Source organism: Erpetoichthys calabaricus, chromosome 4 (assembly GCF_900747795.2).
Source record: "Erpetoichthys calabaricus chromosome 4, fErpCal1.3, whole genome shotgun sequence".
NCBI classification, from domain to species: Eukaryota; Metazoa; Chordata; class Cladistia; order Polypteriformes; family Polypteridae; genus Erpetoichthys; species Erpetoichthys calabaricus.
In genome coordinates, this window is record NC_041397.2 from 181,628,538 (window position 1) to 181,772,716 (window position 144,179).

General features: G+C 40.1%; 1 protein-coding gene across 1 annotated transcript; it reads right to left on the reverse strand.

Moving 5' to 3' along the window:
• Positions 1-7,501: 7,501 nt before the first annotated feature.
• chst7 (carbohydrate (N-acetylglucosamine 6-O) sulfotransferase 7) lies at positions 7,502-58,641 on the reverse strand. Its single transcript, XM_028800023.2, has 2 exons — positions 57,183-58,641; positions 7,502-9,036 (listed from the first exon to the last, which is right to left on the reverse strand). Exon 1 carries the CDS (start codon positions 58,458-58,460, stop codon positions 57,204-57,206), a length of 1,257 nt encoding a protein of 418 aa, XP_028655856.1. The 5' UTR covers positions 58,461-58,641; the 3' UTR covers positions 7,502-9,036; positions 57,183-57,203.
• Between the last annotated feature and the right edge of the window lie 85,538 nt (positions 58,642-144,179).

Here is a 144,179-nt window from a genome sequence, read left to right on the forward strand (position 1 = left end):
TCAGATTAATAAACCCAAAGTGGTTCAGGAGGGTTCAAAAATGTTTTAAAGAACTCTTTCACCACATCATCCAAGTGAAGTATGCCACACAAACACAATTTCGTTTTCAAGCGATGGGTGTCAACTTCACGCTCACAGTGATCACATTCACTTTGCTATGAAATCATACGTGGGGTATTTCATAAATCGTCACCAAAAATAATTGGGGAAAAAAGTAGCAATTATTCTGTACAAGGAATACCCAAGTGTAATACTTCAATCAAAAGGCCTCGATCAGTAGACTTCAACCAGTGCACTGAATCCTCAACTGACCGAGCAAACGTGAGCTACAGGCTGAAAACCGGAAAGACTGTCACACCGCTCATCTGAATTTTTGGATTATCTCGCATATTACTTCAAAATACAACAGTGGTATCTACAAATGACACATCAGTACTTACAGCACATTACTGTACAATGCATCAATCCTGAGGTATCCTCCACAGAAGATGAGCCGGGCAAGCATGACTGGCACATACTATCTTGTGTTTCTGGCGGGAGGAGCTCCTACCATACCATCGCAAACTTCATACTATTGGATAGCTGTGACTGTGATGTTTCCAACGACAGGAAACACGCTCATGTTTGAAAAAAGAAGAGAGCCAAAGGTGAGGATAATAAACTAAAATGCGTGATTTTTTTTGTGTGTGTGCATGTGTATATGATAATTTCTCACACACGTCCATCTATTAATATTTTTTATTTTATATTAATTTTATCTCTCTATTATGAAAGAAAATCTTGAGACGAGACTATTGCCAAGAGAGTTTTTCAAGTCCCACCCTCCTCTCAACCATTTTCAACCACGGTCCTCTCTCCTCTCATTCGTGTGAATGTTTTTGTCAGACACAGTTCCTGCGCTCTCAGCTTTTTATACATTTTTATGTTTTTCTCACTTTAAGTTCTCAATAAAAGACTTATTATGTCCAAATCTTATTGAAGAATTTCATCCCAAAGGGTTATCAACAGTAAAAATTAGTACACGGGCAATCCTAGCAGCGGGAAACGATGAAGTCAAACGAATTAACATGAAAATTGTCGGTTGGTTACACGGCAAATTGGTTAAATGCGTATCAATAGACTATGCTGAAACAGTTCGGAAGATGAAAACATCAACTTACAATATCCCGTAGAATATCTCCAACCGTTAACACCATCCAGTCTTCCACCAGACAAATTACTGTTGAAAGAATGTTATTGCGTAATTTATGTTTGAGTGATGGTCTGTACAATAGGACAAGATTAGTTGTATTCAAAATTGGTTAAACAATTCTGACATGTAAAATTTTAACAGGCGACAAGAAAGGTAATGTAGTACATCTTCCGCACATAACATTAGACACCAAAGAAGATCTTGATATGCCATTCGTATTAAAACGTTAACAGTTTCCCGTTAGAATAGCTTTTGCTATGACAATTAACAAATCACAGGGAGAAACGTTCGAAAAAGTCGGTTTATTTATTAGAGAGAAAGAAACGATATTCATATGTTGCGTTGTCACGATGTAACTTCAAACACGGAATCAAAATTCAATGCTATATTGACGAAAAAGTTAATTCCAAATATTGTCTTTATTGAAGTTTTATAGTAAAAGTGTAAGATTAAAAAGTATTTGCATGTTAATTTCAAAGCCAAACGGTACGAAAATGTATAATGCAACGAATATCTCTAAAGCAACATGAAACATAATTTTGTTTCACTTTATTACGTTTTACTATTTTTTACTATGGTTAATTACTCACTGTAATGTAAAAGTTATATTATGCATATGTAACAATTCTCACGAAAATAACAATGTTTAAATTGTACATCCACTTCCTCATACGCGAGCGGGAGGTCTGCGAAGTGGCTACGGTGTAGCGCCCGCCCTGGGGTTGGCAAACGAAGCGAGCAGAGGGCAGAGCCCCCTGGTATTATTTATATTAATATTTTGGGCATCCCTGCCTGAAAAGGGTTCTGGAGGTGGGAGGGAGCCCTTTGTGTCATCAACATGAAACTCTAGAACGGTAGTGTTGACATGATTTGGAATGCCTCAGAGGTGAAAACACTGCCCTGGCATTACTTGTGCATGAGATATATTTGAAAATGCTACTGTGAGCATCTTTTTTTTTTTTTTTTTTTTTTTAGCAGCAGTTTCTAAGTACAGGAATGTTTAAATTTGACACAAACAGATGTGGGCACATCTGAGAAGTTATCTGTCAGGTTTTAGTGCAAAATTGACTGTCCTGCCTTTACTTTTTGAATAATACTGCTTTATTTTGGTGGTCTCCCCCTCAGGCGGAGATTGCTGAAAAATGCCCTCAGGGTGTAATGCACACACAGAATTTCACTGTCCACATTCTAAAGGGCTCCTCAAGTTCAGTCCAGGTGGGCCTAAGTGGTTGCAGGTTTCTAGTGCAGCCAAACCTGTTAATTACAGCTACGGCTCCTTCCCTACTTACGAACTTCATTTTAGTTGACCTGCTTGTTAATTACTTCTTTAGTTCTGTTACAGGCTGTTTTTAAATTACTTCATTTACTCCACTAGCTGCAAATTAACAAGATGAGGAAAATCACTGAAGTGTTACCATCAAATGGGATTCCATTTCTATCTGTGTGTGTTCACCATGATGTATCTGTTTTAGTAGAACATCTCAAAAGAAATCAAAGAGAAAAAGTGAAGAACAGAGAATTACTAATCAGGTCCGGTCAGGTCAGGTCAGGTTGGGGAGCATGCACTCATACAGCACGTTGCCGCACCCACCACACGACAAAACAGCTTGGGATCCCAGGTGGCAGCCCCCCAGTCCAGTCCCACCCTCTGGAAATGACCCTCTATCTGCCGCAGCCAGGTGTTACGTGGGCGACCCCTTGGCCTAGTCCAGCCACTCGGGTCCCCCCCAATGAGGGTCCTGCAAGCCAGATCACCCTCAGGGAATCGCACCACATGGCCGTAGTGCCGTAACTGACACTCCCTCACAGTGCAGGTAATGTGCCTCATTTGGGACTCCGTGAGCAACCGCTCATTCGACACAAAATCTGTTCTGGGACGCAAATAATTTGAAGGGTCAAAGGTAAATATCTATGGTGTGTTCGTCAAGTTTGTGCTTCTGTCTTCTGAGGCTCTCGGCTGTTGTGGTTAATTGTGCTGCAGTTAGCTGGAGCCGCGCTGCCTCGGTGTCAGTGCAGTGGCATCAGCTCCAGTTGTGAGGCTATTCTCGGGGGGCCTTCTCCTCCCCATCACCAGAGTGTGTGAGCCTCTGGCATTGGAATATCTCCGCTATGGCTAGGCCTCTGGGTTTCGCATGTTGGACTTTGCCTTGTTTGGCTTTTCTTTTGCTAAACTGTTCCAGTTCTTTGATGAAGCTTTAGTTTTCTGCATTTTGTATTCTTGTCAAATGTAATTTTTGACAAACTAAAATGGTTTATTTTTTGGAGCTTTATTTAAACAAACACATTTAAATATTAAAAGTATGGTGTTGGACAAGGTGTCCTGCTGATGGCGCAGTAAGGTGGTCGTGGGTGGGTGTCCCGGGTCCTCCCTGTGTGGAGAACACTTTGAGTTATGAGAAAAGCACTATGTAAATGTAAAGACTTTCTATTATTCTGGCCTAACCCTAAGCAGTATAAGAATGATCTAACATGGCTGAATAAAAGTCATCATGATTGAATAACAATTCTATAGGAAGGATTGGCGGCCCTGAGGAATCAAATGAGGACCCTCCATGTTCCTTCTTTGACTGCACGGCCAAATTAATGCAGCCTACTAAACCCCCCATTCTTGCTGCTTTGCATTGCAAGTGTTCCTGGCAGTTTGAGTCTTTAACCTCCCACGCGCTGATGGCATAACGGGAGCTATTTATTGTTCCTTTATTTAGCTAAAGCTTTTACTCAAAGCAACTTGGAAAAAAATCAATACAGAAAAGAAGGCTTTGGCAGTTATGCACAATGGAAAAGGAAATATTGTTAGTCAATGCATAATTCAAGTTATTGCACTTCAAACACAGAATAGCAGATGAGTCAGGAGCAAGAGAGGCAGAAAAAGAAACAAAATTGTCCAACAATTACTAATCCACAAGATTTACTAAACTGCAATGAGGCTTGGAAACCATAAGGCATCCCACTTGTGCTCGACTCTGCAGTCCATCTGCGTTCTCAGCCTGCCGAGTTGCTTTCCAGTGTTTTGTGTAGGTGGGCCTTTAGACTCCTGACATACAAATTATTGCCCAAAAGTATTAGAGATTGGTCAGTCAGTCGTTATGTAATATCGCACCTTTCAAAATGAGTATTTTAGGAGTCAGTAACATCACAAAGAAGTGAACAAGTTTCATTTTTTCAAGGACACAAGGAGAGAGGCAGTTCAAACATGAATCAACCAGTGTGTTTAATAAAATATATATAAATATAAATGGATGTATTAAAAAAAAAAACAATCTGGTCTATCTAGTCAGAAACCAAAAGTGTTCAGACCAATTAAGTCTTCAATTGCTGCTGAAAATACATCTTGTTCTAATTTATAACTGTGTAGCTAATTAAAAGAATATTCTACCCCAAAAAATGTTACTTACTTGTCTCATATAATTTGCAGTGATGACCAACAATTTTTAAAATTTTTTTCATGAAGAACACTGATGATAGATTCCCATTCTATCACACATTTGAACTGAAGCCCTGCCTCTCCCCTTCATTCACTGGTCAAGAGTCCTGTTAATTCAAGAGTGCAGTCCCAAGTGAAAGGACGTTGTTTTAAAACCACTTCATTTTCTAGACGTATTTACTGTATTGAACAATATTTTAGCATAAAATACATACATTTTTGTCTGTTGTAACCATACGACTATATGATATGTGGATTATGTGACACAAGTACTGCAAGTCTTTTTTATGGAGGTTTTTGATGTTGTCCACTGTTGGTTGCCAAAGGCTCCCATCAATTAAGAAACTCCCTCTGTTCTTCATGAAAATGTAAGATTTGAGATTTCTCAAGCATCTCTACAAACCACAAGGGGTATTTAAAAAACATTGGGGAGTACTCCTTTAAATTTGTTTTTTAGTAATTTGATCTTTTGTGGGCTAATGTATTGGCAGATATGCAAAAGGCCAAAACAGGGCTACAAGAAAAAGAATGTCACACACAGATCCTGGAGGACATTTATTTTAACCGTTTTAATTAGTCACCATTTATTGCAGCTCGAAGAATGGACTACTTTCGCCATAATTTGAAGTGACTTGCTTTTTAAGATTCAGAACCCTTTATTGTTTGGCTGTTGGAAACCATTATGCAAGACAACAAATAGCTAGACAACTTGATCCCATTCGCAGGTATGAGTCCATCATACAGTATCTGTTGTAATAGTATATTTGAAAATATATGACAATTTGATGAACAAAGCGAAGGTCTGAGTAATACTGACCGGCTCATGGACATAAAACATGTTGGTTGAGCACGCAGAAAAAGAAAATCAGTAGTTTTGCATGGGGTAGTACAATTAAATAAGTTTGACAGCAAGAAATTATTTCTAAAAACAGCAAGCAAAAAAAACAACAAAAAAAAAAGATGGCCCTCCAGGAACCAAATATGAGATCCTTGAATTAGCTGCTCCTCTGTTGGCCATACTTTATTATTGTATCTCCTTTGGTTTGGTTGCTCTGGTTAGGAGAGGGGAAAAAAAACACCACCACCACCACTGACAGCAGCCATACCCATGCACTTCAGAAAAGGTCCTCCACCTGAAGTTAAGCATGTTCAGGCCTCTCCATGGAAGACCACCTAGGAAAACGTTGGGTTGGCCCTGAAAGAGATGTTAATGAAGCCAGAAGGGGGAGTTTACCCTGTGATCTGAATGTTTATCCCAGTGCAGTGATGGGGACACAGTGCTGTGTTGTATAAATGGCACCATCCTTTGGATGAGATGTAAAACTGAGCTCCTGACTCTCTGTGGTCATAAAAGATCCCTGGGCATCCTTTGTAAAAAGTAGGTCGTATCCCGACGTCCAGGCTACATTGCCCTCCATCGTCTAGTCATTCTGGCCCCCTAATCTTCCCCCGTCTCCAAGTGTCTCTTGCCACTTCTCCACCTAACAGTTGATGTGTGGTGAGCGTACTGGAGAAAAACGGCTGCCGTTGCATCATCCAGGTGGATGCTACACTTTAGTGGTGGGTGAAATGGCTCCCCACTCACTGAAGTGCTTTGTGTAGTGAATCTGTTAGAAGCACAATCAGAAAATGTTCAGCACTGCCAAAGCATAGGACACCATTTGCAGTTCCTTACTCTCATATCCCACTCCATCTTGCCTACTTCTCTTTTGTCTATTTTTGTAACTCAAATCTGCCACGGCTTGTTCGGATGTATTTCTGTCCAAGACCTGCACAGTTGTATTCTAATTGAAAGGAAGTGCTGCACCGGCTTTAGGAATGTCCTTTCTAAGGAAAATAAATGAAGGGAAAAGGAAATGGCAACAAGCTTCAGTAGCTCATTAATATTGTCATGTATCATATAGTGTATGTGTACAGGAAAAATGTAATTTCCATGTCCAACTAAAATGCAAAAAAAAAAAAAATGGAGATCAGCTTACCTGATGTTCTCCTGTTTGTATGCTCCCATTACCAGAAAATTGCCATTGGGCGAGACCCTAAGAAAACCTTAGTCTGTTTATATTCTTTATACACACACACACACACACACTATATATACAGTACATATTTAGACACATACACACACCCCCCCATTTAATTTAGGTTTATTAAAGTGTATGCCACTTCTATTCACTCCTCCACATGCTACACTTATCTTCCTTAAAATAAGCCTTTTTTATAGATCCAGTTGTCTGTCCATTCTCGTTATTCCAACACAGGGTAACATAACATCAGCACTGGGCACAAGACACCAACTGTTTATGTGATGCCAGACCATGACGGGGCAAGCCAGAGACTCTGTGTCCCCACCACATCCCACAGACATGGGGTGAACATACAGAGTTGATACTGGCAGCGACCTGGTCAGGCTTTAAACCCAAGTTCTCAGAGTGGGAGGCAGCTACACGCTTTGGAAAGAGTTGCTTCCTATTTGTCAAAGTTAAAAAGCGACGTTCTTAATCACACAGTCCCTTCCTCACAGTAGCATCACTTGTGTTTTCAGAACAGAAAGGAGGGTAGATATTAAGCTACTAATGATCTGCCTGAAGTGCACAAAATGAAGGTTTGTCCTGGGAGGCTCAATCTGTAATGTCCTGAAATGAGCTGTCAGAACAGATGGCTGGACCTTTAAGGAGAGTCTGGTCTGGAGTTACAAGTATGATATTTGTTGGTCAGTGGCTCCTAGAGGATTTTCTCTGCAACTAAAATGTGGTTATTCCTCCTCACCCGTTTCTTTGTGTGCTTGCTGCCCCAAAACCAGCAGATCAGGACTTGCTGTAATAGCAGACACTTTTGAATCTGAGTAATCGGACAGAGTACTGTATTTGGCTGTTGAACACAAAGGGTTTTGTTCTTTTAAATAGAAACACTTTCTGTAAATAAAGCAACCACTTCTGCAGACCCTTTGCAAACTTTTCTTTGTCTGCATGTGTGTGCATGAGGCCTGGTCAACAGCGGTGGGGCCACTCAGTCGTAATGTTCCCCTCCCCAAATTGGCCTCCCGCTTCCAAATCTTTCTGATCAGACTTCCTCCAGAGTTTGAACTCTGCAAGCTTAAAGAGGCTCCCCAGATAACAACCAAAGACCTGAATTTCCATCTCTTATTTATTCTTTTCCAAACATACACTGAAGCAGCCATGTTTTTCAGAACTCCTTTTTTTGTCTTTTCACCATCATTGTCTTTGACATATTTCTGCTCATCTCTCAAGGTGATTAGCTTAAATAAATACTGCCCTCTACTCCACAAAGAACCATTCAGTCATTAAAAATATCTGGCAAATGTGACAAAAATTTGCTCGGTGACGGCACAAGACAAGGACAAACTACGACAAAGTGAAGAACACCAACTTAGTGTGAAGTCATGGAGTGTGGGGACATTTTGACTTTTCTGCTCTCCCCGTCATTTCTAGTCGCCATCCTGTTTTGATCGTTCCAAAAGAGGCCCAGAAAATTATAAAAAACACAACAGGTCTCAAACTCTTTTTGAGCTTTGAACGCTTTTACTGTGTCTTACCCTAAGATATGGAGATCATGGGTTCATGTTCTGGGTCCTCCCTGTGTGGAGTTTGCAAAACGCTATATAAATGTAAAGAATTATTATTACTACTACAATGCTAGGTGGGGATAGATCAAAGTAATTTAAAAATATAAACAATGAAAAAGCTTGGGAAAGCTGGTTCACATTTTGAATGACGATTCTTTGTTTCCTCCCCAACTGGCCGTGCAAGAGATCTGGCTTCATAAATGAAGCCATGATTGTTAAAGTGACTTCTTTTGACACAGGCATGGTGTACTCAGTCTTAATCTACAGCACCTTTAACGGAGCCTTGGTCTGCATGAATTGAATCCTCCCAGAAGACATAAAGGCACTCATCAGTTAAGGCACCAAGAGAGGGGGCAACCACTTAGAGAATTACTACAGTGAAGGAAACATGTAGCATTTCAAGTATCCATTCTTGAGAGCCACTGGGAATATTGGTTAGGACATTTCAAAGAGGTACTAGTGCACCACTGGTCCTTCATATAGATGCACTAAATGATGACAGTACAGTTCTACTGAAAAACAAACAAGTAAAGGCCACACAATTATCTCGATACTCTGTCCTTTCCAGCAGTCTTGTAGACATGTCAGTCGATTTCCCAGTTGGCAACGGCTGGGGGATGAAGGGATCATTGCTAGCAATTCAGTGCTCCCAGTATCCTACTGTTCTGGCTGCACCCCCCTCGTCGTCAGCATGTAGTGTGGTCATGGAAAGAGACGGTGTCTCGGGGCAGTCTAGAAGATGATCCTTCCTTTAGTATGGAGTCAGTGTCTGCCTGCTCACACTCTTACCCAAATGAGGGTTATCACCTCGCCGTCCTTCCTGTGCAAGATCTGTCCCTGAAAAGAATAAACAAAAAGTTAAAAGCATAGCCATGTCCCAGTTTCTTCTTTCAATTTATTCATGACACTTGCGTCACTGTGGCTCCTCCTTGGTGAATGATAGGCAGAGTACAGTAGAACCTCTGGTCACAAACGTTTCCGAACATGTACAAATCGGGTTACGATCAAATAGTTTGCCAACATTTTGCGTCTGTTCACGACCACATGCTCTGGTGGCGGACAAAAACACTGGCGGCCAGTTTCCCTACACGCGTTCGTATGCGCCAATGATTTCCCATTTTCTTTTGTTTGCGTATACAGGGCCTAACAAAGCAGCTGATGTTGCAAAAGGAGTTATAATGTTAACCAAGCAGAGGCCTCGAGTGCTGGAAAAGGTGGAAAAACTGTTGCTAATGTGGTTGAACGAGAAGCAACTTGCCGGGGATACTGTAAGTGAGGCGATCATATGTGAGAGCCAGGAAGATTCATGGCAATTTGCTGGGGAAAATAAATAAATAAATAAATCCTTCAAGTGGCGAAGGTGAGGAATTTAAAGCCAGTAGAGGATGGTTTGAAAAGTTTTGCAAGAGAAAAGTGGCATTTAAATTTTCCCTGTGCTTAAAACTCATAAAAAAAAACAAAAAACAAAAGTGTTTATAGCGAGCGGTTCGTACAGTGTTAGTTTTCTCTGTTGTTCAAGGTTTTCTCAGTGTTATTCAATGTTTTTACATTTGGTTTACGATTACATTGTGCATTCTATGGTATAATTAACTATTTTTGTGCTTAAAAAAGTATATATTTACATACAGTTTGTACAGTCTGGAACGGATTAATTGTATTTACATACAATCTTATGGGGAAATTACATTCGGGTCGCGACCAAATCAGGTCACGTCCAGTTTTGGAACAAATTATGGTCGTGACCAGAGGTACCACTGTAATTGCTTCTACTCTTTCTGCACCTTATTATTATTATCATGAGGACATACTTGCTCCATGGTAACTACCAGGGGATCAACTACCCATCTAATGACAACATTTATTTAAAAGATGTCTTGACCCAAAATTAAAATATACTAAAGTGTTTTGCTACCAGAATTCCCAATCAATCCTAGTCTGGATGGAGTTTACATGCCCTCGCAGGTCTCACATCTCAAACATGTGAATATAATCTGGCAACTCTAAATTGGTCCCAGAAGAGTGAATGGGCCTCTTCTTTACTGCAGATGCAGACAAGATAGGCTCAAGGAGCCCAACTCAATATGTCAGGACACATCCTATTCTCAAAACTGAAAAACCAAACACTAGCACACTCCTCATCCCACCATCCCCATCCCAAATGTAGAAACAGTGCTGAAATAATAAATAATAACAACAACACATTTCTATAGCTCCTTTTCCATGTTTGAAGTGCTTCAAAGAAATTCAGAAAGAACAACAGGGCATATACAACATTGGATACAAATAACAAAATAAAAATAAATACACAATATGCAAAGCATTTAAATAGAATAAGAAACAATAAACCAAAATAAAAATACAAAAAAGTGTGAATACTACAAGAACAATTTATGATACAAACACAAATCATCTTTAGCATGAAGAGGGTAAACTGAAAGAAGGAAGGGTCAGAATGCTGGGGCAAATTGAATACCTTCTAGAATAAAGGAGTTTGAAGTTGTTTTTATAAAGAATGAATTGAGTCAGTTGATCTAATTAATGTATGGAGGTTATTCCAAAGTCTGGACACTATACAGCTGAAGGCCCCGTCCCCCATAGAGTGCAGGTTAGTGTGTGGCACACCAAGATTGTCAAAATCAGTGGACTTTAGTGGGCAGACAGGAGTGTAGTGATGGAGAAGACTACACATGTGCAAGGCCATTTAAAGCTTTTATAGTTTTATTATTATTAGAAGCGAGTCAGTGAAGGCGAAGCAGGGTGGGTGTTATGTGCTCGCTGTTGCAGGTCTGTGTAAGGACTCTTGCAGCAGAGTTTTGGACCAACTACAGCTGTGATAGAAGATTAGAAACGGTACAACTGCCAGTAGGGATTTACAATAATCAATGCAAGATGTGATAAAAGCTTCGACAAGCTCTCAGTGTCACAAAGAAAGGGGAAAAAGCAAACACGGGATATGTTATGAAGATTCAGAACCTTTCTTAATATGATTTGTGTGGGTAGAATAAGAAAGGGAGAAATAAAAAGGGACTCCAAGAAGAAGAAGAACAACAACAAGAACAAGAAAAAGAAGAAGGTCTGATGAGATCATCACCAAAAATGAGTGAGAAGGAGCTCATGATCTTAAGCTGAACTTTAGTGCTAGCTATCAGGGCTTTGGTTTTGTTGCAGTTTTGTTTTAAAGAGTTAAATTTCATCCAGGTTTCAAATTTCACGGAGGCAACTTATGATCTGATAAACCTGTGATGAAGTTTCACTTTTCTAAACATTTTTTTGGCGCTTGCAAATTAACGGTGGCCACAGACTTTTGAATAGTGCCAAGGCCGAAAATCAGTGCCACACAATGAGACTTGTCTTCAACTATAACTTAAAATTAAATGTGCAACACTCATGTGAACTGTAGACAAAAATAAGCACCTTAGCATTATGGAAGGAAGTGGTATCAGCATATGACAAAAATAACAAAAGAACAACAAGCAAAGTGTAACATCAAAAAGAAAGAGAAAGAGAGAGAGAGAGAAAGAGGGAAAAAAAAAGAAGAACCAAGAATCAAATGTACATGACAAGTACGAAAAGTTGGATAAACACACAGAACACTCAAGTTCAGACAAAAGGCTGACATTACATTATTGCCTTGCTGTTGTACATCAACCAGTCCATTTACAATAAATAACAATCCATCTTCACTAAAACATCTGTCTGTTTACTTAACTCAGGCCTCAAGTTCCCCGCCTACGCAACTTCAGAATTGTTTTTTCTGCCTCAATATAAAAACCAAGAAATTAGCTTAAGGAGATGAACAAATGAGAATTTGGGGAAGCTCAGATGCGCCATTACCACAAATCAAGCAACCTCGGTTCAAATCCTGGCCATGTCACTAACGGTGCAGAGTTTGCAAGTGTCAGTATGAATTTTCTCCCAGTACACCAGTTTGCTCCAATATCCCAAAGATGTATGAAATAACAATAAACCAGCGATTACTTCTGCCATAGTCCATTTCCGTTACCTGGTTTTACTTTGTTCTGCAGTAACAAGAAAACAATTTGTAACTATGTATGTATAAATTATGCACTCATCTAAACTTTTACTTTCAAAATTATTTTTCATGCCAGTCCTTGAAACAGTCTTCTTGCACATCAACCAAGGTAATCCCCATGCAGTCTTACAGAGGCTTTGTGTGTAAAGATGAGCTGTCACATACGTAATTTATTTCCTGCCTTTTACGCATAGCTGTGACATGTAGTATGACTGATATACAACAGGTAACTATACAGCGTTGAAATGCTCGGAACCTCAGCTATCTAACAGTAATTAGCCTTTTATTGTGCATAGAATGACGTAGGTGTGATCTATGATAAAACAGATTCACTCAGCTGGGACAAGTTGTTCATTTTGGCATATATACAGTATGTGCAAATTGTATATTTTACTAATAAAGATCAGACAACATGGAAACGTTCATTTTTTTTTCCCCCCAAGACACTCTTGGATTGTAAAAATGCAGTTACTGCTATAGATTGACTTGTGGACTTATCGAAACAATTTTAAAATATGAACGAGGTATCCGGACAGTGGGACACCACGGTAAGTGGCTACAGCCCCTTTTGACCGCATTACTATTTTTGCTTTGTGTCTGCTGTACGATAGATAGGGCTGTAACTAATGATTATTTTGGTAGTTGACTAATTGTTCAATTTTTTTTTTCCCCGATTAGTCACAATTCTTTCATGCTTGACTATTCTGAAGCCTGCAACCTGTGGTTGCATAGCCTGTTCTGGGCTCCAGTGCATTTCTTACCTCATCTGCTCACGTCTGTCCACCTGATGTCTCTGCATTAACACGATTAAAATTAATAATAATCAAATTAAAATAACCAGTGAAACATATGAATTTGAAAATAATCAGATATTTTTATATTGGTGTAACCATCACAATAAAAAAAAATACATTAAAACAATACAAACTAAAGTGCATGTAGTCTTTAAACAAAAAAAGTGCATTTAACTTAACCAAAAAATACATCGTTAAAACAGAAACGTTTTTCATATTTTAGTAATAAATGACAAAATGTAGACATAAACTATATAATGTTTAAAGCTTGAAGTGCAAAGATCAAATAAACACTTTCACAAAAGGTTCAAGGATGATACAACAGCTTCCGTGGCGCAGCGGTAGGAATTGCTGACTTGTAATCATGAGTCCCCCGGTTCGATCTTGACTGCCTTGTATATTTACCATTTTGAGTAGTGAGCTGCTGTTATTGTTAATATTATACAATAAACACATACATTTGGTTTGTGTCTATAACAGATGGTGTACATTTATAGGACCTGTGAAAGTTATTTTTTTTTTCACTTTTATTTTCTCGGTCTCGATCACGATACATACTACCGACCACCCCCCACCAACCCACCCGGGATCTGATGCTTTTACTTTTTATCTGAAACTGAGAATAACTAGATATGAGTGGTGTTTTGAGACGATCGAACTGGAAATTCTTTGATCTGGAGGGATAAAAGCTGACGCACAAACGCTGGCGAATCTGCCTTATTCATATCTCATTGTCACTTGATTTTTTTTTTTTTTTTTATTCAATTTTATTGAGTGTTCCTGCTTATGCTGAATTAGTATGCACCTTATGGCCCGTGATGTCAAAGCCACACTGATAAAAAAAAAAAAAAAAAAAAAAAACCAGAGACAAAGGTATATATGATATTTGGAATTATTCATTTTATGATCTTATAATATTATGATCTTATAGTAATATTATTCATATTCATTCGCGTACCTTCTTGCGGTTGTAATCAGTGACCACGTCCCCACCCCCCCCACCCCCATCTTGCCCAGTCTGCACAGGACTCCAGGACATGCAGAGGAAAGAATGTTCCTCTGCAAGGTGAGCCATGAACGCTCTTCTTTTCTCAGTGGACCCCATACATGCCTTGCACAGTACATGTGCTTTGATCGCCGCCAGGTCAAGCTTGTTATAGCACAAAGCAGCCGGCCACCTGCATGTTCCTGCTAGCACTGAATAAGCTCACGCCTTCTGGTGTCAGCGTGCAGAACCGGGGGGGGAAAAAAAAGAAAGACAAATATATGTGACTTTTTGAAGAAATCATTGTATGACCTGAATAGTACCAATCAGAAAATATCATCGCACTAATGCAATATTATTTGAAAACGAACAGATTGTGTGTAAATTTGTTACTTGTAAGTTAGCTTTTTTCACTTTTATTTTCTCAGTCTCGTTCACGCTCTCCCTCCCCTCCTGATCTGACCCTAACTAACTAACTAACATCACCAGCATAAATTCTCAAGAGACGGCAGCATCACAGCTCCAGGATGCTTGCGTTTCAGATGCTCGTGCATCGCGGTGGTGCTGCCGTGAAAAGAAACCTCTGCTTTGCATAATCTGCATTCAACTTTTTTTTCTGTTTCGGTGAAGTTCTCCCACACTTTAGAAAGTTTCTGTCAATTTTTTTCCATCTCCTTCCCCTCCTCTATCGGACTAGCCATTGCAATCATGTTTATTTTCCTCAACATTCTTCTTTTCCTCAAATGTTCTTTCATCGTTGGTAGGACTGTGTGCAGTCTTGACAAACAATAACAAACGATACTACCCCCAGACGTTCATGTAGTGCGCTGCAGTTACAAAAACCAATGTGGTTCTTTGTGACTGAAGCCTCTATTGAAGGTTCTGTTTATGACGCGTAAACAATAAAAAATCTGCGTCGTCGATTACGTCGACTAATCATTGCAGCCTTACTGTACGATGCCTTGACTCAAACATGACAGTGGCCAAGACATTATGCAAGAGTAGACATATAGAACAGCTGCTCACCAAGTGTGAGGACACTGAGGAGGCCACAGTCTATTTGATACGACAACAGGTAGAAACTCATCCAGCAAAACATTTCAGCACCTCCAGGCTCCTCTGACTCCTCTCACAGCCCTTACACTTTTTTGGTTTTGCTTTAAAAATAAACGTCTAGAGCAATGGATTTGCTCAACAATAATGCTGGAAAAGATCAAGTTTGTCCATGTTGCAGTTGGAGCAATTTTTTTTTTTTTTTAAATTTTAGACAATTCAGTTTTAGGGAAAGCTCAACACAATGCCCTGTCAGTTTTGCTTTCTGCCCAATCTTACTTTTGTACACCAACTTATGTACTTCAGATGGCTGTCAAGTGATTCTTGAGATGTTCAGCAAGTTGACATGCACACACAAAACTGGGATAAGGCGAGTAACCCATTTAAGGCAGAAACCTGCTTTCTTAAAAACCTACGTTTACATGCACAAGTATACTGGAGTTTTCCTTCTGCAAAAAAGTTCTGAATGGGAAAAAAAAAATATCTGACTGCTGTGAATACAAAAACAAGCCTGATTTTTGTGTGTTTAATAAATACATTTAATCCATCATGTCAAGTAAATTAACATCCTTCCCCTTTTTACAACCTCGACTTGAGCCACTGATGGTTCGTGGAATGAACACTAGCCACCGTGACACCCAATCACACTCTTTCAACCGATCTGTAACAATGGATGAAAACTAAAGCGACAATTTAATAGTAGGTTTCTGCTACTGGATTGCACACAGCAACACTCTTTGCTGCTTGGCTGTGGGACTGATCCCTGTAAAGGAGCAGCATACCAGTGTGTGCAATTCTGGTCTTTAACCTAGTGCTGCTGGAAGAACAATGCCACAGGTATTTTTACTTCAATAAAATAATTTGGTTACTTATGATATAAAGTAACTAGACTACGTAAGGCACGCTACTTTTAATGTGTTAACCCCAAAACTGTTCTTAAGATTGTGCTACTGAGCTTAGCAGTGTAAATTCAGCTCATTAACATCAATTTAGTCATTTCTGAAATATTATTTTTATTATTTATTTCAACCAGCAGAAAGAATACTGCGATCTCCTGAGCATTTGCCTTGGCAGATGCATCTTGTGGCTGCATCTACCCATGGCTGCTGAAAGTGTGTGTGTGTGTGTGAAGCTAACACATGCGCAGGCAAACAGAGTGCAATTGATGGAGAGACTACAAAATTATTAACTGTAACCTAGTTAAGGGGTTACATGATCACATAACCAAATTACTTCTGGATAAATCTGCGTGTGTTAATGTGGCTTCTCATAGACCGATATCACAGCTTCTCTAACCAGAATAGGCGTTTATATGGTATTTTAGAAGCCAGGGTTCTGTGAATAACGAGATTATTAAAGCATGTGTAAACGCAGGCAGTCAGGACTTCCAGAAGTGCTGGGACGATATTTTTCTTCACGCCTTCTAAAATGGAGTTGCTAGTAAAAATTGACATTACTTGTGTTAAAATACTGCATCAAAGAGGTAACACATTACTAAAAACAATTTAAATTTTCCCAAAATATCAGCTTTTGCTTGCATACGTTACACTTTAAACAGAAGTTGCTTGAGTGACTACACCAACACCCTCAAGAAAAAGAAAAATGCTGCAGGTGTTCAGGTCTCTAGAAAACAGACACTTTACCTTATATGTCAGCAACTGCCATAAGCCTGTGATTCAAATTGCTGAAGCGTATTAGTGGTTATGGAGCTCATCTCTCTAATAATACCAGACACATTTCAGAAAGAAAAGGTCATCTGCATGTGTAAAATGTCACCAGAGTGTTATGTTCTAAAGCTGGAATGTGTTGTGTAGATGAAATTATACTTGGCCCCTGGCAGTTCCGGCATTACCCCCGCTTAAACTGGGCTTCCTTGGCAGGCATTCTGTGAAACTAAAGCTTGCGGCTTTACATGGCATTGCCAGGCAGAAGTTCAAGTAATATTACATTCTCATACTTGCTTATACTTACAACCTGGGAGCTGGAGCCTTATAGTAAAACAATCACGTTTCCTATAAACCTCTATGTGACAGCTTATTGATCTGGTTATCGGGATTAGGTTATTAGAAGTACTATTATAATTTAATGAAATTCAACTCCAATCAAGTTGCACCTCATAGGAGCTGGCCATGGCCCCCCATCTACCAGCATTTCAAAAGGCCAGCAAATGAAACATCTGACTGGCTGGCCTATCAAACTTCATGGCACACAGCCTTCCAAATACAGATAATAGCAGCCATGTTCACGCTGTCCTTCCAAGTGCTCCACCTTCCAACACCATATGACAATCCCACCACGGAAATTTCCAAATGAATGTAACAATCTATTTTGAATTAACTATATAAAGAAAGACAGACATTATATACAGTAAGTTAGAAGATGCCTAATTAACTCCAATGGTGTGGGCACCCTAAATTGTCCAGGACTGATATCCTATAAATAGTTGCAAAGGTCTGCTTATCGTGAAAATGCCTTAGTTGGCCTTGTAGCAAATACATCTCAAGCTACAACTAAAGTATAGCACTTTGGGCCTACAATAAACAAGCAGCGTGTGTTTTGTATCAGCTGGTCTCAACACAAATCGGCACTTTCACAACACAAGTCACCAGGTCAGAGGTTAGCATGCTATGTTGTAGTATTACAGACAGAAAGAATGACTTAACAACTCTTCTTTACATTTACTTGGAATTCAAGACATGTCAATTTCAGGCATGCTAAACAAAACTACAAAACAACATGTGGCCATAAGGACAAAAATGGAATGATTATCCCTTTATTGAACAGAGGAGTACTCTTAGCTTAACACCAAAAATGCAAGCTAGATTTTATTTTATGCCCTTCGTGATAAGCCACTTAAGAGTTTTATAAAGCAGCAATAAGATTATCACTGAAGATAAACCAAAAAGTAGCTTCAGACATTAAATATAGAAATTAGTTAACTGAAGTATAAAAAGTAGCAGTAAAAACCATGCCAGATCACATAACAGATTAAATTAATGAAAAACAGTTTCTAAAATGTTGCATTTTCAATTTAAATGCACAGTTATGACAGCCTAGTGTCCCAGTCAGGGTTTACTCCTGCTCTGTTCCTGATAACTAGTGAAGCTAATGCAATACACCAGGCTGGAAAAAAAGAGACAGATGAAGGGATTTCTGGGCTATGAGAATGAGTATCTGTAAAACAGAGTCAAGAACAGGCATCTATTGCTGGTTTTGGATACAAACATACTTGAAATCCGGGAACAATTACTCGTACTAAAAGAACAATGGAATACAAAGTTAATCACAGTCCAAGGTTAAACATTTACACAGAACAGTATTGTTTTTATAGCTCTTAGCTCACGAGTCTGTTTACCATAATCCATTTAAAAAAACGAAACAAGTTTCTTATACATTGAAATGATAGTGTATGCTAAAGACAATCAGCTAATGCAAGTAACTTCGCTTCATTTACTTCAGTCTGCTTATTAGAAAGAGTCATTAAATCATAAACATCACCTTTTCAAAGAATGCAGTAATAGTATGAGCTAGATCACAAACACAAAAATTTTGTTAGGACTGTCCAAATTGACAAGCAGCTTGGAAGGTGTAAGATGAAACAGGCTGAAACAAAATCTAAAGCTGTAGGGCGGCCACCACCCAACCCCCCAGAGACAGGAACTGCTGTCCTAGAGGAAAACCTGCTTAAGTCGGCAAAGAATGTGACAGCTGGCCAAACATTTCACTTTTCAGCAAAACAATGACCAGAAGTGCCCAGCCACAGCCAAAAGAAAGTGGCTGACCCTCACAGCACTGAAAAAAATTTACGACTCTTATTCAGAAGATGATACCTGGTGAGGACTGGAGTTCAGAGACAAAAATTTTAGACAGAAAATAAAAATCATACTATATAGTGTACATACATTGTGAAGTCATTGCAGTCGTTAAAGCTCTTTATCATTCTTCATCATTTTACATGCTTAACAAGTCTAATATGTGATTGTATCAGGTTACAACTGTATCACAGACGTTTACACTGCAAGTCCAAGTCATTTATAGTTAACATGGCCTTAGGTGTAAGCCAGTATGCCATTTATCTTTCACGGGCAACTAAAAATAAAAGTAGTAAAAAGTTATACTGACTTTATAGTGAGTGGGGGAGTAGAGGTATGGCTGCGGTCATCTTTTTTGATTCAAGCAAATCGTGCACTTTATTTAAACAGTTCTAATTGCTTCACCATTAACATCAGCCTAAAGGACATGCATCAGTATAATGTATTTTGTTCAATCATAACAAAAATTAAAAATAAATGGTGTAAATTAGAAATAAATGGCTATAAGTCGTAACAGTGTTTTTGGAATAACACTTTTATAAGCAATAGGATACTTTAAAAAGCCCCAAGGCTGATAAGAAAGCAATGGGTATCATCAGAACAAAGCATCAGACTGATTGTGTTTTATTTATAGTACCCACGACAATTTAGCAACTACCATTTTAGGCAATACCAATAAAAAGCCTTTTCTGTTTTCTGGTCATTTGGTCTAAACTGAAAAAGTTGTGTTTGGCTTTGCAATATTATTTGTTGTCCATTTCACTCCCTTTTATTATTTATGTAAGGTCACCAGCAGGACATTACCCCCTGTCCCCCAAGGCAGTTATGTCAAAACACTGTAAGGGCAGAAACTATCCAATCATTGCCCAGAAGATCAGAAAAATGAGGGGGACAAGTTTTATATAAAATAAGGGGTGTACCACTATAGAAGCCATGACTAGTTGTAGGACACCCTATTTGAATAACATACTGATGAGCATTAAGAATCTAACAGAAATATTGACAGAGAGTTGCTCCATACAGATAAACAAAAGGCACCATTATACAGGGCTACACAAAAAAAAGATGCAGTCACACTGGGCACTAGTGTCAATTTTGTCATCCTAAAATACAAAGGACCTTTGATACCAGCTAGATAAGAGCCTTTTCAGAATACCCAAACACTATAACCAAGAAGTAAATTGCAAACAAGGGAAAGTAAACTATTACCTTGTTTGTTTCAAATTCTTAACCAAAGAAAAGGTCCATGTCCTGTCACAGAACATAATTGGACTGGACAACAGAAGAGCATGTCATCTTGCAAGGGGAGAAAAATTATTCTCAAATACACAGTCAATTGTCAGATGCCAGCTATGCAAAGGACTCACATGAAGTGAACACTAACATTTTATGAAGTAGTGCGGCAATAAAAATACAGCAGAGCCCCGATTTGCTTTTATTTTGGCCCAATAATTAATGTACTACAATGAAAGGGGAGACTGTTCATTCTGCTTGTGTCTGATCAGGTTTTTATTACATATGCCAAAGAGGTGTGTGTTAGCTTAAATATGCACTGTATGAGTAGGAGTGGGAGTGTGCAAGGGTATGTCCTGTGATGGACCGATACTCTATCCAGGGTAGCTCTTGCAAGCCTCTTGATGATATCAGGACCGGTTTAAGCCCTTCATACATTAACCTAGAATAAGCAGGTTTTACAACGGATGGATATGGAAATAGTCAAAAAAAAATCTAAGCACTTACTGCTATTACATCATGCCACTGGGGATAGGCAGCACTTTTTTTTCAGCACATCAAATGCAAACCGAAATGATACTTATAAATCTTTTTTGCTTTGTTCTTCTACTCTGTAAGATCTGGTGGTTTACCTGAGCCTTTATACATTTTGCTATCAGGATGCTAAACATCCAATCAAAGGTCATATTGTCAATGTCAATTTATTTATATAGCACATTTAAAACAACATAGTAATGCTGTGGCCAAAGTGCTTTACAATAATAGAATACAAGAAAAACAAAACATAAAAACATTAATAGAAATAAAATATATGAACATAAAATAAGATACATAATAAATAGAAGTAATGTTATATAATCAAAAGAGGAAACCATCAGTATTACTGAAGGTCACGGAATGCAAGTGAGTAGAAATGAGTTTTTAATCTTGGTTTAAACAGTTCAATTGTAGACGACTCCTTTATATGATGAGGTAAAGAGTTCCACAGGCGAAGCGCAGCAGCTGCAAAAGCCCTGTCCCCCTTAGTTTTACACTTGGTATGAGGGACAAGAAGAGACAACTGACCAGAAGATCTAAGCACTCTAGATGGCTGATGTAAAACACACAGTTCAGATAAATAGACAGGAGCAAGCCCATGTAAAGATTTAAAAACTTGCAGCAAGATTTTAAAATCAATTCGAAAACTGGCAGGCAGCCAGTGTAAAGAAGCTAATATTGAAGAAACAGAGTCATACTTTCTTGCCCCAACCAGAAAGTGAGCGGCAGCATTTTGGACCAGCTGTAACCTGTGTATCAGAGATTTGTTAATCCCAGAATACACCGAGTTGCAGTAATCGAGGCGAGAAAAAATAAAAGCATGAGTAGCTTTCTCAAGATCCCTAGAAGATAAAAAAGGCTTGATCTTACCTAATAGATGAAGTTGGAAGAAGCAACTCTTGACTACAGAATTTGCTTGTTTCTCAAAAGAGAGGTTACTATCAAAGGTAACAACCAAGATTGCGGACTTGAGGTTTGTAAAAGACAGAGAAAGAGCCGAGAAGTCCAAGACCAATTTGGGCTTTAGCTGATGGACCCAGTATAAGCACCTCTGTTTTATTTTGATTCAGATCAAGAAAATTATTAGCCATCCAGGATCTTAGTTCAGACAGACAGTTGTGGAGTTGATTTGTTGCAGAGTTGCAGACAGGAATATAAACCTGAGTATCATCAGCATAGCAGTGAAAAGAAATGTTAAATTTCCTAGAAATCGCTCCAACAGGGTGAAGGTATATAGAGAATAAAATAGGACCCAAAATGAATCCCTGAGGAACACCATATTTAAGTGAACAACATAAAAGTAAAGCTAAGCCATAAGATTTGACTAAATCATCACAAATGGTTATTGATTTAAAATTGTATCCATCTCAGAAGACAGTGAGCAGCAATATTTAAAACCACATCACCGTGCTAATAAAATTGAACTTTTATACTTTTACTTTCCATTTGCATAGAAAAAGAATTGTAATAGACAAGAAACAAACATTATGGACAGTAGGGTTGTCAAATTAGCCAAAAAATAAAGGTTAGAATGTACAAGTTAAAAGTAAGTAAATATTCAAACTTGTAACGGCCGACCCCTTACCCAGCCGGCAACTACACCTCCAAGACCTGTGGCCTGGATAATTTACTGAGATGAATCTAACTATCAAGCCGTACCTCTTAACAAATTACACTTTTCCCCCACAATCGACAGTGTAAATATAAGCACGCAAAAAGCAGATGATGTAAAAAATAAACTGATTAAATGTATTAAATGAAACCACAAGACAAATGCAAAAATAGAAACATATATAAATATAAATATCCCTCCACCACATCAACAATGAGACACCACCATATATAAATACAACAAAACCTCCCTTGCCCCTGTAACATATAACACACAACACGAATAACAAAAATGAATGATATACTGAATGATTGTGAACTTGAGTCCGGTTATAAAAAGTGTCCTGAATACAGATGACTGAACTAGTGGTAAATATGTCGTTTGATTTTCCCGGCAAATGGAAAAACCTCACCGTGATTCCTCAGCATATGGTGGATGGCAAATCGACCCCGGGGTCTCAGCAGATGAAGGATGAAAGCAGTCCGGCAAAATGAAAAACAAACTGGTGCAAAGGCGCGATGTGGAAAAACAGCAAGCAAGTTGATACGTGGTTGAAAACGAATGGTCTCCTTTCTCCTCTCTTCCTCTCTCCTTTCTGATTACTTAAATAGTCCATGTGACGGCTGAAATTGATTAATTAAGAACAGGTGTTTTCCAGGTTAGAGGCTGTGGTATTCTTCCATCATCCGTCCCCCTTTACGGGGACGGCATTTCCTGATACACACACATAAACAGCAAACGGGTCAATGGAAACAAGACGCACTTAGAACTGACATTTAACAACACTAACTATGTAGCCCCGCTACAAACTTAGACTAACAATACTGGTTGTTGCATGTATATTTGTACATGCTTTTTTATTTAAGTATACTTTATTATTATGGCGACGGCTGCAGCCACAGCAAAATCAAAGACCAACGGGACGGGTCAGGTCAGGCTGGGGAGCATGCACTGGTACAGCATGTTGCCGCACACACACCACACGATGAAACAGCTCAGGTTCTCTGTTGGCAAACCTCCCCCAGACACCTCACATGGTCCAGTTCCACCCTCTGGAAATGACCATCTATCTACCACAGTCAAGTGTTATGTGGGTGTTCCCTTAGCAATGAGGATCCTGTGAGCTGGATCACCCTCAGGGAATTGCACCACGTGGCCTTAATGCTCCCTTGCAATGCAGGTAATTTGCCTTATTTGAGACTCCATGAGAAACCGCTCATTCGGGACATAGTCAAATCAAGGATTCTCTGAAGAGAGACAGTACCGAAGGAGTCCAGTCTTTGTCTCAGGTCACTGGGTAGCATTCATGTCTTGCAACCATATAGCAAAAGAGGAAGCACCAGACTCTAAAGATGTGGACCTTCATCCTTTTGGGTCATTCCATTTCAAATAAACCAAATTTTTCAGAAATCCCATGCACTTTGGTCTCAAAAAATTCTGAAAAAAATACCAGGTATACCTATGTTATCCAAGAGACACCCTGTAAAATTATTTTGATGTAAGATCAATACTTTCCAAAAATCGAGCCAATTTTGTGAGGGGAGAGTTTATTTTTTTCATCAATTTCACAAGACCATATCTCAAGAACTAAACCATCTAGCAGGCTCAAATTTTTCATTCTGGTACGTTTATAGGTATAGTATGTAACAAAATCAAAATGCTTGGTTCAGATGAGAACACTTCGTAAGATAAGGCCTTCAAAAATAGAAAATATTTTGTGTCTTTGGCTTTGCCATGTTTAGGCTTTCAGAAAGCATACTTCTAACTGATACAGCCTGCTGACATTTTTTCCATGTTTGGATACCTACACAGGGCTTAACCAACAAGAAACTGCATCAGAGTTTGACTAGCAGACCTCTCAAATGTGAAAAAAAATCATTTTGGGTATAATTTTCAGACCAGCTTAATGCACTGTGGGAATGTCCAGACATTTTTAAAACTATTTTCCTGTATCCTACATGGTCCCTTCTTTCTCAAAAAACATTCCATTCTAAATATGGGCTCAATTCACCATTTGTCAGTAACAACAATCATCAAGTTCTTCATCACTAACTTGGGTAGAGGATTAAAGGAAAAAAATAAATCACTAAAGGCACGTCGACATAACACATGAACAACAGCTGATTGATTGATCATTAAATACAACATTAGATATAATAAAATGTTAACATCTTGTTATTGCAGCAGCAGGAATGTGACACTTTTCATTTCTGTTTCGAAGTGCGGAGTGTATGGCATCTTTGTCTATGAGATCAAGATGGTACTGCCTCCCACTGACCATTGTAGGTGCACTAAGCAGTGCAATGACACACTGTAATGGCACCCAACAAGCATCATCTCTAGGTGACCAATAGAATGACTGAGCAGGACAGTTTGGATGCACAAAACATATCAGGATGTCTGATTCCGCTTTACTCTTCTCACGAATCACACCAGTCCAACAGTTTTCATCACACATGTTCCCAACATAGCCTCCAATAGGACACTGGTCTAATGTTATGGTCACATCTGATCCATCAGGAGTGTGATCATGAAAGGACAATCAATTGACAGTCAATTGATTGTCTTCACCGGAAACCTGGCTGATTTTAAATTTGTCATCTTCTGTTGGGTTGTAACAGAGGTATTCTCAAGTACCAGGTACTCTTTTGGCCATGGAGAATCAAATTCTCTGTTCAGCAACATGAGACAGGACATTGTCATATTATATGAAAAAAGTTTTACATTTTTGACAACTTACTAATTGAAAACTCAATGGTTATCATTATTGACACACGGCACATTCAGCCTATGTTTATGATGGAAAATAAACATGAAAGATTTGCACAAGAAAAGGAAGGTTTGTGTTTTGAGAAAGAAGGGACAATGTAGAATAAAGAAATTTTTTTTAAAAGTATCTACACATTCCCATATGCTGTTAGGATGCTCTGAAAATGAAATCCAAAATGATTTTTTGGATTTAAGAGATCTGCTGTTCTAACACTGATATAGTTCCTTTTCTGTTTATTGGTTGTTCAGAAAGCCTATATAGTTATCTGAATGAGGGAAAAAAAATTAAATGACTTTGTTGGTTACAAATACGTGCTTCTGAGGCCTAAACATAGCTAAGCCAAAAACTCAAATTAAATTTTGGTCACCTTCAATAGCTTGCTTTGACCATGCAAAGTCATCTGAACTAAATTCTTTAATTTTGCCAAATACTATAACAATTAATGCACCAGCGTGCAAAGTCTGAGCCTGCTCAGTGGTTTAGTTCTTGAGCTATGACACCACCCCCACCACCTGGTAAACTGGCTGTATCTGGGAAAGTATTGATCTTGTATCAAAAAATTTTACAGGGTGTCTCCTGACTAACATGGACACACCCAATAATGTTTCCAGAATTTTTTGAGTCTAACGTGTTGTGGGCCATTGGTTGATTTAACATGGAATGAATTTTGTAAAGATATCAGGAGTGCCACATACCCCTTTCCAGTGACCACATGGCTCCTCATGCTCTCCCAATCTGTGTACTGACTTCATGGGAAGAGTCACCAGAGACATGAATGTCGCTACAATGTAAGTAAACCATTCAACACAATTGACACTGCCGATGGACACCAACAGCAAAAAACACAAACCTAGAGGTTCTCTGGCAAATATTATTTAAATACCAGAGTCATCAAAATCATGAGATGCTGCACCCCATAAAGTGAAGCATCAGCACTGCTCTCTTGGTTTTGTATTTTCTTGGCTGCTTTTATGGCTCACTGTCCTGACAAGCTACAAGAGGAATAGGAGTCAGAGGGACCACAACAGGATTAGTTAGAATAGTGAGCAAAGTAAATGAGTCGACAAGAAGTAGGCATGTTGAAGGTGGACTTGTTTTATTATTTTGGAGGGGTCATATGGGCAGTGGCAGGGCACCATTTATATTGTGCAGATCAGAACCAAAAAAAAAAAAAAAAAAAAAAGCAAGCCACTTGCACACTCACCTGGAAAAGAACTACTGTAAGCGTTACAGGATCACAGTCAGGACCTGCTTGATCAGTTTTTTCTCTTTTATGGATGCAGCAATATTTTATTAAAAGTGACCTGAATATTTTTAAATTACACCTCATTGTTTCAGGCATTAAATGTCAAACCAGTAGCTACTTAAGACTGAGACTAATTGAGGGACACTGCACCAGAGAAGCATTTAGGGAAACTGCTCTGAGTATACCTGAAGGTCAAAGTGCAGAGCAGTGGAACAGGAGGGAAAAAAAAAATCTGAAAGGGTCTGGATACAAGTTTTGCTAATGAAGACAACAAGCTAAATCTTAAAAATTATGAAAAGACTGATCATGGATGTGAAGTCTAAAAACAAATTAGTATAATACTACAGTTTTGCATAGCTTGTCTGGAGTAACCCAATGCCAAAATTAGTGCAGGTAAAAACAACCATTCTTTTACAAAGGAATGTCAGCTTTTGCCTCCGAGGAACACATTTTTCAAATTCAATTATATTTGAACGGGCACATTCAATCTGACAGCCTTAATGCAAATCTGTCTGGAAAGTGTTAGCAAAACCAACAATGGTTGGGAACCACCATTAAAAAATTTGCAGCTAACAATCATTTACTTTAAAAACAGTCGAGAAATAGTTTTGGAGTTCAAGTTTATTTATTTGTTTTTATACTTCCGTACAATGAAATTCTGATGACAATGTTTCAAGTGCAGCAAAGAAAAAAAAAATTATTCAGGTAATGAAGAGGAAAGCAACATATATTCACTAGGGGGCTCCGCCCCCTGCTCGCTTCGCTTGCCAACCCCTGGCGTTGGGACATGACAAAGAGTGAGATGTATGAATTAGATATAGAATAGTGTGCAGCTTTGGATGATGCGCATAGAAATAACAAATAAAGTATCAAGAAGCGGAAAGCAAATGTCTATGCATTGGAATGTATGTGTGTTGTTTTCATCAGGACGTAAATGTAGAACAATATCTCTGTGAAATGGAGGCTCACCATCTTTACTTTGAAAGACAATTGCCACTTTATTAACGACAGGCAGATTGTATCGTCTTGGATCTTGTTCTTTGTCCTTTATCAAGACTAAAGCAATTGTAGTTGCCGCTATACCTTCTGCATTTGCTTTTGTATTTGCCTCCTTTTCAACTTCATGTAGCATTTTTATAGACTTAGCTAATGGGTGATTGTTTATGACATGAGTGACGTTTCTCATTATAAGCTCTGTGCATTGATTGTTTTCAGGAAGGTTCATGCGTTGATAGATTGCCTCAAGCAAAACAACTATTGTAGGATCTAATGCAGTTCATAAAGTTTTTACTTTCAGGCACATCGTTAGTTAGAAGCTTCTTTAGATATTCAAGATATGAATGTAAAGGAGGCAGTCTAATGTGACCTTTTTGACAACAACGTGTAAATTCATTACTTGTATTGCCAGTTGTTTCTTCTGTGAAGTTAAGTGAATGACAATGATTGCAAATGACATTCATTAATCCCAATGAATTTTCCTCAATAGTGGATTCCTTATTGAAGGCGTTTTCAGCCATTTTGCGTAAGCGTTTAACAGGTGTGTGGCGTTGATGTCCGCGACGGGTATGTTTCGCTTTTTGCGTTTGATTGCCTTTTTGTTGCATATCCATTATTTGTGACGCGCTATTTTTTTCTTTTTTTTTTATTCGCCTCCGCTTTGCGCAAAGTCCGTTTCAGTCTACGCCGTGCATTGTTTGTATCGAGCCTTGTCCGTTTTTGTATGTCGGTCATTTGAGCTTGGTGCTTTTCGCGTCTTGCTTTTTTTTTTTCTGTCAGTTCATTTGCGCGTTGTTCACGTCTCCGTTCATTTATTCTGTCTCTTCGCTCCCTTTTTTGTATTTCTGATACGCGAGCTCTTTCGGTTTGAAATCGTGCTTCTTTCGATGCAGCACTTTGACACGCGCGCTGAATGCGTCAACGTTCATTGTGTCTGTCCATTTGGGTACGTCTCTGTAACGGTGTCACTTGTGCTTTGCGTTTTTTGATCCGAGACATTTTTAAGCGCGCTTTATGCGCCGCCGTCTATTTTCTTGTTTCTTTCGTGTTCGTGTGTTTGTTCCCGTTATCCTTTCCGAATCGTTTTGTACCCGTGACCGTGTATTCATGACTTGTTTCTTTCTTAGCATGCGAAATATGGATAAGTAATAAGGAGGATCGCACTCACTGTTAATATGTATCCTTTTCTGCAGTTGAACAGTTAATAGTGCTTTATTGAAAGGACATCCACCTATGCTGACACCTATGCTGCCTAGTGTGAAGGTGTCGACGTTCACTTTAGAATATGTGGCTTTGGGTGTCACTTCTTATGGATGTGTGGGGGGGATTGTTGTTGCGCGAGCGTCTTCTTTCTTTTTGTGTTCCTGTGTCTTGTTTGAATCCCCCTCTTTGTGTGTGTCCCGTCCCTTGCTTGTAGGGTCTGTGGGGCGGTTTTGTGTTCTTTTTTTTTGTCTTCCATGGGCTTGTTGAATCCCCCTCTTGGTGTGTGTCCCGTCCCGTGCCGTTAGGGTTGGGGGGGCGGGGGGGTCGTGCCTTGCTGTTGTGCGCTTGTCTGTTCTTTTTTTTTGGTGTGTTTAGTTTCGTGTGCAATGTGTTTCGTGCTTTGCCCGCGTTTGACTACTTTTTTATGTGCCTTTTCCTTTTTTTGGTGCTTGTTGCGCCTCATTTCTGTGACTCCTTTTTGTATGTGCTCACTCCTGTTTTCTGTGGTCTTGTCCGCCTCTCGCGGCCCCTCATCTGCCTTTGTCGCCCTCTTTTGTCCGCCTTTCTCCGACTCTCGCGGACTCTTTTTGCGCCTGCGCCTCTCACGGACCCTCATCCGCCTCTCTCGCCCTCTTTTGTCCGCCTTTCTCCTCATCCGCCTCTCTCGCCCTCTTTTGTCCGCCTTTCTCAGCTCCTCAGCCGACTCTCGCGGACTCTTTTTGCGCCTGCGCAGTACGTCTTTTTGCAGCTACGGCCCATTGCCGGATGTGCCTGCGTCCATCATCCGGTTTAGCATTCTCGGTTAGTAATATGGATATTGCTACATACAAAATGACATAATTATGTACAGCTTAAAAAAAAAAAAAGTGTATATTTTATGTTTATATTACAGTTCCTATAAACTGGAGGAAATTGGATTTGGAGAGGGGTGATGGAAATCACAGCTCTAGGGAAAAAGCTATTTCTCAGTCTGTTAGTGTGTGATCTGATTGCCCCTTTCCATACGGTAGATGGTGGCCTGGATGTATTATGTCACTAATAATGTTGCTAGCCTTCATCCAAAGTCGACTAGCATAGAAGGTGTCCATGTTTGGGAGGTCTGCCCCAATGATTCGTTGAGCAGCCTTCAACACAAGGTGTAGCTCCTTCCATTCTATAATTGTGCAGCTGGCAGACCACACAATCAGACCACAGGAGACAAGAATAGAGCTCAAAAGCTAGAGTAGCACGCTATCATAATGATTTTTTTTCTTCATCCAAGTTAAACAATAACTTCCGAAAGCATTGTTGCACCTAAAATTGCAGGACTGGGCCACTTATAATATTAAAATTAAACTCTGCTCTTCCCTCTGTGAAGCATAAGGCAGTCTGGTTATCTAGCTCAGATGTACACAAGGTGCTGTCAGGAGTGTAAAAACTTTGTGACTGCATTATAACTAGAAATGTACTGTGATTAACAATTTGATATCAAGTTAGAAAAATGCTGATAAAGTTTTAAATGGTAAACCTGTACCCATGACATTAAACAAGACAAAAACCCACCATGCTAATACTACTGGCATCATACCCCAAGCCAAGGGACTCTCCTTCAGTAGGATATAGGTGTAACACTACACAAGCAGAAAACATGCTACAGGAGTTTTTAGAGCAACTGTATGTCATTATGCTTTCCTACTTCAGTCTATTCATATTTCTAGGTTGGAAATTACAGACAAATGCGAATCCTCTTTATATGCTGCACCATTAGTACAAAAGAACTAATTAAAGATTTGTGCTTTTTGTGAAAATAAAAAGCAAAAGAAACTTGCTAGCCAAGTGCCACATCTCTCCAAATATAGCACAACCACAAAAATCCATTTCTGCTTGTGTAGATATGTTTGCATAATGAAATGAGGAGAAAGGAAAGCTTGACAAAATTTGGCTAACAAAGTCGTCCTCAACTTCTCTCACTGGTACCTATCACATGGCAGGGCATTCCTATGAAATTTACTTTTGGGAAGAGCACATTTTCAATGATTATAATTATTTTTTTTCCTTCTTAAGTCTTAAAGTGAGAAGCAGTCAATGTTTCTAAACAATATGCAACTGATGCTAAGAAGAGATGCCCCAGAGGAACAGAGGAAAGATTATAATCAAATAGGAAAAAAAACCAGACACAAATACTGTCTCCACAAACAAGCTAATTTATGGTTTTTCAATGCTGCATTCAAACTAAGTTGTCTTTTGTAGATCCTTATCTAGAGCAATAAGATAAATATAAGCCAAATATTAACAAGCAAGCTTTGATCACAGTTGTTCTATTTCTCTACTATCTTCCACACCCACCCTCAACTACTGGAAACGATATAATACAATAAAATACACTGTACATGGAGTTCAATTTTTATTTTAGGAGCTATGCACCATTAACTGTAGGTAACCCTACAGCTTTTGTCATTTTTTTTCTTTCTTTCTCAATCTTTTCTTGGCCCACTCTGTTGAGACTTTTTGGAGATACTTTGGATTTTCCAGTTAGAGCCCGTGGAAAATTTGCAAAATTATCAGCCCCACCATTACTTTTTGTCATTTTGCATATGGGGTTATGTATTTTCTGTGCAACCTTCGGAATCCTACAGTCTCAACATTTGCAGTGTTGGGTTAAAGAAATAATACCTGCATAACAAAAATACATACAAAATACTCCTGTGATAAAACCCCTGCATACTAAACAATTTGTCCACAGCAAATAGTCAGACTGGAATTACCTCTCCCTCCTCTTACCTGTAAATGTCAAATTTCTTTCAGAAACCTTAAAATTATCTGTCCCTCTGTCCTTGCTGGATCCATTTCCTGTCTTTTTTGGTCTTCTTCTATTCCATCCACACTAGATAGTTTTGTTAACGACTATAACTCAGCCCTTCATTCAGCAACAGATAAAACAGCTCCTTTAAAACATAAGGTGGCTTCCTTTAAGCATTCAGCTTCATGGTATAATTCAGAATTATGGTCTATGGAAGCAGCTGACACCTTGAGAAAATGTCACATATGACTGGCCTCAACTGTGCATATCCATCAAAGGGCTTACAGAGATGCACTAACTACAGCCAGGAACACACATTATGGCAGAATAATAGAAAGGTGGCCATGATAACACAAGGGTTTTATTCTCTGTAGTTAATAAATTACTTCAGCTTGTATCTGGCCCAATTACCTCCACTACTGAAATATATGAAAAATTCCTCTACTTTTTCTGTAATAAAATTAAAAATGTAAACAATTTAACTAACATAAATCCACCATCCATTCATAGCTCTTCCTGTCTTCCCATTCCATCCAGCCCCTCTTCTATATTTTCACCAGTCACATCTGCATTTGTTAATGACCTGCTCTGTAACAGGATGCCATCTACTTGTGTACTTAACCCCATCCCCACCACACTTCTTAAATCTTGCCTTCTTACATTAATCTCGACTGTTACACCAATAATAAATACATCCCTTGACACAGGCTTTGCGCCACTCACTTTTAAAATTGTTTCTGTATCCCCAATCTGGTGTTGATGCGGATAAACGTAACAGTTTTCACCCTGTTTCTCACTTACCTTTTCTGTCAAACATTCTTCAGCATGTTGTAGCCTCCCAACTCACCAATTACTTAACTGCTAATAATATGATGGAACCCTTTCCCTTTCAGTCTGGGTTCACAGCACAGCACAGCTATGAATCTCCTCTCATTCAAGTAACCAATGATTAGCTTATGGCAGCAGACTCTGGACAAACCAGCATATTAATTCTATTAGACCTCAGTGCAACATTTAACACTGTTAGACAGGACATTCTACTGTCCATAGTGGATAACATTCTGGATATCTCTGGAACGGCCCTCCAGTGGTTTAATTCCTACCGGACTGAGAGGCAAGTATTTGTTAGTCTTGGCAACAGCAGATCCAGCTCTGTGCCAGTCACACAAGGAGTTCCACAGGGCTCTGTCCTCGGCTCTCTATTCTTCTGTGTTTCTATGCTTCCCCTTGACCATATTATCTGTAGCTTTGGACTGGGTTATCATTTTTATGCAGACGATACTCAACTCTACTTCAATGTTAAAGCTGAAACTTCATCAGAGCTTTATCAGCTCACAACATGCCTCAATGAAATTAAAGCCTGAATGGAGCAGAACTCTTTAAAATTAAACTGCAACAAAACTGAACTCCTGCAAATTGGCACTAAGGAAGGAAGGAAGGAAGGAGAGATAGATAGATAGATAGAGGAAATTCACATACAGATAAAGCGCAACTTAATAAAATGAGCTCCTTTTCAGTCACTCTTGACGGTGATCTCATCAGACCTTCTTCTGATGCAAGGAATCTTGGTATCATTTTCTTATTTCTCCCACATAAAAACCATTAAACTTTCTTTCTTCCATCTTTGTAACATATCCCATGTTTGCTTATTCATCTCCTTTACTAACGCTGAGAATCTTGTCCATGCTTTTATCACATCCTGCATTGATTATTGCAACTCCCTACTGGCAAGTGCTGCTTCAAATCTTGTATCACAGCTCCAATTGATTCAAATCTTTGCTGCAAGAGTCCTTACACAAACCAGCAATAGTGAGAAACCATCCTGATTCATCTTCACTGGCTCCGTGTCTTACAGGATCGAATATAAAATTTTACTAATAATCTACAAAGTTTTAAATAGTTTTGTACCGGACTATATTAGTGACCTTCTCCACCACTATGCTCCTGTTCACCCACTAAGGTCCTCTGATTCTAGCAATCTTGTTGTGTCTCAGCTGTATAGCGCCCAGACATTGGAACGACATTCCGAAATTAATTACATCAGCTGACTGAACTCATTCTTTTAAAAAAACTGAAAACTCATCTGTTCAGGAAGGCATTTCAATTAACATTCTGTCCTTACTAGGGGGCTCCGCCCCCTGCTCGCTTCGCTCGCCAACCCCTGGTGTTGGGAATGACAAAGAGCGTGATGTATGAATGAGATATAGAATAGTGTGACGGTGTAGATGATGCAAATAGAAAGCAAACAATAAAGTGTGTGGCACAGTGTAAAGGTTTATTGTAAAATTTCTTTGTACACGCCGTTTAAGTGTAAAAGGTAATTCCAGGTCAGAACTTGTAAGGTCAATGAAGATGGTCATTATCGTGATCAGAGTCAACTTTGTCAGAGCTTAGAAAGAGTTGTGTCTCTCCAGGAAGTAATGGAATGACTTGGGTATTTATGTTTTCCACATTAATATTTTTTGGACATAATATAGTGCGTTGTGTTAAAACGGGCATTTGGTCGAATGAGATTGCTGTTCCAAATCTCTCTGTAACTAAGTCGTCGCAGATAAAGGCTTGAGGAATTGTAATAATATGTGGGTGAAGTCCATCTGTATTGGTGAGTGTACCATCTCTCAGTTGTAATAAGCAATTGTTATGATCTGGTTCTGGACATCGTATCTCTTTTACTAACTGTATCTTTTGAAAGCAATGCCAATTGTCTGCATATTTTAAGGTGCACTGAACAATAGCTGAGTGCATGGCATCTGGAAGAATAGCTAATCACTGTTTAAAATCTCCTCCTAATAAAAGTACCTTTCCTCCAAATCGAATATTATTATTCATAAACGTTTGTAGAAGTTTATGAATGGTTTTGAGTAAGTGACTTAATGCCATTGTACATTCATCAATAAACAACATTTTTTGAAGACGGATGTCACGTGCAGTGCCACCGTTAATGTTCATAGTGGATACCGATTTGTAGGATCTAATGCAGTTGATAAAGATTTCACTTTCAGGTACATCGTCAGTTAGAATCTTCTGTAGATATTCAGTATATGAATGTAAAGGAGGCAGTCTAATTTGACCCTTTTGACAACAACGTCTAAATGTATTACTTGTATTGCCAGTTGTTTCTTCAGGGAAGTGAACTGAATGACAATGATTGCAAATGACATTCATTAATCCGAATGAATTTTCCCGGTGTATGTTTTGCTTGTGCCGTTTGAGAGGCGCGTTGTTGCATATGTAGTATTTGGGACGTGTTGTTTTGGAGCTGTAATCGATTTGCCTGTGCTGTGTGAGACGCCCGTTGTAGCCTTCGCTCCCGTTAACGTATGTCTGAGACGGGAGGTGTTTCGTTTTGAATCCGTGCCTGTTGCGATGCAGCACTTTGATTGATAGTTTGCGTCATGTGGATCTAGGATGTAGATTTGTGCATATTTGCGTTGTTGATTTGTTTCAGGGTGCACTGTTCCAATGCGATGCAGTATTTGTGCACATATGGGAAAGCAGTATGGGCCATTGCCTTTTGGTGGCCTGATATTTACTAAAAGCAAATGAACTATTGTAGGATCTAACGCAGTTCATAAAGTTTTTACTTTTAGGTACATCGTTAGTTAGAAGCTTTAGTTGAGCTTTGCGTTTTTGGAGTCGAGACATTTTTTCTTTTAGAAATATGGATAAGTAATAAGGAGTATTGCACTCACTGTTAATATGGAGCCTTTTCTGCGGTTGAACGGTTAATAGTGCCTTATTGTAATGAGATCCACCTATGCTGCATAGCCGTCTATTTTGTTGTTTCTTTCGTGTTCGTGTTTGTTCCTGTTATCCTTTCCTTTTCGTTTTGTACCCGTGACCGTGTATTCATGACTTGTTTCTTTCTCAGCATCCGAAATATGGATAAGTAATAAGGAGGGTCGCAGTCACTGTTAATATGTTTCCTTTTCTGCAGTTGAACGGTTAATAGTGCTTTATTGTAAGGAGATCCACCAATGCTGACACCTATGCTGTCTAGTGTGAAGGTGCTGACGTTCACTTTAGAATATGTGGCTTTGGGTGTGACTTCTTATGGATGTGGGGGGGGGGGGGGGTTGTTGAGGATTGTTGTCGCGCGAGCGTCTTCTTTCTTTTTGTGTTCCTGTGTCTTGTTGAATCCCCCTCTTTGTGTGTGTCCCGTCCCTCGCTTGTAGGGTCTGTGGGGTGGTTTTGTGTTATTTTTTTTGTGTTCCATGGGCTTGTTGAATCCCCCTCTTGGTGTGTGTCCCGTCCGGTGCCTGTAGGGGGGGGGGGGGTGCCTTGCTGTTGTGCGCGAGCCTCTTTTTTTTTTTTTTTCGGGTCTAGTTTCGTGTGCAATGTGTTTCGTGCTTTTCCTGCGTTTGACTTTGCGCCTCATTTCTCCTTTTTGTATGTGCTCACTCCTTTTTTCTGTGGTCTTGTCCGCCACTCGCGGCCCCTCATCCGCCTTTGTCGCCCTCTTTTCTCCGCCTTTCTCCGACTCTCGCGGACTCTTTTTGCGCCTGCGCCTCTCGCGGCCTCTCTCCGCCTCTCTCGCCCTCTTTTGTCCGCCTTTCTCGGCTCCTCAGCCGACTCTCGCGGACTCTTTTTGCGCCTGCGCAGTACGTCTTTTTGCAGCTACGGCCCATGGCCGGATGTGCCTGCGTCCATCATCCGGTTTAGCATTCTCGGTTAGTAATATGGATTCCAGTTTACCTCTGTGTCCAGATGCTCAGGGTAATTTGCGTGTGTGTGTGTGTTAAATCACAAATTATGTCATTTGTTCAGGCCTTTATTCTAGTATTAAATTTAGTATTTTAATCTGGTTTGTCTTTTATTCTATTAAATGCTTTGTATATCCTGTATTTATCCATTTTTAGTGTTATATGTGGACATTATTTGTATCCAATGTTACATATATCCTGCTGTTCTTTGAGACCTTGAATGTGATAAAGGTTTTATATAAAATGTATTATATTATTTTGGTTACATTTCTTCTTTATTCAAACAGATGACTGCTGCATGCATTAAGACTTTTACAGAGATTCTCATAAAAATACTCTATTCTAATTTAAGTTTAAAGTTATAGCTCATTTTGGCTTTTTCAATATTACAACAAAGAAAGAAGTCACAGACAAGTACTGAGAGAGCTCTGGTGGACCAAAACCCTGTGGAGAAGGTAGAAAATATGGAAAAAATATATTTAAATAAATTCCAAAGTGGACACATTTCAGTTCAGTTTATAATGCCTTGAAAGTATTATACCTGAAAACAAGGACAACATCTGACAGCAGTGTTAATGGGAAAGAAAGTGAAGTGAGAAATTGAAAAACGGAAAGATCAGACATTAAGAGTAAGGTATGTGCACTGGGACCCACTGTCTGATCTTGAACCTGCTTTGCCTCCGCCGTTCACCTTTCAAAACTGTGGCCAGGTAACCTATTGATATGCGCTATGGAGAGTTTAAGTAAAAGTAATTACAGAAGGAGGATTTCCAAAACAGAGTATTTTCAGCATGAGGCTAACTTTTGTTTTTTAAAAGACCTAACCTTTTCTGGATAATAGTGAAGAAAAGAGAACTCTAACAAAAGGAATATTTGAGGCACTAGAGGACTATTAATAGAAAGAATTTAATCTTTATAACCATGTCTTCCGTTCATTTTTGTACAATCTTGTCCTTAACATGTCATCACTTCCCAGTCCTCCCTTTCCAGGTTAGGGCTGTTAAAATACAATTAACGTGCTGTAACATACTATAAACACACATAACCTAACAAAACACAGGTGAATACAGTGCAGAGGAATACAAAGTAAAAGGATACTTCACATAAAAGGCATGGAAATATACTTAAACTGGAGGCAATAAAAGCAATTCTTAAATGGTGGCACTACAGGGATCGCCAATAGTGTAATTTGTACAAGGAAAAATGCTTATATGCTCAAGCCAGGTCTGCCTATGTAAATGTGGAAATCATGACTTAAGCTTTTGCTTCTCCATTTCTCATTTTATTGAGAATCAAGAAGAATGTCACCAATTTTATCTTATGTGGCAGTGATACTGAAGATTTGCATACTTTTGCACTGGAATTCCCTTGATTTGCCAACAACTTAGGAAGTTATTAAAAATTGGCCCTTAAAGAGGTTATATAAAAAGAACTGTAATGCAGATGACACACAGTCGTGGGAGTTCCTTTGTACATACTACTGTACATTATATATTCATAAAGGTATTAATACTTGATTATTTATGAACTTTGTAGAAGACTGGTTTTACAGGACCAAACTGGACTTGGGGGAAATCACTGGTATCATGTACTGCAATGTAAAAAGCAGAAGTGGGTTCTGGAGAGCAACAGAGGAAATTAAATACTATTTTGTCTGTAAAAGGCCCTGCAAATTTAAATTAAAGTTAGCATAGAAAACTGTATGTATTGCTTATCAGCCTTATATATATATATATAATCATATAGATTTCTGTTCTGGCTCGTCCTGCTTCCACTTCAAAACTGGTCCCGTCCACACGCAGCCAACACAGCACTTCTTGATTCCTATTCATCCTCTTTTATGTCATGCACTATACTGGCCTGCTGAGCGTAATACATCCAACAAGCACTTGAGGTGCTGCCACAATGGTAAAGTAGCTTTACCACGTTTGCGGGAGTCACCGGTGTCTTTACAACAGCTTCTTACACAGCAAACATCAGAAGCTAAAAATTATCGTGAACACATCCGAGAATACAACTCTTCTCTAGCGTTTGCTTCCATGGGTGCACAGATAACTCAACCTCCTGGTCACGGACCACTCCGTTTTAAAATACACGGGCATATTTATCACCAAATCTCTCCACTATACGCTAACACTTCTACCTCTCCAGGATATGGACAGTTGTATGTTTTTGACACAGCGCAAGCTACTGAAGTACGCTTACAAAATAAAGCAAACTCTGCATGCAGCGAAAATGTACTTCTCCAGCTAGATTCCATGCTCAGAACCATGAACCCCTTCGCTAAATCATACATACACATGCATGAAATCGCTCAGTCCAATCCAACAGCATCTGTACGAATGGTTTTCAAGGAAAACCCTGGGCAGGATTTACGACAATACAATGCCCCGACATTGCAGCGATTTTCATCGGAGAAGATGGTGAAACACCTGCTGAAAGGGACATTTGCATCTATCCCATAGACAACTCCTGTAAACAGATTTCCACGCTCAATATGAATTGCGATCCTATGGTTTACCCACTTTTATTCCTTTATGGAGACATTGGCTGGCACAAAGATTTACAACATGTTCCCGATAAAAGAACCGCCAAGCGAATAAGGCTTACTCAATGCCAATTTTACGCGTACCGATTAGCAATGAGGAATACATTTAGTATTTTGCACTCCAGTGGCAAACTATTCCAACAGTACGTCGTAGATCCGTATGTTAAAACAGAGGGTGCATGTCTCAACTGTCTCAGATTACATCTACAAGATCTGCGCGTGGAACAATACAAAGGACTATCAGACGCACTGCAAGCAAACGCTGAAAATAACAACGTACGTGTAGGCAAAATGATCATATTACCGTCCACATTTCCAGGAATCCAAGATACATGCAAAAAAACTATCAGGATGCCATGGCCATAGTACGTAAATTCAGAAAGCCTGATTTATTTATCACTTTCACATGTAATCCTGCTTGGCCAGAAATTCTACATGCACACTGCGTCTTTAAAGAAGTATTTATTTCTTCTTGATTTCTGAATTCCTTTCTCACCATTTTCCGTTCCTATTCTTACACCGCCATATGCTACGGCGGGTGTCGGCTAGTGTGTGTATATATAATATATATATAGTGCATCCGGAAAGTATGTGTACTGTTGCTCCACCCTGATTGCATCTCTCATCAATATACATTTTTTGAGGTGGGGGTCAAGTTTCTATTTATAATGTCATATACAAAAATAGGCAAGCTCACAATTTATATATAATATACAGTGCATCCAGAAAGTATTCACAGCGCATCACTTTTTCCATATTTTGTTATGTTACAGCCTTATTCCAAAATGGATTAAATTCATTTTTTTCCCCTCAGAATTCTACACACAACATCCCATAATGACAACATGAAAAACTTTTACTTGAGATTTTTGCAAATTTATTAAAAATAAAAAAATTGAGAAAGCACATGTACATAAGTATTCACAGCCTTTGCCATGAAGCTCAAAATTGAGCTCAGGTACATCCTGTTTCCCCTGATCATCCTTGAGATGTTTCTGCAGCTTAATTGGAGTCCACCTGTGGTAAATTCAGTTGATTGGACATGATTTGGAAAGGCACACACCTGTCTATATAAGGTCCCACAGTTGACAGTTCATGTCAGAGCACAAACCAAGCATGAAGTCAAAGGAATTGTCTGTAGACCTCCGAGACAGGATTGTCTCAAGGCACAAATCTAGGGAAGGTTACAGAAACATTTCTGCTGCTTTGAAGGTCCCAATGAGCACAGTGGCCTCCATCATCCGTAAGTGGAAGAAGTTCGAAACCACCAGGACTCTTCCTAGAGCTGGCCGGCCATCTAAACTGAGCAATCAGGGGAGAAGGGCCTTAGTCAGGGAGGTGACCAAGAACCCGATGGTCACTCTGTCAGCGCTCCAGAGGTCCTCTGTGGAGAGAGGAGAACCTTCCAGAAGGACAACCATCTCTGCAGCAATCCACCAATCAGGCCTGTATGGAAGAGTGGCCAGACAGAAGCCACTCCTTAGTAAAAGGCACATGGCAGCCCACCTGGTGTTTGCCAAAAGGCACCTGAAGGACTCTCAGACCATGAGAAAGAAAATTCTCTGGTCTGATGAGACAAAGATTGAACTCTTTGGTGTGAATGCCAGGCGTCACGTTTGGAGGAAACCAGGCACCGCTCATCACCAGGCCAATACCATCCAGTGAAGCATTGTGATGGCAGCATCATGCTGTGGGGATGCTTTTCAGCGGCAGGGACTGGGAGACTAGTCAGGATAAAGGGAAAGATGACTGCAGCAATGTACATCCTGGATGAAAACCTGCTCTAGAGCGCTCTTGACCTCAGACTGGGGCGACAGTTCATCTTTCAGCAGGACAACGACCCTAAGCACACAGCCAAGATATCAAAGGAGTGGCTTCAGGACAACTCTGTGAATGTCCTTGAGTGGCCCAGCCAGAGCCCAGACTTGAATCCGTTTGAACATCTCTGGAGAGATCTTAAAATGCCTGTGCACCAACGCTTCCCATCCAACCTGATGGAGCTTGAGAGGTGCTGCAAAGAGGAATGGGCGAAACTGGCCAAGGATAGGTGTGCCAAGCTTGTGGCATCATATTCAAAAAGACTTGAGGCTGTAATTGCTGCCAAAGGTGCATCGACAAAGTATTGAGCAAAGGCTGTGAATACTTATGTACATGTGATTTCTCAGTTTTTTTATTTTTAATAAATTTGCAAAAACCTCAAGTAAAAGTTTTTCACATTGTCATTATGGGGTGTTGTGTGTAGAATTCTGAGGAAAAAAATGGATTTAATCCATTTTGGAATAAGGCTGTAACATAACAAAATGTGGAAAAAGTGATGCGCTGTGAATACTTTCCGGATGCACTGTATATTATATATAAATTGTGAGCTTGCCTATTTTTGTATATGACATATAAATAGAAACTTGACCCCCACCTCAAAAAATGTATATTGATGAGAGATGCAATCTGGGTGGAGCAACAGTACACATAAATTAAAGAAAAAAAGTTAGACTTTGTTAGAGAGGAATGAGTCTTGTAAAATATTGGCACAAAATAAATGAATTCACAAAATTCTAATACATTAAGGCTATTTGTGGCAAAGTAACCTTTTACAGAACACGAGTGAAATGCTTTGTAAATTAAACATATATTCAATGAGGGGTTATGGGTCACTGAAAGCAAATCCAAATGAAAGAGGGTTGGTGATAACAGCAAATATTTCTGTACACTGCACCTAGCATCCTCTGATGTGTCAACTGCTACCCACTGGCTGGAACTTGCTTCACTTAAACAGCAGCTGGATACCATACTGGTTAATAAGTAATCAAAATTTCTTCTATTAAGACAGTTCACTCACTGGAAAATAACTTGCTCAGTTCTAAAAAACAAAATTTAAAAACCAAACATCTTTCATTCATTATAGATATTTTACTATGTACTCCGTTTCTCATAGTTTTGTTTTTTTTGCTTTTAATAATTTGACTTTACACTTTTGGCAGAGTGACATTTTCCCTATTAAATGAAGTTATAGATTGGAGAAGTTTGAAAAGACATCCATTTCGGTTTGTAGTTTATCATCCACATAAAATGTTAAATAAATTAATTAATCTGGACTTCGCAATATTTTTCAGTCTTGGAGTAGTGGTTAATCCATCTTCTAGATTATTATTAGTACGTGTCCTCTGGTACACAGATTTTTCTCTGCATGCCGAAGGCAGGTGTGCTAGATTAATTGGTGGGTGTCTGCATGAGTGGTCTCTGCAACAAATTGGCAGTCTGTGCAGGGTTAGTTTCTGCCTTGTCTCCAATGTTTCCAGGATAAGCTCAGATCTCCCACAATTCTGAATGAGATTAAGAGGGTATGAGAATAATGCGCAACATAAAACATGACTCAGTGTCAGATGTAGAGTCACATTTATAGTAGGCCAACTCAAAGTCTGCAATTCTTACGTCTGGGTCACAACAAAAATGTAGGTCATGCATGATTTGACAAAGGCACATCATGTCAGGGGAAAAAAAGTTGGTCCTGAGCCAACCTGAACCTGAGTTAAAACACAACTGCGGAAAGGGATTTCCCATGGAGGTGAAGCGAGCCTGCTTCATTCGGACCGCACTTTATTTCTGAAAGGGTCTGGCACTCCAATCAGGAAAAAGAACAGACTTACTTTTTATTTTCCCACAAATTACCACTGTACTGCTCTTAATGAGACATATACTAGAGTGTAGCTTCATTTTTTGTTTTAAATAATAGTTTCACAGTACCCACAATTTTACAAAATAAATAAATAAAATCTACATAAACACTTATTTTGGGAGAGTACTTTTGCTTAACCTTTTTAGAATTTTTCCAGATCAGATAAAAAAAAAAAGCTGCAGACTAAACTCTCATCACGTAACCAGGCAATGCTTAAATTATACACCTTGACTAGCCTGTATTAGAATGTACACATAAATCATTCAGGAAAAGTGCTCACCATGAACAGTGCATGACTCTATACTGCTCAATAAAAACCTGCTTTTATTGGACATGCTATCCCCTGAAGTGCTTAACATAATTTGTACAGATGTACAGTCTTGCTCAGGGTCAGAGAGAGAGCCAAGGAAAGGATCTGAATCTGCAGATTAGGCTTTTTAAGTACAACTCGCATTATTTAATTGCAAACAGCTTTAAGACAGCTGCAGGGCAAAATATTGTAAGTGAACCAAAACCGTTATATTTAGTTTTCTTATTCAATTCTGTTTTCCTTACTTGTTTTATTGCCCAAATGACTTTTTATCTCACATTATAGTACAATATATTACAAACATACACAAAACTCCATAGTTCGCTTTAAATTCCCAACAGCACAGAATAATTCACAGTTCTACAGACATCACGTTTGTTAAGCACTGTCACTTACACCCGTAAAACAAAGAAACAGCTACACAATAGGAAGAAAATGTGAGCACAAGATATCACTGCCAGTGTACTCCAAGTGTGCTTTACTGGGTCGGTATGTATGTATGCATGCATGCATGCATGTCCAGTACCTCCATATCAGATGCAACATGCATACACATGCTAGCTTACTACCGCTTAGTGTGCATTATTCTTATTACATCATGTCTTAATGTACAGTACACCCCCAAAATTTGCGGGGGTTACATTCCTAGAGCACCCGCAAATTGTGAAAAACCGCGACTTTTGGATATGGTTAAAAAAATGCCTTTTAAATTCCTATTTTTATAGTTTAAACCCTAAATACAGTATGCCCCCAAAGCACTTTAATTTCGTTGCAAACTCAGCTTAATACATTACCTAAAAAAATGACCTTAATACATTACCTAAAAACAGAATGTAAAGTTAAACCCGTATACTGTACAGTACAGTACTGCTAGGTCTCCCACGGTGCTAGAATGTAAAATGCCAATGTTACCACTATACGTACTGTAATTCATGCAAGCACATTTTCTTTGGTATATAAGTAAATACATAATGTATGGGTACTCGCCAATGATGAATGATATTGATGATGATGATGAAATAGCTGTGCAGTATGATGCAGAGGATTTAAAACTCCTCGGGTGGCGCCTCTTCTTCAGGCGCTTCAGGAGAAGTCATATCTTTGGACGGGTCTTCGTGCTGGCTTTTCTTTATAGGTTTCAGGAACATTGTGATGAGAAGTTGCTACATTGTCTCCTGTAGCAAAATGCTGGTACAATTTCCGTGTTTTCTCACGGATTATGTTACCATCCAAGGAGATGTTGTTCTTCCTGCAGTCGGTGATCCACAATGCCAAGGCAGATTCCATCCTGACGATATTTTTATTCCTTACGGTCGTTATCTTTTTGGCACTATCACAGAAACTTACAGATACGGTACTCCAGTTCGCTGCTTCATTCTTCTTTATGTAGCGTGCGGTGCTTTCATTAATGCCATAGTGGCGTGCTACTGCAGCATACCTTTTTAGTTCCCAGAGCAAATCCAGTAGTTCAACCTTCTCCTGGAGTGTTTTAAACTTTTTCTGGTGCTTAGGCTCAGTGCCAGAAGCCTTAGAAGGTGCACAGCATTTCGGCGTCATCTTGTGCATTTAAGAATAACAAAATGAATACAATAACAAAGTGGAAAACACAAGGACATTCAGCTGGAGACGCGTCACAGGGCAGCAGTCAATTAGCATCAAGGAGAAATGAATAACGCTCTCGGATTGGCTACTTCTACCATCCCAACCCGCGTTTCCCTCAGCGGTTGCTTCCTGTTCTCTCTACAGCATAGTATTGCCACGAAAAAAGCCATAAAAAATTGCAGAGGATATTTGCACTTTCCGCTAACAATTAGTAGTTAGTCGTTTGCAGATTTTTCCTTAGAACTTGAGTCCGCGAACCCTGAACCGCGACTTCGCGGGGGGTCTACTGTAAATATTCATGTAAAGCAAGCTCTGTACAAGCAAATGCATTACACATGTGTGTGCACTGAAGTGAACATCAGCATGGAAGTGTTCACTTGCATTAAACCAACTTGGCTACTGCCAAGAATGAGTGCATCTCACAACAGTAAGTCAGTAACAATCGCACCAGAACAATAACATTTTGGATGGAGCCATAGATTTTTCAAAACAACATCTCTACCATTTCAGCCTGAAACAAAAATTTTGTCGCGAATGATTAAATTTTATTTTACACTTTCATTTATATTTAATATAATACATAAGGTATGGGGCAATCAGTTGCTTGCTTTGTACACCTGTCATTTTTTTTATTTCAATATTATCATTTTCACAGTTTCATTTAACGTAGTAGGACAGTAGTATGCAGCATGCTTGTATGTTGGTTGGTGGTTTTGCATAAAAGGTTATGCAATTTTAATTTAGTCAGACACCATTGCAAAGAAACAATTGTTATAAAATTCCAACAAAGTTTTTTCTCAGAACATTGTTTATTGGTAAGTATTTGGTTAATTCTGAAACTAAGTGCCAGTGGTGGCTTAGATAAATGCACACAGTGGTAAAACTGTAAAAAAGCATTAGAAATATTTTGTGCAATAACTTAAGAGATCACAACCTGCTATTTGTGTTGGAGACTAATATTTTTGGGTACTCCACCCCCATCCCAAACAAAATGGACCATTCATGGTTAATTCTTGCCTTCAGATCAGTCCTACATGTACAGTACACAGGTACATACTTGATTATATCCCACCAAAGACTGGCATCTCTTCAGAAATGGCTTAGATCTGTACATCTAGGTTTAGGAAAAAGACGCTTCAGCTTTATGTCTTGGATATAAACATGATAAGTGATAAACAGGATGGGCACATCAAGCCTTACATTTACAATTTTCACTCAAGCTTTACTTAAGCACCCTTACAGAGCATTCCACATTTAAAGCCATTTTGATCCAAGTCAAGATTTTAGATAACCAATACACGGATTATGTGAGACATAAGACAGCAGGGAACCTTAAACACACTTTCAGCCTCAAAGGCAGGAGTAGCAGGGGTCCGCATTCTTCTTCATTTCTTTCTCTTTTTCAAAACACAATGGTGCATTTTTCTGCTCAACAGCCTATAAATGTGTTCTCTTTGAATGTCCATAATTCTTACAAATTAAATATAATTGAAGCTGACATAACAATCTCACTATACTGTTTATGTGGGGGGGAGAAAACATATCCACAGTATAGAGATATGCATTTATATGAATTTATATACTGTCTGAAATGTTTTCACCTTTATAGAAGTTTTTTCATTTTATTATTATTATACAACATTGAAGAATAGAGGATGTATTCACTTTTTTTGACAATGATCAAAAGAAAAAGATGCTTTAATGTCAAAGCGAAAACCGATCTCTGCAAGGTGAAATGAATTATTTACTAATATATACTACAGAACACAAAATAATTGATCGCACAAGTATTCACCCCCTTTAATACAACACACCTATGTCATCATTGGTGCAGCCAGTTGATTCAAGAAGTCACATAATTAGATAAATTCAAATCGCCCGTCTATAGTCAACGGGTTTGAATTGACTGCAGTATACATGAACCTGTACCTGGAAGGTCCAAGTTGCAGTGGGTCAGTATCATGGAGAACTTGCCCAATGAAAGCAAAAACACCTCTACACAGGACATCTAAGCTAGAGTTTGCCAAAAGGCATATGGGAAACTGAAATGAACTAGAAAAAGAATCTGTGGTCTGAGAAACACCAAAAATACGCTCTTTGGGCACATGACTAAAATACCAAGTTTGGCATAAGCTAAACACTGCACTTTATCAAAACCATCTCCACCATGAAGCATGATGCTGGCAGGATCATAATGTGTGTCGTCGTACTCACAGAGCGGAAGCAGTGCGACGAGTAATTGCAAATCAAACTGAGGAATAACGGGCATCAGCGAACGAGCGAAACAGACAAAGAATGGCTCAAATACGTGCCGAGGAAGCAGCAGAGCGATGTGCAGCCAGACTTGAGGGTGCACGGTTGCGAGCACGGCGATCGCGATCTGCAGCTTCAGATCTGCTTCGTTCTCAACAGAATGAACGCAACAGGCTGAGAGTGGCTGAAAGACATCAACGAGAAACAGCAGATCAGCGTCAAACACGACTCGTGCTCAGCAATCACGCGATTACAATCACCTTGCATTCCGGTACAACCCAGCTGATGATTATAGTTTGAGCCGGCATGTTCTCATCGGCACTATGACTGAAGTGTGTCCTTATTGCAAGGCTCTGAAATTTAATGGAGAAACGAAAGGAATGTGTTGCGCCACAGGAAAAAATTAAACTGCCTCAACTTGGAGAACCGCCAGAGCCATTAAAAACTTTGCTTGCCGGATATACCGCCGAATGAAAGCATTTCCTATCTAACATCAGGAAATACAACTCATGCTTCCAAATGACGTCGTTCAGCACAGCAATCGTAACAGCTCAATTCATGCCAACTTTCAAAGTGAAAGGACAAATTTATCATAAAGCCGGCTCCCTGCTTCCGTTCCCAGATGGTCAACATAAATTCCTACAAATGTATTTCATCTGTGATGGCAATGATGAATTGAATGCACGCTGCGGAATTTCTACCGGCATAAAAAGGTCCATCGTTTCCCAACTGCAACAGCTTCTTCACGAAAAAAACAATTTAGTGCGTTTGTTCAAAATAGCAATTGACATGATGCCATCTGATACACACAAGATTGTTATTCATGCCGACAAAACGCCTGCTGGAGAACATGTGCGAAGATTCAATGCTCCAACTATAGACGAAGTGGCAATTGTTATAGTCGGAGATCAATTCCAACCTAGAGATATTGTTCTTCATCGGAAAAACGATCAATTGACGAAAGTTGCAGAAACTCATCGATGCTACGATGCCCTGCAATATCCAATCATTTTTTTGGATGGTGCCGATGGATATCACTTCAACGTTAAGATGATAAATCAGGTCAGTGGCGAAGAAACAAATATGAAATGCAGCGCAATGAACTATTATTCATACCGATTAATGATTCGAGAGAATGAAGACAATCACATTTTGAAATGCCGTCAATTTTTTCACCAATACATCGTAGATATGTATGCAAAAATCGAAACAGAACGTTTGATATTCATCCGTTTGAATCAGACCAAGCTTCGCTCTGAAGAATACGTTCATTTGCAAGATGCAGTTGTAAATGACGGTAATACAACTAACGTTGGAAGACTAACGATTTTGCCATCTTCATATACAGGCAGTCCATGTCATATGCATGAGTACGCTCAAGATGCAATTGCGTATGTTCGTCACTACGGGCATCCAGACCTACTCATTACATTCACATGCAATCCAGCTTGGGACGATATACAACAGCTCTTACTTCCTGGGCAATCGCCGGTGGATAGGCATGACATCACAGCACATGTTTTCAGACAGAAGCTGAAATCGCGGATGGATTTCATGGTAAAACATGAAGTGTTTGGGTCTGTGCGCTGCTGGATGTACTCAGTGGAATGGCAAAAGAAAGGATTGCCACACGCACATATACTGTACTAATCTGGCTCTATAACAAAATTAATGATGTAATATGCGCTGAAATACCCGATGCCGACGTCGATAAGGATTTGCATGAAGTTGTGACGAAAAATATGATACATGTACCTTGCGGTACACGGAATCCAAATTCACTATGCATGATAGACAGAAAATGCTCTAAGCGATATCCTCGAGCATTACTATCCAACACAGTTACAGGAAACGATGGATATCCTTTATACAGAAGAAGATCAGCAGAAGATGGTGGTAAATTAGCAACCATACAAATGCGAAATGGTGACATCGAAGTAGATAACCGGTGGGTTGTTCCATAAACGTGGAATACTGTAACTCCGTTAAATTAATCAAATACATTTCTAATTACGTGAATAAAGGCAGCAACATGGCAGTTTTTGGCGTGCAACCAGAAAGAAGTGATAGGAATGCGGTCATACATATTGATGAAATCGCACAGTATCAGGCTGGAAGATACATAAGCAGCAATGAAGCTGTATGCCGAATTCTTTAATTTCCCATACATGAACGAAGTCCAGCTGTTGTTCACTTAGCAGTACATCTACAAAATGGATAACGCGTTTATTTCACAGCTGCAAATGTGCAACAAATAGCCCTGAATCCACCGGCTACAACGTTAACTGCTTTCTTCACGTTATGTCAAAATGACGCGTTTGCGAAAACACTACTGTATTCGGAAATGCCTACGTATTACACATGGAATGCGAGTAGAAAATCATTTGAACGACGCAAACAAGGAGAGCGAGTTGACGGACAACCTGGCATATTCAAAGAAACTATGATAGGCAGACTGTACATCATGCATCCCAATCAAGATGAATGCTTCTTTCTTCGCATGCTGTTGGTAAATGTGCCCGGTCCAACATCTTTCCATCAATTGAGAATTGTCAACGGCGTTACACATGCCACTTTCCGCAGTGCATGTCAAGCTCTGAATTTATTGGAGAATGACCGACACTGGGATGTATGCATTAATGACGCGTGCAACACGTCACATCCAAATGAAATTCGTGCATTGTTTGCAACCATATTGACCGCCTGCTCTCCTTCATCTCCAACAGAGTTATTGGAGAAATATAAATCACACATGGCTGAAGATATTTTCCGTCGAATATGCAACGAAAATTCAAATATGAACATAGATTTCACAGCAGAAATGTACAATGAAGTGTTGATAATAATTGAAGATTTGTGCTTAGAAATCGCGAACAAAGTTCTCAATCAATTGGGAATGCCATCACTGAATCGATCTGCTGCTGCTTCGTTCGATTCAGAATTGCGTCGTGAACAAAATTACAACACGGGTGATCTTTTCTCGTATGTACAATCAAATATTCCTAAGCTAATGCTTGAGCAAAAAGGCATTTACGATCAAATAATACAAACTGTCAATAACGGGGTTGGAGAAATCTTCTTCTTAGATGCGCCAGGAGGAACTGGTAAAACGTTCCTAATTAGATTGATTCTGGCAGCAATTCGATCCCAAAATGACATAGCCTTAGCTCTTGCATCGTCCGGAATAGCTGCGACATTGCTACCAAGTCGAAGAACTGCTCATTCCGCTTTGAAATTGCCATTGAACATGCAATTCATCGAAACTCCCACGTGCAACATCTCCAAAGCATCCGGCATGGGAAAAGTATTGCACAAATGCAAACTTATTGTTTGGGATGAATGCACAAAGGCGCACAAAAAAATCGCTCGATGCTCTTGATCGATCATAGCAAGATTTGCGTGGAAACATCAGACCATTTGGGAACGCATTAATATTGCTTGCAGGAGATTTCAGGCAAACATTACCTGTAATTCCTCGATCGACACCAGCGGACGAAATAAATGCTTGCCTGAAATACTCTACTTTGTGACGACATGTAAAGACGTTAAAATTAACTACAAATATGCGTGTCCAGCTGCAAAACGTTCGATCAGCTGAGATATTCTCACATCAATTGCTGGAAATTGGGAATGGAAAGGTGCCGGTTGATCTGACCTCAGGACAAATTTCATTGCCTTATAACTTCTGCAATTTAGTGACGTCAAAAGAAGAATTGTTTCAAAAAGTATTTCCCAATATTCAAACCAATTATAAGAATCACGATTGCCTGAGTGAACAAGCTATTCTTGCGGCCAAGAACAAAGACGTCTACGAACTTAACAATATTATTCAGTCTAACATTCACAGCGATGCAGTGACATACAAGTCCGTCGACACTGTTGTGGAAGCAGATGAAGCGGTTAATTATCCAACAGGGATACCACCACACATACTGCAATTGAAAATCGGCATACCAATTATCATGTTGTGAAATATCAACCAGCCAAAGCTTTGCAATGGCACATGGCTTGCAGTAAAAAAATTAATGAGCAGCGTCGTAGAAGCAACAATCTTGACAGGACCTTTCAAAGGTGAAGATGTCCTCATTTCTCACATTCCTATGATTCCAACGGATATGCCATTTCAAATTATGAGATTGCAATTCCCAATTCAATTGGCGTTTGCAATCACTATCAACAAAGCTCAGGGCCAATCTTTAGAATTGTGCGGTTTATATCTAGACACGGATTACTTCTCACATGGACAATTATATGTTGCGTGTTCTAGAGTCGGCAAACCACACAATCTCTATCTACACAGACAATGGAACAACAAAAAATATTGTATACCCACAAGCATTGTGAAATAAAACATATTAGAAACGTGCGCTTTCTCTTTTCTTTCTTTTCCATTTAACCAGACTGAGCCACAGCAACGCGTGGCCGGGTACAGCTAGTAATAATAATATTCAAAGAAACATGATTACATTCAAATAAAATGTTTATTTCACTCTCATGAAGTACTCTAGAGTCATGCATTGAACAAGACTACTTCACAAGAACATCACGAATAATACAGTAACAAGCACCAAGATGGAAAGACCAAGACACATCCAATGAGATTAAGCCAGATAGCAGGCATGTTTACTTAATAATTAATGATCTACGGCTGTACACCCAGAAGAATCACCTTCTGGCTGGTTGGGCCACAGGAAACATCTTGTAAAGTAACAATTACCAAAACTAACCACTGCTATTCCAGCATCGTTTCTGAAGTCACATTCTCTCTTAGTGTTCCATACTGTTTTCTCTCCGACCCCATAAAACTAGTCTGTGAGGCTCTACTTATCCAATGCCCAGGGAGTCTCTGCATGACTACCTGAACCTTCTTGGGTTTGTAAAAAGAGTAATTTGAATGCTCCAGAGGTTTGTGGAATACAAAGCTCACCAAAGCTGTATGACATTTTGCTGTCAAATCACCCCTATAGCCCTTCCTATCTTTAGGGCAATTTGCTAGCTACTTCAATTCAGTTAGCGCCCATGTATTCATACAGTAAAACTGCTTGTGATTTAAATATGCGTGCCATCAATCAGATCAGCTGCTAGTTGGTTGTCACATACCCAAATTTTCACTATTGCAAAGTCGCATGTTCACCGTGGCCAAAAAAAAAAAATCAAAATCATAACTTTACCAAACACTTTTATTATGGCAGACAGCTCATGGCTTCTTTATGTAGATGGAGTGATAATTTGACATATTATTCCATCTCTGTCAAACCGATATCTTTTAAGGAGTTCATTGTTGTCCAATGTTTCAAAACATTCATCCTTTCCTGATATGTGCATGCCTATTTATCTAATATAATCTAACCACTGTCTGAATGCCATCTTCTGGCACCTCCTAGTAAGATACAACAGCTCACGAGTTCTCCTAAATCCAAGTAAAGTTAAGAGTGGTTCCCTATTTTAGAAAAACTGATAAAATACTATTATTCCTACTTCTAAGAGTAGGACCATGTGTGCAACACTCTTGAGATTTTTGAGCCAGTTAGGACTGCTTTTCTACTCTAAGATTTGGGCACAGATATCAATTCATTTGAGAATTTGCTGCTGTATTTCGGAAAAGCTGTTCACTAACGATCTCCATGCAACTAGACTGTGCTTGAACAGTTTTTCAAAGAAGATTTGGGGAGAAATTTCTGTGTCTATGTGTGCAAAGTTTATAAAAACCGATTCAAAGCTGTCATTGCTGTCAAAGGTGTGTTTACTAAAGGCTGACTTAAACAGGGTGAATAATTATGCAATCAATTGTGTGTTTAATATTTTTAATCATTTAAGATCACTTTTCAAAGAATGGTTCTCTCTTTCACATTAATGAGAGTTTTTTTCTGTTGATTGATGTCAAAAAAGACTAATTAAATTCTTTGTGATTCAGTGTTGTGTAATAAAAATGTGAAGAATTCCAAGGGGTGACTACATAACTCTCATTTAAGTTAAAAAAAGCCACTTTTTAGCTTAGGAATGGGGAAGATACAGTAATGTAGTGTGCAGATCTTTGAAATAGTAAACCTACAGTAAACCATTTTCCCCAGTTGCCTAACACATATGAACTTAAAATCCTAACCACACCCCTGGAAAAGGTGAAACCTTAACATCTTGTGCCCTGGAATTAACCAGAAACACTGCCTGGGCATGCAAAATGCCTTCTTTATTGTATTATTTTAGAGGCCTGTAGCACAAGGGAGACTATTTGCTTGCCTGCTTTGTAATGGCAGCAACTTGATGTAGCCCAAAGTGCACAGTCCTGTAAAAAGCAACAATCTGGTTGCTACATCCCAGAAGCTGTATGTTCTTAACTACAATTCATGCCAAAAAAATTGCCCAACTTCAACACAGACTCTGAAGCTGTGGTCTGGTTCATTTCACACTACGTCATTTAAAGCACCAGAAACAATTACTTAAACCAAGTTAAGAACATATTCAAATGGCAGCATATAGTCTAATCATTACCCTGTTGGCAGAGGCCTGCCTGCTCTTCTGCTTTTTTTCCCCTCTTTTTAGACACAGTATGACAACACTATTAGTACAGTACTCTGTTCTACCGAGTACAAAATCAAAGTTCAGAACTACTAAACAGCTGTAAATTCTTGCCCATTCTCCATACTGTACCTGCACAATAGTATAGAAATCAAAGTATTAGGTAAAGTTCTTCTGTACCCCCAAAACTTAAGTGTACCCCAAAGTATTTTCACTGATCTTCAATGATCACTGCAGTAAACCATTCAAAAATAACACACTGTTTACTTGATTATGTTGCCTTCTTTTGTGATTCCCTTTGGATAAATGCATGTGTTAAGTGAGTAAATGTAAATCTATGACCATTCTAGAAAAGGTTTTAGACTTGAAACACAAATGAAATCTGATCCTGGGTGAAATCAGACACACACACATCACTAAGGATATTTCAGTTTTCTAATTCCTGTTCATGACGCAGTCGTCTGAAATTATACCACAGGAATGATTCTGATCTGTATACTGAAAGAACCCTTAAGAACAGTACAATAAAAAGTTCCATGAAAATTGAATATTCTTAAATAAATTTTCAATGACTATGCAAAAAATGTTTATGGGGTTATTACTGTTTGTGTATAAAGAATAATATAATCCTTACGTGCATATGCTAATCAACATACACTGCCACTCTCTAGTGCTATGATTAGGGAGCAGAACTACCTTATCTCAAAAGGTCTATCTTCTTATCTGAAAAATCTAAAAAAAAAAAAACAAATAATATATTTGTTATACATTACAGATGTGAAAAGCACTATAACAGACTTTAACCTGCTTGGACAATATGTTTTAACATGTGATCGAGGGTGGTTCTTGGGGATTTGGGGATAAGAACTACAGGCTTGTGCCCAACTTTTTAGCAAAGGGTTCATAATTCAGTGTACAGTATATCCTGGCTAGGTTGCCTCCACATTTTCTCACTTGGCAGACTCCTTTCATCATGACAACATTTCTTAATCCCTTGGGCCTAGACATTTAAGTATTTTTAAACAAAACAAAAAGTATCAATTCCTGTAACTGGTCATTTACTATAAAAAATTAAGACTATCAATTTCACCTGTAGCCATCTGTTCAAACTGGTTTCACCTTTGACTCTCTTGGTTTTAGCAAGGTCTCCAAAAATAGCTTTGCTGCTGTGACTATTTAGTTTAGGTCCCTCTTTCACAATTCCAGGATGTCTGGTTTCCCCACAAACATTATATCAACCTTAAATTCCTTAGCTTTCCTTCTGCCACGTTGATTTAATAGACCAGGTATTACACAGAACACCAGCAATAAGCAGCTTACTGCCTCCAACACACCCATTTACTAGTTTAACCTCCTTAATCCAATTTTTCAGATCACAAGAAAACTCTCCTAATAGTGGGCAAGAGCACAGGATACCATGCTACTGCAAGACAAGCTCACTGTCACATGGATTTATAAGTAATCTGGAATAAAAACAGAAAGATACCCAAAAGAGAACAGACAGTACATCTAAATACTGCACAGTCAATGACCTGACCAGCATACAAACCCTTAATGTCAGCAAATTTAAAGTACTGGTCAGACTTCAGGAAGCAGATGGCTGACCACACTCCCATCCACACTGGAGAGAGCTTTAAACTTTTTGGAGTCAGCATTATAGATGGTCTAATGTGGACATAACATCTCTGCTATTGTTAAATGGCTCACCAATAATTTACTTCCAAAGATGCTTGAGGAAAGGCTGGATGTCTACATCAGCACTCACCTACCTTTACACATACACAATGAAATTCTTAGCAATTGGATGCATTACATTCTGGTATAGAACAGTTATGCTCGGAATCATATTGCCCTTTGATGGGTTCTGAACATCCTGAAATCAAAGTTTTTTTTTTTTTTTAATGTAACATGCATAACAAGGGGGCTCCGCCCCCTGCTCGCTTCGCTCGCCTACCCCCGGCGTTTTGAACTTGTGCCCGCTGGGCAGCCACGTGTGAGGATGACGCACGTTTAATACGGAGCGTTCGCCCGTGTCACTCTGGGGCCCCTCACTGTTAATACGGAGCTCCTTCCGTACTATTATGCGGTGCATTGTGGACCTCTGCGGACCCCGTAGTGTTTCCCGTTTCAGTATGTATCTCGGTCAGTCGAGCTTTTGTTTTTGAAGCTTTTGAATTCCGGTCTTCATTATCTGTAACTTGCTGTCCATGTGTTTGGCCCCCTCGTTTAACCTGTTTATGACGTTTTAGTTTGCTTTCTACTCTGTCTTTCATTTCTGATCTCGCTTTATTCTGCTTTTGTTTCAATGACACCTGGTGCGTGGTGAATATATTTTTCCTTTTTCGAGTAATAATTTTCATTCGTTTGCGATACTGTGATGTTTATCGTACTGTTAATAATGCATCACTGTAATGTGATTCACCTATGCTGTATATTTTGGACGTGTGAGGATGACGTATGTTTAATACGGAGCGTTCGCCCGTGTCACTCTGGGTCTCCCCACTGTTACTACGAAGCTCTTTCCAAACTATTATGCGGTGCATTGTGGAGCACTGCGGAGTCTGTAGTGTTTCCCGTTTCACTTCATATCTCGTTTAGTCGAGCTCTTTCTTTTTGGAGCAGTGCCTGCCTGGTCTGCGGCATCTCAGACGCACGTTGTAGGCACCTGCGTTCATTAATTATATCTAGGCAGGCGCGTGTTTGTATCTCGGTCACTCGAGCTGTGTCGTTAAATCCGTGCCTGCTTTGCCTACGCAGTTTGAGACACGCGTTGTAGGCGTCCACGTTCATTAGATCTGTCCACGCGGACTCGGTGTCGGGGCGTTGACGCCTCTTGTTTTACTATGTCTCCTCCTGCTCCTTCACCACGCATTAGTGCCACTCACAATATGGCGGCGACGCTTCCGCCTTCCGTATCATGTCGGTTTTTACCATGGTGTGGACGTTTAACTGTCGTTGTTTCTGCCTTTATATTCTGTATCTCGGTGTGCATGTGTTTCGTGCCTAGGTTTTTTTGAAGCTGTTGCATTCCAGTTTTCATCATCTGTAACCCGCTCTCCATGTGTTCGTCCCCGTTCTTTAATCCCTTTATAAAGTTTTACTTTGTTTCCTACTGTATGTTTTATTTCTGACCTCACTTTATCCTGCTTGCGGCATGTCAGACGGTTCGTAGTCTTTCTCGTTTTACTCTGGGGAGGGGGCTTTGTTCTGTAACCTGCTCTCCATGTGTTTGTCCCTGTTCTTTAACCTCTTTATGACGTTTTACTTTGTTTCCTACTCTGACGGTTCGTAGTCTCTCCCGTTTTGCTCTGGTGCGGGGGGGGGGGGAGCTTTGTGTGGCGCCTGCACACTTGCGTAGTCTCTCCCGTTTCACTCGTGGGCTTTGTGTGGCACTTGCACACTATGTCTTTTGCGTCCACGGGCAGGTCCCTGCGTCCATATCCGGTTTACCATTCTCGTTTAGTAATATGGATAATATGGATAAGAAAGCAACACCACGTTCTACCTTGACTTTAAGTCAAACGTGACGCTAATCTAATGGACAACAACAGTTTATTTTTTGTATAGTTCGATTCACACAAGGAATGCTGCAATGGGCTTTAACAGGCCCTGTATTTTGACAGCCAACACCCCCCAGGCCCCTCCTCCCCATCCTTGACTCCCTAAGAAGTTAAGGAAACCCACCTTCAAAAAAAACCCTGGTAGGAGGGAAAACAAACAAATCTTGAGAAAAGGCCATTCAGAGAGAGACCCAAATAGGTTGGGTGTGCAATAGGTGTCAAAATATGGGGTAAAGAAAATACACAAAACAGAACACAAGTAGTCCTCTTCACATGGCTAGATGGCCCAGCTATCATTGCCATCTCAGGAATACAACAGAATAGTGCAATAGTAATAGTACAAACTATTTCTTCCAGTTCTGTTCTGTAAGGAGGATAAACCCCTTTACTCCTGTGCTTAATGGAATTTATAAATATGGAGTCTTGGCGTTGTAGAAATGAACCATGACTGATCTGAAGAACAAGCTAAATTAATGAATGAAAAATTGTCACTATGTAAGAGAATGAATGAGATGGGGAATCGAACAACTTCATCTGTACTGCATTACGCTCTGTTGCTCATGTATATACAGGATGGGAAGACAGACTATGTGCCATTGCGGATGAGAATAATGTTCGGAACAGTTATCACCACCTCTGGAGCCAATTTCAAATGGTCATTCCCAACGACCAAGCACAGCTCTAAGCAGGGCAGAATTAACTTTAGCTTGGTTACTTCTGGTACCTTCTCCCGTGTATGATGTGGATCACTTAAAGCATACATACCTGCGCACGAGTCACCACGGGTTACGTCTTGTCACCATTCATCTGTTGGTAGGCTAGAAGGCGCATCACTTCGTGACAGTAAGCCTCGACCTGGCTGACCTGCTCAGTGCTCAGCCTCTCCCTCCACGCGTAAATTGCCTCTCTGGCGTCTCGGGAAGAAATCATGAAGGGCTTTTCCGACGAGTAGCCTACACCCCGCGTCATATTCAGAACAAAGTCCTCCATGGCCGGCACGTTCCGGAGGCCAGAGAAGTGGTACAGACGGTGCAACTCCCTTACGGGATGGAGGACCATATCTTCGTAACGTAAACTCAAGTAATTCTTCCGCACCCAGTCGGGCGCGCTCCGGACCAGCAGGATGTCGCCAAGCCAGCTGTCGCAGATCACCTCCATGGCACTAGAGACGTAACTTTCGGCACGCTGCGAACGACTGGGCACCAACAAGCGCTTGTCTGCGCGCTTCCTGCTCCTAAGCACCTGGATGCTCTCGCGGACTAGGGCTTGCTTGGACTTTAGTCGGGAGTTGTGCACTGCCCGCGGGTCACGGAATATCTGGATGACCTGCAAGTTCAATTCAGGGTCTCTCATGAGGGGCGCCAGCACCCCCAGGTCCAAGACGCGAACGTCCTTGATCACCACCACCGGGTACTTTTTGCACTCTTGTTCCAGCCGCTGTAACTCCGTCCCTTTGCATCTCTCGCAGAGCGTCCCGTCAATGAGACCGATGGTGTCCCGCTGGTACGCACTGCACAGGGGCTCCGAGCAGATTACCTTGTTATTCTTCCATCCGAATAATCCGGAGGCGGTGAGGTTCTTGTTCGAGGAGTAGAGACGCAAGACGGAGAAGTCGCAGCGGAACAGCGAGCTCATCATGTCGCGCAGCGCTCCTTGCAGGCTCTCCGCATCCCCTGGATACAGTGCCTGCCACATGTGCCACATGGGTTCGTACAAATAGAACACGTCCGGGTGTTGGTTGAAGAGCTCTCCGAGAAATGAGGAGCCCGTCCTCCAGGTAGCATGCAGGTAGATGTGCGTCTTTCCGCTGCTACTGCTGCGGTTGCTAGAGCTCTCGGGAAACTCGCTTTCGTTGACTCCTTTGCCCTCCAACATATTCCACAGACCAAAGGAGCCCACAAGATCGGGGCATCTCTGGCGATGCAGGGCAGACTTTAACTGTCGCGTCTTGCTGCTGTAGTCCAACATGTAGGGAATGAAAAGCAGTACTACGGAGTAGCCGACGATTAAGACAAGATAGCGCTTCTGCAGCCTTCTCTTCATTTCTTCCGTTAGCGTGTGAAGGAAGCTTCGTTTGCTTGGCTGCTTAGATAACTCTGCCCTCTCTGCAAACTTTCTTTAGAGGAGCACTCGCTCGTCGTCTCACCAGTCCGCCTGTGCGCAGAGGCACGCCCAGTTACTTTCAGAATAAGAGCATTTTGGGCGGTGGGGGCGATCTGGAGGCCTTCCCTCCTGACTCTTACGTAACCGGGAGACTTGCGCACTTAATTGGTTTTGCCTCTCGTGCGGTGGAGTCTGAAGGCTGAACTCACGGCTCGTGCCAACTGATGCTCGTAGTAAGAGATTTTAATTAATTAAACACACAGTGGCTTCGAAACAAAGCGGTGGCCGTTTTTAACATCAGAAAGTCCATGATCATTTCAAGAAATCATTGCTTAGTTCTGGGGAGGACGGTGGCGCAGTGGTTAGCACCGCTGTATCACATCTTTGTCGGAGCAAGTAAGGCTTCCATTGTATTCTGAGCAAAGGACAGTAAGCATGAATTTGAATGGAGTGTCGGCCCGTTCAGTGCTATTCTTCATAATGGTCCCATAACTGGCTATGCACCGAACTTGCAACTGACTAAATGCTCTTAAGGGAATCGTGGCGAACTTGTACATGATTAAATTTAGCGCGGAATTTAAATACACTACATATACAACCACGCTATTTTCATATCCAAACATGTATGTCTGACTGCATGTCAGAGAAACAGTTCTACAAAACTACAAAAGGCAGCACCGCAGGTTAGCACTTTGGCTTGTTGAGGAGGTAGAATCCGTCAGCTACAGACCGTAAGCCAAGCGCATATAGGATACCCTACGACAGCACTGGAAGTACCCTTCGGCGCAAAGGATGATCAAGCAATTAATAAAAGCATTAATAAAATAAGTTGATAAACGTAGTCAGCAAAATGTAAAAATGATTATCTGGTAGCTAATACCCTAATGGTAGCTAATTCCCTACAAGTGCACGCAGACGTGCACAAATAAAGCCTGTAGATAAAGTAAATCTGCACCTACACTGTGTCTCTAAAACGGCATTTAACTGGGTTTCCCAGCTCCTCATTGAGCCACTGCTTGACAAATGACTATTTAACTGTGCTAAAGGGATCTTTGCATACGAAATGTCTTCTTTGGACTTATCATGAGTTCATACAGTCGTTGTTTATGGAACCCGTTGCAAAGGTAACACTATTTTTTATCGGAACCCTAGTGTCCTTTTGCTCTGGCATTGCTCTGAAAAACCATTTTGGCACCTCTGTTCTGTTTTTAACAGGCTATGTTAAACGTGACGTGTGAGACCGCGGGGTTAAAACCACACGTATACTGTGGCAGATGTTAAGGAACATAAGTCCTCCAATCGAAAAGCTGAATTCGACAAGACGGTGAAGCGAGCCTGCAGCAAAATCACCGCGTATTGCTGTCCAGAAGTCACATTTTACATTATTTCGTTATATAAAACGCACGTATTAAAAATAAAAATATATATTCTCAAAGAATGTCTGTTGATGCCCCGTCCCCCGAAAGTAACGCTGCCCATGTTGACGATTCCAGGGTCACCGTCTCTGTTACCGTATGCAGACTGCACAATCGCCAGATGTTTATTCGGCTTTCATCCGGAGATTGAAACGCGTTCAGTTCAGTGGTGCCACTAAACTTGTGCTATAAGTAACTGATATCCTGTGATAGACTGTCGACTCGTGTATAGTTCCTTCCTTGTGTCTATTGTGCTACCGAGATAGGAACCATAAATTTACACATGACTAGCAATTTTTATTGGCTGCGCCAAGTCACGATGCATACATTATTACACATTGACTCAGGCCAGCTAGTTACTCGCTCATTTTTTTCAAGCCGTCTACTTTTTCTTGTTTGCAGGATGATACGATGGAATGTATACATTGATTTGAGTCATTAAAGCTGATCAACAATTTGAAAAACAAATATTCAACGTTTTGACTGCATGTGAATTTTGGCCTGCCCAATGCGGGTATTCAAATTAAATTCACGGGTAAACTTGACAGACTTGGTTTAACTGCCTTGGCAGCGATCATGTTCTAAATTGGCTGGCGACTGACCGAAGCCTCATCTTCTGTGGATGACTTTCTTGCACCCGTGCTGCTGCAGCAGAAGGCCTTTGTTCTGTCAGATCCCGAAAAAAACAGATTAAATACATTCAATAAACGGATAAAATAGCAACAGAACGGCTTTTTAACCCCGTCCTCCTTTTTTCCAACAAGAATAAAATACCCGGGGCAACTTCCACCAATGACAGGAGCTACGGTGGATTATGTAACCGATCGGCAGGCATCGTGGGATTCTTTATGCTACAGCCATACTTTTGTCAAGCAGCGAAATACAGAAAAACCCGGAAAAACGATGAGATCGAGACTGGGGCGCTGGATAAAAGGAACTTCGACACAAAAGTAAGGCCGGTTTGTTTAGTTTGCAGCAGATTCCTGTTTTTCATTACATTTGTTTATTCGTCTCGATTAAGTTCAAAAGTACCAGAAGCACATCAAACGACGAATTAAAAAAAGGTACATTTGTCACTCCACAGCTGCTTCTTCATTTCCCTATTCATTACAGTTTTCTTTCTTGTGAACAATCAGCACCCTTACTTGTTTCTAAACGTTGTCTTCTAAGCTTGACAATAAACAGAGATCCAACAGAGGTGCAAATGACATGCCCGAAAAAAGTGAAACTAAGAATGTGCCATTAACACCTGTATGCTCGTCAGCAAATAACTATTTAAAAATGTAAAACTTAAGACATCTACAGGTAGTGTGGATGATAGCACTTTCTTGTTATATTTGAGTTTAAACATCCCAGTAAAAGATGCATTAGATCAACAACTCTTGAAGCATTCTAAAATATTCTAAATACTGTATGAAAGTGTAGAATTTGGTGACCCCAAGACTTGTTTTATTGCAACACCTTTATCACAAACTGTATTTTGGTTCCTTGAGAAAGAATATGTCTTTTCCTAAATTTTCTACATTTCATATTTTTGATAGTGGACATTTTCAGGTCTTCATCCAAAATCTGAAGAGCACTTCATTGAACAAATAAAACATTTTTATAAATACTTAAGTAATTTATTGCATAAACAAAGCTTTCTGACACTGTCACTGAAGAAGTAAGTGTCCCCTTATACTTAATTAACAGTCCCAATGTTTAGCTTCAATGACTGCAAGCAGACATTACTTATAATTCCATTGCAGGCTTCACGTTGCTCAGAAGGAATTTTAGCCCACTCTTGCAGAACTGCTGTAAATAAGAAATATCACTAGGTTTTTCAAACATAAACTGCTAATTTCAGGTGCTGCTATAGCCCCTCAACTTTATGCATTAGCCCATCTTTTATTTTTGAATAGCTGAACATTACAATGACATACCACACAGTTAAACAAATAATAATAATAACATAACGTATTTCAAAATCAATACAGAGAAAACACATGAAAAATAGAAATACAAAGGGAAAAAACAAAGCAAGAAGTATCCCCCACCTAACAGGAAGAGTAAGAGTAGAGGGACACAAGCAAATAAAAAAATCTAACTTTAAATGTCATGGAATAATTAATAGCATAAGAGAGTTAATCACAGGCTTAATCTAAAATAATTAAATTCTTACTATGTTTAAAAAACATCTGGGTCTCTCTTCTTGAGAGAGAAATAGATATTTTTCTAATTTAAGATAATACAGAATTTTGCTTACCCACTGAGTTATATGGTCGTTTGGGATTCTTCCACTTAAGCAAAATAAGTCTGTAGTAATATAGTAGTGTAATATATAGGACATTACGATAGATTTATGTCTATGCACTTTAATGCCATCCTGGAGTACACCAATTATCAGCATTAATGGATTAGGAGTAATTGAAACACCAAGGCTATCTTAGAAGTATGTCTAGATTTGTGTCCAAAAATTTGTTACTTTAGTGTATTCCCAAAATGCATGGCCTAGTGATGGTGGAGGTAGATGGCAATGCTTGCAGGTTGGACCTTGCCCTGGATATGTTTTATAAAATTTAAAACGAGGTACATGTCATCAAAGGAAGTATTTTGGTGCACATAAAACTAGAGTGTATTCTGTGGATGGCTAAGTTCCATTGATTTTCTGAGATGCTAATTGAACGGTCCCTCCCCCTCCATTTCCCTAGGATCATCGAAGGATAGATTCTTTGAAATAGTTTTATATAAGGTTGAAATGCTGTCTGAATCTTCATCAAGACTTATCAGTATTGTCTCTGGGATAGATATGGGTGTGAGATATGGAAAGTTGGGTAGGTTACTTTTAGAAAAATGTCTAATTTGTATATAAGAAAAATAGAATGTAGCTGCAAAATTAAATTTGGAGCATAGTTGTTCATGAGATGAAAATATGTTGTATATACAGTATATATACAAGCCTATAAAGTGTCTAAATTCCTAGTGTTTTCTTTGGGTTAAATAGTGAGTAGGTTTGAGAAGGTGAAAAATGATGATTATCCTGAATAGGAGCAACAGATAGATGTGTACTGCATTGCTTCCATATTTTAAGTAATTGGTGGACAACTGGATTGCTGGTAAATTGGCAATAGTGACTATTGATTGCAGGCATACAGCAGGGCATACAAGGTAAGTTTAAGTGCAGGATTTGTTTTTGATTGCAAGCTAGGCTGGTGTGAATGAATACATTTTTGCCAATTTCCAACATTTTATTGTGTGCGTGCAGTAAAATTGAAAGTTAGGTAGTGCCATGCCACCTTCTGTTTTAGATCTTTGTCGAGTCATATTTTGGATGTGTGGCCATTTTGAATTTCAGATGAATGATGAATTAACTGAGTCTAATTTCTTAAAGAATGAATTGTTTATGTATATAGGGTTACTCTGGAATTGATAGAGCTGATAGAGGAGCATCTGTTAACATCTTGTTTGATTTTCTCAATAGCACTTCAGAAACTGTGTTGAAAAAAATCTTTATATTTATTTGTGATGGTTGTCACCAGAAATTGAAACTATTTTGATATTATGAACAAATAGTTATCCAGTCTAGTATTATGTGCTAGAGAATTCACTGGAAAAAAGCACACTATTATGCAAATAAATTTTGAATCCAGTGATATTTTGAAATTTTCCCAACATGGCAAAGATAATTGTGGGTCTGTTATATACTGTATATATATTTATACATATATATTGTCGCAGGTGGCTGGGGGGGCAACCCGGCCAGGATGCAAAAGAAGACTGGAAGAGGGCTTACGCCTTCCCCAGACCATGTGGGGGCGACCGCCCTGGTACCTATGGGGACCATGGATACAGAGCTTTGAAGCTCAACCCTGTAGGGGCTCGTGGTCACCGCCAGGGGCGCCCAAATGCCTTGGGAGCCCTGGACCTCAGCACTTCTGCCACACCCAGAAGTGCTGGGAGGAAGAGAAGTGGGGACACCTGGAGTGCTTCCGGGTGCGCAGCCGGCACTTCCGCCACACTGGGGAGTGCCGGTGGAAGATTGTCGGGAGGCACCTGGAGCATAAATTATAAAAGGGGCAGCCTCCCTCCGTACTTTGACTTGAGTTGGGAGTGGAGAAGGACGGAGCTCATGAGGAGAGGCAAGGAGGCGGCCTGAGGAGTAAGGCATTGGACTGTTGGCCAGGACTTTTGGGGACTTTGGGGGTTTGTAGTGTACTTATAATTGTACATTATGCATAATAAACGTGTTGTGGGTGACTTGAATATGTCCGCCTGTCTGTGTCCGGGCCGGCTTCCACAAATGCATTCCAGATGGGACTCTCCGCCTGTTCCAAGACAGGGACCCCCGGTGCAGCAGGTGCGCCCACACACGTGCTGCAGGAGCGGCGTGCACCCAGCCCCGCTGGAGAGACTTTCTCCACGGACTGCCACCGGTCCGCAGAAGGCTTGTTTTCCCCTGGTGCGGGAGAAAGACGATGGGTGGTGCAAGACTGCAGTGGGCTCCTACGAGTGCGCCGTCACAAGATGCGCCTAGGACAGCATGTCGCCTAGCGAGGCCACACCAAGGACGTTTCCTTGGACAGACGGGACCCGGGAGGTAAGTTCCCTGCTTGCCGGCAACCGGCCCTGGGGGGTTGCGTGTGTTTTATGTTTAGCAGGCAGGGGCTGCCTGGATCCACGTCAGTGGCCTGCAGGGCCATTTTTACAGATGCTGCGTACCCTCCGTGCGGAGTTGCAGAAGCAGGAGGGGAAGGCAGTTGCATCATTGCAGGCGGTGCGTGCATCGATGGAATGGCGCGACACTGGATCCTTTGGCCGGAGTGGTACGGCGGGCACGGTGAGTAGAGCCGACCCCATAAAGCATAAAGGAGATCCCACCGAAAAGGCCCGTGAAGTGAATGATCGGAACCAAGTAGGAGGGTCTCCAACAGTGGATGTGGCAGTGAGTGCTGTGCGCGCGGTAAGGGGAGAAAGACCGAGAGGACTGGCAGGTCATGGGGCTGATGAGTGCCCCAGGTCCTAGCGCCCTACGCCCCAAGCTGGCGGCGGCCTCGCATCGGTCTATAGGGACACAGACGGGACAGGATCTGTGCATTTACCATGTGCAGACCCAAACCGTCATGGTGTCCCAGAGGAAAAGGAGGAATCGAGGGAAGAATATCGATTCCTCCGATAAGGGAGGACGTGAGGCAGGATGCTCACGTCTGGAGAATGGCCGCCCTCTGCAGAGGCAGAGGGAAGCCCCAAAGTCGGCGGAGGTGCCGGAAGTATGAGCGGACCCGTCTGTTGTCCCAACCAGACGGGCCCGGAACCCGCAGAGGGGGTGCCGAAAAGGCAAGTCCCGGGGTGCCGGTCGGAGGGGGGAGCACTGCCAATGCCCGGCACGGAGGGACACCAGGTGGTGGTGTCCAGGCAGCGTCTCTGCCCCTCTCTCTGTTTTGCTTGCAGGACTGGACCCTGGATGTGCAGTAGGACCTGCTTCGTTGGGGACCTGCCCACGCAGGACGGGCCACTCCACCAGACGACTCTTCGGTGGCGATGGGGTGCTGCCACAGCTGGCGGAGGCTACGAGGGTATTGGACTGTTGGCCAGGACTTTTGGGTACTTTGGGGGTTTGTGGTGCACTTATAATTGTACATAATGTATAATAAATGTGTTGTGGGTGACTTAAACGTGTCCGCCTGTCTGTGTCTGGGCCGGCTTCCACTATATATATATATATATATATATTGTCACGCACGAGTGCATGGGATGCGGCTTAAGGACCTGATGGGCACCGCGACAAACCGTCCCGGGGGACAATGGCGGGGTACTAACCTCTCTTTTCTTGCTCCTTCAGAAAGACCGAAGCACCGCTGCCATAAACAAACTTGGAAGTCTCCTGGTACCACCCACTTCCGGGGTCCTTTCTAACCTCTGGTCCCCCAATGATGACATCACTCTCCCATCATCCATCACGACTTTCCCCATTATCATTTCATCACTTCCTGTTCCCCATTGTAAATTGTCAGACCTGATTTAATTTGATTGTTTGTTGTGGTTTGCTTTACAGTATATGGGGCCTAAACACCCCAAACCTTTATACATGTGTGTGCTATTTTATTACAATATATTAACAGTACACATACACATATACAGTCAAATGAAAAAGTTTGGGAACCCCTCTCAGCCTGCATCATAATTTACTCTACTTTCAACAAAAAAGATAACAGTGGTATGTATTTCACTTCCTAGGTACATCTGAGTACTGGGGTGTTTTCTGAACAAAGATTTTTAGTGAAGCAGTATTTAGTTGCATGAAATTAAATCAAATGTGAAAAACTGGCTGTGCAAAAATGTGGGTACCCTTGTAATTTTGCTGATTTGAATGCATGTAACTGCTCAATACTGATTACTTGCAACACCAAATTGGTTGAATTAGCTTGTTAAGCCTTGAACTTCATAGACAGGCGTGCCCAATCATGAGAAAAGGTATTTAAGGTGGTCAATTGCAAGGTGTACTTCTCTTTGACTCTCCTCTGAAGAGTGACAGCATAGGATCCTCAAAGCAACTCTCAAAAGATCTGAAAACAAAGGTTGTTCAGTATCATGGTTTAGGGGAAGGCTACAAAAAGCTATCTCAGAGGTTTAAACAGTCAGTTTCAACTGTAAGGAATGTGATCAGGAAATGGAAGGCCACAGGCACAGTTGCTGTTAAACCCAGGTCTGGCAGGGCAAGAAAAATACAGGATTATGAGAATGGTTACAGACAACCCACAGATCACCTCCAAAGACCTGCAAGAACATCTTGCTGCAGATGGTGTATCTGTACATCGTTCTACAATTCAGCGCAATTTGCACAAAGAACAATCTGTATGGCAGGGTGATGAGAAAGAAGCCCTTTCTGCACTCACGCCACAAACAGAGTTGCTTGTTGTATGCAAATGCTCACATAGACAAGCCAGATTCATTTTGGAACAAAATGCTTTGGACTGATGAGACAAAAATTGAGTTATTTGGTCATAACAAAAAGTGCTTTGCATGGCGTAAGAAGAACACCGCATTCCAAGTAAAACACCTGCTACCTACTGTCAAATTTGGTGGAGGTTCCATCATGCTGTGGGGCTGTGTGGCTAGTTCAGGGACTGGGGCCCTTGTTAAAGTCGAGGGTCGGATGAATTCAACCCAATATCAACAAATTCTTCAGGATAATGTTCAAGCATCAGTCACAAAGTTGAAGTTACACAGAGGTTGGATATTCCAACAAGTCAATGACCCAAAACACAGTTCGAAATCTACAAAGGCATTCATGCAGAGGGAGAAGTACAATGTTCAGGAATGGCCGTCACAGTCCCCTGACTTGAATATCATCGAAAATCTATCGGATGATTTGAAGCAGGCTGTCCATGCTCGGCAGCCATCAAATGTAACTGAACTGGAGAGATTTTGTATGGAAGAATGGTCAAAAATACCTCCATCCAGAATCCAGACACTCATCAAAGGCTATAGGAGGCTGTTATATTTGCAAAAGGTGGCTCAACTAAGTATTGATGTGATCTCTGGTGGGGTGCCCAAAATTATGCACCTGTCTAATTTTGTTATGATGCATATTGCATATTGCATTTCTGTTAATCCAATAAACTTAATGTCACTGCTGAAATACTACTGTTTCCATAAGGCATGTCATATATTAAAAGTTGCTACTTTGAAAGCTCAGCCAATGATAAACAAAAATCCAAAGAATTAAGAGGGGTTCCCAAACTTTTTCATATGACTGTGTGTGTATATATATTGTGGCAAACGACTGGGGACCTTGCCCCACCGGGACTCCTGGAGAAGGGAAGGACCGGGAGAGGGGCAATATCTTCCCCGGGGCGCAAGAGGGCAGCCCCCCTGGATTGCATCAGGGTCACGGACACAGAGCTTGGAAGCTCAACCCTGTGGGGGGCTGTGGCCACCACCAGGGGGTGCCTGGATAGTTCCAGAGCCATGGATTGCAGCACTTCCACCACACCAGGAAGTGCTGCCGGAATAGGAACCAGGTACACCAGGAATGCTTCCGGGTTCCAAGCAGCACTTCCGCCACACCAGAAAGTGCTGCAGGATGGTCATCAGGGAGCACCTGGAGCATATCCAGGTGCATTATAAAAGGGGCCGCCTCAATCCAAACAGGGAGCCAGAGTCAGGTGGAAGAGGATGCAGCTTGCAAGGAGTAGAGTAGAGGCGTCAATAGATAGAGAAGAAGAGAAAGGACTGAGTTTATTGTGGTGGTTGGTGCACTGTGTGTGTACAGAAAAAAGAAATTAAAAAGCGTGAGTTTTATCAGAGTGCCTCTTGTGTCTGTCTGTGTCAGGCTGAGTGGCTGCTATGCCCGTTTATCATTGTCACACTGTTCCTGTTCCAGCAGCACTCCCTGGTGTGGCGGAAGTGCTGTAGTCCATGGCTCTGGAACCATACAGCCCCCCCCCCCCCCCCCCCCCCCGTGTTTGTAGCCCTGATGCAATCCAGGGGGGCTGCCCTCTTGGGCCTCAGGGAAGATATTGCCCCTCTCCAGGTCCTTCCCTTCTCCAGGTGTCCTGGTGGGGCTAGGTCCCCAGTCGTCTGCCACACTATATATATATATATATATATATATAGTGGAAAGTCTTCAATTAAAGAATAAGACGTTCACAAAACAAAGGTTTGGGGACCGTCCCCGCATATTGTCCTGCGGACAAAGTAGCAAAATAAATGATCAAAAGCAAACCAAAACGGTAACATTTGACAATCTTTATCTGACAAAATGGCGTTTATATACAGTATTGAATTGTGGGAACAGGAAATGGTTGGCAGGAAGTGACGTTGTAACAGGAAGCGGAAACAACATCGTTTGATGAAAACCGGAAGTGATGTCTTTGAGAAAGTGTTGGAAGTGATGTCAGTTCATGTGACCGGAAGTGATGTCATGGCGGCCATTTTGAAATTCAGAAAAGTTGGAAATTAGTTTTCTTCGGTTTTTCTGTGGAGAGAAGAGATTCCGGTAAGTACCACGTGACAGACAACCCTTCATCTTGCGATGTTTCACTCACCTTTAGGCATTTAGACTGCCTCCTAATCGCAAGTGTGTGACAATATATATATATATATATATATATATATATATATATATATATATATATATATATATATATCCATCCATCCATCCATCCATCCATCCATTCTCCAACCCGCTGAATCCGAACACAGGGTCACGGGGGTCTGCTGGAGCCAATCCCAGCCAACACAGGGCACAAGGCAGGAACCAATCCCGGGCAGGGTGCCAACCCACCGCAGGACACACACAAACACACCCACACACCAAGCACACACTAGGGCCAATTTAGAATCGCCAATCCACCTAACCTGCATGTCTTTGGACTGTGGGAGGAAACCGGAGCCCCCGGAGGAAACCCACGCAGACACGGGGAGAACATGCAAACTCCACACAGGGAGGACCCGGGAAGCGAACCCGGGTCCCCAGGTCTCCCAACTGCGAGGCAGCAGCGCTACCCTCTGTGCCACCGTGCCGCCCTATATATATATATATATATATATATATATATATATATATATATAATTTGTATATAGAGGTATTTTCTATTACAGTCCTTTTCTGTTAATCACCTTTATCTCTTGTTTCTTCCAGAGATGAATAGCCAATTATTCGATGGCTAATGCAATGAGCATTGATGACAGTGGGCACACTCGTCGAGTACCTTGTTCTGATTTGAAGTAATCTGAGTTTGTGTTATTAATATGGACTGAGGCTTCTGGACTAGTATAAAGTAGTTTAATCCATGCAGATATTGTTGGGCCAAACCCAAATCAATGCATTGTACTAAATAGATAGTTCCTTTCTATCAAAGTCTTTCTGTGCATTCAAAGGCAGTAACAGTTCTGGTGAGTCAGAATTGCTGGGTGAGTATATTACATTAAATAAGTGCTGAAGGATTAAAGCTGAATGTCTGCCTTCATTAAATCTGGTTTGGTCTTGTGACTTCTTTTGGGTTTAAGTATGGTCTTTGACAAGTTCAGTCCAAGACTGTAATTTTGCTTCTTCTGAGCTAATCTAATTTGCACATGCTTTTGTGTTTTGCTCATTGTCTTAGCGCATCACCCAGCTACGCTTCAGCTCACAGAAAAATGACCAAACATTCTCCATAACAAATTTATAATGCAGAAGAGAATTTATGGTTCCTTCAATTAATGCAAGTCATTCAAGTTGTGAAACAGTAAGGCATCTCCAAACCATCAGACTAGCACCACCAGGTTTGACTATGGGCATGGTGTTTCTGGTATGCTTGCTTATGCTGGATATAATGGGATCCATGTCACCCAGAAAGTTCACTTCGGTACGTCTTTGCGCCTAAATTTATGTTCTTCGTGGTTAGCCAAAATTTCCACTTTGCTGCTCTCCAATGAACACTGACCCTTGCTGAGCCAACAGAAGTCTGTAGCTCTTTGGATTTTTTTTTTTTGAATAGAGGGCAACAAGGTGATGGGAACACTGCACTGAGATGGACATATCATCCAGGTTGTGGTCCCAAGCACTGTCAAGACAGGATATTAAAAACCTGTAAGTGGTCTGGACCCTTCTTGGCAAAGATTCCATAATAAAGGAAGTTTTGAAGATTTGGATAAAGCAATTGCTGGTCCTCCAGACACATAGGTGAGTACCACTGCCAAGATTCATACTTTCACAGTGTTACCTGGCTGTTTTAGATTCAGTATGCAAAATGAGGCCACTGGAAGACCCTGCAGCAAGGTGGCCCAGGTTTTTTACGAATTTCCAGCTGACCCAGAAGTGCTTGTTGTAAATGCAGAGATGGCACCATAAGAACTCCTGGTTCTGAAGTTCACAGCAGAGTAGTTTCAAGGGTCCACCTTGGCAGAGCTCAGAAACAAAAAGAAGAGGTCAGTATCAGAGAAAAAAGGGGAGAGGATGTGTATGAATGGAATGTGTGGAGGTTTACTTTGTATAGTGAGCCCAGTCTGCTTAGTCTTTATTGTGCTGTCTTTGTATTACAACAGATTGCTCCTTCTTTTGATATTCTCCTTGTTCTCTTATTTTACTGTAATAAAATTATTTCCTTTGCAAAGTGATCTCTTTTAGTGGCTATTCTTGGTCTGCTCACTAGAACCAGTGAACATAACCAAAGACAACTTTAACATCTGGTCATACTGCCTAACTGGAACTGACCTCTTTGTTGCTTTCACCTTTTGACTACAAGCCTTGATAACATTAGTACAAAAAAGCCATTTTATGTTCCGAGACTGCTAGGGGGCAGAGGGTTAGTCTACATTTCTCCCTGGTTTCTCCTAGGCACAATAGATCCTTGAATCCTATTCTTGCTTTTATAGGCTGACCACAACAGGGCCCTAGCATTCCTTTGCCAGATGAAACCATTGTTATGCAGAAGGAGAAGAGTTGAAGAAGTTTCCTTTTGCCAAGCCCTCAATGCACTTTTATTTAACCAGTCCAACCTGATTTCTATGAAGAGAGCTGCCCTCCACATTCCTAGAAGCCTCTTGCTGATAGTGGTTCTCTCCTTGTGTGTAGACAACTGCCCTAAGTAAGGTCTATGTATATATGCAACATCCACATTTGGACCATCCTCTCTCTAATCTGATTTCTGGATTCTATATATATTGAGCATTGAGCATATGAGAAAGTCTAGATATACTGTAAACTCAGAAAGGGAAATACATACTGTACATATACTGTATAGAAATACTTCAATGGCTTTCAAGTTCAGTCCTTGGGGCCTTTGTGGCTACAAGTTTTTCTCACAATCAATGTCTGTTTTTATTGAACTCCTAATCTAACAAACTGTTTCTGTGTTTTGGTGCCAAGCCAGGTATCACAAAACCGAGTTTACTAATTTTAGTTGGATTGTAGCAGTAGTTGTGATTTACTTTTTTTATTTTTCTTCAGCTTTCCTTAAGTGTAAAAAATAATCATTATATCTATTCTGGGGTTTCCTCGCCGTTCCAAGATTTTGTTTTTTAATTTTTACTTTAATGTTAATTTCAACACCGTTTTGTTTTGGTAATGGGTCCTGCAATTTTGAAAGCCTTGGATCGCCAATTGCCTCAGTAACACTCCCATCATGCATTGGGAGTATGAGTTGATGACATGATCAAGAATGACATTATGAAGGATGCTCCATTTAAGTGTGTGCAGTGAAACAATGATTTTCTGAAGTTTCCATGCAATGCTGTGATGCAGTAAATGGCCAAACTGTCTCCATGATCCCATTCTCTCAGGTCCTGATTTTGAGATTGAAAACAATCTGTTATATTAGGTAGCCAAACATCAGGGGGAGACATGTTGCCAACTCCTGATCCCACAACCCTTACAGATAGAGGTCTGCAAGCTGGTACAAGCCTGCTGTTTGGGGGTACATTTAAAGTACTTAGCCTGGAGTAAAGTGTTTCTATACGCTGTGCCTACCATGAGTGTCAACACTGCCAAATTCTATGACTTGAACATAGTCCTCTCATACCAATCCTAACAATGAATATTCCTTTTAAGTGAATAGGAGTGGTTATCTTGTGTCCACTTAATCAATCCGCTGTCGGGCATAAGTACATCCTGGCTCTTGTGGATTATGCAACCAGAGGCCATTTTCATGAGACAGGATAATGCAAAAGCAATTGATTGGAAACTTGTGGGGGTCTTTAAGTATGTCAGGATCCCTAAAGAAGTCCTAAAGGACCAAAGGGCTTCCTTTACATTAGATAAGTTCAGAAAGGTTGCCAAATTGCTTAGAATTAAATATCTTAAGACTTTTGTGTATTACCAGTAAACAGATGGGTTTTTTGAGTGTTTCAACCAAATGCTGAAACAGATGCTTAAAAAAGTCATAAGAGAGGACAGGAGAGACTAGGACCCCCTCGTCTTGTTTGCATTCCTGAGCTGCCTCAGGCCTATATGGGTTTTCTTCCCTTTGAATTTATAGGAGACAGCCACGTGTACTCCTGGATATTCTAAAGAAAAGTTGAAAGTCTGTGACTTTTTCTTTAGATTATATAAGCAAATACACCAAGTAACATGATAGGTATTTGAATATACTATCACTAATGGACGAGCATGCAGAGTTGCAGAGTGCAATCCAGACCCTGCAACAGAGGGGCCATCCTGAACAAATTTCAGCCAGGTGAAATGGTTATGGAATTGATTCCAACTACGCGAAATATTTGCCTCATTGGTAGAACAACACAAATTGCTTGATTACCTTGTATATCAACCTAACTGACATCTGAAAGAGTGAGTATACCATGTTAATTTGTTAAAGCCATGGAGGGAGTGTCAGGAGGCCCTACCATACTCTGCATACGTAAATCACGATTCATTAATGTTCTATGTCTTAATTTCAGTTTTGAATTAAAACCCTCTCAAAGAAAACAGTTTGAATTGACCAGCCTTTCCATAAAGGATGTTGTTAGTACCAAAACAGTTCTGATTTCCCTGATTGTGCATGACATTGTGACTGAACCAGGTATTGTGGTTCAAGAATAAGCTTATCACTTCCTGGAGACAAAGAAGGCAGTGGTGGAGCTGGAAATTAAATGAATGCTTGAACTAGGAGTTATTGAAGACAGCTTCATCCCCTAGCCAAGGTCAATTATGTAAGTGCCAAAACTCAATTGTAACTGGCACATTTTCAATTATTTCTGCTGTCTTAATTAAGTCTCACATTTTGATGCCTATTTGATGCCACACATGGCCAACCTACTCGAGCCATTCGGCAAGACTTAATAGACTCAATACTTAACCACTCGCAATATGACTAATAACTATTGGCAAATTCCTTTAACAGAATCTACCATAGAAAACGCCACATGCAGCAGTGATAACCCCCATTTGAATTATTATATGGGAGACAACCCCATGATCTTTTGCACATAGTAAAAGGAGTTTGGGAATCAGAGGTGCTCCCTTCCGCTAATATTTTAGAATATATTGCTCACTTATGCAATATATTTGGAAAAATCAGTCTTTGATTAAAATAATTCTTGGAGTATGCACAAACAGCACAGTTTTGTGCGATTGTAGCATGACTCTCTATAAGGTCAACCCCAGAGATCGTGTTAGTGATTTTAGTTCTGAATTCACATTTTGTCATAATTGATTTACTGGCAGGGACTGTATTTAAAGAAAGATAAGGCTAGGTTGATTATTTGGTTAAGCAACCAAGTTGCCAAAAGGTCAAAAAATTTATCATGTCTATTTGTTAAAACCGTGGAAGGAAAGGGAACCCACCATTAACTCCGGGATTAATCTGTCCTTCTTCTCCAACACTTTAAAATTAAATTTTGGTGACATTTTCACAGAAAAACAACACTGGGTGAAAAAGTTATAGTTGAGAAGCTCGGCCGAACTATGCTGATTGTACACAACATTGCTACAGAACCAGGCGGTAGTTGTCAGTGAATGCCTGTATCAACTCCCAGAAGCAAAAAGAACAGAACTAGAGCTGGATATTCAAAGAAATCCAGACTTAGGAGTATATGAGGAACATTTTAGTCCCTGGTCTAGCCCTATTGTTCTAGTACCAAAGCAAATGAAAATTGGCACTTTTGCAATGACTTCTCAGGTGTCCCATTTCAATGCATATCCTATCCTGTGCGTGGATGAACTCTTCGAGTGACTAGGGATGGCTACATTGAATATGGCAAAAGGCTATTTGCAGATTCCTCTAATGGAGTCTTCCAAGGAGTAGACTGCATTTAGCACCCCTAGTGGACACTGGAAATAATGTGTACTTCTATTTGGTTTGTACGGGGTGCTTGCCACCTTCCAGCGTCTGGTGGATAAAGTCCTGTGGCCCCATAATGCCTAAAGTGCCGCCTACCTGGATGACATGATAATCCATTCTGGCATGTCACAGGTGCACCTATTTAAGGTTTTGAAATGTTTATTTGCTAATTGGAGGCAAAGTATTTAGCATATGTAATGGGTAGTGGACAGGTCAAATCATAATGTTCCAAGATTAGCTCCATAAAAAAATTGGCCATGTCTGCAAACCAAGCAGCATATCCAGTCTTTCTTGGGATTGGCAGGATACTCTCTCTGGGTTGTACCCGTTTTTCAGAGTGTGCTGCGCTCTTCTCCCATTTACAAAAAAGCATTCACCTAATTTATTGGCATGGGATGAATGTGCAGAGGCAGCATTCAGTGGCTTGAAACAAGTCCTTGTTCTTGTCTTGCCTAATTTTTCTCTCCCTTTTATTCTCCAAACCAATGCTTTGGACACAGATCTGGGGCCATGCTGAACCAAAGCGTCAATGGTGCTGAACACCCTGTAATGTTTCTGAGCCAGAAACATTTGGACTGTAAGACAAGGTGTGCAGGTGTAGAAAGGGAAGCTGTGGAGAGAAAGTGGGTGATTCAACAGCTAAGGTACTTCCATCTTGGCTGGGAATTCACTCTTATTACATACCATGCCCCTTCCCAGCGATTTGCCACCCTCACAGAGTTGACCCACCTTGTCAGTAGACGGTTTTTGGCACTTCATCCATTCAAATTCTGTGCCCTACATTTAAAGTGTTCCCTTCATGCCAGTACCGATACTCTCTATCCTTTCCACTTGACTTTTGACTTGACAGATGATAATGTAGACACCTTATAGGCCTTGAAACTGAAACAGATGCCACCTTTCTAGGGTGATGCCAAGAGAATGGTATTGTTATTTTTATCTAAATGAGAATTTTGTAAGAAAAAATGAGAAGATTATGTGAAATGGGAAAGGATACAAGAATGAGAACACTAAAAGTAGGCTTGAATGTGTTAAAAGTGAAACCAAAAGGAAAGCATGGCTCAAAAAAGCCATAATCATGAATCAGCTCATTCACCCTGCTTCTTGTAAAAGTGTGTCACTAACAATATGACAGCAAATACGGATTCTTCCAAACTTTTTAGAGAAGTTAGTCACACGCTATGATGTGCTAAACAAGAAGTTAAACAGAAGACAGGAAACCTTTTGCCACACAAGGTTATATTCATTAATTTCTGACAGAATTTCTAAAATGAAGCAAGTAGACAAAATGCTTTGCACAGTGGAGTCAGTACTTAATTGGAGTTTTTAAAAATGTAATGTTTTTGAAATTCTGCTTAAATAATGAATCTAGTCATTATAAAGCATCAGACTAGATGCGCAATAAGTTGTACCAGATTTCTCACACGTCAGGTTGATCTGTGAGTTATGGAGTCCAATTTGAAGGGTACACAGGGAATGATCTGAAGGTTATATTGTAGCTTACCTGTTAAGTTATTCTGCCCTCAGCCAATGAGAAGCCAGCAAATTCAAGGGTCCATGATGCCCCCCTGATCCCCGTCTTCTCCCCTGCCCCTTCCTGTCTGCTACCTTTAAATCATCATGCCAGGTCCTTATGATGTGTGAAACAGCTCATTATTAAATGCACTGGTGTTATAAAAACCAGCACTATATTTTTATTATCATCGTTAAATGGGGTAGCCTATGGTAGCCCAACTGTTTTTAACATTTTGTCATGATTATTTTTTACAAATATAAAATATAAAATAACTGGGCACAATGTGCTTTACTGAAGAACTCATTGGGCTCTGCATCCAATTTGGTGGCACAGTATTAGAGACAAGGGCAACAACAATTTCTGCCCAAAACCACACAAGGAATGCCTTAGTGGTCTTTAACAGGCCCTGTTTTTTTGATACCCCCAGCCTTGACTCTCTAAGAAGACAAGAAAAAAACTCCTTGTAGGGGAAAATGAAAGAAATCTTGGGAAAGGCAATTTAGAGGCAGACCCCCTTCCAGATAGGTTGCTCAATCAAGGGGTGTCAAAAATGGGGTAAATACAACACACAAAACATAACACAAGTAATTCTCTTCATAGAGCTTGATGGTCAATCTATCATTGCCACCACAGAAGTACAACAGTACAGTATTAACTACTTTGTTTTCCCCACCAAGTGCAGGCACAGAGCGCTGTGACAACTCGCAATGCAAAATGCAAGAATAGATTATACCTCTCAGTAAATACAGAACTATCACATACAGTACACCATAAGGATACAGATTTGTTCAAATACATCAAAACAAAATAGAAACTAATTACAATTAATGATAAATAATAATTTCTTTACATCAGTTAATTGTAGAACCACAGCCAGACTGTACAAAAGGAGTCAGAGATAAGCCAGACAGTCAGAAACCTGGAGACCTCGGCCAGCTGAGAACCAGTTTCAGTTGTACTGTTCCTCTGCTTCTATGTTTAGGTCAGGCTTCTCTTTATAACAGAGTGCTCAGAGTTTTACAAGATTTGAAGGGACAAAAGCTTTAGGTGGTAAAACTGAAGTGTGGGCTCCACTTTTTTGTTTATTAAACAGTTGTGGTTGCAGTTGTGGGAGAAATTAGAGGGTAGCATCTAGAAAAATTAAGAGGTGTACACACTGTAAAGATGGCATGCTGGTCAGAAGTGAAAAATGTAAGGAATACAATACAAAAACTAAGCTTTAAAGACAATCATTAAGCAGAAAGCAGGTCTAAAATCAATCTAAATAATATAAAAGAGACAAAGTCACTAAAGAATCATAACTGAAAAAACCAGAACCATGAAACAGCTATGCAGCAGGACAGAAAAACTAAGCCAAGGGTTCTGCACCTCATCATTTTAAATGGCCATGCTCTCCCTCACATCGTCTGACTATCTTAAAATTGATGTTATTGGGTAACTCAGAAAGCACATGGTCGTTGTGATTAATGACACACTGCATGAGGGCAGTATGGCAAATGGTATAAGAAAAGGGTGAGTCCTGACATTACCCTATGCCCATACTGGCTTCCAGGCATGTCTAAAACAGCCAAGAGATGGAGCTTTCATCATTTTCTCAAATCAAATAAAATTTTATAAATAAAATCCTTCCATCCATTCAATTGGTGAGTGCATTTAGTTCAGCTTTAGGGCTGCAGGGAGCTGCTCTGAGAGAAGTGGGTACAAGGTTTGTGTTTTATCGTGAAATTTCCTATGGTGATCCTATTTTCTGCTTTATACTCTTTATTGTGTAGACCTTAATAAAATGTCTAAAATCCCATACATTTTCCACTCTGTGGTCTGGTAACTTAGCATTTCCTTCCCCCAACCCTTCTACATCTGAAACTTCAGACAATTAGATTGAGTAAAGAAATAGGTAGGAGTTAAGTTACACATTTAATTATGTATTGTTGATAAAAATTGGTAAGAATATTAGGGAAGCAGAATACTATGTGAATATTGGGAAACCATACCCTTATAGCAGCATCTTGTGTTCATAGGCGGCTCTCAGTTTATCTTCTGTCGAGCTTGTTTTGCTGTCATATGATCAATGAATGAAGTATTAAAACCTGGCCACATTCCTGTCTCGATGTGGCTGCCAAGACAGAGTTGTCTTTATCATGGTCTTCTCTTCATGGCCAGATGGTGAGAGAGGGAGGTAAATTCAAGGTGACCAACTTTATACCATTCTTACAACAAAACAGAAACTAATGGGATGTCAAAGTACAGAATGGCCTTCAATTCAAAACCAATCTTAAACAGCCATACTTTGGACCAATAGAATTCGTTTTTTGTCTCTTCCTGGGCCGTCTACCAATAAAAGCACTCAGGTACAATTCGTCCCCCAATTGCTTTGTTTAGGTCAGACATGTCAAACTCACTACCATTGGTGGGCCGCTTCGACTGCCATACGTGCGTCAGTGGGCCACACTGTAACAAATACTATTATACTATTATACAAAGTTACTGTGGCTTTCTTTCAAATACTGAAAACTTAAAAAATGTAACACTTAAAGTTTAAAGAAAAGCAATTTATTTCCATACAATCTCCACACAACAGCATACAATTAGAGTCTTAGCCTCTTAGCTAGGTCCTTATATAGGACAGTCTGAGATCTATTTCTTTTGTCCCGACACTTGTCATCTCTTGTTAGTAACCAGTTTGTCAATATCAGGCTTGAAATCTTGTGCAGCTGCAACTTTTATGAGGGATGAAAGGTACTCGACAGTAAGTCTTGAGTGATGTGGGGTTTTGGTAGCTTTCATTAACGAAAACAATTGCTCACAAAGGTAAGTGCTTCAGAACATAGACAGTACTCTCGATGCCAACATACAGATCTGCACATACGAGAGTGGCAGGTAAGCATACAAGCCTGGCACACCAACTTCGTTGTATTTTGGCTTCAGAATAGAATCTGACTGCAGTTCAATCAATTCCATTTGGATATTCTCAGGCGCATTCTCAACGTTGTAAGAATATGGTGAAGTAAACAGCGCAAAGTCCTCTTTGTGTGAACTGAAATCACAAAAACGCTCACTGAATTCATTGCTCAGTAATTCAAGTTGGAAAACAAATCCTCCAAAAATCTAATTTCACTTTACTAAGTTTACTTCAAAGTTTATATTGTAAAATAAGCCAATATGCAAAAATCCCCCTGACTTACACTAATTTTACAAACTGAAAATCACAAAAATTTGTTAATAACTCACCAACTTCTCACGTCCACTTCAGATCTTCAGCTGTAGTCTGCACTAACTGTTTGTTACAATACTACCACAAAATTACGTAAAACTAGAGCAAAAAAAAAAACGTGAAAATATGCGAGCTATTACTACTCGTGATGGTCAGTTCTGCCCAGTAGCCAGTCTCAACAGCCCAGCCAGTAGTGTAGCCTGCAAGGCTGCTGCAGCCTAGTGCGACGTTGCGGCTCATTATCTTTGGTGAAGGCTGCTGGTGGTGGTGGGGGGTTTGGGTGGCCGGGCAGTGTCATGTTTAGGGTATCAAGGAGCTGATGCCACAGCTGCAACTATACTAGCAGATGATGTTTCCGGTACCGTAATGCCATGGGAAAACGCACTTTTGTCAGAAGGCGGAAATAAGAAAAGTCAATAATGCAGAATGATTCAATCACAAGCGATAGTAATCATTTTGTAGAAGTTTAGTGCTAACTAGTATCCGCAGAGATTTGTGTTGCGGACCGCATGCGGCCCATGGGCCGTTTGTTTGACATGCCTGCATTAAAGGAATCTCTTAGTACCCCTTTGTCATGTCAAGTGTGGTCAAGAACCTTGCTTAGCCCAGCCTTTCGAGGAGGTCGTCCACGCGAGGCATGGGATAAGCATCAAATTGGGAGACTTGGTTAAGCCGACGGATGTCATTGCAAAACCTCCAACTGCCATCAGGTTTACTAACCAAGACGATTGGACTGGACCAGGGACTAAAACTTTCCTCTGTCACTCCTAGTTCCAGCATTCGCTTGATTTTCAACTCCACTTCTACTTTCTTTGCCTCCGGGAGTCTATAGGGGCGCTCCCGGACGATAACTCCAGGCTCTGTCAATATGTCATGTGCAATCAGAGAGGTCCTTCCAGGTTTCTCACTCACCACCTCTGGAACAGACAGGATAGCTGACTCCAGCTCCTGTTTTTGTCTGAAAGTTAATTTCTTGCCGAAATTAAGGGTGTATATTAGAGCAAAGAATGAGCATGGCTGAGCGGAGGAGGGATCGGGATCTCTGTCCTTCCAAGGCTTCAGCAAGTTTACATGATAAATTCGCTCGCTTGGTTGACGATTGGGTTGTTTCACCAAACAGTCGACCACCCTTTCCTCTCCTTAATTTCATAAGGGTCTTGCCAATGGGCGAGTAATTTGTAATGGGAGGTGGGAACCAATACCATGACACGATCCCCCGGATGGAATTCTTGGAGCGTCATGCCATGGCCATAATAATGGGCATGTGCTGCTTGCGCCTTTTCCATATGACTTTTTAGAATAGGCTGAATTTTTCCAATTCCAAGGAGGTGAGAATGTGCCAATTCACAAACCTGCCGCCAGAAGGTTCGTGGGATTAACAACAATTTTCAGACCTCTCCCCTCATGCTCGGCAACCTGATATAATAAGTCATTCTCTATTACGAATTGAGGTCCTTGTGGCATGGACTGATGTGTGCTTTGGCCATTAACGAGAACAACTGCGTTTTTTGCAAATTTAAGGGAGTCATCATTCCATTGCTCCCTTTTAAAAGAAGCTGCCGTTTCTCTAAATTGAAAATGAATTTGGGAGAGAGGATCCAGGTTGACCTCAAGGGGCGGAGACTCGTTCCGAGTTGTCGAGGCGTGTATGGATGACGTTTCCACCTGCGACGGTCCCGGAGTCTCTCCATCCTCCTCACGGGCTTCCGTACCTCTCTCTGCCGGCTGAATACACGGCGTGGAGACAGCTTGAGATGAATCATCCTCATCTATAACTAGGCCCAAGTGTGGATTAGGAGTAGCCTGTAGCTCACCGCATTTATTATTAGACCAGTCCCGCCCCAGAATTACTGGAAAAGGTGGATCGGGGAGGACTGCTACGGGGAACTTTTTTAGCGATCCTCCTTAAGAAATGAAAACTAGGGCGGATTTATAGGTACAGACTTCTCTGTGAATACATTTAATACTGGTCTTTACTTTCATCCATTGTCGTGGCAAGACATATCGGCAATTAACAATGGAAATGATGCTGTCGGAGTCGAACAATGCATTGAGTTTATAACCATTTATGACTACTTGTCCCGTATGAGAAACCATCAGGGGATTAGCAAGGGCACACAAACCGCTCTCTGTCCTCCGTCTGAATTCCGCCTCCCTCCCGAATAGGTTATCCACCAAGCGGCCCAGGGACTTCGGAACAGACTCTGGTTTATGTGGAAGAGACTTATGGTGTAGAATGTAATCTCTAGGGAATCCACTAGAGGACCGTTCTGCTCTCCTAGATTTCGTGGCTGATTTAGGTTGTTTTATGAGCCATACCAGCTCTTCCATTGAATTGATTCTCCCCAGACTGGCTGGGCAAAGTGATGGGAAAGCCCTTGTAAAAAAATAAAGCAGACTATTTGCTGCACTATTTGAAAGGGGGTTAATTAAAACGGCCTTAGCCATAATGACACCTATTCCCAGAGTTCCATAGCTTGCCCCCAAACTGATCCCTTAGGATCGAATTTCCAAGCTTTTATTCTCCCTGCCTGCTGGTCTGGGGCTAACCCATTTTTAGCTGGATCCTTGGTCCCAATGGGGGCTCAGCTCTCTCATCAAAGAGAACATAATTAGCCCTTCTTGTTTCATCTCCAGAAACCAGTCTATGTCTGTATATCTCCTCTACACTCTCCTTCTGATAAGATACTAGCCCGGGGTTGCACTTACGGAGCGGAGCCTGTACCGAGCCTTTCCTGACCACCAGACAAACTCCCTACCCAGAAACTTGGCCCAGATACTTTCCTACCTGGCTGAAGTTTAGGTCCTGTCCCGATCTCTTCTGGGACAAAATCCTGCCGGATACGCCAATGTGATAAAAACACAGACCAGACATTATAAAAAGGTTTGGGGCAGCCACCCATATAATATCCCTGGCTGCAAAAGGTTTTTTAAGTTGACAGCGATGTTTGCAATACTGAGTCCTAAACAGAACTGATTTCTTGGTGGTAAGATGGCGGCTTTAAAGGCCCATATAGGAAGTGACATCATTGAGGGGGCCGGACCTGGAAGTGTCGTCATTGAGGGGGCCGGACCCGGAAGTGATGTCATCTAGGGACCCGGAAGTGACGTCATCGAGGGAGCCGGAACCTGGCAGGATTTCTTGGGAACGGTCTGCAGGGAACTAAGAAAGACAGTTAGTGCACCCCGCTGCCCCCTTTGTCAGATGTGGTATTACCATTACTTAAGCCCTTCAGCTGCCTCCTATTCGCACGTGTGTGACACCACTCTTAATAATATTGGTTTAGAGTGATCAGTTAACTTAACAAGCATGGCTTTTAGAAAAAAAACCCAACAAGAACCACCCACACAAATACAAATAAATAACAAACTCCTCACATCCCGTAACTGGACCAACTGCTGTGAGGTAGAAGTGTAAAACACTCTGCTGTTTACAGAAAGAACATTCCATTTTAAATAATTTTAAACCATTTATTCTCATTACGGCAGGCAGCAGAGCAAGAAGTATCACAGACTAGAGCCAAAAAAATGTATGAACATGTACTGATGAGTGTTTTCCTTCAAACAGGAATCATCTCTGTGATGTTTTGTTATAATCTGATAATGTTGAGGGAGACTACAAAGAAGTGCATATGATAAGCTCTTCTGTTCCACCGGGCCAAAATGTACTCAGTTCTACTCTGCAAACACTTTCCTCCTCCTCTTTTCCCATTACACTCAGTTTGTCTTTGGGAAAAAGAATTTCTACGAAATACTAGAAAAACATGAAACTAAATGTTGATGCCATCTGGAGGAATCATTCAGCCACTGGATGTGAAGCTGTGGTCCTAAACAAGAGTAATGTTGGCAGCCAGGTATTTTGGATATTGGTCTTTGGATTATGGGCCTGTTTAAGTAAATCATTTTTACCTTTAAAAAATATTCAAGGCAAAAATATGTTGGATTCATGTGCTTCCAAAAACACAATGCAAAAAATCCATTAACAAATATCACAGCCAAAAAAAATCACATGATCACAAGCACACACAAAACTAAACAATGCAAAACAAAACAGACTGAGTGTCAAGAATGCCCAAAACACTAACAAGAACACAAGATCAAGAGAAGCACAAGGATTCAGTGATAGGCAATTCATGAATGATTCTTTTTTTTTTAAAGGAATCTTTTCATTGAGTTATATTAATCAATTTGCAGGCTCAAGCGAATCAATTCAGGGGAGCACAACAGTAGTGCTAGGTCGCTTACATGATGTCATCAGTATTTTTTATTTTGCAGGTAGTTGTGCAAGGGCCATCAGCCTGATTCTCATGATTATTGCTCGCTTATGATTCTTTAGAGTTCAAACTGAGTCATTATCTGTAAAAGAGAACTCACTCACTGACTCTTGTTCATCAAACTAGTACAACAGAGTAACAGAAGCATTGAGTATGTTTACATTAATGTTTTTTGTGCAATTCTCTCTTAGAATAGTTTTGAGCAGAGTATATAAATATAACCTAACCAAACAAAAAATTAGCATATAACCCTTCCATGAGACCAAACAACAGCTGCAATTCTGTCTGCCGTATAGATGACATTAATTTTCATTCACTGTTCTAGATTGGTTTAACAGAGTTTCACTTCCTGCTCCAAATAGTCCCAGAGATGCAAGAATGCTTCAGAATGTTCTTGTTGACAATCATGCACAGTTACAATCTTATACATGTGACAATTGTCATCTTGCAAGACTGGGGTAGCCATTCTGGAGATGAAGCACAAAATGTAACACATGGTCATTCAGATGCCCAGGGTATCCCTTCTGGTTCAAGTACATTGTCACCTCAACCAAATGAACCATTTCCTTGTAGCTGAAACACCTCCAGAACATCAGAACACCACAGTCACACTTGAACAGCACCATGCAAACCATTCTAATGGAAGACTTCATGCAGTTTACGATTTATCTGTTGTCTCACATCATTCAAGTATAAGCAGAAACTGACTCATCAGACAAGGTAACATGTTTCCAGATGTCAACAGTCCAGTATATGTGGCTTCATGACCTGCAGTGGTTCTCAATCTGTGGGGGGGGGCCCTCCTAGGAGGGCGTGAAGTAACAAAAAGGGGGGGGGGGGCGCGAAGATGTGAAAAAAAGAAAACAAGAATTGAAAATATGAAAAATACATCTATCGAAACCAAAACAAATTAACTTAAACTACATTCTGATACTAGAAAAATAAATATAGAGTTAGATAAATGTCGATAAAAGTTAAGTAGATATAATAAAATATGATCTATGATATACCATTAATTAAAAAAGAACAAATTGGCATTAGTGGGCTCCTTTCAAAAAAACCTGGGGGGGGGGGGCACGATTAAAACTGTTATGAAAACTCGGGTCGCAAATACTTAAAAGTTGCGAAACGCTGACCCACTGTAACAGCAAGCTTTGTGAATAGCTGTTAGCAAGGGTCTACTCCGTAGTAATCTGCTGTAGATATCCATGACTTGCAGTTGCCTTCTGAGTGTTCTTTCAAAATGGTTGTTGTGGCCTTGACTGACTGTCTGCAGCAATTCAAAGTGGTTTACAGTAATCCCTCCTCCATCGCGGGGGTTGCGTTCCAGAGCCACCCGTGAAATAAGAAAATCCGCGAAGTAGAAACCATATGTTTATATGGTTATTTTTATATATTTTAAGCCCTTATAAACTCTCCCACACTATTATAAACATTTCACGCACAATTATACAGCATAAACCCTTTGTATTCTCTTAGATATTAGGTAAGATTCGTTGAAATTATGTATGTAAACACAGTTTACATACAGTAAAACCTAAATATTATTTTAAAGATATCGAGCGTCTCCGATATCACATATGTTACAGCCATTACGACAGACAGGCCACCAGCAATAAATACGTACAATGCAAGAAAAATTGTATACAGTGACACTAAACTATGTACATGTAATAAGTACTGTACGTAAATAATTAATTATGGTTACTCACCAACAATGACACGACGACTTGTCCGATAGCGATGAGTTTAATTTTACTACAAAGGATAGCGTTACAGCTCTTCTAAAGGAGCCTCTTCAGGCGACTGTTTAGCACCGCCGTTGTACTTTTTCCATCACTCTTCAATCCAAATCCCTAAAGCAGATTCCATCCAGACTACTGCCTTATCACGTCCACTTGCAACTCGTTTTGCACCCTGGTTAAAGGACACTGCGGCCGTAGACCTTATATGCTTTTCCTCCTTTTTAAATAAAATGAATCGTGGACTCATTGATGCTGTAACGGTGTCCTGCAGCGGTGTAGCTGTTTCCTTCCTTCAACATATCCAAAACTTTTACCTTTTCTGCAATCATTTGCATCTTCTGTTGGCGCTTGGACACGGCTCCTGCAGCAGTAGCAGTAACGTGCATTAATGCTGAATGAGTGAGATTAGACTTCCTGGTTAATGCAGCACTCCGTCGCTGAGCCAATCAGCAGCACACAGGAACTTAACCGAAGGCTCTGATTGGGTAGCTTCTCAGCCATCCGCCAATAGCGTCCCTTGTTTGAATTCAAATGCGTCCCTTGTTTGAATTCAAATGGGCAAATCAACTGAGGAAGCACACGTACTGTAGACCGCAGACATCCGCGAAGCAGTGAAAAATCCACGATATATATTCACATATGCTTACATTTAAAATCCGCGATGGAGTGAAGCCGCGAAAGACGAAGCACGATATAGCGAGGGATCACTGTACTGTCAAAATGTGTGTTGCACAGTCCTTATCTGTGGGCATCATTTTTTGACCACATTTCTGGCTATAATTAGCAGTTGACTGCAATGCATGCCACTGCCTGAAGATCCATTGTGCCATATTCTTTCATGCACCCGGAAAGTCGGCAACTTCCTGTACACTATGGCCTTTGGCAAATTTGTCATGTGACCCATATTTCACAGAGAGAACCAATACACATGGCATGCCGCTACTCCACATCACTCCACAAACCCTGTAGCACACAACACAGCTGTTTGTGGGATGATGTTAATACTGTGTTGGAGTCTGAAGTATATATCACCTTTTACTCAGACAGAGAGTGCGGTGAGCTTAATATTAAACTAATGAATTAATGTCCCTTTGTGCAGTCAACAAATTCAATTACAGTCACAGAAAACTGAAACTTATAAAAAAATATTCTAATGTTGCATCAGTTTTTTGTTTTCAATTCTGCATTGTACGTATAGTTCATTGTGCAGACTTTTTACAGCTCATTGACTGAAACCCTGTCAGAAATCGTTTACTAGTTCTTTCAAAATGGAATCATTACCCAAGAATGAGTTGCACAATTCTCATTAGTTTCTTTGAAATGAATCAAACCCCTGACTCACGGGCAGTTTGTAAACTACAAAGCAAATCCCAAAACCAAAACAAGAGATTTGTTTACCACAGTAAGACTAAATACAACTTATTTTCTTATTTTAATTACGCAATTTTCATTATTTTTCATTCTAGTTCGTCCTCCATGTTATGTATAATTTAATTTTCATCATGGCAGGTAAATGAGTAATTTGATCATATATTTTTGATTCATCCAAGGAGGACTATCATACCAAGGAACATTTAAATTAACGAAAAGAATTGGATCACTTATATGGGTAGTTTGAGAGAATCAAATCTGTAAAGTGAATCGTAATACCCATCACTACTTGGAAGTTGTTCATTTGTTCACACAAAACCATTATTCTAGACTTCTCTTTTTATGTTCCCTATTATGTTAAGAGCCCCAGCCAATGTCTGACCACATCACAACAATGTCTTTTGATTGACGTTAGCAGGTGACTTTCGAGATTAGCTGGGACTAAAGACAAATCACACAGGAATGTTGACATTGAGCGCTTACTGAGTGAGGGTGGTGTGGCAGACTTTACAAAGAGGCTGTCATGGTTAAACATCAGTTGTCTTTTCCAGAATATTCCACCAAGCCATCTATTAACACACATATTCACTCTGCGCCCCTTGAACATGAACTAGATAAATGGATTAGAAACAAGAAGGATGCACTAGATTAACTTTGAGATACAGCTCTGATCTGAGTCGGGTTTCCTTTGGGCCATGTCTCTGACTGGATAGTTGTGTGAAACTAACGCTCACTACAGTCTGCTGTTCTTAGTCACAGCAGTAATTTTAAAGAGGAGGCTTTTGTTTCTTTTCTCAAAGCAGATCATGAATCATTAATTCTGTCGAGCTTTCAACATCAACACTAAGTATTGGTCAATAAATTATTTAAAGACTTGTTTTTTCACACCTGACATTTTGTATTAATAAGAAACAAGGTTGTCAGAATTTTTTTTAAAAAGTTATAATACTGAAGTAACACATTTAGTGAGGCTCAGTCATTTTGTCAGTGTGAATTTCTGTGAAATGTGTGTGTGTTTTTTAAGCCTTTGGCCTTCATGAGATGTGTATTATCACATATTGTGATTGATCATCTACATTGACACACACATAGTATGCATAGAAGAAATGTTAAGATTGCATTTAAAGTGCCTAAAAAAACAAAAGTGGACTATCTGAATGACTACAGACCAGTGTTAATTCACTTTAATCATGATGAAGTATTTTGAGAGACACATTAAGCATAATATTCTAGAAAGTCTTGATCACCCCCAGTTTGGATACGATCACTATCGGTCCACAGAGGTTGCCATATCCCTTGCACTTCATAACATCCTGGCACATCTAGATAATACAAACTGCTATGCCAGAGTCCTATTTATAGATTATAGCTCTGTGTTTAATACTGTCGTAGAATTAAAAATGACCTTCAAACTTCTCAGTTTAGGACCTCATCCCTCCCTATGTAACTGGATCTTGGACTTTAAATCATGTGCAGCATCACATCCTCCATGCTGACCCTCAGCACAGGCACTCCACGGGATAGTGCACTGAGCCCCCTTCAGTACTCTTTGTTTAACTCTAACTGTGTGGCCAGACACAGCTCCAAGTCCATCATAAAATTTGTTGATGACACCATCATCATAAGTCTATGAGACAGAGCACAGAAAAGAGGTCTACCTGCTGATTTAGTGATTCAGATTCCAATCTTACCCTTAATATCAGCAAAACGGATCTGGTCATAGACTTCTGGGAGCAAAAGGCAACACATCTACATCTACATCTGAAATAATGAGCAACTTTAGATCTCTTGGAGCGACTATCATACAGTATGTGACAATCTGGCTCTTGTCAAAAAGGCTCACCAGCACCTCTGCTTCCTCAAATGTTTGAGGTTAGCTCACATTTCTCTATGTGTTCTTATGAATGTTTAAAGGTGCACAGTGGAGTCCATCACCACTGTCTCCCTTCACTTCCTGGTATAGCACTCATTCTACTCAAGAATGTAAAGCACTGAAGAGGGTAATGAAGTCAGCACAGAATATTACTGGCATCCAGCTGCATTTCGTTCGGGACATGTACAACACTCACTGTCTAAGAAAGGTAAACAATGTTATTAAAGACCTTAGCCATGCTGCACAGCTACTTTCTTCACTCCTCCCTACTGGCAAACAGTACAGGGTGCTCACACCAGCATATTCAGATATTTTTTACCCACAAGTCATAAGGCTGCTGAACAGTCAATCATAAGAACAAATATTGTAACATTAGAATATTAGAACGATTTTAATGTGAACAGGCCATTCAGTCCAACAAAGCTTGCCCCTCCTATCTACAGTAGTTAATTTCTCCAAAATAACATTAAGTGAAGTTTTGAAGGTCCCTAATGTCCTACTGTCTACCACACTAAGAGTCCATGGTTCTCTGTGTTATGAATAACATCCTAATGTATGTGCAAACTTTTGCCCATTATTAGTTGTAATTGTGTCCCTGTGTTGTTGATAAATTCATATTTCAGTAACTGTCTTATGTACTATACTAATTCCCTTCATAATTTTAAACACTTCAATTATGTCTCCTCGTAATCTTCTTTTGCTTAAACTGTATAGGCTGAACTCTTTTAATCTTTCCTCATAATTCAACCCCTGTAGCCCTGGAATCAGCCTAGTCGCTCTTCTCTGGACCTTTTCTAGTGCTGCTATGTCTTTTTTGTAGCCTGGAGACCAAAACTGCACACAGTACTCAAGATGATGCCTCACCAGTGCATTATAAAGCTTGAGCATAACTTCCTTGGACTTCTATTCCACACATCGTGCTATATAACCTAATATTGTGTTTGCCTTCTTAATGGCTTGTGAACACTTTTGGGAAGTCAATAGCTTAGAGTCCACTATGGCACCTAAATCCTTCTCATAAGGTGTACTCTCGAGTTTCAGACCTCCCATTGTGTATTCAAACCTAACATTTTTACTTCCTATGTGTGTAATACTTTACATTTACTGACATTAAATTTCATCTGCTACAAATGTGCTCAAGCCGATATGCTGTCCAAGTGACGGACATAACATAAAAACAGTGTGTATAAATATATAATGTAATAATAATTAATAATAAAATAATATAATTTATATTATATAAAAATATAATAATTGAAATTGCATATTGTGTATATCTGAATATATATGTAAATGTTGCATGCTAAATATACTTTTTATATATTTACTTATTTTCTTTTGTATTGTATTTTTGTCAGTTGTTCAGAAGAGACATGCTAGTGCAAATTTAATTGCACACACAATATCTTTGACTGGACTTGACTTGAAAATATAACAAAAGCTGAAGGAAACAAAATTTCCTGTGGAAAAACACAAAGAAATATGATAAAATAAAGACACAAGCCAATATTGGACTCCAAAACTGTCAGAAACAATGAATGCCAAACACAAACTGCTCCTGAAGCTGTTTGAAGGTAGACAGGAAAATGTCCATGATATATTAGACATAAAGCTAGACTACAGATATGTGAAGTGATTTGCACAAGGACACATGGGGAGTAAGTGGGGAGGTTTAACCCTGCCTGACGATTTTCCATTCAGCTCCTTAGACGTTATGCCACACTGCACTACTGTCTGCCCAGTTAAATAGTAGGGGTGCCTACTCCAGGGTTGTTTTCTGCCAGTGTTACTGTGAGAATTTCCAGCCCTCAGCAATACCAAACTGAATTAGGCAGGTTTGAGAACATGATATCAAATTATGTTATGAGGAAGTCTTCCTAACATTCTCTCTCTGTTTTAAAAACTAAGGCAGAAAATTTTAAATGTCATGCAATTGTAGCCATCAGCATCAACATATCATTTCCCACAGATCTATCCAAGTAATCTGTGCCTGCCACCTTGATTATCAGAATGACAATTAAACACCCCGGCTTGCTCTTGTTGTGCAGGCCCTCTGCTATCTGTTTGTAGTGCCTGTTCTGCCTCCAGGACATGGAAAGTAACCAAGGAGTGTCCCTGAGGGGTAACATTACAGTTCAGAAAACCTATGCAGTTTAGTGTTTTTTTAAAGGGTTATCATCAGTAGCATGATGTAATGACGCTCCTGATAATATTAACTAACACAACAACAATGTTGTTTAAAACAAAAACATTTTAATACTCTTGTATTGTCATAGATTTTTCACCATAGAGGTCCATTAAAGACATTGTTTTCCACTTCTAACCACTGTAGTAAACTAGTGACTTCTCTGAATGCTTAAATATTTGGTCCACTGCAGTCAGCCCATTAGACGCCGAATAGGGCAGGGAAAATGGCGCTATTTAAATTCTGCTTTCAGAGTAGAAAATACTACACTTTTTCTCCATCATTATGTTTTGTACAGGTAGATGTTATATTTTTCTTGTGTCCATTATGTAAGGTATGTACTAGAGAGGGAGAAGCAACACACTATAGCTGGAGAACAGTGACATCATACTAGTGTCTACCAGCTCATTATGTTCTGGATAGAGAGGAGCTCCATACTGGCCAAAGCCCATTATATCAAGAAAAGAGAGACAGATGCTCCATAATACAGTGTCATATTGAACAGCTAGAGACGTCATACTAGCATCAGTTCATTATGCACTGGATAGAGAGAAGCTCCATACTGGCCTAAGCCCATTATATCGAGAAAAACGAGACAGAGGCTCCATACTACTATCTCGTATTGAACAGCTAAAGGTGCCATGCTAGTGTCAGCTCATTATATACTGGACTAGCAAAATACCCGTGCTTCGCAGACGAAAAGTTGTTTGTTAAAGAAGTTATGAAAAAGAAAAGGAAACATTTTAAAAATAACATAACAAGATTGTCAATGTAATTGTCGTAGGCTTATTTTAGTATTGAGAGTGAATTTGATGATTGTAAAACAGTTTAATTTATGATTGTAAATGTTGTGTGTGACAAATGCACATTTTTAGGATGTAAGAATTTCTTTGTAAACAATGTTTGCAGTTCTGCCCTCAGGCTATAAAATGACCAAGCTGTCTGCAGAGCTTACTCTTGAGCATGCAATGTACAGTTGACCATGTGAGAAGCAATCTTGTGTCAAGTGAATGCCAACCTTTTATAGAGTCTGGTCCTGTGACTTATTTATTGTCATAGCGAAGCAGACCCTTACTAGAAATTGGAGGCGTTTGAATTGGAATGGGAGATCAAAGGGTATGAAAGGGATGCGAGGAATAAATAGTCTCCCCTGAGCCAGTTCCAGTGAAGACAGTTTCCTCAATGAGGTTCTTGTGCAGAGATTTGATCTGATGCCTGGTGCCATTACAAAGTTTTGGTGGTTGTAAGTTTCGTAGTCACGTAATTGGTGCGCCGACCTTCAAAAGTAGAGTATGCAGAGGCATGCCCAGAGGATTAAGAGTGTGAAGAAACTAAATGAAAAGGCAGGAGTCACCAGCAGGAAGACATGAAGCCAGGCGAACAATAACAGGCTTGAGGTGGTGGAGTAAAGAAGAAGGGAGTAGTTAGTATGATGAACAGCTGACGAAAGTAAAGAAGTGAGTGAGGAGGCACATGAGCGCGGGATGTCATTAATGTATATAAGCAGGGAGCCAACCACGTGGTAGGTGCGTGGACAGTGGCCGTGCTGAAAAAGGAAGGGGAACCGTGGGTGGCCCTTGTTCGCCTCTGTCGTGAAATAAATCCTCTGTTAACGGAAATAAGGAATGAAACTGCCAAAAGGAGAGGTCAGTTCCAAAAGTTCCTTACTGCATAATGGTGAGAACAGCCAAAAAGAAGACGTTATTTTCGAAAGTTTGTAATGGGGCACAGCGTGAAATGAAACATACTTAACATTTGTAAGTACAGTGTAAAGGATGAGCATGGGAAATTTGGGCTTCCTAGGTATATTGGAAGTTGCAGAAATAGTGAGGAGGGGTTTCCCCTATCTATATATACAGTTTAGGGGGTACACCCGTTCCCTCCCACCCCTTGGGTGTTGCAATAGGACATAAAATATACCTAACTTTTATAAGTACATTGTATGGATAGAGCATGCGAAAGGCTTTGCCTTTTATATATATAGCTAGAGGGAAGTACGATACTGACATAAGCTGGGATGTCATACTAGCATCGGCCCATTAGTTACTGGATAGAGTGAGGTTTAGTACTAGTGTCAGCCTCTTTGTGTACTGAAGACAAAGAGTTAATACTAGCATTAGCCATATATGAGAAGAAAAAACTCCATAATTACATAAGTCCATTATATACACTGAACATAGACAGTCCATGCTAACATTAGCCTTTTGTATATTAGATACAGAAAGGCCTCCTTACAGCCTAAGCCAATTATCCTGGATAGAGTCTCTTTATACCATCTGTTACCATTACACACTGGACAAGCCATTTCAGCATTCAATCTGTTCTTTTCTTATCATAATTGACATTTTCTATACTATATATTTTAAAATTTGGTATTAAGCACTTAAGCTTGTCAGCTGGACAAGGTCAGTGGTAGCAATTGTGGCAACATGGTGCACATTGTCAATGGTACAGATAGGAATTTCACTGTACTGTGTACACGTAACAATAAATCTGAAATGAACCGATGATACTACATTTTTTATCAGAACAATTACCGGTACATTTATGAAAAAAGCCAGCACAGTGCATCTGTACTAATAAAAGGCAAAGCCCTCACTGACTCACTCATCACTAATTCTCCAACTTCCCGTGTAGGTAGAAGGCTGAAATTTGGCAGGCTCATTCCTTACAGGTTACTTACAAAAGTTAAGCTGGTTTCATTTCAAAATTCTACGAGTAACGGTCATAACAGTCGACAATGTCCGCCATGTTAAATAATAAAAGGCAAAGCCCTCACTGACTCACTCATCACTAATAAGGCTGAAATTTGGCAGGCTCATTCCTTACAGCTTACTTACAAAAGTTAAGTAGGTTTCATTTCGAAATTCTATGTGTAACGGTCATAACGGTCGACAACGTTCGCCATGTTAAACTTTCATATTTATGGCCCCATCTTCACGAAATTTGGTAGGCGGCTTCCCTGCGCTAACCGAAACCGATGTACGTACTTATTTCGGAAGCTATGAGAAAACAGTAAAAAGGAGGCGTGTCAGACGTTGTTGTACATTTTCTGATGCAGCTAGATGGAAACAAGTTCGTGATGCTGCCGCCAAATACTCGCATAAAAATCCACAAGTTCATAGACACGCTGTCGCTAAATACTCACAGGCAAATCCACAAGTTCATAGAGACGCTGTCGCTAAATACTTGCAGGCAAATCCACAAGTTAATAGAGCTTCTGTTTCTAGGTATGATCCCAATACTGAAAAGTGGCTCATACAAAAACAACAAAACAGTACACATTGGATCCAAGGATGTTGACTGTGAGTATTGTCAAGCTCATAGGTGGAAATGCGAGTCTCCTGGTTTGTGCTGTAACGGTGGTAAAGTCTCTCTCACTCCTTTATGTAAGCTTCCTGACCTTCTTGAGGGCCTGTTAAATGGCAAACATCCTCAAAGTGAGCATTTTTTGAACAACAGTCGAAAGTATAACAGCGCATTTCAAATGACATCATTTGGTGCTAAACAAATCGTTGAGGGAAATTTTATGCCTTCATTTAAAGTCCAGGGACAAGTGTATCACTTGATTGGCAGTCTTTTACACCCTGCCGACTGAGGAACACAAATTTTTGCAACTTTATTTCGTCCGGGACGATGAAAAGGAAGCACAAATGCGGTGCGCTAATAGGCCGTCCGTCGCTCTGATCTCTTCATTCCCTTCCTTTCTTCTCCACGGTATTCACATCTCCCTGCTGATAACTGCAGCCTTTTTATTTAATCCACGGCTTCTCCGCTGTTTTATTGTTCCTTTATTACGATTATAGTTATTGTGTAGGTATTTTAGACTTAGTTTACATTGTTCAGGTACGCATTTCCTTTATCGTTCCAACCGTACTCCCATTAACATGTCTATCGAGGTGATCACCATCGATCAAACAACTGTCACTTACCGAGTGGTTTCCATCCCGGAGATGGCACCTGCCTTTTCCATTCTCTGTGTTACATATTGCACGGCCATATCAGGCTCACTCTTGATATCCGGAGGAAGATTGTGTCTTATGCATTGAATGACTGGAACAGGTTCAAGGTGTTGACTGATGATGGTACAGGAGATAATTATACTACACACGAGCACTATAAGAGTGAAATGCTTAAGCCCTTCACCTATGGTTCTGCATGTGAGTTGATGGCTGCCGCTGAATTGTTTGGTTGTCACTTTCAAGTGTACCGAAATGACCAAATATTTTACACCTTTGGACAACTGCCAATGCCTCTTAAACATCTTAGATTCACAGGTGACGATTTGAGTAGTGGACACTTTGATGTTTATGAATGTTTCAACTCTCAAAAGCTGGACGCGAAGTTATTGATGAAACCCATTTCAATTCAAACGCCTCCAATTTCCAGTAAGGCTCTGCTTCGCAATGACAATTAATAAGTCTCAGGGACAGACCCTACAAAAGGTTGGCATTGATTTGAGGCAAGATTGCTTTTCAAATGGCCTACTATACATTGCATGCTCAAGACTAAGCTCATCGCACAGCTTGGTCATATTACAAACGGGGGGCCGAACTGACAACGTGGTATACAAAGAGAGCCTTAACAAATAATTATTGGTATATTTTCCCTCAGTTTAAAAAGGTTTACTTTTCTTCTTAATAAAAAGTTTAAAGCAGTACTTCGCCGCTGCAAAGCGTGGGTATTTTGCTAGTATTGTTATAAAGTGCAACAGAGCTAAGCCACAATGAAACAGAATGAAGCACAATTTTCTTAGAGCGTGCTCTTGATATGATAACTACAGAGGACTTGAAACTTCAAAGTACTGCTTATGAGAAGAACTTGGGAGTCATAGTGGACTCTTCACTATCAAACTCCAGACAGTGTGCAGAAGTGATCAAGAATGCTACCAGAATGTTAGGGTTATATAGTACTAGGGGGCTCCACCCCCTGGTCACTTCGCTCGCCAACCCCTGGTGTTGGGTAACCCGAAATACATTGATGTATGTATGAGATATATTGGAGTGTAAAGGTGTAGATGACGAACAAAGGAAGTAAAGAACCCATAGCATGGCACATTAGAAAGATTTATTGGAATATTTCTTTATACACAACATTTGTAGTAAAGATGGTGTGTTGTCCTTGAATGAGTTTTCCTTGGTATGGAGTATCTATAACTTTAACTTTAATGTCAGATGAACGCCGAACTCTATGACTTCAGCGACGTTTCTCATTATCAGCTCTGTGCATTGCTTGTTTTCAGGAAGGTTCATTCGTTGATAGATTGCGTCATCTGGATCTAACATGTAGATCTGTGCATATTTGCGTTCGTGATTTGGCTCAGGGTGCACTGTTCCAATCCGATGTAATATTTGTCCACATACGCAAAAGCAGTATGGGCCATTGCCAGCCGGTGGCCTGATATTTACCCCGGTAGATGCAAAAGCAAATGAACTATTGTAGGATCCAATGCAGTCCATAAAGTTTTTACTTTCGGGTACATTGTTAGTTAGAAACTTCCGTAGATATTCAGGATATTCATCTAAAGGAGGCAGTCTAACCTGACCCTTTTGACAACAACGTGCAAAGTCATTAGTTGTATTGCCAGTTGTTTCTTCAGGGAAGTTAAGTGAATGACAATGACAGCAAATGATATTCATTAATCCTAATGAATGTTCATTAATAGTGGACTCATTACAGAATGTGTTGTCAGCTAATCAGCAGAATTGTTTAGCGGCTGTTTGTCGTTCCTTTCTTTGCCGTTTATCTATTGCCTCTGCTGTTTGAGAGGCGCATTGTAGGCGCCTGCGTTCATTAATTGTATTCAGGCGGGCTAGTTTCTGTATGTCCGTTAGTTGAGATGTTTCGTTTTGGAGCCGTGACTCCTTTGGTTGCGTTGTTTGAGAAGCGCGTTGTAGGCGCCTGCGTTCATTGTTTTGTGTCTCCGTCAGTTGTGGTCTTTCGTTTTGAACCCGTGCCTGCTTTGCTTCCGCAGTTTCAGGCGCGCATTGTAGGTGCCTACGTTCATTGTATTTGTCCATGCGGGCTCATTTTTGTAGCTCCATTAGTTGAGATGGATCGTTTTGGAGCCGTGACCGTGACTCCATTAGTTATCCGTTGTCTACAGTTAGTAATATGGATAATTGCACTTACTGTTAATACGGAGCGTTTTCTGTGGTTGTACTGTTAATAATGCATCACTGTAATGTGATTCACATATGCTATATGGTTTGGATGTGTGAGGATGCCGTACGTTTAATACGGAGAGTTCGTTTATTCTCATTACCCGGACCAAGCTGTGTAGTGTGGACGTTTAGTTCAGAAGCGCGTTGTAGGCGCCTGCACCTTTCGTACTTTCTCGTGCCTTCCGTACTATCTTTGTCGACCTTTGCGGACTCCGTAGTGTCTTCCGTTTGACTCTGGGGTGCAGTGCAGAATCCTCTTTTCTGTGTGGCTGTGTCGTTAGTCGTTAGCTAAGGGTGCATTGTTGCTTCATGTCTTATTTACATTAGTTGAGCTGTTTCGTTTTTGAGCCGTGACTTCTTCGTTCGCGGTGGATCAGACCTCGCTTGCGGTTTATGAGACGCACGCTGTAGGTGCCTGCGCACTATGTCTCCTGGGTCCATCGCCGTGTACCTGCGTCCGTGCCTTCCGGTTTACCATTCTCGATTAGTAATATGGACAAGTCCAAGAAGATTATGCTTAAGCTTTATAATGCAAGGTTGAGGCCTCATTTGGAGTACTGTGTGCAGTTTTGGACTCCATATTATAGACATAACAGTGGTAAAGAGTAAGTCCTGAGAACAATGGCTAGGCTGATTCCAAGACTAAGAGGAACGAAATATGAGGAGAGACTAAAGGATGTGAACCTTTTCAGTTTAAGCAAACATTAAGGTGTAACATGATGGAAGTGCTTAACAATAATGAAGGGGATAGGACAGTGGATAAAGACTGTTTCTTTAAAAGGGGTTCAACAAGAGCACAGGAACACAGTTGGACACTTGTTAATATTTCATGCTTCACACAAATGTTAGCAAGTTTTAATTCACACGGAGAATTATAGACACATGGAATAAATTATCAAGTAGTGTGGTAAACAGCAGGGCTCCTGGGGTTTTTCGATCTCGACTTGATGGTTATTTTGGACTCTAGGTAAATAGGCTTGACAAGCTAGTTGGGCTGAATGGCCTGTTCTTGTTAAAATTGTTGTAATGTTCTAAAAATGTAGGGTGCTTGAATTTATTATGCATGGAGCTTACTATAAAAAAACTTTTTGTTAGTCTGTCAACAAAACAGAGCAAAAATGAAATGAAGGCAATTATTAGAGGGGGTTGGAAATCTACAGCACTAGTCTAATGTTGCACCAGTAACCATATCATGCTTTTAAAACTGGGCATCAGGATTTTAAAATTTGAAAATCAAGTATTTAAAATTTGATATCAACTTTTAAAATATTGATAGGGTGCTTTTGAAATTCAATATCAAGGTTTTGAAATTTCATGACAAGTACTTAAAATTTGATATTAAATTTGCATAAACCTGATATATTGATGTCAGATTTTAAAATGGGGATAACAAACATTTCTTCTAGTTCACATAATGTTCATAAATTTGTGCATTCTGTACATACTACATCTTTACAGATTCTGTTTGATACTCTTAATCATTAATTACAGCATTTATCAGCAAAAATATGGCAAAGTATTACATTGTGCTTTTGAATTTACTGGCTACTTTTAATTAATTTTTATTTCCACATTAACTACTCCCAGAACAGTAGCACATTTTCCTCAAAGTATGAAAATAAATATTATCTATAGTGTAACATTGTGCCTCATTGAACTACAGTCCATTCATGACTAAAAACTACCACTACTTCATTAAAATTTTATTTGACCTGTCGGGGGGTGGTGTTACAGCACCTCACACCCCAGACAAAAGTCCCAATACAATAAAAAGGTTTATTACACAAATATCTTACAAAAGGCTTTGAAAATACTTATTTTCTTCTCTTTTTCTCAAATCCTTCCACTCCACCAGGTGAACTTTATCATTCTTCCACCTGAATCCAACTCGCCTGGATGCGGTTGAGAGGCTTCCTTTATGTTGCACCTGGAACTACTAAGGCATACCCCATGGAAGTACTTCCAGATCAAATAAAGTCCCACAAATCTGTGCAGCAACCCAGGTAACTCCCACAGAACTTGACAAGTGTTCATTATGGGACTACAGTTCTCAGTGTGCTTTGTGGGTGTCCACACAGGTAATGTTGCCCAGTGAGGTTGCCACCTAGCATGTCGGGGGAGCATGTTTCCCTACCAGGTTGTCTCCCTCTCTCCTTCAACCTCACTGGTCTCCTGCTGCCACACTGGCATTCTTCTGCCTATCTCCTGGCTGAGGCAGGATGATCTTCACCCTCTTTCTTGTGCCTTTGAAGAGCTGGCCTCCCATCCAGGTAAGGAACCTTGCACCAATCCAACTGGGACCCATGCCCCTTTGCACTATCCATCACATATACTATGATATAGAACTTCAAAAGGCTGATATCAGATTTTAAACTGATCTTATCAAATTACAAAGAACTAACTGGTGGCTCTGAGGCTAGGGATCTGCACTGGCAATCAGAAGGTTGCCGGTTCAAATCCCGTAAATACCAAAAGGGACTCTGCTCTATTGGGCCCTTAAGCAAGGCCCTTAACCTGCAACTGCTGAGCGCTTTGAGTAGTGAGAAAAGCGCTATATAAAAGCAAAGAATTATTATTATTTTCAGAGAAGTTAGGAGTATGCACTGATACAGCGCATTGCTGCACCCGCCACATGACAAACCACCTCATGATCCCAGATTAGGACCCAAGTACAGCCATGCAACAGGTGACACCTCAGCACCACACTGGTTCAGATGGAATGGAACCAAATGTGAGTTTTTTTATGGTGGCTGGAGTGCCAATTCTGCCACCAACCCTCAGGTTTTCCCTGCAGGCAGTATCAAATTTTAAAACATTGATATCAGACTCTAAAAACCACAGTATCAAATTTCAAAATGTTGATATCAAATTTTTAAAATGTGGATAATGATTTTTATAAAAGCTGATACCAGTTTTGGAAGGGCCAGGTAGCAACAATGTCAACATTAGTGCAAACTGAACATGTATTTACGTCATTTGGACAGACATGAAATGACTTCAGGACCTGCAGCCACCAGATAACCATACAGAGCAGCAACACCAGTTCAACCAACTTTTTACCTGGCTACAGTTGGATAAGATTGTCAGTCCTCAAAAATGTAATTTCCTACATTATTCTAAACAATTGGGAAACATGGGTATTCAGCTTTCAGCACCTTGTTATACAGTGTCAAAACATCAAATCACAGCAATCCAAGTTAAATGTTTTCAAGCAGCCAGGGTAGAAAAACAAATTGAATAAAGTTGCCAATCATCAGCAACACATTCTTAATTGATTTTATTAAAGTCTGTTTATTATCTGGAAAAATTAAAATTATATTTAAATTATTATTCTGATAACGTTATTTTGTATGCATTTTGTGCATTTGTTTTACAAGGGTGTTACCTTTTTGCTGTGATGCTACAGTACAAACTGCTAGGAATTGATTTATGAGCCATGTGACCCATGACATCACAGCAAGGGCCTGATTAATGCACAGGCTTACCTCGGCTTAAGCCCAAGGGTATAATGAAGGGGGACACTCGGCTATTTAATAAAAATTCTTGACTTCTTTTAAATTTTGTGTTATATTTCTGAGTGGTCAAAATAATAAAAAATAAAAGTATCAATTAAAACATTTAAGGCTTGTAGTGTAACTTCTCAAAGTGGAGGGCGTGTAAGAGGCTCTGTAAACCATGGTGTAATTTCATGCAGTAGTTCAGTAACACCTTGTTACTTTAACAGTTTAATTCTGCCAGTTGTAGATAGCAGTAGTGCATTCGTTGTAGACATTAGTTTCTTAAAATTCACAGCCTCACTCATTCTCACAATAATCCTTTTAGATGGAAATGAGTCTGATGTTAAAGAAAAATGAACAACAAATCCAGAAGCAGATTATCTTTAAGTCACAAATAGATCAATAGATCAATTTGTAATAGATCAGTTTATTTTAATCAATAGATCAATTTATAATCAATAAATAATAGATCAATTTGAATGGTTCACTGAAAACGATTATAATAAAGGTAAGGCAAAGAGTAAGCACTTATTGATAAAGAAAGTGAAAAATCACAGATTTTCTGTTGTCTGGACTTAATTGCTTGGTCACTGAAGCTGAGCCCTTATCTGCTGTGTTTTCTGCTTAGAATTTCTTGCCCATGGCAGCTTAACACCTGTTAAACATTTATAAACAGAGTATCGCACGCACAGAAATAAATAAATGTAAAAAAGGAATTCTTTAGAAATAAGGACAGCAAGTTATAGGGTCGGGTGTTGCAGTGGTAGCGCTGCTGCCTCGCAGTTAGGAGACCCAGGTTCGCTTCCCGGGTCCTCCCTGCGTGGAGTTTGCATATTCTCATCATGTCTGCGTGGGTTTCCTCCGGGTGCTCTGGTTTCCTCCCACAGTCCAAAGACATGCAGGTTAGGTGGATTGAAGATTCTAAATTGGCCCTAGTGTGTGCTTGGTGTGTTTGTGTGTGTCCTGCGGTGGGTTGGCACCCTGCCCGGGATTGGTTCCTGCCTTGTGCCCTGTGTTGGCTGGGATTGGCTCCAGCAGACCCCCGTGACCCTGTGTTTGGATTCAGTGGGTTGGAAAATGGATGGATGGAAGTTATAGGGTCAGAGGAAAATTAGAACTAAAGAAAGGAAAATTTATTATGAAGCACAAACAGCATACCTACTAGGCAATTGCAGAAAAGCCTTGTTGGTCCCGATGCTGTTGCAAAGAGTAAAGTTGCACGTGGTGATATGTTTGCTTGCCAGCTTGAAAAAGTAACCTCTTTCTGAGATGTGGTTTGCAACGTATTGAAGACCTGCACAAGACATTAAAGTTCAGTTGATTGAATGAGTCTTAGAGAATGAAAAAAGATATCGTTATGTTTCAACCAGGGTTCCACCTGTCCCCGGTGTTTAGATTCTTCTCTTATGTCTTTTTTGCCCAGTTTTAATTAATTTATGTTAATATTGTTATTATATAAATTATTTGCATGATTCTATGTTTCTTATTAGTTTTGTGTATTACTTAATTTCTATCTGTCTATGCTTGTTGTGTTATGTTCCAGGTGTTTTGTGACAGAGCCACCCAACCCTAAAAAGGCAGAGAAAACAAGCAGTCACTTGTGGTACATTGAATGCGCTTGTCATTGGTGACTTCTCTTTGATTGTTGCTTTGATTTGTTGTTAATTCCTTGGATTTTTTTGATCTCCTTGCTTTGTTTCTTAACCTGTCTTCAGATTTGTTTTTTCAGGACTTGCTTACTATTGGGTTGCCTGTTTTTGAAGGCACCATCTTCTGTGCTTTTTATGCACCTCTGAGCTTCTTTTGTTACGTTTTGAAAATAAATCTTTTCATTTATAAAGGTTCTTTGTTTGCCTTTTCTTTACAAACTGAAGGCTGATGGACCCTTCCTCTGTGGATCTTTTGTTAAAGTTTCTGGGACTTTGTTTGAAGGAACTCCCAGGTTACTGATAGATATAAGCAGATCTGCTCAGCTACTTATATTTTTTGAAATACTGCTTTGATAATATTTCAATTCACATAGTTGCTATAACAAATAATATGGTTGTTGTTCCAGTTATGACCTTCATGTTACCAGAGAAAAAAGTATGCAAAGGAGAAAAAAGTTTTTAGAATGGCCTACTTGGCCGGTTTCCTAAAATAAGTCATATGGTATTTAGTTGTCCTCTATGGCAAGCTACCCTTCCTCATTTCAGTGTCTTGAAATCATAATGCTATCTGTAACTTGCAATGTGTAATATGTTGTGTTTTGTTTAGATCTGAGCACTACAATTTCTGTGTTTTGGTTTCATTTGTGATGTCACTGTTATTCAGTTGATTTATTTTTTTCATCCCATTAGTTTTCCTAGTTTTATGTTATTTTACAAAACAGGGGCAGAGGCGGGCAGCACAGTGGCGCAGTGGGTAGCACTGCTGCCTTGCAGTTAGGAGACCCAGGTTTGCTTCCCGGGTCCTCCCTGCATGGAGTTTGCATGTTCTCCCCATGTCTGCGTGGTTTCTTCCAGGCGCTCTGGTTTCCTCCCATGCAGGTTAGGTGCATTGGCGATTCTAAATTGTCCCTGGTGTGTGGGTGAGTGTGTGTGTGCGCCCTGCGGTGGGCTGGCACCCTGCCCAGGGTTTGTTTCCTGCCTTGCTGTGACCCTGTAGTTAGGATATAGCGGGTTGGATAATGGATGGATGGAGGTGCAGAGGTAGGGGTCAGAGAGATATCATAGCCTAGGTGTTAATCTGACTTTGATCACGACAAACATGATAGAAAATGCGGACACTCTTATTAAACTTCTATTAAGAATGCCTCAGTATGTTCAATGAAAGTCAGCAGATCATAGTAGCTGCTAGTGATGATGAACTGAGCTTTACAGACATATTGTGTTAAACTGAAGGGCTGGCTGTGATGATATGGAGCTCAGTCTTCAACAGAATGAGTTGGAGATGATGTTCTTTCATCCAAGCTGAGATGTCACTGAAACGTGCTGAGATTCTAATTGAGGCCATTTTGTCTTCAAGGGGGAATGGCAGGTACAGCTGAATATCATCAGCATAGCAGTGACATGAGAAGCCATGGGGCTGGGTAATAGGATCCAGTGAGAGGGTGTATAAGGAGAAGAAGAGAGGGTCCACTTCCAATCCTTGTGGCATCTTCATGCTTACCTGATATGGATTTAACACCTTTCCCCTCCCTGATGTCTAATAAGATCTGCCCAAGAGGTAGAATTCACATCATCCTTTTGGGTATCCTAAGCTTGGTCCATAAACTACTTAGTATTTCAGGGACCAATGGGCAGGAGTGGCTTTCACATGCAGGCCTGGAGATAAGAGGACAGATAGTGTCAAGACATGAGTACAGAGTTGAGCACAGGGTATTGGTGGCAGCTTTAATATCGAATGAAGAGAAGTAGTCCAGGGAAGGGAGGCAGAGGAGATTAGAAAAGTTAAACCGGTGGAGGAAAGCAGAAGTGACAATGAAAAGACACAAGGGAAGGAACAGCCTTGGGAGAAGAGGGGAGTAATAGAGAAAACAATGAAAAAGTGGTCAGATGTATGTAGAGGAGTGTCAGTCATATTAGCAGGTGCACAGTTACATGACACAGCAATGTTTAGGTTTTTCTCAACTTTGTGAAATGGTAGGGCATAGAGCAGCATCAGGTTAAAGAAATATAGGAGAGCAAGGAGGTTAGTACTAGGTGGGCCATCTAGGTGGATGTTCAGATTCCTGAGTGTTGGAAATGGATTGCTGTCATCTGGGATCTAAAAGAGCCACATGTGTAGCTTATCAAAAATCGTGTTATCTGAAGTATCCAGAGGTGTAAAATTACAGTTTTTTGAAATGAATGTACCAGTCCTTCCCTGCCTTCAATTGGAACAACAGGCATGAAGAAGTGGAAGTTGGTATTGGTCTATTGTCTGGGCAGATCCAAGTGTCAGGAATTGCCTTGACTTAGAATGGTGCTAAGCAGCAAATATGGGGATGAAGTCAGGTTTGTTGACTGCAGACTGAAAATTCCACAGGCCTATGACAAAACTGTCAATGGTAGTCAGCAGCAATGAGCAAAACAATTTTCGCCAAAATGATTTTGCTGAGAAACATAAAAGTTACACTTCACAAAAAATTTCACAAGTGACATCTGTGCCAATAACGCATATATTTTAATCTCATCTTCAGCTTTTTCCTCTATGTGCAAAAAGCCTGGAACAGTTTATTATGGTGCAAAGTGTAGAATGGGAAATACATGCAAGCATTTCCCCACTGCTAAAATCCATTTACCACCAGTAATCAGTTTACGAGGCTGGTGGAACTGAGTGTAAATGGTGTTATCTACTCCTAAATGAGTGGTGCAGTATGATAATACTGAGTGCAGCCATATGGGAGGAGCTGTCAAACTTCAGAGCCATAGTGGTGGAAAGTGAGAATGGTTTGGGCTGGGGAATAACATTTAGGAAAGAATATTCCTGACTTCCCATGAAAAATACTTGAAAATCCCACAAAATCTTGTTTTAATTAGTTTTGTGTTTCATAATTGCAAAGTGAATTACAGGGGAAATGTCTTGAGACTGTATGTAGAATGAAACTCTGCTGTTTACTTGTACTAGTAGTTAACATTTCATCTTCTTCTGTTAAAGGAATAAGAAAAACATCTAAACTCTTAAAGGTAATTATACCTATATAACCAGATTATAATGGTTCTTTAATAACACTTTATGGTTCTTTATCAGGTTGTATGACTTCTTATAGAACTATTGCTTGATAAAGCACCATTTTATTCTGGGAAGGGCTCTTTGCATATGAAGTTGGTTCTTTGTGCTTTGAAAAAGTCCCTAATAAGTAGAAAAAAAAATCTTTAATGTATGGTAGGGTACCTTACAGGACACTAACAGATTAAGAAACCTGGACTTAGCCTGTATTATTGTATGTGAGAAAGTCCTTGGGGCGGCACGGTGGCGCAGTGGGTAGCGCTGCTGCCTCGCAGTTGGGAGATCTGGGGACCCGGGTTCACTTCCCGGGTCCTCCCTGTGTGGAGTTTGCATGTTCTCCCCGTGTCTGCGTGGGTTTCCTCCGGGCGCTCCGGTTTCCTCCCACAGTCCAAAGACATGCAGGTTAGGTGGATTGGCGATTCTAAATTGGCCCTAGTGTGTGCTTGGTGTTTGTGTGTGTCCTGCGGTGGGTTGGCACCCTGCCCGGGATTGGTTCCCTGCCTTGTGCCCTGTGTTGGCTGGGATTGGCTCCAGCAGACCCCCGTGACCCTGTGTTCGGATTCAGCGGGTTGGAAAATGGATGGATGGATGGATGGAGAAAGTCCTTTTAAAATCATGAGCCATTTGCATTTATTTACTTTATGGAGTGTCACGCAATTCCATTAACACTCCAGGGGTCGGCACTGTGTCCTAACGCCTCTCCCTCTTTTGCCCCCTGCAGACCGGTTGATTGACGGCTAGGACACCTGATGTCACTTTTGGTGTCCGTTCACCTGGACCTGCCTCTTCCTGTCAGAGTGGCCCAAAACCAGAAGCTCCACCATCTTGGAACAGTTCTGTTTTGAGCTCACATCTGTAAGGACGACTCCACAATATTCTGCATGTTTTTTTTTTTTTGCCTCCAAATATATGGGGTGGCCGCCTTGGCAACCCAACTCTTTATTGTTGTTCTCTCTTTCTGTTACAGGAGTCTGTTACGAATTGAAATAAATAAATGTTTTTTCTGGAATCTTCATGTGGATGGGCCTTTTTGGAAAAAACATGGTTCCCCCATGGCATCGCTCTGAAGAATCTCTCTGTCACCTATATTTTTAAGAGTGTAGTATAGCTATACAGAGAGTGTCCCAAAATAGCATGACATTTCAAAATTCAGAATACAAAATAGCACCAGAAAACTAATATACTAATTCAAAAAGTGTAAAAGTAAATTATACCTACACAAAAGGTAAAAATAATGAGTATTAAAAATTCAAATCTCAAATTACATGTGCCGTGCATATAAAATATGTTACCACACATGGTTCGATGTTCTTGTTTTAAACATAAAATCTTTGCAAGTCAGGTTTTTTCTTTTGGATAGTGGGGGCCTAAGAATTGCAGCCTGAATTTTGACTTTGCTTTGTTCCTTTTGATAATAAGTCTTTCATGTGTGTATTGGGCCTTGACAGTCGGTGTTTTGTTAGCCTTTCAATATTCTGAACTCCTGCCACTCTCTTTAGTTAATTATTCATCATTATGTTCTTCTGCTAAAAGCTGTGCACTTGCAGTTTGCAGGATCACAACACGAATAATGTGAATCCAGCACTATCTCCTGGAAAGTGGCCCTATTCTGGTTCTCCCATACAGTGAATTCAAATTAGTGCCTATGATATTACTGAGAAATTTAAGAAAAAAAAATCAACAAATAATGAAACTATGTAGCTCAGGCTGACTTGAGCATGTTTGTCTAACATGGGGGCAAGAGCAGATGAAAAACACCTTCTAAAATGTCTTGGACTACTAGGCTCATACAGTATATCATCATGCTACCAAGCCAGCTTAAAGTGTTGCAGAAACAGATTTGTCTATGTGCCAACAAAAAGCTTAAAATGCAGTGTGCTGCAGTTTCGATGACATTTATTTCTGAGCGTCTTCTTTTGCAGCTAATTATTTTAAGCCATTTGCTATCTCCCCCAAAACGCGTAGGTGAGTTTATCAAATGCATCTAATGCATATGCTCTTTATAGGCTTTAGCAGAGGGATTTTTTTTTTTTTTGCTCACATTTTCTTTGTGACTCAGACTCAGGTTGGAAGTCATCTGAACTCTTTGAACAGGATGCACGTGCATTCACTAGCTCCTTCATCTCTGTACACTGTCTTTGCAAAAAAGCACTTGATTTCTATAGGTGGCAATGTCAGCCAAAGGTCAGCATGACTAACACGGTGCTTAGAGGTGGGACTGGTAATCCAAAGATGATATCCAAAGCAGCACAAACTAAGCCTTTCATGATGATTTTAGACTCCTTTATGGCAAGGAGGTGAAACCTCATATACAGCAGCTTTATTTACATTGAATGCAAGTAAATGTAAGCTGTTAAATGTAAGAAATAAAAAAACTGTTAGATTTGAATCCAGAATAGTGGGTTTGAAACTTGAAAGTAGACCTTATGAGGTGGACCTGAGTCATAGTGTACTAATCTCTATCTACATTAAGACAGGAGCAATCAAGAAAGCAGTAATACTTCAGTTTAGGTACTGCAAAAATGTGTCTATTGTTCCTTTGTTGTGTCACAAAAATTACACAAAGTCATCAAAAAGGTTTGTGGCAGCCACCTATATAATGTGCCTTGGCTGCAAAAGGGTTAAGTAACTGTGTGATGTTCATAAGTCTGAATCCAAAACAGAACTGACTTTGGTTGCTAAAGATGGCGGCTTTATATGCAGAGACCGGAAGTGACGTCAGCAGTGGCACTAGGACCGGAAGTGACGTCATCTGTGGTGCTGGGACCATGCAAGATTTCCAATGGATGGTCTGCAAGGGATTGAGAAAGAAAGTCAGTGCACCTCGCTGCCCCTTGGTCTAGTGACTATCATTCAGGCCCTTTAGCTGTCTCCCAATCACACGTGTGTGACAGCTGTTAGAGAACAAGACATTAACAAGGGCTTCTTTTGGTCATAATAACACTTGTATCAATAAAGTGCTTATTCATCTCTACGATACCATCCATCCATCCATTTTCCAACCCGCTGAATCCTAACACAGGGTCACGGGGGTCTGCTGGAGCCAATCCCAGCCAACACAGGGCACAAGGCAGGGAACCAATCCTGGGCAGGGTGCCAACCCACCGCAGTCTCTACGATACGGTTTACTAAAAAAACTTCACTTTGGATTTATGAGAGGTGGCTCTCTTGGTATTGCATATTTCAGTTTAGGACCTGTGAATCGTTCATATTTATATGTAATTTTACCATCTTATCAAAGGCCCCTAATGCACCATACTGCCCAGAGATGAATAACCACTTTACTGATGCCATTTAAGAGTCATGAAGACCAAAAGAGGTCTTGCTACACAACAGTAAATGAATAATAGATGCATTTTTGAAGTACCTAAACTAAAGTGTTACCAAGAAAGCTAATAGAATGTTAGATTATATAGCACAATGTGTAGAGTACAAATTAATGGATGTTATGCCTAAGCTTTATAAACCTCATCTGGGGCCTCATGTATAAACAGTGCGTATGCACAGAAATGTTGCGTAAGAACATTTCCACGTTCAAATTGCGATATATAAAACCTACACTTGGCATAAAGCCACGCACTTTTCCACGGTAACTCATACCCTGTCGTACGCAAGTTCTCCACTCGGTTTTGCAGACTGGCGGCATCCAGCGTCAAAGCAGTGCTACTGTTCCTGTGTGGTTACCCTTTCTTAGATTCACATACACGACGGCGGCTTTATCAAATACACTGAAATTAACCACATATCGTTCATAAATTTAATGCATCCGATTGTAATTAACCTGTAACAATATAATGGTCCACAGAATGGTCAAACTATTATAAATACCATAACTGCTTTAGCATTGTTACTCTCACTGCACCTTTTTCTTCTTCTGTCAGCTGCTCCCGTTAGGGGTTGCCACAGCGGATCATCTTTTTCCATATTACTCTCACTGCACCACTCGGAGTATTTATATCACTGTATCTGAGTGTGAATCACAGATCTACAGTGATTGGAAAGAGAATTATCGGTATACAGCACTCGCTGCCTCAGCCATTCGCTATTTGAACTACTCTCATCCAACCAACACTTCACAGCCTTTCCTGTTCGGACCTCACGGTTCACAAACAGTTTCATCCCAAGAACTCTAAACGCACTCAATCAGTCCATCAAGTGTTCCTTGTAGAACTGTTTATACTTGCAAGTTACCGTGAGGTAATTGTACTTATGATACAGTTAAAATATTGCACAAACTGAGCCACTTTATAAAACGCGTATTTACATATGATGACGATATAATTTTTAAGATGAAATGCAGCAAAATATGTTGATTATATTATACAGATAAAACTTTAACCACACTGTGCCGCAGCGCTAGCAAGCTTGAGCTTCGTTCATGGAATGTTCCTGCCTCGCGATGTATTCATGCTGTGGCTGGCGCGACACTGGAAGGATAGATGGATAGAATGATTAAACATTACGAAGATATTTCAATGTTTCTTAAAAGTTTTGAAGAATCGGCGTTCTAAGCTTACAGACGGCTTAACGTCTATTACAGAGCTGATTGTGTGGCGATTGGGTATTTGGAGAAAGAAAAGTAAGGACAGGAATTGGGCGTTAGTACGTTTGAAAAAGACAGTACTGCTACAATAAAGAATTTCATTGAAGGTCGCGCATAGTGCAGCAAGCATCTTGCTGTAAGACATGAACAATCACTGCGCCACCGTGTTCCCATGTTTAATAACATGCTTTAACTCATATCATCATGAAAATTATATCATGTATACTTCTCAGTATTTTAATTATTCAGAGAGCTGTAATATTACAAACGTAATGGGTTCTGTGTCCTGTCGGAGGAAGAGCACGTAGAGATTCAGGCACATAGAGCACATATAAGATCAAATACACAACAAAGCATTTAACGTGTTACCTTAGTTACGATGGGATTTGAGAAACTAGTAAATTAAACGATTTTAAGATGATGTTTATGATGTTCTACTTTAATGACAAAATAAACTACGTGACATTTCGTGCTTTTTTCACTCTGTGTGCCTTTTTTTTCACTGTACCCTAATAAGCTTTCATATGACACTCAGACAGTGGGCTACGAGTCGCCTTTTATGCCGACTTTGATATGTGACAACTTATTTTTTATTTCAGGCACTGTGTGACTTTGTGAACTTGAGCTTTCGAGTTTCTCTGACACGCTATGTCACTCGATCAACTTCCTTTTGTTGCTTATATAACTGTTTAAACCAACAAATAGTACGTTTTTCTTTGCCTCCATTTGGTATTTGCTGAAATTCTTCTATTTTTCCTCGTACTTTTGCCATTGCCTTTTCACAGAACGCTGAGCTTAAGGGCTATTTATATTGATTTGCATATTAAAAGAGGCGTAATTCTGGGAGGAGTTGGGGTGGGACAGCAAGCGCGTGCACGTGCGTTTATTTCCACGCTGAGCGGGATTTATGTAGCTGAAGAACGCAGAAGTTGGCGAACGCACAAATTCCTGCATCTGGATTTTTCTGTGCGTAAGCACATTTCGGCTTTTGCGCTTACGTCATGTTATAGTGCGAATTCTACGCACGGCGTTATGCATGAGGCCCCTGGAGTACTGCATTCAGTTTTGTTCTGCATATTAGAAAAACAAAGACATAGCAACATTAAAAATGAACAGAGAAAAGATTCCAGGACTGCAAAGTATGAGCCATGAGGAAAGATTGAAGGAGTTTAATTTTTTCAGTTTAAGTAAACTGAGATTAAGAGATGATATTATCAAAGTGTTTAAAATTCTAAAACACTAGGGGGCCCTGCCCCCAGCTCACTTCGCTCGCCTACACCCGTGTGGGTGTTATATGCCAGCAATTTCACATCTCTGCCTCTCGCGTATGTGGATTTCACTTTCACCAAACAACAAATCTTTCGTTTCTCGTGGATAGGCCTCTTCATTGGGAAGAAACACCACTTTTCCCTGATGGCAACACAAATTAGATGATCTATAAGTCTCCGACTTAAACTTTAAAGCTGAATAATATCTACATGCTTCTGTCATATCACCTATGTCCATATATTCATTCTCTTTTTGCTGTTCCGTTATTTCACCGAGTAATAATTTCCATTTGTTTGCGCTAATGCGATCTTTACTATCAGTTTTTTGAGACTTTTGAATTTTAGTACTTTAATCAACTCTAACCTGCTCTGCATGTGTATCACGCCAACATTTTTGAACCTCTTTATGACTTTCTACTTTGTCTTCTACTCTTTGTTTTTTATTTCCGACCCTGCTTGGAGTTGAGAGCACAGGAACTGTGTCTGACAATAGCATTCACCCGAATGAGAAGTGAGTGGGCTGTAGGCGTGGTTGTAAATGTTTGAGAAGAGGGCGGGCCTTGTCAAAATCTCTTGGCAAAAAGTCTCGTCTTGCGGAACCTGAAATTATCTTTTACGGGAGTTGAAATTATTTCCAAGAAAGTCTTGTCTCAGGATTTCCTTTTATAATAGAGAGATATAAGTACAGTGGATCCTGGCTTACTTTAGGATGAGTTCTGCAACAAGATCACAGAGACACAAACTGAAGCTTGTTAAGGGTCAGATTCACACAAATGTTAGAAAATGTTTTTTTACACAATGAATCACGTGGAATAAATTAGCAAGTTGTGTGGTAGACAGTAAGACTTCACGTACCATCGAAACTTGACTTGATATCATACTGGAGAAATTAACTTGATCGGATTGGCAGGCTTGTTGGGTGAAAGGCCTGTTATCATCAAAATTGTTCTAATGTTCAAATATCAACACTGTTTGAGTTTATTACCATATTTTTTGGGTTATGATTTAATTATTGAAACTACTAAACACAATGGAGTGTTTGCTAGGGCTGGATTATTGAGGGCGTGGACCCTTGGGGCACTAGCGACACAAAACATTATGAGTGCACATCAGCTTCAAGGTCTCCAAGACACACTTAGTAAAGTAAATGACTACTACAGAGCCTTACTATTAAGATGAATGGCAAAAATCTGAGGAACAGAAAAAATATCTCAAATAATGAGAAACAAAGTATGCTGTATCAAAGCTTATATCTTTAAAAAGCTATTGCTGCACAGATGGCAAATAACCAAATAACCACAGCTGGAAAAGCCAACTATAGCACCCAGCTTCAAATGCCTGCAAAAGCATAAATATCAAATGCCACATAAGCCATTCTGTGTATTAACACAGACACGTGTGCTTTTCAAAACTGGACTTTTTTGTATTTCTTTGCAACAAAGTCTTTGATCAGATCACTAAAATCCATTTCTGAACCAGATCACTCCCAATTGACATCAGAGTCAAACAATTCAATTCTTCCATATCCCATTGTGGAGCTGAACCTATTCTTCATTAGCCTGAGTTTGGACAAAGATCACTCAACACTTGCAATTGTGACAGGCATTGTCAGGTAAAGTCTGAAAGCAATGCTTACATTGGGGAAGTTGTCCTGCAGATATTTTTCTCTAAGACACCATAAAGGTTCTGGAGCAGACAAAATGCCCTTAGTGCATATGAATTCTCTAAACTGGACAATCTGCTAACCACTATGTTACCATACTTCACATAATAAAACACGCAGATGGAGAAATAACCACAAACAAAATACAACAAATACCCAGAAACTAGTGATAAGTGATATATGTCCACACATACAGACTACAAAAAATGAAATCACAATGGCACAGTACAAGTCCTTTATCTCTCTTTGTGTACTCTCTGCTTGCCTGAGCAGCTGCTACTAACAGCTTGTGAAGTAAGAAATCAAATCAGGATGTGTGTTGTTATTATGATTAGCACTCTTAGTTTATTTTTTATAGCTTTTCCTGGATGGATTTTCAATTAGTATTAAGGCTGTCAGAATGAACATCACTATTCGAATACAATTCAAGTCTGTATGAAAAAAAATCTTATTTGAAGGCAAATACTGACATTTAAAAAAAAAGATTAAAAAAGGTAAAAAAGAATGGTCCTTTATTTATTCTTGCACTAATCTCAGCATCACATTATTCCAGAGAATCCATGCTGTAATACTTCCGTATTGCACACAATCAGTGTCTTTCTCATTTTAGCAGCCATACCACATGCCACAGGTCATCCACCTGAAGCTAAGCATGTAGGCCCAGCCAGTACTTGGTTGGGAGACCAACCAGGAAAAGCTTGGGTTGCTTTTGGAAGTGGTGTTGGTGAGGCTAGCAAAGGGTGCTCACCCTATGGTCATTGTGTGGATCCCAATCCCTCAGTGCAATGACAGGGACACTGTGCTGTAAAAATGGTGCTGTCCTTCAGATGAGATGTGCAACCAAACACTGTGTGGTTATTAAAGATCCTTGGCCATCCTTTATAAAGAACAGGGTGTATTCCAATGTCCTGGCTAAACTGTCCACTGTGGCCTGGTCATTCTGGACCCTAATCATCCCCTGTCTCTGATTGGCTATCTCTCACCCTTTTACCACCTAACAACTAATGTGTGGTTAGTGTACTGGCACAAAATGGCTGCCGTCACATCATCCACGTGGATGCTGCACATTAGTGGTAGTTGAAATGGCTCCCCCACTCACTGTGTAAAGTGCTTTGAGTACCTTGAAAAGCAATATATAAAGGTAATGAATTATTATTATTAATTTTTAATTGTTAGTTTTCAAAAATATTAAGCAAACAAAACCTAAAACCATGGGGAGAGTTTGATATTTAGGTTTTGGGAGCCATAAGAGATATTTGCATTTTTAGAGTCCCAACTGTACTGCTAAATATTTACATCATATCCCATATCATATGTGGTAAATTATTTGTAATATACATTAATTTACAATATGAAGTAAGACTCTCTTACATTAACACATTTAATACTTTGAATTTTTGAAAAACTGTACAAATACTATTAACAATATCTAATTGACAGATATCTTTATTTTTTAAAGATTGTCTACTTATTTTAATTGTGGCAAAATAAACACTTTCTTATTTTAAGAAGTTAGAAAATGTACTGTGGTGCCCGGTGGGCATCCATGCCCGGCTGGGACGCCTAGGAGGAGTGGAGGAGGGCTTGTGCCTCCTCCAGGACACGAGGGGGCGTCCTCCCTGGTGGCTTTGGGGACCACGGGTACAGAGCTTGGAAGCTCAGCCCTGTAGGGGCCCGTGGTCACCACCAGGGGGCGCCCCAATGCCTTGGGTGTGTTGGCCCTCAGTACTTCCGCCACACCGGGAAGTGCTGGGGGGAAGAAACTTGAGAGCACCCGGTGGACTTCTGGCAACACCTTGGGAGCTTCCACCACACAGGGGTGTGGCTACGGAGGCCCTAATGATGCACCTGGAGCCCATCCGGGGCACATAAAAGGGACCGCCTCCCTCCAGTCAGGGCGAGAGTCGGGAGGAAGAAGACAAAGCATGCTGGAGAGGATATATATGTGTGTGTATATGTGTATATATATATATATATATATATATATATATATATATATATATATATATATGTATATATGTTGTGAAGGATTGCCGGCTTTCTACTCTGGCCCTCACCCCCAGGCCGCCAGGAGGAGCTCTCCCGACAGCATGAACGTGCCCCGAATTCCAGCAGGGCATCATGGACTCTGTAGTTTATATGCACAGCCCTGCTGGATACCATGGGGGCCTCCAGGAGTCGCTGTAGGGAGGTTGTCGGACTCTTAGGTGCCCTATAACCCGGAGGTGCGTCATGATCACATGACAGGAAGAAACGACGTGCCTCCGGGGTAAAGAAGAGTTTTTATATGACCCGGAAGTGTTCCTAGTCACGTGGACAGAGAGGGCGAAACACTTCCGGATCAGGACTATAAAAGGACTATGGGAAATCCCAGACATTTGAGCTGAGCTGGGTGGAAGGAGGGCAATGCGTCTGGAAGTGGAGGATTGTGTATTATTATTGTTATTGTTATTATTACTGAGTATTGTGGAGAGGAGGGTGCTTTGTGCACAATTATTATTATTATTTCTAATAATAAACCATTATTGGACTTTTAGCTGGTGTCTGACGTGTAGTCTGAGGGTTCAAGGGGTCACGGGAGACCTCTGTCTATCACAATGTATATATATGGTTTTGGCAGCCAAGCGCTTTTTTTCCAACCTAGAAGACGTCTCTTGAGATCCGTTTAATCGCCTCGTTGATTGCATGTCTTCCAAGGTAGTTTCAATACCCATTTCCTGCACCGAGTCATCTCCCCTTTTATGAATGACAGTGTTAGTGGCCGTACTTCGTACAGGTCTTTGAACGCACTGAATAGATAGATAGATAGATAGATAGATAGATAGATAGATAGATAGATAGATAGATAGATAGATAGATAGATAGATAGATAGATAGATAGATAGATCTTTATTGTCATTGTCACTTTTACAAAGGAACAATGAAATTGAAGGTGCAGTCGACTCAGTGTGAGGAATAAGGGTTAAAAAGACAAAAAGACAAGAAGAGAGAAAATAATAACAAACCGAATAGTAATAAATATACAAATTGCACTTGTTGACTTAAGGTCTATATTGCACATTGGTAGAATAATATGGAGCAGTTTTATTCTGAATACTTGTAACTGGTGTCGCCTGTTGGCTACTTTCGACAGGGAATGGAAGCAGTTGTCGAGTAACAAAAATTATTTGTAGGTGATTTTGCATTGAAGAAATAGTAAAAACTTGATCACTTGGGTCAATACCTAAAGAAATACACACACCAAATGCAATTGAGAATACACCAGAATCTGTATGATTTAATTGTTGCTGTGCGTCTTCATAAACTATGGGAGGTTTGTAAGGAAACAAAGCATGAAGGAAACAAAGCTACTCTTCGGTGAGGTTGAATTTTTTATCAGCGTTTAAACTGTCATAGACATGAATTACAGCACCATCATAATAGGTACACACCCAGTGAGTCACTCGTTCAGTACCTGCAGAAGGTAGTATTTGAATATGTTTTGCATTTTGTGGAATGAGCATTATACAGTGCATCCGGAAAGTATTCACAGCGCATCACTTTTTCCACATTTTGTTATGTTACAGCCTTATTCCAAAATGGATTAAATTCATTTTTTTCCTCAGAATTCTACACACAACACCCCATAATGACAACGTGAAAAAAGGTTACTTGAGATTATTGCAAATTTATTAAAAATAAAAAAATTGAGAAAGCACATGTACATAAGTATTCACAGCCTTTGCCATGAAGCTCAAAATTGAGCTCAGGTGCATCCTTTTTCCCCTGATCATCCTTTAAATGTTTCTGCAGCTTAATTGGAGTCCACCTGTGGTAAATTCAGTTGATTGGACATGATTTGGAAAGGCACACACCTGTCTATATAAGGTCCCACAGTTGACAGTTCATGTCACAGCACAAACCAAGCATGAAGTCAAAGGAATTGTCTGTAGACCTCCGAGACAGGATTGTCTCGAGGCACAGATCTGGAGAAGGTTACAGAAAAATTTCTGCTGCTTTGAAGGTCCCAATGAGCACAGTGGCCTCCATCATCCGTAAGTGTAAGAAGTTCGAAACCACCAGGACTCTTCCTAGAGCTGGCCGGCCATCTAAACTGAGCGATTGGGGGAGAAGGGCCTTAGTCAGGGAGGTGACCAAGAACCCGATGGTCACTCTGTCAGAGCTCCAGAGGTCCTCTGTGGAGAAAGGAGAACCTTCCAGAAGAACAACCATTTCTGCAGCAATCCACCAATCAGGCCTGTATGGTAGAGTGGCCAGACGGAAGCCACTCCTTAGTAAAAGGCACATGGCAGCCCGCCTGCAGTTTGCCAAAAGGTACCTGAAGAACTCTCAGACCATGAGAAAGAAAATTCTCTGGTGTGATAAGAAAAAGATTGAACTCTTTGGTGTGAATGCCAGGCGTCACATTTGGAGGAAACCAGGCACCGCTCATCACCAGGCTAATACCATCCCTACAGTGAAGCATGGTGGTGGCAGCATCATGCTGTAGGGATGTTTTTCAGCGGCAGGGACTGGGAGACTAGTCAGGATAAAGGGAAAGATGACTGCAGCAATGTACAGAGACATCCTGGATGAAAACCTGCTCCAGAGCGCTCTTGACCTCAGACTGGGGTGACGGTTCATCTTTCAGCAGGACAACGACCCTAAGCACACAGCCAAGATATCAAAGGAGTGGCTTCAGGACAACTCTGTGAATGTCCTTGAGTGGCCCAGCCAGAGCCCAGACTTGAATCCGATTGAACATCTCTGGAGAGATCTTAAAATGGTTGTGCACCGACGCTTCCCATCCAACCTGATGGAGCTTGAGAGGTGCTGCAAAGAGGAATGGGCGAAACTGGCCAAGGATAGGTGTGCCAAGCTTGTGGCATCATATTCAAAAAGACTTGAGGCTGTAATTGCTGCCAAAGGTGCATCGACAAAGTATTGAGCAAAGGCTGTGAATACTTATGTACATGTGATTTCTCAGTTTTTTATTTTTAATAAATTTGCAAAAACCTCAAGTAAACTTTTTCACATTGTCATTATGGGGTGTTATGTGTAGAATTCTGAGGAAAAAAATGAATTTAATCCATTTTGGAATAAGGCTGTAACATAACAAAATGTGGAAAAAGTGATGCGCTGTGAATACTTTCCGGATGCACTGCAGGTATGTCAGGAGTCCACATTAGTAAAACCTCTTTAGGTTGGAAAATTGTATGCGCAGCTAAAATTTCATTGAATTTGCTCATGTGATCTGTTGATAAATAATCATTATTTACCAACTCATTCATTGCAAAATCTGACAGTGGTAAGATCACTCCTTCCATAACACTAAACACAAACACTAAGTAGACACTAACACTAAGAAACGGCAACACCGCCGGGAAGAACACTAAATGAGATAAAGTAAAAGTCTACTACCATTAGGTCAGATTATCTCAGGGCACAACGTGAGCTACCACAGCTATGCTGATGACACACAGCTGTATTTATCAATAGCACCTGATGACCCCAAATCTTTTGATTCGCTAACACAATGTCTAACTTGTATCTCAGAATGGATGAATAGTAACTTTCTCAAATTAAATAAAGAAAAAACCGAAATCTTAGTGATTGGCAATAATGGATACAATGAGGCTATTAGAAATAAACTGGATGCATTAGGATTAAAAGTCAAATCGGAGGTAAAAAGCTTAGGGCTAACCGTTGATTGTAATCTGAATTTTAAATCGCATATTAATCAGATCACTAGGACAGCATTTTTTCACCTAAGAAACATAGCAAAAGTTAGACCTCTTATATCATCGAAAGATGCAGAGAAATTAGTTCATGCGTTTGTTTTCAGTCGGCTAGATTACTGTAACGCACTCCTCTCAGGACTACCCAAAAAAGACATCAATCGTTTGCAACTAGTGCAGAATGCAGCTGCTAGAATCCTTACCAGGAAAAGAAAATCCGAACACATTTCTCCAGTTTTGATGTCACTACACTGGTTACCTGTGTCATTCAGAATTGACTTTAAAATTCTGCTTATGGTTTATAAAGCTTTAAATAATCTCGCCCCGGCTTATATATCGGAATGTCTGACACCTTATATTCCAAATCGTACCCTCAGATCCTCAACTGAGTGTCTCCTTAGAATTCCAAGAGCAAAACTTAAAAGAAGTGGTGAGGCGGCCTTCTGCTGTTATGCACCTAAAATCTGGAATAGCCTGCCAGTAGGAATTCGCCAGGCTAATACAGTGGAGCACTTTAAAAAACTACTGAAAACACATTACTTTAACATGGCCTTCTCATAACTTCACTGTAATTTAATCCTGATACTCTGTATATCTAATTCATTATAATAACTATTCATTCAAAATCTGTACTAACCCCTACACTCTCTTCTGTTTCCTTTTCCGGTGTCCTGTTGGTGGTGGCGTGCGCCACCACCATCTACCCAAAGCACCATGATGTTCCAACAATGATGGATGGATTAAAAGCCAGAAGTCTGTATGACCATCAGCATCAAGTGACTCCGTGAAAAGCCCGAACTACAAAGAGGACTATTTCATTTATGTTAGGTAGAATGCCCAAAGGGGACTGGGCGGTCTCGTGGCCTGGAACCCCTACAGATTTTATTTTTTTCTCCAGCCTTCTGGAGTTTTTTTTTGTTTTTTCTGTCCACCCTGGCCATCGGACCTTACTCCTTTCTATGTTAATTAATGTTGTCTTATTTTAATTTCTTATTTTGTCTTTTATTTTTCTTCTCTTCATTATGTAAAGCACTTTGAGCTACTTTTTGTATGAAAATGTGCTATATAAATAAATGTTGTTGTTGTTGTTGTACTAAACTTCTTTATTATAACTGCTTTATTGTAGCAGGTGAGGGGACGCTGGCGCACGCTTGTTGTTGCCGCTCCTCCCTGTTAACAACACTTTTCGCAAAATTCGTCTTAATTCTGCACTTTCTTACGCTTGTTTTATTTTGTTTATTGTATGTATAGTTCGTGGATACAGCTAACTCGAATTGTATGGATTTGACTTAATATTTACAGATTTTATGGACTCCACTTTACTGGGAACAGCTAAGTCTGTGTATCACCGGACGAGACTTACGAACATTTCTTTGTACCTGGCGATCTAGCACCTTGGGATGATATGTCTCCGTGATTATATTATATTCGCTATGCTGATCTGCTCCCATTTCATCTTACAGTACTCTACGACCGGGAACTGATCTGATGTTCATACTAACGTGGCTTATGGCTCCGGGGCGATCATGCCTGAAATTACCAAGTGTTACTGTTTATGGCTGTGTATTGGAACATCTAAATCCTGCTTCCTCCTCCTGCTGTGCTTTCTGCTGCTTGCTATCGCTGCTCACCTACGCTACCACATCCGCCTGTCCTACCGGCTCCGTTGTGCTGTGCTGCTTCTACACTGCTATCAGCTAAGTATCACTCACTATTTTAGCGCTTTGAGTACTGAGAAAAGCGCTATATAAATGTAATGAATTATTATTATTTATTATTAAACACTAAAGTACAAAAACGAAGTAGAAAGTAACACTAAACCACAACACCGCCGGGAATACTGGCACACCGCATCTACTAAACAGTAAGAAACACTAAGTAGAAACACTAAAGGAAAAAATACTATTCAGTAAATACCGCGTCTACTAAACAGTAAATCAGTAAAGGAGAAAGGACTAAACACTATAGAAAAAGAACGGCAAGACCACATCAGCTGCGGAGCTCAGCTTGGAGCGAAATGAAGTGAATGAAATCAGGTGACTGGGAGGGGAGATGATCACGTGACTCCCCCACCTGCCTTAACTCTCCATCCCTCCACAAACACAGTCTATCGGATCCCAACTCTCCTTTCGCACACCGCATCTACTAAACACTAAGAAACACTAAGTAGAAACACTAAAGGAAAAAATACTATTCAGTAAGCACCGCATCTACTAAACAGTAAATCAGTACAGGAGAAAGGACTAAACACTATGGAAAAAGAACGGCAAGACCAGGTCAGCTGGGGAGCTCAGCTCAGAGCGAAATGAAGTGAATGAAATGAGGTGAATGGGAGGGGAGATGATCACGTGACTCCAACACCCACCTTAACTCTCCATCCCTCCACAAACACACAAACACTCCTTTATATATATAGATTTAACAGTCTTTTTTGTTAACACAGTGCACCAGTTGGGGGACCAGGAACCCCCTGGCCACCCCTTAAACGCTGCTAATATCCAATATCTTTGCCAAAAATCAAATCTGTAGTTAAGTAAAGTCCTAATACCCTGAACAGAGTTTAACACTATAGCACTGCAAAACACACATCCGAAATGTTGGACACCATGAACAGCAATCCACTACTTTTGGCTATCATGTTGGTTGCATTGCTAACAAAAATATGGCACCAGTAAGAAACATAATCCAAAATGACGGTGTATGAAAATAACAATAGCATTTTATGACACACATGACAACATAAAAGTGCAACGACTTTGCAGTTCATTATCTCTCACTGGATATTCCATGACTCATTCCTTAATGCAGTCATCTTATTTTTCAGAGCAGGCCTTAGCGTTAGGTTTCTTATCTGTTTTCTGACTTCTGTTTTGCATTCAGCATCTGATTCGTTTCTTGCCCCTTTGATCTTTTTCTGTTTCTGATCATCTTCCAGTCTTTTGGTTATTCACAGTTATCCTAGACACGCTATGTGTCTCTTAACTGCTACGGCCATTCAAGAATTAACACAAAATGGAGGCAAACCATACAAAAGCATAAAAGAAAAAAACAAAATGGCATTTCCAGAAAAGTGATTGAAATGATCAACACAAAGAAAGACATATGCTATGATTTTGTGCTCTTTTAATGTTTATCTGGCATTTTTTTAAAAAAATCCCTTTTGATTTCCTACTGGGGTGTTTGAACATAAGCAATTAATTTCACATCCTAAGTCACTGCCACTTTGTTTAAATGTATGCCAACAGTATTTTGGGCTTAGCTTTGTTTAGCTATTGCAGGACAACTGTGAAGTCATGACTGTTTAGAATCTTTAGTGAGGTTTTCTCGTCTTCTCTTTTGGTTAGAGTTCCAGTATTCATCCATCCATCCATCCATTATCCAACCCGCTATATCCTAACTACAGGGTCGCAGGGGTCTGCTGGAGCCAGTCCCAGCCAACAAAGGATGCAAGGCAGGAAACAAACCCAGTGGCAGGGCGCCAGCCCACCGCAGGGCGCGCACACACCCACACACCCACCAAGCACACACTAGGGACAATTTCGAATTGCCAATGCACCTAACCTGCATGTCTTTGGACTGTGGAAGGAAACCAGAGTACCCAGAGGAAACCCACACAGACATGGAGAGAACATACAAACTCCACGCAGGGAGGACCTAGGAAGCGAATAAGCCACCGTACCACCCCAGTATCTCCAGTATTCATTCTTTTTGAAAATACTGACTTTGGTATTGGCCATTTCTTGTATTTAGATCTGTTTTTTGGCTTTTCTTATCACCTGGTACATGTTTCATTTCTCTGTTCTTTCCATTGTTGGCAAAAACTAGAAAAGTGCATTTCATTTGATAAATAAGCATAAGTTCATGACATCTTTCTAGTGGTATGGATTGTCCACTTGTCCCCTAATGAACTTGTACCAAAAGTACCAAATGTCCACCCTACTCACCTGCAAAGTTGTCAAATTCTTCAACCCTACGAGCATACTGGCCTCACTACGTTCTTGCCAGGTTGCCCCCCTGCTCAACTCACATCCAGACTTATGTAAGTAACATATCTAAGACTCTTTTACAATCCAGTGTGGAATTATTTCCAGGGCCTGTTGCCTCCCTGCATCCTTGAACCCCAATATCTACTTGTCCTTAGCATTCCTGACCTTGCCTGTTCCATGTCAATGGAAGCATGCTATAATGCTATTTGGCAAATTGAAAGAATTTCGAGTCTTCTTCATGAAAGGTCTTTCATGACCACCCTCTTCCAGAGGGCTAGGCATCCCTACAGTCTACTGGCTTCCCTGCCCTCTAACATCCTGGGCATAATTCTGCATCATTTGTACTTGGGCCCCTGTATATTGAGGGCTTTGACGGCTAGATATCCTGATGTCTGCTGGCTTGACTTTGTGCTGGTGCCCCCGTCTACTGCCCGTGCAGGGCACTCTGCATATCCCCTGTCAGCTGTTCACCCACACTACATATTCTGTTTCCTGGACTCTCGAATCCCACCCCGCAGGATCACAAAATTAAATGGCCCAGTTGAAAAGAAATTGTGTTATTCATACTTTTACAGGGAGCAACGAAAAAACAAAGGAGTGTCAATTCTTGAATCTTTCTTTTGGGTCTCTGTTTTTTCAGATCTTACAGAATTATTCAACGTACAAGTTGAATACAGTTTACAGTTTTGACCAACACAAAAAGATAAAGGAAATACAAAATTACTTCCAATAGCCACTACTTTAAATAGTTTCTTCTCTGACTGTAACAACAGTTTAAAAACAAATACTAATGACAGGGAAAGATGTGAAGCAATGAACCAAGATGGCCACCTTCAACAGCCAATGAAAGCCCCTTCTGTGTAAGCTTGTGCCCATCACCTTTATTTGTGGTCACGAGTGTGCCAGAATATGAAGTAATTCAAGCTTTAGTCACATCTAAACAAGGAAGCAAACATTTGTGCGTGTAATCAAAGAACCAGACTCACATGATGCAAGCAAAGCACTTTTAATTAAACAATAACACGCTAAAACAAGCTTTGCCAGGTAACAGATCCTGATCTAGTGTAAACTCCAACTCCAACTCTGCAACTCCAAACTTTTTGTGCATTTCTTTCTAAGTAAGGCTCAACACACAATAAATTAAAGATTCACACACATAGAAATACAAATGACAAGAAATCCTTACTGAATTTTTATCCAGTCCATTACCAAGCCATGTCGCAATTTACAGTGCCTTCACAAAGTATTCAGTCCCCTTCATGTTTTTCACATTTTGTTACATTTCATGTTGTGGCCAGAGAGTAAAATCATTTCAATTCATTTTTTTTCCTCATTAGACAACTCTTAATACTCTAGAATGACAAAGTGAAAAATGGATTTTAAGACTTTTTGCACATTTATTTAAAATAAAACACTGAAACATCACATTGACACAAGTGCTCAGAGCCTTTGCTATAACATGTGAAATTTGGCTCAGGTGCATTCCATTTTACTTATCATCACTGAGATGTTTCCACACCTTGCTGGGAGAACACCTATGGTCAATTTAACTGATTGGACATGATTAGGAAAGGCTCTCTATATGAAGTCAAACAGCTGACAATGTGTATCAGAGCAAAAAGCAAGCCATGATGTCGATGGAGACAAGCTTGTGTGAAGGCACAGATCTGGAGATGACTACAAAAAATTTCTACCAAGCATTGAAGGCTACAAAAATTCCTATAGAAGTTTTATTTAATCAATCCACCATGGATTTAATCGCTAATGACTGTTTCATTCATTATCAACTACAAGGTCTGCACCAGCTAGGATGGGGTTCCAATCCATGACCAAGAACTCTCAGACTGAAACAACTTAAAGCTTCCAAATAACCTACCCACAAGCCTTTGGGGTATGATAGAAAAAACTATGTATTCGGAAAAAAAACTTCCAAAGACATGGGGAGAAAGTAAATAGAAAACATAACTGATTACTGTACTGCACTTGCAATCCCTCTATAGAAAAACAATCAACATTTTTTAATATTAAATTACAGCATATTCTCCTTTGCCATAACACACAAACTGTTCCACAGCACATGCTACTAGAGCATGCAATACATTAAGTCTAAAAGTAAAATGGCCGTTGTGCTCCTGTACATGAACTTCGGTGGTGACTAAGAGCAATGAAGGGTGGAGGGGCTGATACATCTTTGATTGTTTTAGTGCACTAATAAGTACAATCAGTTTTGGAACAATGTAACATAGGGGGTACATTTTTGGTTACGTCATAGCCTACAGTACTTCTGCTGGTGGTGACTGGTATCTCCTTCAGTGGCAACAGATTACCACAACCCTGCAGATGATTCCAAATGCAGCACCATATCTGGTGTTCAACCAAACAAGTCAGGCACATGTCACTCCAATTTTCAGGTTGCTACACTGGTTTCCTAATGCAGCACACATTTAGTTCAGTTCCTTGATGTTGGCCTACAGTGTAGTCATTGGGTCAGTGCCAGTCTATTTGGGGGCACTCATGAGATTTTATGCCCCTTCTCACCCACCAAGTCATGATGATGAATAGTATCTGGTGATCCCAAGTATGTGTAGCATCAAATCTCAATAATAAACTGGTGGAACAAGGTGTTGTGTTGGAAGACTCTCTTATTTTGTGATTATCTCTCTATTATAAAAGAAAATCTTTTATTGCCAAGAGAGTTTTTCAAGTCCCACCCTCCTCTCAACCATTTTCAACCACGGTCCTCTCTCTTATTATGTCCAAATCTTATTGAAGACTTTCATCCCAAAGGGTTATCAACAGAAGAAATTAGTACACGGGCAATCCTAGCACCGAGAAGCGATGAAGTCAAACGAATTAATGCGAAAATTGTCATTCGGTTACACGGCAAATTGGTTAAATGCATATCAATAGACTATGCTGAAACAGTTGGTGGTGATGTTGCGGAAGATGAAAACATCAACTTACAATATCCCGTAAAATATCTACAACCGTAGTGACTTGCTTAGGGTCACACAGTGTCAATAATGGGATTTCAACCCACAACCTCTGGGTTTGAAGTCCAAAACCTTAACCACTACTCCACACTGCCTGCCTGTTTGTCGTGTGATGCTTGGATCTTAGTAGCTAAGATAACAGTAACTATTCTTGTGTAGTTCTCTTTGGTTTAGAGCTCTTCACTTCTAATGGTGAATTTGTAACCTTGTCTTATAACACTTATTTCAAAACAGTCCCCCAGACCGATGTTTCATTGATTATGTTGACATTTTTTGTAAGTTAATTTGAATAGATGTGTTTGCTTAGTGAATAATCATAATGTTAATGTAAACAGATGCACATTAGTTTCAGTAATATTATAATGGTCCATTCTACCATAGATTCATGTCCTAAACTTTCTTTTTTCCAATACTAGGTCACAGGAGTTTGAGACTGTCCTTTCAACAACAGGCATAATGCATGTGCAAACCATATTACAGAGCATATTCACTCATAAATTCAGGCCTGGCCAGACCTCAGCAGCCAATTCATATCATGAGTGAACTTCCTTAGGAGGAAACCAGAAGATCTAGTGAAAGCTCACATGCACACAAGGAGAACATGTGAACACAACAAAAGACAATGACCCTAAGACCTTGGTGGTGTGAGGCAGCAGCACCAACCAGTGTGCCACCATGCTGCCTTAAAATGATATAATTAATCCAAAGAGACCCTACAGACACCTAGGTGGCACAGTCAGAATGCCATATATGAAAAATTTCACATTATACATTTCATTACTAAACATATAATTATTGTGATTTATTCGGCTTATTCTGTGTAATCTTTTTATATTGTAAACTAAGAGGTGCATGATTCCAGAAATGTTTGAACAGTAGACTTTAATGCACCTTACCCATAAACAAATAAAAAGAATGCACTCTTCAGACATCACCATGACCTAAACAGACTAAGCAAAAGATGACAAAAGTATTAAAAGTGGGGTTTTTTCAAAATGTCAAAAGTACAAATAAAATGTAAAAATTATATAACTATATGAAATAATAAAAAAGTACAGGAGTGCAGTGGCACACTGGTTATCACTGATCTCTCACAGATCCAGGGTTCATATTCCAGGCTCATCACTGTCTATATGGAGTTTGATGTTCTGTCTGAGCCTGCACGCTTTTTAAAATGTTATTATCTGTACAAATCAGCATGAGACACAGAACAAATCAGTCAAAATTACTTTCTATACATTTATGTTTCTATTCAATCAAATTGCCACAGAAGAATCTTGATTTCATCAACAAATCTTGCTTCTCGCAATCTGAAAGCTCTTCAGGTGCCTTCCTGTAAACTCCAATGTGTCTTTTACTGAGGATAGGTTTCCATCTGGTCACTCTTCTATATGATCAGTGGAGTTTTGCAGTGATGGCTATCCTTCTCTCCCATCTCTTTGAAAGGCCCATGTCACCGGATTGCACAGTTTGTTCCAAATATCTTCTATTTAAAAATTATGGAGGCCGCTGTGATCTTGGAAACTATCAATGTGGCAAAAAGTTTTTGTAGCCTTCCCCAGATTTGTGCCGTGACACAATCCTGTTTCTAAGGTCTGCTGGCAACTCCTTCAACCTAATGACTTGGTTTTTGTTCTGATATGTAATGTCAACTGAGAGGCTTTATATAGACAGGTGTGTGCCTTTCCTAATCATTTCAATTAAAATGTCCACATGTGAACTCTAAACAAGGTAAAGAAACATCTCAATGATGATCTATAGAATGGAATGCATCTGAGCTAGACTTCATTTGTCATTGCAAAGAGTCTGAATACTTGAGTCAATGTTATTTCAGTTTTTCTATTTTTAATAAACTTACAAAAATACCCTTTCTTCTTATTCTTCTTATTCTTCCTCTTCATCTTTTCCCACTTCTATGTGGGATCAATGTGCCTGATCAACCTTCTCCAATACAGCTCGGTCCTGCACCTCTACACTAGTCAAGCACTTTTCCTTCAATTCTTCTTTTACTTTATATGCACCTCTGCTTTGGCCTTCCTGGCTTTCTCTTCCCCTGTACTTTCATTCCCATCACTCTTTTGGCCACATATTCATTGTCTCTCCTCATCACATGTCCATACCACTTCATCCTTTTCCTGTAGTTTCTTAGATATCTCTCCCATTTTTATTGTACGTCTGATTGTCTCATTTCTTGTTCTTTCCTTTTTTGTAATTCCACACATTCATCTCTACATTCTCATTTCTGCCACATCTAACACCTTCTCCAGTATTCTCTTTACTACCCACGTCTCAGCTCCAAACATCATTGCTAGACTTACCACTGTCTTAAAAACCTTAGCTTTAACCTTTGCCTTAAATCTTCAATCACACAATACTCTTGATAAATGTATCCATTTTTTTCAATAAGCTGTCTCTGCAGGCTAAAGTCTGAATCCTGACTATCATTAAACCTCATTTATTCTGTCTGCCTTCTATTTATCTTCAGCACACTTCAAAAGCTCTTCTCCATTCTTTCAACTTCCTCTTCACTTCCTCTTTTCTGGTGATACACAAAACAGTTTCATCAGCAAAAAGCATGCACCAGGGGCATTGGTCTTTTATCCCGTGACTCAGCACATGCATAATCAGATCAAAGAAGTAAGGACTTAAAGAAGATCCTTGGTGCAGATGTACTCTAACTGGGCTCTTGTCTGTCACCCCAACACTGCTTTTAACCTGAGTCCTCACTCCCTTATATACTGTATCCTGGACAATCCTCACATATTTTTCTGGTGCTCCTTTCTCTCTCATTCACCACTATTGTCATTCACCAGATCTATAAACACCATATGCAAACTTTTCTGTCTTTCTCAATGCTTCTCTCTGATTGTTCTCAAAAACTGCATCAACTGCTCCTCCCCTATGGTGGTCTCTTCCCTAAGCCTTCTTTCTATTGCCCTTTTCCAAATTTTCATTATGTGTGACATGTTACATTTTGAGCAATGGAAAGGTGCTATATAAATAAAAAGCATTATTATTATTATTATTATTATTATTATTATTACGATCCCCCTATAGTTTCCATAATTCTAAATATTGCCCTTCTCCTTATAATTGGGTACAATCACACTCTTTCTCCACACCTCTGGTATTCTTTCCTGTTCATAGATCTTCTGCATTAGATCCCACAACACCTCTACTCCTTCTTCTCCTAAACTCTCCCACACTTCTGCTGGTATTTCATCTGGTCCTGTTGTCTTTCCATGTTTTATTCTTTTCAGTGCCTCTTTTACTTTCTCCATCCTTATTCTCTGTGCTATCCTTCATTTGGGACTCCGTCCCCAAAAAGTACCCTTGGAATTTCTTCATTCAACAGCTTTTCAAAGTGTCTCGTCCATCTATTCTCCATCCTGTCATGTTCACTCCACACCACACCTTGTTCATCTCTCTCTTGCTTGAAATGTCTAAAATCCTTCTCAAAAATATTTAACCTCCTCTTTATATTTTATTATTCCAGGATATTGAATGTTGCATAATGTGAAAAAAAATGTAAACAATTTAGCATAATGCTGCAATATTTCAAGATGTGAAAAAGTGAAGATATCTGCATACTTTCTGAATGTACCATAAAGATTTTTTCACAACACAGTATTATCCCATCTGTTTTCTCTCTGAACAGTACATGTAAAATTAGCAGGTTGTTTGTCTGCTACAGTGAACACTTTCAAGAAAACACTAAGGGAAGGATTTATTTAATTTAACCTCTCCCTTTTCACCCTTAACTAAGGACAACTAGAACCCGGTAACCATACTTTCAACTCTCCCCTTTCCGGTCTGTCTAACTTAAAACAATGCAGCAACTAATAATACTACAAACTTCTTTGGTTTCTCTTCTCTTTTTACATGGTATTAGACAGTCTCTAAAAAGTGTAAATCCAAAACTGCCTGACAAATAAGCAAAATATTTTCCCAATATGATTTAAGTGTAAGGCATTCCCAAAACATATGACCTTGTGGGGTGGTAGGTGCTTGATAACATAGTTCAAAATTTGTATACGGTTTCAAGTATATTTTTATTAATCTTATTTGCAATAGGAGTATGTGTGATGTACAATTTTAACATGATTACACTAAGCTTTTCAAACGTATAAATGGCATATGAAGTTAATTCACTATCTAACATTATCATTAAAAGTTCTGATTCCCTGTGTTACCTTAGATCATCCAGGGTGCACTCTTTGTGATAAGTTAGTAGTGTCTGGAAATGTTGCCTTTGACTTAACCATCACTAGAATGTTAAGTTTTTTCTTTGAACACTCCACATAAACTAACCTAACTTAAATTTTCTAACTTACAGTACCTCTGGCAAAAGCAGGTTGTATTTGAAGCCTAATAAGTACATGGCTTTTCTACATTTCAAATATGGGTAAACTCCACACTGGGAGTGTGCAAAGCAACTTTCCAACAGCTGTGAGGCAGCAATACCACCCAATGGGACAGAGTGGTGGCTTTGAAGCTAAGGATCTGTGCTGGTATCTGTAAGGTTGCTGGTTCAAATCCCATCACTGCCAGAGGTAATCCTTCTCTGACGGGCCCTTGAGAACAGCACATAACTTAAAAATTGCTTCAGGAGTGCTGCACAATGGCTGACCCTGCACTCAAACCTCCAAAAATCATGTGAAAAGATCATTTCCTTAGGGATTAATAAAGCATGTCAAATCAAAAATCACATATACAATAGTGCTAGCCTAAGTCCATCTAACTGTTTCTCAAAGTTTCAACACATGATTTGGTAGTTTTCTTGGAAGTGTAGTAATGTTGGCTCTCTGAAAAACAGAAAACTATGTCATTTGAGTCCCTAATTACAGGGGTCTCCATCCAAGTCCTGAAGGACCGTAACATATCTCTTAATTAGATATCTTGTCTTCCTATTTCTGCTCCCATTTTCAGAATGAAACCATTGTTCCAAATTCTTCAAAGATCACTATTGTTTTGTAGCCTTATTTTGGAGCTGCTTGTTATTACTGAAAATCCATCTCAAAATAAAATACTTTTTAAAAAAATCAATTTGAAGGATTGAGCATGGCAGTAAACTAGTTTCAACATCTATAGGATGTATTCTCATTTACATCTTTTGTCTGTTTTAAAATTCATCATGTTTTAAACAACAGTACTGGATCACACTATCTGAACTAGTTTGAAGAATAGTTTCCTGAAGCTGGCTTCAACTTTTGCAAATAGAAGTAACTGTCTTATTAGTCTCAAAAATCAAACTAATTTGTAGGTCATCTGGCAGAGATCTGTAATTGCTCTCATTGATCCCCTTTTCATAAGTTGTTAGCTTAGCCAAATAAATAACAGATGTGGGACATGGCCGGCCTTTTATCCCGGCCAATACCCCCAGGCCACCAGGTGGAGCCTTGCCTGCAACATAGAGGTGCCCCCAGTTCCAGCAGGGTATTATGGACAATGGAGTTTTCATCCACAGACCTGCTGGATACCACAGGGGCCCCTAGAGGACGCTGCAGGGAGGCCTAAAGACTCTTACGTGCCCTATAACACAGAAGTATCTCTTAGTCACAGCGACAAGGGAAATTACATACTTCCGGGATGAAAAGAAGACTTTTGGATCTAACCCAGAAGTGCTAAGAAGTCACATGGACAGGGGTTCAGGAGCACTTCTGGGTCATGGACTATATAAAGGACTGTGGGAGATCCCAGAGATGAGCTGAGCTGGGTGGAAGGGTGGCAACGCGTCTGGGAGTGGTGGATTATTGATTATTGTGTATTTATATGAGTATTGTGGAGAGGAGGGTGCTTTGTGCACTGTATAGTTCAAATAAATATTATATTTGTACTTTTATCTGGTATCTGGCGTACAGTCTGAGGGTTCAAGGGAGCGATAGCGCCCCCTATCTGTCACACTGATCAAGGCCGTGAAAAATATTCACTGCTAACTGTAAGTCATTCCATTATTCTAGAGAATTTTCTTCAGTAATTCTCATTGGAGTTTACATCCTGCCTGAGGCAAACATGAATGAAGCACAGGAGCAGTTGGCAAATTTAATTACTAGTTTGAAGAACAGTCATGTGAACTCCCTGATTATGCTGATGGTGACTTTAATTAATGCAAACCTCACCACTGAACTTCCCAGATATGAATAGCTAGTTAAATGCCCTACCAGGGACTACTACTACACTATAAAGGACACATACTGGGCTCTTTACCTTGCCTGCCGCTGGGTAATTCTGACCATGTTATGCTACAACTGCTACCCACTTATAAAGAAAGGCTTAAATTAGCTAAACCATTAAGAAAATCCAAATTTTCATGAACTGATGAGTCCATTGAATCATTACAAATTTGTATGGACTGGACTGATTGGGATTGTGGCCTGCAGGGGCGCACCAGCTACCCAAACCCAACACAGACAGACAGACACCAGGCACAAGTCCAGCTTTTATGTGGCTGCAGGAAACACTTCCCTCATTTCCCTCCTGCTCAGCACAGTACAATAATAAAAGACAGCAATACACACAGCATGTTTTCTTTCTTTCTTTCTTTCTTTCTTTCTTTCTTTCTTTCTTTCTTTCTTTCTTTCTTTCTTTCTTTCTTTCTTTCTTTCTTTCTTTCTTTCTTTCTTTCTCCTCCACCTCCACTCCTGGCAATTTTTATCTTCTCCCTCCCTACTCTGGCTTTCAGAATGAAGGCTACACCTGGGAGCACTTCTGGGTGAGGTGGAAGCCCAACAAAGCAGTGCTCCGTAGTCCCTGCAGCACCCCCTGGCGGCACCCACTCCAATTCCCATAGAACGCTGTGAGAATCTGAGACACCACTGAAATGCAGGGGGGCTGCCATCCGGCACTCTTGGGGAGCTAATGCCCTGTGCAAGCTCTCTCCCCTGGACCTTCCTTTAAGAAGGTGTCCAGGCCAGGTAAGGGCCTGGCTGTCTGCCAAAGGGTGTATTTAAAAATGATTGTGAAAACATTCATGAACTGACTGACACTGTTACAACATATATCAGCTTCTGTGAAGAGGCTTGCATTCTCAGCAAAACTATTGTAATCTATATCAATGAAAAGTTGTGGTTCACCAAAGAACTAAGGAATCTATGTCAGGTAAAAGAAAAAGCGCATAAAAATGGTGATAAGAACACCTACAAACAGGCCAGGAATATGCTAAACCAGAAATGCTACAAGCCTATATGCACACAGTAGTGCGGACATACTTCTGGTGAAATCTTGGCCAGCTTAGTCACTTCTGTTGTCCATACTGCAGTTGTGATTTTTGTTTAGTGATGAGAATGTGTGAGAAAAAGAAGTTTACATTTCAGCATATGAATAGCTCTACAGCTGAGCATTGTTGTGTACCTTTGAGTTCAACTGCCAGTAAGTACACCAAAATACTTAGTTTTGATAAATTTCCCTCCGAATTGGAAACCCGATCTAAATAGATGTTCACTATCCATAGAGAGAGAGCTTTACGGTTAGTCCCCATACCGAATTTGTAGCCAGCATTTTAAAAAAGAGGATTTTCGCGAGACAGGGTCTGAGACAGGGCGACGACTGTTGAAGAAGGGAGCGGTAGAACAATTTCTCCATTCCACTTTCAAGACTGGGGGTTAGGAAGAGAAGAAAGTAACCAATGGAGGATGACACACCAGGTGAGGAGGAGGATGATAAAATCCTCGAGGACCACGACTACGCTTCAGCTCTGGATCCAGCAGTTGTCGACCTAGCGCTTGATGAAAACATTTCTCTCAGAGAAGAGATCCTCCAGCTGAGGAAACAAATTGAGACCCTTAAATGAAGCAGCAGTTTGGCATTCACCATTTTGTTGGTTCAAAGGTAAGACATCTAGCAGACTCGTGATATTATGTATTAAGCTTACATAAATATTCATCTGTCCCTGAATGAAGTTTAATGAATAATTTTTGAAATTCTATTTTTTTAAAGAAGCCTAATGTAATCACATATTTGTGCCATGTAAGTTCATAATACACAAGAAGTTTTTAATATGAAACATACAGTTTGAAGCCCTTCTCATTTTTAGATCCTGACATTTGGCACAATGTTTGAATAATGTGAATTATGTTGTTTACCATAAGTCCTGGCACATCTTGAAGCATTTGGGTGAAGTGAAGAAGCTGACTTACACGGAATGCGGATGAGAGTGTGTATACGGCTTAATGGAAACACAAAAATCAACTTGAGCTTCGATGTTCCGCAAACAATAGCTTCTCTGTATGGAAAAAACTTCAGTCTGTTACAAATTACATTCATTAGGCTGGCATCAATTTATAAGATTTATGATGCAATTAGTTACATTTCTTTTGGTTTTCCAATTGGAGCACACGCAGGTCAAGTGACTTGCTCATGGTCACTCAGTGTCAGTAGCAGGATTTGAACCACAACCTTATGGTTTGAAGTCCAGTGCCCTAACCACTACACAACATCCCTCCCTGATAAGCTTAACAAGTTTTACGGCAGATTTAAACAACAAGGTGCTGAGTATCTACATTTCCTCTGCTCCTCCAATTCTGAAGCGGTTTTTGACACTAGTGACTATCTTCACAAAAGCCTCACCCTTCTTCTTCATTTTTCTACCAAAGAATATTATATCTAGAAGCTGTTTGCAACACAGAACTGCAAAAAGTCAGCCAGTCCTGATTCTGTATCACCTGCAACAACCAAACACTGTGCCAGGCAGCTTGCTCCTCTCTTCACAGACATCCTTAACCAGCCTCTTGCACAGTGTATCATACCAGATTGTTTTAAATCTTCTGTTATTGTTCTAGTTCCCAAGGGTGATAAAATAAGCTGCCTCCATGATTATAGGCCTATAGCTCTTACATCAGTTCTAATGAAAATATCTGAACAGCTTGTTCTAACCCATCTGAAGTCTGTTACTGCTACTGACTTTGACCCTCTTCAGTTTGCATATCAAGCAAATAGATCTGTGATGATGTCATTAACATGGGCCTTCACCTTATGTTGGAACATCTGGACTATAAACTATAGAAACATATGCCAGAATTCTTTTTGTAGACTTCATTTCAGCTTTTAACACCATTGTCCTTGAACTGTTGTTAACTAAACTTCTACAGAACTAAATCCTTCCATATGTAAATGGATTTACAGTTTTCTGACAAAGTAAGAACAATGCATTTGTGTGAGCTCCCACCTCTCGGACTGTCTCCTTTTTCAGCAAAGGTACACCTCAAGGCTGTGTACTTCCCCCTTACTTTACTCCCTGTACACCAATGACTGCAGGTCCAGTAATCCTTCAGTTAAAATCATTACGTTCACTGATGACACCACCATTATTGGACTAATTCCTAATGGTAACAAAACAGCTTAAAGAAAGGAGGTCTCTCATCTTTTATCTTGGTGTGCTACAAATAACCTGGTCCTCAATACCATCAAGACAGTGGAACTGGTCATTGACTTTCACAAACAGCAGTTACCACCTCTTCTGTTAGAAATTAATGATTCTGCAGTAAATTTGGGGAAATCTTTCACATTTTTGGGCACAGCTATCACAGGCACTCTCAGTTGGGACATTAACACCACTTAAATCACAAAAAAGGCCCAGCAGTAGTTGTAATTTTTACGCCAACTAAAGACATTAAATAGTTCCCAGCTAATCCTAGTTCAATTTTACAAAGCTATAATTAAGAGCGTGATCACATTCTCCATTGTTGTCTGGTTTGATTCAGCAGTGGCACACTCCAAATCTAAATTACAATGTGTTTTGAGGTCTGCTGAGAAAATAATTGGCTGTGCCCTTCCATCTGTAGTCGTGTTATGTCATTAATTACCGTATGTCAAAAGGATAACCATAGACTCGTCTCACCCAGCGCATCACTTTTTCCAAAAACTCCCATCTGGTAAACACTTCAGGTCAATTTCTTTCCCAGGAGCCATAGCCTTCTCAGACTAGTAGTTTAGCGTGTCTTCTTTGCATATTCATGTGTTCAGTCATCTACTGTATGAAAGTGTGTAAAATGTATGTACATACTGTATATGTGTGTGCATGTGCATACACACTACACACTCAAACTTTCACTTGCACATCATCATTTGCACATCTTCTTTATAAGTGCACTTATTATGCAACTTTGTATAAAGTTTTTTTTCTTTTAACTTTATATTATTTGTATGAGATGTTGTGATATGCCATAAACAGCTCCAAATCACCAAGTCAAATTCCTGTACATTAAGTAATGTCAAATAAAAGTAATTCTGATTCTGATTCTGATTTTGATTCTGGTTTAATAGGGCTTCAGGACAGCCTGAGCTTTTTGGGGTTTTAATTCAAGGATGACACACGGAGGAAGGCTCACTTTGACTGCATAGCTGATATAAATTTACTACTGGTGGAGATCTGTATTGAATAGTTGATTTTTTTTTCATTCTAATGATGCTGACACGCATTGAGATTTGGTGTCACTGCATTAAGCTGAATTCACTGGCCAAAACTTTTCTGGATTTATGCCTCTGAAAGAGACACTGTTGCTTTGGAGGAATTCTCTTGTTCAGCAATAATTCATAGGGTTATAGGTTGTAAAAGAATCACAAAAGTTAAGATGAAGATTTGGGGTAGTCACCCCGTTTACTTGAAAATTATCGATCAAAAATGAAAGAATGATGTCTTTTCAGACTGAGCTCAATATAGAACTGAATTACAATGAAACAAGATGGTGATTATATAGAACCAGGGCAGGAAGTGAGGTCAGAAGTTCTGGGGCAGAAAGCTAGATCATCAGGTGGGCTTTCCTTCAGGAGGTCTGCAGAGGAAGAAAGAAAGTGTAATTTGATGGTGCCAACCCCTGGTCCGGTGGACAATTACACTTATTCGGGCCTGTAAACTGTTCTCCAAGCGCATGTGTGACAAGGTTCAATATTATCATTTGTACAAGGTACAGTTAAATTCTTATTGGCATATACTAATCAACATGTAGAGCGTTACCACTTTCCAGAGCCATGATTAGTTAGCCAAATGAACTCAAAATCATTTGGTGATTATCTAAGAGTGTTCATCTCATATTAAGAAACTAGGTGTATACCTTACAAAAGCAGGCCACAGCATTACACCACTGCCAGCAGCCCACACTCTTACCTCTGGGTGGGATGGATTTATGGACTTATGGAGTTTTTACCACACCCTGATCCTACCATACCCATGAGTCAGCAAATCCAATTCTCCTGTTTTTAATGTTTGTGTCTTTTAGCTTGGTGCAGCTACACTATCATGTTTTTCAGCAACAAAATTAAAAACTGGCTGAGGATTTGGTGAAAAGGCTCAAGAAACTGTGCATTTTAATCTGACTCTTTGGTGGCCTCTTTTGAACTTGAAATGTGGACTGTAAACCTTCTGATTACATTTCATTGATGGACTCATTCTGGCCACCATTGGGTGAATGTTTTAAAGGTCCATTCTCAAAACATTCCTGACACTGCTTTAAAACCACAGCAGGGCCGTAGATTGCATTCCTACCACCATGTTTGATGTCCATTACTCTTGTCCATTGCATTAATCTTTATTCTGGTCTATTTTCCTTCTTAACTGCAAACATTCTATTGTCACTTACTAGGTAGCCAGTTATATGAGGCGAGGAAAGAGTATCCGATTACATTTTCACTCTGTATACATGTAAGAAGTGATTTTAAACAGCGTATTAACAAGAGCGATTATCTTCAAAAACATTGAATTAAACCACATTAAACTTTGCTCTGCAAAACACTAAAAAGTTGATTCACTCTTTTGTTTTAAGTCTTTTGTAAGTCACTGTTTACTAGCCTTCCTAAAAGGCTGAAAAAATGGGACAGCTTGTGCAAAATGCACAAGTCCTACCTGTCACTATTAAAATGAAATCGAAAGAATAAACTTATTACTCCTGATCTAGTAACACTGAAATACATAAAGGCCATTCAGAGAATGAATGAATAACAACTGAAAAGGCATGGCCTCAGAAATAAAACTGTGTGTTTCTGAAGTGACACAACATCTTATCTTATTATTCTTCTCCATTGTGCTCTGGTTGGCTTGTGCTCTACTCCGATTGGATCCTGCTCTTTACAACATCATATTCCTTGATTGGTCACCCTTCATGGAAGAAAAACATATTCTGACACATCGAGCACAGGAAAGTTGCTTTCTGTGGCACTTGTTCTGTTGCTTAACTGTTTCCATCTAAATTTTGTTTTGTGAAATCACGGATGATCCCAAAACGAATTTCTGTGTTTGCTTCTTTTCTTACACCAGTTAAAGATGTCTATGCCTCATGCATGCTCAATACACATGGGCAATTATGTCACATGCATTTTTGATCATTTTAATATGGACAAAAATATTTTTGTAAATGAGGTGAAAATGCTATTGTGTACAGAGATCGTTTTCATTTAAAAGCACTGTTTTTTAAATGAAAACATAGCAGTGTGGACATAGCCTGAGAGGGTGACACACATGGGAAAGGTGCTATATAAATAAAATTCATTATTATTATTATCATTATTATTACCAGTAACTGTGCACTGCATGATAACATGTAGTGAATACACTTGATTTGAGCATTCATAGTTTTCATACTTTTTCTCTGTACATTTAGCATTCATTTGCTCAGAGGTTGATGCACTTGCTGTTTCCTGAGCAGCTCTTCTTTTCTCCACCATAGCAGCCTGCTTCTTCTCTTCTTTTGTCACCATCTTTTTTTGTTAAAATTGATTAAGTCAGTGTTTGTGTTGCAATTACTTAGTACGTTTCTTTAATTTTTCACTTACACTGGTACTTAAGTCTTCAATCTGCCTCAAGAATGATTTAAGATATGAAGAGGTAGCGGAAGTGATGACAAAGGTGGTAGGGATGGGAATGGCACCTGTACACATGCACCGCACAACCGCCCTGCTGGCCACTGCCGAGATTTGATTCTACAATACAATAAAATAAAAATAAAAAGAGGAATAACTTTGGAGGTCAATCATCACCCTGAAAGCGGATAGTAGACATCATGTAGTATATGTGTACAAAATTTCAGGTCAATCGGTCAAACGGTTTGCGAGCTACAGGTAATTTAAAATCCTGGACAGACAAACAGACAGCCATGGTAGCATATTGTATAAGAAGATTATTATCCACACAATTTTGTAACAAAAAATTTACAGTTGACAACCCAGCTGTCTTGAGATGTGGGGAAAACAGTGTGTCCAGTGAAAATCTAAGCATGCACATACAAACTGTACACAGATAATAATAACATTGTCACTTCCTCTGTACTAAATCACAACACAGCAGCCTCCCAATGATGTGTACTGAATCGTCTCCTATTTTCTCTCTACACCTGTTACTGTATGACTAGGAACAGGTAAAACATAATTGTGAAAGTGATGATGACACCACAATATTGGGTCTCATTTCTAATGGAGATGAAACTAAATACAGAGGGGAAATCAGAGCCCTGACACACTGGTGCCAGGGAAACTGCCTCTTCCTCAGTTTTGCCAAGATTAGGGAGGTAATACTGGACTTTCCCTATCTCCACCACTACTGCACAGAGAGTGAATACTTTTAAGTTGCTTGGCTTATGCATCCCCAAAGACCTCACATGAACTGTTCATACTGAAAAAGGAGTGAAGAAGTCTCAACAATACCTTTTTAATTTCAGGTTGCTAAAGAGGTTTGACATGAGCCTTCACACCCACTGGTAATTTTACTCCTGTACTGGATGCATCACTCGTATTGGAACTGTCCTGCCATCAAGCACGAAGTCCTGCAGAAACTAGTGTGTTCTGTACTAGCAAATCATTAATGGTGACGTTTCCAACCTACAAGACATACATGTTAGGCAGTATGTGGCGCACTGGTAGCACTACTGCCTTGCAGTAAGGAGATCATGGGTTTGTGTCCCAGGTCCTCCCGGCGTGGAGTGCTTTGACTAGTGACAAAAAGTGCTATACAAACGTAAAGAATTATTTTTTGTTTAAGAAAAACCAGGAAAACTATCGATAACCCCACTCATCTGAGTCATGATCTGTTCTCACCATTAACTTCACCCAGACAACATCGTAGCTTCAGATCCCAAACCAACAGGCTCCCGAACAATTTCTTCCATCAAGCTGTTAGGATGCTGAACTCTGCACAGTGACTGGTACTAACCTTTATCAAAACCATGTCCCATAATGCACACATCCATGATGCTGATGTATCATTCACACATTCCATTGCACTTTTTCATTTTATGTGTTGTTAGTATGTACTGTATTGTGCACAAAGTTAAGTATGTCTCAGTGTTTACTTACGTAAAGTGTGTATTTTTGCACAGTGTGTGAATTCATATTTAAATGTATTATTATGTGCATACGCTATGGTTTTAATATTGTTCTACTACTGTGGGCCTTGTACATCAGTTTTTCACTCGATTATACATTCAAGTTAAGTGATTTTACAATATAAGTGACTTGACTTGGAATAGAATTTGGATCCATGGAGTTGCTAGGCAACTTTGCTAAGTTCTGTGCGACTGTACTGCTCCAGTTTACACTTAAGGTAAACATAAATTTTGATGCAATAAAAGTCTAAACATATAGTTTGGATACACACCCACTCCTCAATATATCCATATTCTGCACCCACTTTATCATTCACATCCATTTTTTGTGTGTTCCCTTTCCTGGCCAGAATTGCTTTGAGCAAGAGCTTAACAGAAACAAAACAGAAATAGATCTTTATGTTTTGTTTTTTTGTTTTTTTTTAAATTGGGAACTGACTTTGATCCACCATTGGCTAATAAATCCATCCATCCATCCATTTTCCAACCCGCTGAATCCGAACACAGGGTCACGGGGGTCTGCCGGAGCCAATCCCAGCCAACACAGGGCACAAGGCAGGAAACAATCCTGGGCAGGGTGCCAACCCACCGCAGTGGCTAATAAATCTTCATGTGAAATGAATTCACAGAGATGAATGCTAAATAAAGTAAAGAATGAGTGACTGATCTAACTAGCAACTTGGCTGCAATACAAGTGCGCAGACCTCTGCTTCTGAGACTTCATCATTCCCACACAAAGTTGCCTTTCGAGGTGCTGGGTATTATGAAATTATTGAAATTCCTTTTCCTTCCCCTGAGCCTTTACTGGGAGAGCTGACTTGTTTTTTTTATCAGTCGGACAGGGCCAAATGTCTCTTTGTTCTAGGAACGCCATAAAATGCAATGGTGGGGGTAGAGGTGTGGGCCTTAAAACACGAATGGATGCGTCACAGGAAGTCAGGCTGATTAATGCTTTGTATGGAGCATCTAGGTTACAGGTGACGCATTTCAGATGATTTGATACTTAAATATACATGACCTATAGTGACCCCTGTGCCCTGGTGTCCAGGTGTTAATGTGTGACAGTAAATCATAAAGCTTCTAATTGCATTTAAGGGATTCAGAATGACCTGAACACATTAAGCAAAGGCAATGTAAATGACTGAGATAAGGTTTCATATATATACAGTATATATATACATACACACACACACACACACTCACACAATAAAGCTATGCTACAAGCCAGCAGAGACTTCACCTTTCAAAACATCCTTCACTTTTGGCCTAATTTTAAAATTCCTGTTCTTCTTTGCAGAGTCCATTATCACTATTAATCTGCCTTATCATATTACTTTATAAAAAATAATCTTCTGTTGGGGTGTTATTTTGATGTTCAGAACAGGTTCTTAATATTAGGCAAAGCAGCCTGGTGTATTGCTGACCCAAATGTCAGTAACAACAGCTTATTGTCATCCTGTTTTGAACTGATTTACAGGATTGCTGCAAGTAAAGTCACATTTGAGCAACATGACTTGGCAACTGGGAATAAGGCTGTCGGCTTTCAGTTGGAAATGCTGCCTCCAGCATTTGGGGAATAAACTATAATTAAATATGCTCTAAAAAAAGCAGCTTTCTGTGAAGCCAGATTTCATTATCAGTGTTTTCTTTTTTTCCTGGACATATGAGGCTCTTTCAGAACTGTGACCACATTTACAGTATCTTACGCTTTCCATTTAAAATGAAAATATTCCTATTGATACAACTTCAAAATGAGAACATATAAAATGAGCTAGAGTGCACTCTTAAACAAAAGGGTTCTTTAATGGAATTTTAGGGTTCTTTACTGGGTTTTATTGTTCCTTATAGAATTACTGCTGGACAAAGCACCATTTCATTCTGGGAACAGTTCTTTGCATATGAAGTTGGTACTTTGTGCTTTAAAAAACGGCCTAATATGTAGGAAAAAAACCCTGAAATATTTAATGTATGATAGGCTGCGTAGCAGGACACTACCAGATCAAGAAAACCTAATCTTTTGGGATCCAAAAATGGTTCCCCTATGGCATTGCTCTGAAGAACCAATCTGGCACCGTTATTTTCACGAGTTTGGGCAAATGTGTTGCTAAAGTAGTGAATTCACTGAAGTGTTTTTAGACCAGTTTGTGAACCACACTAAGGGCTCCAAGCAACTTTTACATCTTGAAACAGTCCACATTTAGCCATTCAAAACCAGTGAATAGACAAAGAACTAAATTTAAAAGTGTTAAAATCAGCACCTCCAAAAACAGACTGAGGTAGAATGCAATGAGTCAGGCACTGAGAGGGCACATAGAATAGGTGTTTCGACACGTTGCTGTCAGCATGTGAGAGCTTGTCGAGTTCAATTAAAAACTAACAAAGCACTTGAGCTAGCAAGCTAGCAAAGGCAGGATGAAGAAAAAAGACCACATAATCTGGGGCATTTAAGAAATTTTTAAAATGTGAAAACATTAGACTGCCCAGTAAATGTTAATTTTAGCTTCTTCATTTTTAGTCAGTTCTTAATTCTAGCTTATGTTTAAGAATTATTGTCAATTTAAGGTAATGCTCTAAATTTCTTTCAAGTGTCTTTTTAAGGGCACCAGTATAACTCTGAGAACAAATGTTCTTTCTTTAGTGTCCCTGATTTATGCTCACTCAATAGACAGATGAAATACATGTACCGTAAAAGAAAAAGTAAGTCAAAACATCTGCTTCTCTGTGCATTGGGGGCTTAGCTACGCAGCTTGAGTCATATCTGTCATCTATAGGGACCTGGGCTAATCTCTCAGACTTTTCGGTCTTTGTGAAATTTATACATTCTCAGCATGAACACCTGAGTTTCCTCCTGGTTCAATAATGTGTGAGTTATAATTGAGAACTCAAAACTGTACCAGAATAAATTACTTTCTATATCTGAGTGAATACACACAGCAATGGACTCTCATCTCTTCCATGGCTGTACCCAATGCAGCCAGGATAAAGTTTGTGCACCACTAACTGAAATGCAGTTTCAGATAGTGAATGGATAGATAGAAAACACCCAGAACAGGAACCTTTAACTTCGGCTAGGTCTCAAAGTAACCTGCTGGCTTCTGAAAGGTGCAAACCCTTGAAATGGGTCACTGACCACAAAAATATCCATCCATCCATCCATTTTCCAACCCGCTGAATCCGAACACAGGGTCACGGGGGTCTGCTGAAGCCAATCCCAGCCAACACAGGGCACAAGGCAGGGAACCAATCCCGGGCAGGGTGCCAACCCACCGCAGCCACAAAAATATAACCTTCTAAAATACTAGAAAATGCCCTCAAAAGTGAAAGGATTGGCATAAACCTTTAACTGTATAAAACTAACAGACACCAAATTTTAATAATAAAAATATTCATTTTCCAAGAAAATCTTCATAACAGAAGAATCCTCCAAAGAGTGCAAAAATTCAAAATGGATGTGCCAAAGGCAATCCAATAGCAATCTAAATCCCAATACAGAATCCGATTAGCGAGGTCAACAGCAGAGAAGAGGTCAGAAATCCAGAGAATCAAACAATCACTTAAATTCAGAAAAAAAGACAATATAAAATAAACCACAATTGAGCAATGGGTCTCCTTAGGCTTTACAGGGCTGGGGGTAGTTCAAAGGTAAAGACAGAGAGGTGGCCCGCCTCTTGGGGAGTCACCCACAAAGCACAAGGGACCTAGCGAAACATATGACAACACAAAGGAACAGAATTACATAATAATCATAATAAGTTATTAAATTCAAAACATAAACAAATATAACACATGTGAAAAATGATTTAAATCAAAAAGAAAAGACAAAAAAGATAAAAAAAACAAGATAAAGATTTGGGCACCTTGAAGGCAGAACCCTTATAATTGGCGGAAAAAGGCAAAAATAGTTAGGCAAAATACAGACATCTTGTCTGGGTGATAGTGAAGATCTTCTCTCTCATTGTGCAGCATGCATTGTGTGTGTTCAGACCATAGTGTGTGTATAATTATTTATTTAAAGAGTTTCTGTAAAAAGCCAAATTTCCCCTGGTGGACAAATAAAGTTTGATTTATCTATTAATCTGTTTTCTGAATCTGCCTAATCCAATAAACTCGTATTTCCCAGATTTGGTCATAGAGTACCACAGTGCCTGTTGGTTTCATTCCAGCCAATTTATTATTAATACCGTAACTGGACTACTGCTTTAATTGTATACATAATGTATTAGCTATTTGTACAATCATTGTGCCTATACAGAATCTTTCTGAATTTGTTTTATTATCCTATGGAATTTGCCAGTTAGGGAAATAATAGTGCCACCATAGTTGCAGGAAGTGGAGTGGTGAGGTAGTGTCCTGTCAAATATGTGGATTTATTAAATCTCTTGTATGGATCAATTTTATGAGTTCATTGTGGAAGGGAATGGTTATTACGTGATCACTGACCCATTTTCTGCTTCCACCCATTGAGTGGAGGAGACTTCCCAAGAAGATGACTAATGATAACT

Excerpts from the sequence above, each read along its gene's own strand:
- chst7 (XM_028800023.2), bottom strand. The coding sequence starts at position 58,460 with ATGAAGAGAAGGCTGCAGAAGCGCTATCTTGTCTTAATCGTCGGCTAC.